This window comes from Lampris incognitus, chromosome 5 (assembly GCF_029633865.1).
Source record: "Lampris incognitus isolate fLamInc1 chromosome 5, fLamInc1.hap2, whole genome shotgun sequence".
Taxonomy (NCBI): domain Eukaryota; kingdom Metazoa; phylum Chordata; class Actinopteri; order Lampriformes; family Lampridae; genus Lampris; species Lampris incognitus.
The window spans coordinates 48,019,781-48,163,959 of record NC_079215.1 but is presented as its reverse complement, the minus strand read 5'-3'; the positions used below and the strand labels follow the sequence as shown (position 1 = coordinate 48,163,959).

At 45.7% G+C, this 144,179-nt stretch overlaps 1 protein-coding gene across 4 annotated transcripts; it reads right to left on the bottom strand.

Annotated features, from left to right (window-relative positions):
* Nucleotides 1–64,173: 64,173 nt before the first annotated feature.
* On the bottom strand, nucleotides 64,174–143,479 carry septin9b (septin 9b). 4 transcript variants are annotated; one of them, XM_056279837.1, is made up of 11 exons: nucleotides 143,371–143,479; nucleotides 120,972–121,655; nucleotides 85,935–86,120; nucleotides 82,599–82,727; nucleotides 82,369–82,450; nucleotides 81,693–81,830; nucleotides 74,515–74,632; nucleotides 70,217–70,312; nucleotides 69,676–69,772; nucleotides 66,800–66,851; nucleotides 64,174–66,056 (listed from the first exon to the last, which is right to left on the bottom strand). In XM_056279837.1, the coding sequence occupies exons 1-11, from the start codon at nucleotides 143,390–143,392 to the stop codon at nucleotides 65,828–65,830; spliced, it is 1,833 nt and encodes a 610-aa protein (XP_056135812.1). In that variant the 5' UTR covers nucleotides 143,393–143,479; the 3' UTR covers nucleotides 64,174–65,827. The 4 variants fall into 4 exon arrangements, with proteins under 4 accessions (XP_056135812.1, XP_056135811.1, XP_056135810.1 ...); XM_056279836.1 differs by lacking the exon at nucleotides 143,371–143,479 and adding an exon at nucleotides 134,478–134,587; XM_056279835.1 differs by lacking the exon at nucleotides 143,371–143,479 and adding an exon at nucleotides 133,528–133,803.
* Nucleotides 143,480–144,179: the final 700 nt, after the last annotated feature.

Sequence of the window (144,179 nt, the reverse complement as noted above, 5' to 3'; positions counted from 1 at the left end):
AGAGACTTTGGAGCGGGTGTCAGCAGAGTGAATTTATATGTGATTGCCAGGCGGGCACGGTGTCCTAAATCATTTTCAATTAGATGACACTTTCAATATCGAGCCGCTGATTTAGAGATATTAAACTTCTCGCCTATCCCCGACAGAGTTTGAAAGTAAGCAAGCTCGTCTTCTTCACGTGTTCCGCCGTTTCTTCTCGTGTTCCTTAAAAAAAAAGGAGAAGAAGAAGGTTTGCTCGCTTCAGGAGCAAGCTAGCTCTTTACAGGACAAGGGGGGGATCCTGAATATAAGGAAAAAACGTGGCTGATTTAAAGCTCATTTTAAAACGTGTTGCTGCGTGCTGATCGTGTAGTTGTTGTGTGATCTACGGGGGGAAACGTGAGTTTGATCCCGCGAGAGGCGCCGGTTTTCACGTTTGGTTGTTGATGACATTGGAATTACGATACCTTTTGTAGATTCAAGGTGACTAAAATAGCAGCACATCCGGGGGGGGGCCGCCTTTGATGACTATCGCATAAACAAAGCCGCTTCAGTAGTTGGCGGACCAGAACAAAACGCGTTTTCTTGTTTACGAGCAAAAAAAAAACCTTAAAGCACCCCGCGCTCGCGAGCAGCTCCTCTGCATATACTGCGTTTGCATTCACATCATCGAGGACGGCATCGATTCGGCATCTCTTTTAAAATATTCCAGCCTCATTCTCATTGTGTGCATGTTCCCCTCACGACCTTTCTGCAGGCTGCCTATCAAGCATTCATTGTGCTGCACTTAAGGGCTCCGTGCAAACGCTCCATCCCCCGTACGGAGCAGGTCTCCCTTTCAAAGACGTGTTTTCAGCGGAATCCATCAATGCCACCCAGCCTTGGCCAGCCTCTTTTTAGGGCCATAACACCTCCTCCAACCCATTTTTTGAGGCAATAAAGTGTATATCTTAATGGACACACGCTACAGGAAGTGTCCCATAATCACGCACTCAAAGGGCATCTCAACCCCGTCTTTATGGTCAGCCTCCTCCATCCCTGCCTCCCAGTTATTCTGTGTAACAGTCTGGTCAGCGCCAGCCCCCCCCCCCCCCCACACACACACACACACACGTAATTGGGCAATTAAAACCATGGCGAAGATGGACATGTTCCGTTTCTGCACGCCTCCTCAACAAGTCTTCTTCCACCTCCTTCTGCTCTCCACCCTTCTCATCTACGCCTCCACGCTCCACCATGTCCTCCCCCCACCACCACACACACAGCCTCTGGACCCCCACCTCTCTGATCTCTCTCTCTCGCTCCCTCTCTGATCTCTCTCTCCCTCTCTGTCCTTGCATTCTTGAAACTCCACCCCTCAATCTTTCCCTCCATCCCTTCCGTCCCTTCCTCCGCCTGCTCTCCGTGCGATTGTGTGCGTGGCAGGTCCTGCTGACAGGCCTGGGCAGGGCCGATAACAGCGGGAGCCGAACAATGGGGGGAATTATTGTAAAGTCTAATGGAAAAGGAGCTGGAGGTAGAGGGGGGGATCAGGGACATAAATCAGCACGCCCGGCACTGATGGGGCTTTTCAACAGCAATAACGGAGGCAATACCTCTCAGAGTGTTCCAGTGGTGTCGAGGAGAGAAGACCTACATACTCTTCCTCTTGTCTCACAATGGAAAACACACAGGTGTGTGAAACGACTCCGACACATGCACACGAGCGCTGGTGCACACATGCATGCCATGCACAAATACTGATACACGTATACTCATATATTTACATGCACGCACAAACACGTGCACGTGTTCACCAGCACTCTTCCGTGCATATGAAAGACCATGTGTATGAACATGACGTGAATGCTTGTCCGTTCAACATTTGCCCATCTACTGTACATTCAAGAGAAATGCATATATGAGAGTACATGACAGCATGTGCCTTGGAGCCATGCTAAGCGGACACTAAGTGCAATCTGGGCAAAGATGGGGGGAGGAGAGGGGGGAGGGGAGGGGGGGTTATAATAAGCCACCGAGAGTGATATGTGCTGGAGATGGATGAGTCACATTCTACCTTTATAGTGTTCTGCTATTCACCACGAAAAGATAATGGACAGGCCCACTTAACAATCAGAGGTAGAATTAAAGAGTTTCTCTCATCTTCCTTTTCTGGCCGACTACAAAGCCGTTTTATTGTCCATGCTTCTTATTCTTCTTTCCCTTTCCATCATTTCTAATTATCGGGGAATAAATGAAGCAACCCGCCGATGGGGGGGGGGGAGGCGCAGTGTGGAGTTTTGTCCACGCAAAACGGGGCCAAGGCCATTTATATCTTAAACATTGTCATAAAAGGAAAGGCCTTGTGTGAGTCCAACTCGGTTATGGCACACAGAGTACGCTGCTCCACGCGACGATATGTTTCCGTCTTTTAGCGCCGTCTCAAAACCTGCACCAAGTAAAAACTTCAATCTGATTGCACTACTTTTCATTACGGCGGTGATAGGAGTTTGAATAGTAGATCAAATATATCGCCTACTTTGGTCCGGGTAGCGTGGCGGCCTACTCCGCTGCCTACCAACACAGGGCTCACAGGTTCGAATCCCCGTGTTACCTCCGGCTTGGTCGGGCGTCCCTACTGACACAATTGGCCGTGTCTGCGGATGGGGAAGCCGGATGTTGGGTACGCGTCCTGGTCGCTGCACTAGCGCCTCCTCTGGTCCGTCGGGGCGCCTGTTCGGTCGCGGGACTGGGGGGAATAGCGTGATCCTCCCACGCGCTATGTCCCCCTGGCGAAACTCCTCACTGTCAGGTGAAAAGAAGCAGCTGGCGACTCCACATGTATCGGAGGAGGCATGTGGTAGTCTGCAGCCCTCCCCAGATCGGCAGAGGGGGTGGAGCAGCGACCGGGACGGCCCGGAAGAGTGGGGTAATTGGCCGGATACATTTGGGGAGAAAAAAGGTGAAAAAACTGTATATACACATTGTAGCGAATTCGGGAAGCAACCCAGACAGGAACTGCCGCGGCGCGAACCCATATCGCCCGCACCGCGGGGGACATCGCTAACCGCTCGACTAAAGGGTCAGACTCGCCAATTAGCGGCCAACGTGTCTACTTAACCATGGACGTTACACTATAAATAAATAAATAAATAAACAAATAAATATATATATATATATATATATATACATACATACATACACACACACACACACACACACACACGACACACTACAAAATTGATAATTTTATTGGATATCTGTCCAGACTTAATCCAAATAATCCCATCTGTCTGCAGCATTTCACTTGATGTGTTGAACCCCCCCCCCCCCAGTGCTGTCATACCTGGCAGTTGAAACGCAGCCTTTTCAGTTTTCTCGAGTATCCCAACAGTTAATTGGTGGCTTGGGTTGCAAGGGTGCAACAGAAATGCCATTCCACCAATATGGCTGCAATTCATTACAGAGAGAATTTAATTAACGCGGTTTAGCGAGAACTGATTGATTTCTCCAGTCAATATGGCTGTGGGCCAGATAACATGAAAGTGAATATTAACGGCACACAATCAGATTTGAATATAATTAAAATATCCTCGTCATAATAAGGGCAAACAATTAGGGCATTGTGTGCGTAAATGCATGGTCGTCTTTATGTCCAAAAAAAGCAAAGCCTGGCAATGAAGCTGCTTCACTGCGTGAGATAAAGCTTATGAATGCAAAAACACTTTCGAGCAAAAAAAGGTGCACTTGTCGTTGTACAGAGGACCCACATGTGCACCCCCCCACACACACACACGCATGCACATGCAAAGCTCTGATCAGACAATATGAAATAAGTTGCTAACAGCTTTAAACTCTCATCACTGTAATTGGCTACACTGTGATTTCCTCACAGTGACACCACCGTTCCAGCCTGAAGTCCTAGTCTGCAGCAGTCAGCTTTGTTTGAGAGCGAGCGAGAGAGAGAGAGAGAGAGAGAGAGAGAGAGAGAGAGAGAGAGAGAGAGAGAGAGAGAGAGAGAGAGAGAGAGAGAGAGAGAGAGAGAGAGAGAGAGAGAGAGCGAGAGAGAGAGAGAGAGAGAGTTAGACATCCTTCACAGGTCTTAAATCTCCATTAATCATTACTCTTCTATTCACCGCCCCGACTGACACAGATAAGGGCCCTGTAGAAAAGATGAACCAAGGAGAGAGAGAGAGAGAGAGAGAGAGAGAAAGAGAGGAGGAGAAAAAAAAAGGAAACAGAACAGGGGGCGATCACAGACTTGTTAAAAATAATAAGCTGCTACGGACCACGTGGAGAGACTCGGGCCAGATGGGAATTGCTGATTAAATTAAAGGCTTGTTAATCAGCCCCTTGACCGTGACTTCTCTCGTTCCTTCAGCTCAGCTCACACCGCTGATCCCGTTTTTCCTCCTCATCTCCTTCCCTCTTTCCGGCTGAGGGGAGGGATCTCCTGCTGCAGGGTCAGGGGCAACACTCTGCAGGAGAAGGTGATGAAAGGGGGGGGGGGGGAGACCTGGCAACCCGCTCCCGTGATTAGCCTTGCAAAAAACAACAATCTGGCCTCCCGCCCCCTCCGCTGCCCCCTGGTGAAGGCAAGCGTGGCCGCGGCTGCCAAACTGGCAACTCCGAGGGCCCACTTCCTCAGCCCTCTCTCTCTCCGTCTATCTGCCGTCCTCCCCGATTCAGACCAACTCGAGCTTGGCAGACGGCTGAAATTCAGCTGTGAGTGAGGCTGTGGACTTGGCGGCAGCATTTTGTCTCTATTTGGCTGACTTTGGGGGAGCGGAGTGTGCGGCGACGATGAGGGATGGCTGTAAGGCATGAGTAGGCAACGCTCGCTTGATGAAGAGGCTTTGTGCGCTAAGTGGCTGTTTCATAATGGTGGTGATTATGCTGAGGTCATTACAACCCACACATTACATCATCGCTGTCAGCTGGGGGAATCCCTCAGGTTCACCTAACGGAGAAAAATGGGCCTTCTTTCACTCCGAAGTCAGTTTGACACTTCGCTGATCAATCAGTCAATCCATCACTTAGTTATATGATTATTGTGTGATTGTGACGGTTATAATTTTTTATGTTATGTATAGGATGTGTATTATGGACGACGTACCCTCTGATGTGCTTATAAGCAGTCATCTGTTGCAGCCATCGCTGTGGCTCAGTCAACTAGCCGGTTAGACAATCAATCAGCCGTCAAGAGCGTTTGCTTTGAAATGCACCCTGAGATTACAATAAAATATATGGTGACAAGTGATACAGTTCATCCTTGCTCAGTCTACGTCTCATGGACATAAAGAACCCATCTTGATGTTTCACCACATCCGACGCTCCAGGTATTTCCATCGAGAGGAATCCAATTTTGCACCACTCCTGTAGACTGCTGCTACATGCAGGAACAGCACCAGCCATCACAGGCACGGCTCGAAAACCCGCTTAATGCAGGATAAAATTGAACAGCCACCACTAAAAAACCTGGTAAATCTCCTTTCTGTTATGATCAGGTGGGATGTGAATAAAGGGGGGGATCTAGCCATCTGAAAACACTGGTTCGACCGGCATTTTCTGAGGAGTCGCCCCGTGGGGTCCCCTCGGGACCACCAAATAAATTGAACAGGAGTCCTTGACATATCTGACAACATCCTTTTGGCTCCTGGAGTCCCGCTGTCCCTCTATGATGCCTCCAGCCCCCACCCCTTCCCGTTGCCAGGGGGCAGGGGGAGTAATGGGATCCAAGGGCTAGCTGACCCCTACATATCAAAAGGCCCCGGCGCACAAAGCAAGGAGGGAGTGTCCACTTAGAAAAAAAAGAAATGGAATTGAGGTGGAGGAATAGAATAGAATAGGAATGGGGAGGAGAACGAGAGAGGAAAAGAGACAGGAGGATGAAGAGAGTGTAAGGGGAAAAAAAACACAAAAAAAAAACAAGTGCCCAGCCATGTGTGAAAGACATAATTGAAAATGTCAAAAGATGTAAGGAATGACAGCAATGAACTGGGTTAGCACAGCGATGCAGTCTGTCTGTTCGGCTACCACTTCAATCCTGAAGAGATTTTCTCATCCGCTCTCCCCCACGCCCTCATTCGTATGCTCATTTTCTCTACCTGCCGAGCGCATGCGACATGCACACACACACACACACACACACGCACACACACACATGCATGCACGCACGCACACACATAAGCAGTTGAAAATATCTGCCTTTACTCTTAATTTCATCCATCCACTTTGTCTCTATAGTGGCTTCACATCTTTACGGCAGGGTTTGGGGGCTCAGCATACACGTGTGTAATTGCAGGTACATACTATGTAATCCATGCATATGCACTCGTGCAGAGAGATTGACTATATAGCACATGCGAGTGTCCATATCTGCAGATTTGAAAGGGAGATGTGATGCCAGATCAGCACTTGCACCTGATGTCAGTTTTACCACTTTACCTTTGCCTCACGGCGTTATGCACTTCCTGATTGGTCCCCTCTCTTCCCGTCTTCTCTTTTATCTGTGAAAGATGAAGACGTGATTCTTGACCCTCCATGAGCATGCATAATGAGGCATGCGCGTGATTTGCAATTCATTTAACCTGCCTGCTGTCAGATGCATTTAACTTAGTTTTACTTATAATAGTCACACTTGGATCAGTATGAACCTGTGCAGACTGCACATGTTTCGCTACAAAGGAAAGCTAAAAAAAACAAAAGAAAAAAGGTATACAGGTATAAAGGTATTGATACCGCTCATGATAAAAAATATATCCCTATATATATATATATATATATATATATATATATATATACGGGGCACGGGGCAGATTTCATGTGGAGGAAGTAAAGAGGTTTAGCTGCAATGCCTCATCACTCCACTGATTGTACAAGCTTAAAATAGCACCGCATAGATATAGCAGGCATGTAAGTACAGGCAAGAGACCAAACAGAACAAAATGCTTAAAATGCTTGCCCCCTTCTTCCAGGAAAAAGAAAGAGTAAAAATAAGAGGGGAAAAAGCCATAACTGCTGTGAAAACAAATCTGAAACATTTGGAGAATGAGTTAAATGGAGTTCAGTGAGCCATGAAGCTTTGAATATGAAGAAAACAGCCATGTAAGACGGCTACCTCATAATGTGGCGAGGATATTTCGGACAGATACAGCAGGGTGTTGTGATCGTAAGAGTTAAAACTAACATGTCTACAAAAACAAGGAGTGTTACAATAGTGGATGGGGGAGCATAGTCCCCCTCCGCTAAGTGCTTGAACAAACTTTTCACAAGCAACTGTGAAAACTCACTTTGTGAAATTGACTGTTCAACTATGTAAATAACCTACAACAGTTATAACTATAACAGGTACCATTATAACAGTTATCACTTTAACAGGTATCATAACTGTTATAACTATAGCAGTTATCAATATAACCGTTATAACGATAATGGTTATCACTATAACAGTTATCATTATAACAGTTATAACTATGATGGTTATCACTATGACAGTTATCATTGTAACAGTTATAACTATAACAGTTATAACTAACAAGTATCATTGTAACAGTTATTACAACAGTTATAACTATAGCAGTTATCGTTATCACTATAACAGCTATAAATAAGTATCATTATAACAGTTATCATTATAACAATTATCATTATAACAGTTATCATTGTAACCGTTATTGTAACAGTTATAATGATAACTGTTATAGTAATAAGTTATTGTAAAAGTGATCACTATAACAGTTATCACCATAACATTTATTGTAACAGTTATCACTATAAGAGTTATTGTAACAATTATCATTACAACAGTCATCCTTGTAACAGTTATAATGATAACTGTTATAATGATATCAGTTATGGTAAAAGTGATCACTATAACAGTTATCATTGTAACAGTTATTGCAAAAGTTATCACTACAATTTATCATTGTAACAGTTATTGTAACAGTTATCGCTATAAGTTATTATAACAATTATCATTAAAACACTTATCATTGTAACAGTTATTGTAACAGTTATCACTACAACAATTATCAATGTAACAGGTGTTATAACAGTTAACATTATAACAGTTATCACTATTGACTCTCCTCGTTATGTTTCGTCCCGTTCTGCCCCCCCCCCTGCAGTGAATTCCTCTCACAGATGAGCGCGTGCTATTCAAATGTAACCATAGCAACAACTTACAGAGAAGCGTCTAAAATACGGGAGTTGGACGGCATACATGAAGGGGAATAAACTGGGATTTGTCCCTGCAAATGAACATCTGTGGAAATGCAGCAAATACACGCCACTGCTTCCCAAGTGTGAGAAATAGGAAGTGTGACGTACGTGAGTGCGAGAGAGCAACATTGTTTAAGTTTCACAGGTCAGTGCATGAGGGTTGGCAGCCCTGATAATTGAATAAATCAATAAACAGCCCTACTTTTGCGCCCCCTCTCATTGGATGGAGCCTTATTAGCGGCTGACAATATACAACATATATAGCAGCATATATCCTGATTCCTGTCTGGACTCTCCAGTACAAACATGTTAAGCATCCACTTGGGTCCGGCACTAGAGACTGTACTGGCATGTATAGTATTCAAACTTTTATTATTGTTATTTTGTTCTATTATTTTATCTTATTATGTTTTATTATTATTTTATTTTATCATCCATTCTCCAAACCTCTTATCCTTATTATTATTATCTGTATTATTATTTTTATTGTTTATTTCAGTTTGATGAGTAAAATCAGCTGAGTGTGTGTTAATTTGTTTTTGTTAGTATGGGTCTGTGAACAGCTCCAAGTCTATTAATTAAAAATTGACTTTTGAAGACAGTTGAAAAATTCTCAGTAAATCACTTCTTAATTTTCCTCTACAAATATCGACAAACTGTTTCGTAAGCAAACTTTTTGTTTTTTTCTTCTAGAAAAATCCGTGCAGTCTTCCTCTCACTTACAGATGGACAGGCAAACATACCGCAGTGGTGATAACGAGAACGTTTGGTTTGATTTGGCTCCAAAGAAACAAGATTACAGACTTGACATCACCACAACAGCTTCAGAAAAGAGGCCTGTCCATCAGACGGGGAATATGGCATTTATTACTGAGCTTCCGTTGTGTGCGTCATATCAGGTTGACAAGATCACATCAGTAATAGAATAAACAGCAGTAATTCCATGTTGTTTTTTTAAAGCTGCAATTCATTTCCATTTTTTTTTAAATCACAGAAAACATGAGCAAACTAATCTTCCAATCTTCCCAGCCAGGGAAAGTGAATACATCCTCAGCATCATTAATTAAAGACAAAGAGGGGGGTTGTACGGTCATATGGAGATGTGAGGGTATAATTTGCATAGCTTGATGACACGGGTGGAAATCACTGTGATACATACAGGCCCTCTGCACGTTCATGAATATTCATTTGTTCAAAATATACCACCAGCACAGCACAGCAAAAAAAAATAGAGGCGGCGGCGACTGGGGACGATTTTATCAGTAAATCCATGAGTGACATGGAGGCATCCACCAGCACTTCTGCACTACAGAAAATCTGTTCAGTGCTTCTGAGTTCACTGAGATCAGAGCCTTGGTGTAAGCCGGTTAACAGAGCTATTGGATAGTTTAGCTCAAAAATGTCATACAACTGCTGTATGAAAGACAGAACCCCCCCCCCCACACACACACACACCCACACAAGAATACAGGGGGGTGACCACGGTGGCCCAGTGGTTAGCGCTGGTGCCTTACAGCAAGAAGGTCCTGGGTTTGAACCCCAGGCCGTCCCAGGTCCTTTCTGTGTGGAGTTTGCATGTTCTCCCCGTGTCTGCGTGGGTTTCCTCCGGGTGCTCCAGTTTCCTTCCACCATCAAAAAGACATGCATGTTAGGGTTACTACTCCTGTCTGTGCCCCTGAGCAAGGCAACGGAAAGAAGAACTGGAGTTGGTCCCTTGGCGCTGCAGCTGCCCACTGCTCCTAGCTACACAGCTAGGATGAGTTAAATGCAGAAAGTAAATTTCATTTGTATGTAGGTACACAATCCACATTGTCCAAAATGTCCAGTTGGTAACACAACCTGATTACTTTTTGTGTGACTCTGTGCAGACCTGGTGGTCCAACATACAACTGGCTTTGGCAGTCTCCAGTCTCCACTGTCAGATGGGGCAAAATGAAAAATAAATAATGTACATTGCATTTCTGCATGGACTCTCCACAGCACAATATGTTTCAATAGATTTAGGGCCCCTACTTAATTCTGATGACTTTCACTGAGCGGGGTCAGTACATAATCCGGACAGCAGCTGCTGGTAGCTAGTCTTAAGCAGGCCTCCAAATGATCATCAGTCATGGTGGAACGGTATTTGGACGTAAAAATCTGCATGTGGGAAAATTATGGGGTGTCGCGGTGGCACAGTGGTTAGCGCAGTCACCTCACAGCAAGAAGGTCCTGGGTTCGAGCCCTGGGGTAGTCCAAACTTGGGGGTCATCCTGGGTCATCCTCTGTGTGGTGTTTGCATGTTCTCCCCATGTCTGCGTGGGTTTCCTCCGGGTGCTCTGGTTTCCTCCCACAGTCCAAAGACATGCAGTTCAGGTGAATGTGTGTGTTGGGCCTGTGACGGTCTGGCGGCCTGTCTAGGGTGTCTCCCCGCCTGCTGCCAAATGACTGCTGGGATAGGCTCCAGCATCCCCGCGACCCTGAGAGCAGGATAATGGATGGATGGATGGATGTACAAAATGACTAATAAAGAGTATTTTATTCTATTCTATTCTCCTCCTGTTCAGTGAGACAGCAAACCTCATTCTGGCTTTGAGACACCTAATGACTGTTTCTTGCAGCAAAGTTAGACGTGAACAAGGTAATGTATGCTTGAACACGAATAGGTGTTTCTCTTTTCTGCCTTCGGACATCAGCTCTATTGACACCGTAATTCTGCCCTCCTGAGTGAGAGGGACTGATTTTTTTTGAACGAGGCAAATTGGCTGCAGGGTTCACCAGGGAGTTTATTTAAGACTCAACTTAGACATACAAAGCAAAGGCCCCGAATGAAATTAAAATCTTAATGACAAATTAGTCTATATTAGCAACCCCCCAAATGCACAGGGGGTGCATGGGTGAGGAGCCCATATGCATGCGTGCCTGTTTTGTGGGTGTATCAGATTGGACACAGAAAGAGGAGAGGAAAGGTCCACATTTGATATTTAGATTATTGATGAAATTAGCACAACACTTAGTAGTTAGTAGTACCTTTAAAGTCTTCAAACGTGGATGTTGTCCACAGGAAATACAAAATAAGCAATAACACCACCATTACAACTTACTGAAAAAGAACAAAATGCAAAAAAAAGAAAACATTATGAAGAGCCTTTCATATATGGCTTTATGTGGTCCAACAATAAATGATATTCCACAAGAGTTGTAAATTTGACTTTATAGTTTAGTACTGTGAAGATATGTTCATTTCTTCGCATGTACACCTTTTAGTGCACTTATCTGTAGTTTTCCTGCATCCAAACGACCTGTTTGTGCCTCAGTAGGCGATGGACTGAGCCGGTGAGTGAGAAAGACTGCCGACGCAGCAAACAATGTTGCAGCCAAGACAGCCGCTAATGGGATAAGTAGCAGGTAGCAAATGTGTCAACTGGGGTGTGAACGCCATGTTAGGTATGCAAATGAGTAGGGGACCCCATCGGCTGTTCTGCATGGTCCATCTAATCAGCGTCTGCCACTGATACAAGGCTAGTCTCCGAAGGCCTGTGGTGGCTGTGGTAGTTTATAGAAGAAATTGGAATGTAAGGGTTATTGATTGCAACTTCGTGAGATGTATTCACTGTATCACTAGAATTTGTTGCCACAGATAAAAGTTCCCAACAAATTCTGCAGTAAAAAAAATTCATGTAGATGAAAGATGAGGACTAGGACTAAAGGCCAATTCATAGTACTTTCTGCATCCGTGTGTCCGAGAGTCCAGTCAGTCGGCTAGGGTGGACATCACCTGGATGTTGGAGACCATCGCTGAGACTGCTGTGGTGGAAGCCGGACTTGGTATACCTCATCTGGCTCCTCCTACCCCTCACAGTTGGCCCTCCTGACGTGCAGTTGGAGGGCAGGGGTCTTCTGCTGGGTAGGCCGCGTGGAGAGTACCACCTCAACCCATTCAGCTTCGCAGAGAGCCCCGCTGAGGGACTGGGGCATGGTGAGGCGAACATGCTGGCGCAACCGTTCTGGTGTGAGCCCCCACAGGAAAGTGTGGAGGACCAGCTCCTCTTCGGGGGCTTCATTGAACTGCAGGTAACTGTGTTGGCTGTGTAGCTGCAAATCTGTGGCAAAGGTACTCAGGCTCTCTCCCTCTTGGCGGTGGCAGCTGGCTAGCTGCTCCCTGCTCTGGTCAGTGAAGAATTGTCACCCGAATCATCACTCCAGTGCCATGGTCAGGGCTTGGCGGTCCCACCACTTTGCTGGGGCTAGGTCGAGGAGCACATGCAAAGCATTTCCCCCCAATGCCAGAGCCAGGTGAAAGGCAGCTTCCTCATTGCGCCATCTGCTGTACCATGCTGCTAATTGGACTTGCGAGGGGTACAGCTCTAGCTGTGTCGTCACGTTGTACTTGGGCAACTGGTGTTCTCCAGTGCTGGTCCTCATGGCCTCCAGGGGGCGATCGGTGACAGCGAGCAGCAGGTATTCTCCAGTACTGGTCCTCCTGGCCTCTAGGGCCGCAGTGCACTGGAGCCATTAGGGTGGGTGGAAAAACTCCCAACTCTGGCGGGCTCTGTCCTTTGCCACGCCAGTTTTTCCAAGTGCCAACGGGTCTGCTCGATGTCCCGCTCTAGACCCTGGATCTCCCTCTCCATTTTTCTGCGAGATCCCACTTCTGATACCAATGCAGCGAGCTGGCATGAAAGAAGGAGGCAAGAGGCAGAGATCTCACTTTAATGGCAGCTCCAGTGTCCCATACACCACACGACCCCGGGGGTGCTCTTTTATTTTTGCGCCCAAGAGGGTTGCCGGACAATGGCTCCACCCTGAAGTCAGTCTTAGTCACGGTCCTACAGTCAGTCAGTAGAATGGTCGTCAACCCAGTCCGAGTTGAACCCCAAAACAAACAACACAACAATAACCAAAACATGAATACAACATCACTAAAACACAATTTTAACAGTTCCATCAGCCTTTGCGCTCCTGCAGCGCAGAACCACCGACAGTCAGAGCCACTACAGTATCTCTAATTGTACCTATGCATCCCTTCTGTGTGCCGTAAATCATTTCGTCACATTTCGTGGGGAATATGACCTCGAGACAAGCATTTGGAATCATTATATAACAAGATCTAATCTTCACACTGACAGTCTAATTTGATTATATCGGTCATATAAAGGCATCAGAACTGAATTGAGTCTGATAAATAACCGGTGAAAAACTTGAAGCAGCTTTAATGGGAGGAGATGGTATGTTCTGCAGCACTGCCTTGCTGATCTCCACCTTAAACTCGGTGGGAGTAATGCGGGGTAAACAAGTCAACACACCGCACGGAGCTTGAACATGCGAGTCCTCTACACTCAATTCACCACCGCAGGAACTGAAAATTAGAAAAGGGATTGGTTGGGCGATTTTGCAAACAATGTTTTCCTCAAGAATGTGTCACATGTGATCTTCATTACAATGCCTCGCAATAACGCCCTTGGCTGTGCAGGTAGAAAGCTAAAAAGCCGGATCAGACGATTTGGCTCAAACAGACATGTGTATGACAATGACATGTTAGTAACAGGAGCAGTCTAGTAGTGTTATGTGGAAAACCCATGTCAGAACAAAGAAGTGAACGCCATAATAAAGGGTTCTTTTGCTATTAAGATTATCTAATTTATTTGGGGTGGATAATCCTACGATGCTGTGGCTGATTAGTCCTTCCTGCACACTGCTAGGCCACAGTAAGAAATACGGCATTGGATCTCTGTTGCTCGTTTCTTCAATTTGACTGCCATATCTTTCAAAGGATGAAAACAACTTGGTCCTAGCCTGGATGAAGAACTAATGGCCTCAACCTATATGTGCAAACATGGCCCAACATTGCCAAGTACACTAGAAATTAGCTCAAGCATGGGGGGCAGCGAGGGTATATACGATCAAACCCCCCATGCCCAAATGTTGTTATTGCCACAAGAGACTTCATCCTTCATCCTCCTTGATCATAGTGCACATTCAACACACACTGGGGTAATTTAAAACACACAAAGGCACATGCAAACTCCTCCTCCTCCTCTAGTTGCCTTATTTATCTTTTTTTTCAGCACCATAGCAGTTTTTAGTTTAGAGCTTGTTTTTCTGGTTGTGTATTAACAAATGACACAGGCCAGTCGTGGTATTTCTTGTCTGTGAGGGATGGGCTTCATGGTGACTGCAAAAAAAAAAAAGGAAGATGAAAAAGAACATTTTAAAAAAGGCAGGAGAGGGAGAACCAAAAGAAAATGCAATGAATGTCCTGATGACATGGCAAAATGCCTCACAACAAGTCAGGAGCGCTAAAGGTTCAGAAAGGAGAGAAACTGATTTCTGTCTCTGCAATATTTTTTCTTTGTCCCTTTGGCTCTCCCTCCTTCACCACTGCACCCCTCTCCCCTCCCCTCCCCTCCCCTTTCGCTCTCTCGCTCTCTCTCTTTCTAATTTTCCAGAGAACAGGGGTGCCTGCCTGCCTGGCACATGACATTGATTTCCATCAGCGCTTGGAAATAAGCTGAGCGCCGTTGCCAGGGCAACCCACATTTACCTTTTTGCATTTTTGCATATTGAAGCTGAGAGTTCTCCCCCCACCCCACTCCCCCATCGGCATCTGCTGGTGGGCCGTGGCTCATGGAGCGGAGCGGCGGATGACAAATGCTCCAGGTGGGGTGGTGATGGAAGGGGATGGAGGGGGGTTGGGGGAGGAGATGGAAGAGGAGGAGAGAGGAGGGGGTTGGCATCCGGGGAGTGGGGGTGGGGGGCATGCACAAAGAGATGGATGGCTATGCCAGGCTAAGGCAGGGCCACAGCAACTCTGGCACACATAGTGTGTGTGTGTGTGTGCGTGACAGTGGAAGGTTATTGATGTCTCCCGATTGGAGGTCCGGGGGAAGACGGGCGGGGGTGGGTGGAGTGAAGGAAACAATAAAACACCAGAGCAGCGACACCAATGGACCCCTGCCTCCTAATTAACTATATACTATAAAGACAGGCCATGAGATTAACAGAGAAAGAGAGAGAGGCAGAGAGCGGGGGGGGGGGGGTGGAGGGGTGGGGGGGGGGTGGAGACAGACATTTCCAACCAAAGTGAAATATATCCAGAGGGTTATAGGCTGCGTGATGAGATTAACCAGGGCACTGCAAGATGCTGCCCTCTTTTCAGATGATCAACTCTAATGTATTATTTTTTTTTTCACAAACCGTCAATGGTGTTGGTAACAAGTGCTCAACAAATGAGGAGCGTAATAATAATAATAATAATAATAATAAATCAATCTTATATAGCGCTTTTCTAGCACTCAAAGTTGCTTTACAATAAACGGGGTGAAACAAGACAACAGATAAACATAACCCAAACATACAGGGGTGGAGGGGAAGGGGGGGCTACGAGAGGGAGAAGTGGAAGCCACACACGACACCAGCAGTACTCTCCCACTTAAACAGACACAAAAGGGCAAGAAAAACAAAAAACAACAGCACTGTAGATGTTGATTTTCTGTAGGAGTTTACTCCCGTAGCCTATTCCTCTCCCGAGGTATCCACTAGGCAGTGGCACTATCTAACCCATAGCTGGGGGCTGGTTCGTGGGCATCAGGGAATATCCACACACCGGTGGGCCTGTGTACCGCACGTCTAGGGGCCAGACCTCCTTCGAGTCCCTTGTAGTTGAGCCAGGGTCCAAGGTGTACCCAGTTACCGTGTGTCGCCACGGGGAGGCGCTACATAGGGCTTGCTGTTGGAGAGGCTATGTACTGGCAGGGAGAGACTTACGTGCTCAGCTCTCCTGTTCGCATTTCTGCTAGCCAGCCATGAAGGTTGAGAGTGAGACGTGACAGGCACAGAACACTACACCAACACACTAGACGCTTCACAACAACCCGACTTCTTACACAAGAATGTCAGACATTCTTGAATCTTCTGTAATACATCCATCTTAATCAGAATATTAAGATAGATGTAGGAAAAAAACTTGAATCCACAGCAGTACAAGCCTGTTTCATGCATCACGCACTCATCAGCTGCAAAGTTGGCTATAGTATACATATATAAAAATAATTTTGGGATATATGTGTTGGCTTGAGTAAGTGTGTTCTTGTAGTTCTTGGCTGTGTTTCTGTCTATGTGTTGCGTCGCTGTGGGCTGGGGGAAACGGCATTTCGTTTAATTTCATGTGCGCGGGTGCATGAGGTGAAATGACAAGTGAAGTGGTCCCGATTCCTGATTCATCTTCAAAACCACTGCTAGCATATCTAGTCAGTGTAACTCTGTGTGGTTCATCAAATTCCTCGGCTGCGGGCTTGCTTGCGAGTGGCAGTGACAGGTTGGTTTTCCGTGTGTGTCTCTGCACGCATGCATGCGTGCATGTGCGGTTCATTTGTATTTATGTGCGAGTGTCATGACTGACCGTGCCTCAGTTTGCATTGTAGTGTGTTTGAGTGGCCACCATTGGAACTGTGTGGGTCCCAGCAAATGTATACGTGCATAGGAGTAGGGGGCATGTGGAAGGGTGAGTGGGTGTGGCTATCAAATGACTGGTGCGTATCAGGAGAGAGAGAGTGGCGCTAAGAGAGACATAGGGAGGGAGGGGTAGAGAGAGAGAGAGGGGAGAGAGACAGGGAGGGAGGGAGAGAGACATAGGGAGGGAGAGAGAGAGCAAGAGAGAGACAGGGAGGGAGGGAGAGTGACTGGGAGAGAGGAGAGAGACATTGGGGGGGAGAGAGAGACATAGGAAGGAAGGGAGGGAGAGAGAGGGAGAGAGGGGTATAGGGAGGGAGAGAGACAAAGGGAGGGAGAAAGAGAGAGAGCGAGAGAGTTTTGATTTATATTAACTAACCTATCAAGCACATTCCCTCACCTACATCTGCCTTGTGACTTCTCTTCCCTGTATCAACAACACCCAAGTCAAAGTGCAGCCAGGGAGAAAATTAATTTCTTATTACCTGATAATATTATGAAGTTTCGCTTGGGGTGTCACTTAAATATTCGGCATCAGCATTTCATCACGCAGGGTACAGCATGGGATATATCAGAGCATATGGTGGGGCTATGGGTTCAGCCTGGCAGACCAGGAGGGCGATCCTAAATTTGGGGCCCGTAATAGCCTGAGATATGGTTTCCCATCCCAAGAAATAGGGGCTGGCGCAGGCAATATGCTGGCAATTTGCTTGAGTGCTTCCTCCCTTTCCACCAACCGACCAGACACACAAACCTGCGCACATATTTCTGCCTGCACGTGATCATATATACCAAATCAATGCGATGCCAAGCCAGTCGTTTCACAATCAGTTCTGGAGTTGTGCTTGAGTGAAGCAGTCACCTACATTCACATTCTCTATCTCTCTCTCAGACAGAGGCTGACATGTACACACACACACACACACACACACACACACACACACACACACACACACACACACACAAATAAACAAGCTGGAGCTTTTCTAATAAACTCAAGCTGACTGCATTCATCCAGACTGCCCTCTGGTTTATCTTTCACTACCCCTCCCTCCAACACACACACACACACACACACACACACACACACAGAGTGCGGATTTAACAAGGATCGAAGGATGCCTGAGCACCCCCAGCGAAACCTGCACCTCTACATCTCACAAAAATAAAATCAGATAGAGGAAATTAGAGCCCATCAGATAAAGGAAATGATATGGAGAGCACTGCACAGACAGCAGCTGAGGACATGTACGTGCTATGGACAAATAAATAACTAGCCGCAAGCGGTGATTCCAGGGTTCAAGCCAACACAGACTGTTAGAGGTTGGACGCTCCAACAGCTTAATTAAAAATATCCACCAAGTTTGCTGATGTCTGGACAAACTTTCATTGACTAATGGGTAAATTTGCGTCAGGCCCATGCACGTGTTTGAAACCGGTAGCGCCCCCTATTGGGCGATTTCAAAATAGTTTTACACACGTGGTTCAACCTTGTTATGATTATGTTATCTTGTTATGTTATCCGGCGAGTGTTGTCATGATTGGCCCAACAGTTGTTGACTTCGGTCCATTTATGCACTGAGCCACGACCTTTTGAAGTTCACTGGTCGATATTGTGGCGAGCCGGCGTGGAACCAGTGTTGCCAGATTTGACTGAGACCAAATAGCCCAATCAGAGCCCTGAACCCGCCCAATCGTCACAAAAATAGCCCATTTATATATATATATATATATATATATATATATATATATATATATATATATATATATATATATATATATATTACTGACGTTTAGCAGGTTTCTCTGTCCGTCCGGTGTATAACAATTATGTTTTTTTTAAGTCTCAAGGTTGGCAAGTAGGCTATGATAATATTTTGTTAAACACACACACACACACACACACACACACATACACATACACATACACACAGAGTTATGTCCAATACCACTACAATCCACCAGGTGGGAGGTTAACGCCACACAGACGTCACCATTAGTCCAGCGGATATGCAAAAAATGTTGTGCGCTTTACGATAAACGCATGAAACTTGTCTACCCATAGCTACAGTAGATGTGATTGACTTTACATTGATTTCGTCGCAGAGGTTATGATCTGGATCTCTGTGTACAGAATTTATTCATGTAGTGGGCCTAGAATAATATACAATCTGATGTAGAAAAAGAAATTTACCAATTCCGCTGAACTCTCTTGTGAATTCCGTGTGACAGTAAATCAGTGCTGAAACACGCCGCTTGCCAGCAAATATGCCTGCATCTAGACAACAGTAAACAATTTTCCCCTTAATAATAATGACATTATCCTCACTAAGTCTTTTTGATAATACTACGTTAAATATAACGAGTCTTTACTTATTATATGAATAGATGCAAGCTTTTACAAGGCTTTTATCACAGAGTAGGGCTACGCCGTTGGAACTGAATAACCCGCCAGTACATTTTTTCAGCATTTCCCCCATTTCGCCATTTTCGCTAAGGTTAGCTTGCTAGCAAGACTAGCCAGACGCTTGCTCCAGCTCCGACACGACATTTGCGCGCGGCGCGTTGGTGTACGTCATCATTTCGCGTCAGAGCCAATCTGGTCCCGCCCTCCCTGCGCCTTCTCCCTCGTTTGTTATTGTAGAGAATACCTGTCAATCATATTCACAGTCTACTAGTCTACAGGGACGAGGGGGCGATTCATTGTGGAATTAGGGTTGGGGAAAAATGAAAGTAACTGTTATGTATGCACACATCGACACTGCTGCATTTGATTTGGTGCTGTTCTATTGTGCTGGGATCGATTGGTGATGGGTTGTTTGATCGGGTCTGCCTTTGATGCTGTGTCAGTCTAAATAAAGAATGCCACGGAGAGGTTGTGTCGAGCGACAGCGCTGTGTCCTGACGTGATTTCTAAATACAATATTGGCGACGAGTATGGCTGATATCTCTCTCCCACCACCTGCCCCCTTCCTGGCATTACCTGGCGAGCCTCCGGTACCATGGACTCGCTGGCTACATAGTTTTGAAAATTACATCATCGCCTCAGGGCTCGACGACGTGAGCCAGGCTAGGAAGACGGCTCTGTTGCTACACTGCTTGGGAGCAGAGGGTCATCGTGTGCTCGGGTCTCTGGGGAACGTCACAAGCTTTGCCGAAGCTGTGGGACTTATGAGCACCCATTTCGCTGCTCCACAGAGTGCCCTCCTTCGGCGATTTATATTCCGTCAGCGACACCAACTGCCTGGTGAGTCTGTGCGGCAGTACGTAGCTAATTTGCGAGGGCTAGCTAGCTCATGCAAGTTTGGCGCGCTTCAGGACGAGATGGTTCGCGACCAGCTAATCGAACACACCAACAACGCAAAGGTGCGTGAGACTCTCCTGCTGGAAAAAGACGATCTGCTGCTGTCCAGAGCAATTACCATCGCACTACAGGTTGAGGGAGCAGCTGAGTGTGCTGCTAGGCTAAATACACAGCAAGTGGCCACCTCCAGTCAAGCTGCCAACGACTCCTCCCTCTACTCACGGCTGCCCCTCGGGACACAATCCAACCAGAGCGAGGCGGGCGCCGACTCCACTGGGGACGTCTTGCAACTGCAACGACGGCGTTCTCGGCCCCGCCCTCAACAGTCCTGTGGTAACTGTGGGTCTCGGTCTCATGTTTCAAGGGCTCAGAACTGCCCTGCCCGTGGCCAGACATGCCGTAGCTGCGGTAAGCACAATCACTTTGCCAACGTCTGTCGATCTTCCCCGGCTGGGTCAGAGGGCCACACCCCCCAGTCTTCAACCGCCGTCATTCACAAGGTGAGCTCTGGGCCAGTGTCATTCAAATCATGCACAGTCAACATTAATGATGTGTGCATCCCCCTGCTGTTGGACACCGGTGCAAGTGTGTCTCTCCTGAATGTTGATACCTACAGTCAATTTTTCGGTTCACTGCCACTGTCCGCACCCTCAGCTGTACTCTGTGGGTATGGTGACTCCAAAATCGATCTGGTTGGCTCTCTCCAACTGACTGTCCGCTATGGAACCAAGCTGGTGCCCAATGCAGTTTTTCATGTGGCACGCCGTGGGGCCAACCTGATGGGCCTGGACCTGTTCTCCGCTCTGGGGGCTGACTGTCGCCACACCTTGGCAGCAGAAGTGGCCATCGCTGTTTATGGGGCTGGGCTGCCTCTCCGCCTTCACCCATCAACCTCTCCTCAACCCTGCTGTGAAATCTGTCATCCAACCACTGCGCCGCATCCCGTTGGCTCTCCGTGATGGGGTCTCCGCCGAGCTGCAACAACTGCTGGAAGCTGGCATCATTGAACCGGTGGACGCGTCACCTTGGGTCTCAAACCTCGTGGTGGCTAAGAAGAAGTCGGGGGGCCTGCGTGTCTGCGTCGATCTACGTGCAGTAAATAAGGCAGTGGTCCCTGATAAGTATCCACTGCCCACCTCAGAAGAACTCACTGCTCAGTTCTATGGCTCTGAGGTGTTCTCCAAGCTCGACCTCAGACAGGGGTACTTACAAGTGCCCCTCCACCCCAGCAGCCGAAACCTCACAGCCTTTGTGACACATGCAGGAGTGTTTCGCTACACCAGGATGCCTTTCGGTCTCAGCTCCGCCCCTAGCTGCTTCCAGAAAATCATGCTCTCCGTGCTGGCTGGCATACTGGGCGTGGCCATTTATCTGGACGATATAGTGTTACACAGGCCCACCAGTGAAATCCACGACAAGCGCCTTAACATGGTCTTCGCAGCCCTGTCCAAGCACAAGCTAACTCTCAATGCTGAGAAATGTGTCCTCTCTGTGCCAGCCATCGACTTCGTGGGGTTCCGGCTGTCAGCGAGCGGTGTAACTCCACTACAATCCAACGTGGACGCCATTCAGGCCATCCCTGAGCCCAGCTCGGCCGCCCAGGTCGCCTCCTTCCTGGGTATGACAAGTTACTACCTGAGGTTTCTTCCCCAGTACTCTGCGACCACAGCCCCCCTGCGCCAACTGCTGCGTAAGGACGAGCCATGGGTGTGGTCAAAGGCATGCAGTGACGCTGTGCGTGATCTCAAGACTCAACTGACTTCACCACCAGTGTTGGCTCACTTCGACATCTCCAGCTCCACCTTTGTGACCTGTGACGCATCAGCCACAGCGATAGGGGCCGTGCTGTCTCAAACCCAGAACGGTGTGGAGAAGCCCATTGCCTTCGCCTCCCGTGCCCTCAACCTGACCGAGCAGCGGTACTCCGTGGGTGAGCGTGAGGCGTTAGCCTGTATCTGGGCTTGTGAAAGGTGGCACCTCTACCTCTATGGCCGCTCCTTCACCCTCAGGACAGATCACCAGGCCCTGACAGCGCTGCTGTCCACATCTGGGACAGGCCACAAACCCCTGAGGCTGCACCGCTGGTCTGACCGCCTCCGCCAGTACAACTTCAGCCTGCAGTTCACCCCAGGCAGAGACAATGTTGTCACCGACCTGCTCTCTCGCTCTGTCTCCACCCCAGCTCCACAGACGGACACTGACTGTGTGGAAAAGGACATTGTCCAAATGCTACACACACCCCTCCAGGCCACTGTCTCTCTGCAGGAGCTGAGGGCAGCCTCCGAACAGGACCCTGTCCTCTCCCAGCTCCGCACCTACATCCAGAACGGCTGGCCTCACAAGGTCCCAGAGGAGCTGGCTGCGTTCGCCCGAGTCAGACAGGAGCTCTCCTGCTGGAACGACACCTGCGTGGCACGTGGGTTTTGCACAGTGGTCCCAGCTGCTCTCCGTGCACGTGTTTTGAATACGGCGCATGAAGGCCACCTGGGCATTGTGAAACTGAAACAGCGCTGCCGAGACCTGGTGTGGTGGCCGGGGATAGACAGAGATATTGAGGCTCTGGTGAAGGACTGTTCTGCCTGCCTTGTGAGTGGCAAGACTGGCCACCAGGCTCCCCCACCCCTGCAACCTCTCGCCTGGCCCTCTCAGCCCTGGGAACACCTGCAGTTGGACATTTGTGGTGAGATCCATGGAGTTCCCCACCACCAACGCTTCATGGTGGTCGCCTACGATCTACACTCAAAATGGCCTGAACTCACCACTTCCGGCACTGTGACCTCACAGATCATCATCGACTTCCTGGACTCTCTTTTCTCTCGCTGGGGCCTCCCAAAGGCCATCACCACTGACAACGGCCCTCAGCTGGTCTCTGCTGAGTTCACTGCTTATCTCGAAAGCAAGGGCATCCGTCATATACGCACTGCGTACTACCACCCCCAGGCCAATGGCGGCGTTGAACGTTTTCACCAGTCACTGAAGAACGGCCTCAGAGCACACATGGCCCAAGGGTGCTCTTTCACGCAGGCCATCCGTCAAACTCTGCTGCACTATCGGGCCACACAGCACTCGACCACAGGCGTCTCCCCAGCCTCTCTCATGCTAGGCCGGGAACTGTGCATGCCCCTTGACAGGCTCCGCCCCTCCACACCTCAGGCACCTCCCTCTGGGGTCAGAGCCTCAGTCACTCGTCAGCAGACGCGGATGAAGCAACGGTTTGACCAGTCAAAACGAACCAGGGTGCCAGACATCAATGTGTCAGACTGGGTCAGGGTCCGCAGGCCCCACAGGGACAATAAAATGGCTTCATACTGGTCCTCTCCTCTCCAAGTCACCCGTCAGCTGGGCCCAGCCACTTACCTCCTCAGCGATGGCACTCGGTGGCACTCCAGTCGTCTACGGAAGGTGTCAGCTCCGCCACACACAGCTGGTGACACAACCATAGCCATTCCCTCAGCATGGCGAGACGCCCCGGGGCTTCATGCAGCTCCTACACGGGCCCCAGACATTTATGGGCCTCAGCTTCCCCTGCCATCTCCCTCCCCACCTCGGCCTGCCCAGCCTCAGGCCGCCCCGCGACCTGTTCGCACACGTTTACGCCCTGGCCACCTAGAGGACTTTGTGTCAACCTTTCATGTTTGAAATCCTGCCGGGGGGGGGGGGGAATGTTATGTATGCACACATCGACACTGCTGCATTTGATTTGGTGCTGTTCTATTGTGCTGGGATCGATTGGTGATGCCTGCGGGCTCTGGGTTGTTTGATCGGGTCTGCCTTTGATGCTGTGTCAGTCTAAATAAAGAATGCCACGGAGAGGTTGTGTCGAGCGACAGCGCTGTGTCCTGACGTGATTTCTAAATACAATAGTAACTTTTCGTCGGGGGAGCCGGGAAACCGCCCAAATGGAACAAAATGTAGCCCAAATGACCACAAGCCGCCCAAAGCCATTTTTACCTGCCCAATCAAATAAAAAGCCCAATTGACCTTCCGCAAAGTCCCGCCACCCTTAGTTACTGTTGCTATGCCCGTCAAGCATTTCAGAACTATCCAGGAAGTAGCCAGAAAACACCAAAACATGAAGGAAGAAATCAGAGCATTGTAAAAGTAACAGTAATGATACTGTAAACTACTAATAAGACACGTTAGCCCTAGCTAACGGGTCTGACCCTTTAGCCGAGTGGTTAGTGATGTCGCCTTGTGGTGCAATACACCCCGTATCGAATCCCGCACCGGGCAAGAAAGTAACCGGTTATAATACTGTAGCTAATTCGGGGGACAACGCAACCACAGGAACTGCCGCGGCCGGGAAGCGAACCCGTATCGCCCGCACCGCAGGAGACATCGCTAACCGCTCGACTAAAGGGTCAGACCCCCAAGCCAGTGGCCTGCGTGTCTTCTTATCCATGCACGTTACAATACGTTCGCTGTATTAGCTATCAATAATAGCTAGTAGCAAGCTTAGCTTGGAGTAGACAGGTATTTTTGTTGATTTTGGATGGTTTAAGCTGGCCATGGGGTCTGCTATACTGCGAAATCTATTGCCGACATTACGCTTCTTGCATTCTGGGTTTCGGGAAGGGAAAGAAAATGACACCCCCTCCAAACTTTTCAGATATCTAGTATCCGATTTGCAGATCCCATAGGCACACCGTTTCAGCATTTTGCTGTGTGTTTGAAAGCTTGACGGACCGTTGCTAAGGTAGGACAAGCACCGTTCTGGGGCGGTACTTTGCGAAAGGTCAATTGGGCGTGAAACCGCCCAAATCTGGCAACACTGGTATTTCCAACTCTCGTGTCTCATACGTCGCACAACCTGAGAGTGCTGTTTAATTTTAGCACCCCGTCAGTTCCGTTCGGTTCTGACGGGAAAGGAGAGGCAAGAGGCAAGGATTCAGTTAATGGCAGCTCCTGTGTCCCATACACCGCACGACCCCAGGACTGCACCTCTATTCTGCCCTTTCCCAGTGGTTGCCGAACAATGTCTTCCCCCAACGAGGTCATGATCGAATTTACAGCCAACAGGTCCTACAGTCAGTCAGTAAAATGGTCGTCTACCCAGTCCGAGTCGAACATCCGAACAACAACACGAATCAGAACATAAACACATAACTTAAACACATAACTCAACAATTTCAACATGAACGTTTAACAGTCCCATAATCCCTCGCGTTTCCCAGCGCATCGCCGTCGTCAGTCCAGCGACCATCTTCCCCGATCGCTACAATATCTTGAAAACCAAATAAGATATCAACACGCTTTACACAGCTTTTGATATGTTTGGTCCAATAATGACGCACGGACGATTTGTTAGCAATCGGACCTGCGGTTTAGGAGGAGATGTTAAAAAATGATTTTTCAAAAAAAATCAAAACAGCGGGAAATCTCGTCAGGCGGACTTTAGTGGTTCTTGAGGCGAATTTGTAGAGCGATGATAGGTGGGTGGCTGTACCAAGTTCCGTGTAAATCAGATTTATGGCGTAAGAGTTATGACTTTTCAGTTTAAGGTTTTTAACTTTTAATTATATCGCTCCCATCAGGCTGATTGGGGTCATGTCTTGTGCCGCACTTGCACACAACTTCCAATCAATGGGCCAAATGCATGTCTCCATCTCACAGGAATCAGCGCAAACATTTCTGAAGAAGAAGAAGAAGCAGAAGAATGATAATTATAATAAACCAGCACAAAAACAATACGGGTTTAGGCCCTTTGGGCTTGAACTCTAAAAGAGCAAAACAAGCATTTCAGTAAATCAATCTCAAGTTTTATATCCCCAGTATAAAAAGTGTTCTGATGAATCTTAGAGGGGGTGGCGTAAACCAAATTGATCATTACCAAATTCATGAAGTCTAGAAATCCCACCTTTGGTCTCTTTCCTCCTAGAGGGCATTGTTATTATATATCCACCCCCCACCCCCAATTCCTGGCAACAATTGCACACGCTCCGTGGCTGAGATTCGAGAAAAGGGCAAATTTGCATACCTTCCACAAGGAGGGGAAAAAAATCTGATCATATATAAATGTAAATAAGGTGAGCTTAACTTATATTTTCCTTGACAAAACAGTGAAATGATAACACGAGTGAGAAGCGGGCAGGGGAGAGGTGGATGGAGTGGAGAGGGCTCCGAGGGGCTTACGGATCGGAAGACGCATTAATGTCGGGGACTCAGAGGGAGACGTCAGCCTCGGGCCCGCGCTGTCGCAGGATAAAGTTGATGAGACGCAAGACAAACAGCAGGAGGCAGTGGTGCAGCACCGGCAGCAAAGTGCCCCCCCCCCCACACACACACAGTGCCAAAGCAACCTTCATGCATTTCATAAACTGATGTTTTTTTCACAACACATGACGTGCAGATTCCCTGTAATGCCAACACAACACTTTCCATAGTGAGAATGTTTGCAAGTTTAAAGTCGCTGCTTTTGATTCTTCTACTTGAGCCAATTTATTCAGCTGAAGGGCAAACAGACGGTCACACTGGCTTTAAGTGTGATGGAGAAAGGTTCACGGCTGAGAAGATGCCAAACAAGCGTTGCATTTAGCTCAGTCCGAGGTACAGAATGTTGCTCAATCTATGGAGTAAAGGGACAATATCCATGGCTTACTTCATGCTTGAATGAAATTAGTTTCCCTCATCCAATGTGACATGACATCAGATCATTTTAATTCTGTCCACACGTGCACCGAATCTGACTGTACCCTCGTTTGACTGAAACAAAAGAGACGGAATCCAAACTGCACCCTGCAAGTAGAGTATATATATATATATATATATATATATATATATAAGGGTTCTGTGATATACCGATACTGACGATAACTGTGAAAATTAGAAAAATTAAATATTGATATCATGTTAACAATACACATATGATAATATGGTGTAAATAATCCAGTGCCTCCTTGATCATTTCAGCTTCTTTCTGTTCTTGCTGTCTCCCTCCCCCAATAACCGCCCCCTCCACACACACACCTTACATGACGCAGTAACTAGCTAGCTAGCTAGCTAGCTACAACCACAGTATGTGGCTACCACTGCTGCGCAAAATCATGTCATGAAAAATGGAAAGAGGAAGAAATGATGTAAGGACCTGCTCAGCGGACATTAATCACAATCCCGGACAGTGACCCCCCCTTTTTTTTCCTCCCCAAATGTATCCGGCCAATTAACCCCCTCTTCCGAGCCTTCCTGGTCGCTGCTTCACCCCCTCTGCCGATCTGGGAAGGGCTGCAGACTACCACATGCCTCCTCCGATACATGTGGAATCGTCAGCCGCTTCTTTTCACCTGACAGCGAGGAGTTTCGCCAGGGGGACGTAGCACGTGGGAGGATCACGCTATCCCCCCCCCCCCCGAACAGGCGCCCCGACCGACCAGAGGAGGCGCTAGTGCAGCAACCAGAACACACACCCACATTCGGCTTCCCACTCGCAAACACGGCCAATTGTGTCTGTATGGACGCTCGACCAAGCCGGAGGCAACACGGGATTCGAACCGGGATCCCCGTGTTGGTAGGCAACGGAATAGACCGCTATGCTACCTGTACGTCCCCCCCGCAAGTGATTTTGTTTCAGTTGACCTTGTATTGATGGCAGATGTTAGGCCTTGTTGATCTTTCATTTATCAGTTCACCTGGTTGTCTTTTCACTATCCATTAAGAGCAATTGTTCTTTTTGTATGCCTTTGTACGGTTATGGTTACAGCCTCTCTCTCTCTCTCTCTCCAGCTCCCTACAGTCGTATTGAGTGTAATTGATTTGCCCACCAAAAAAAAGAGAGACAAAATGCACAATAAAATAAGTTATATGAATTTTACTGATAGCATTATCATCCTTTTGTTTTCAAATTTTCTGTATATATTATGATAATATCGTTATCGTGAATTCTTTTGGCCACGATAATCGTGGAGTGAAAATCTAATACCGTGACAACCCTGTGTGTGTGTGTGCGCGCGCGTGTGCGTGTGTAGGTACAGTTTAATCCACCCTCATTCCTCATAGCACCACAGCGTACCAAAGAACAAAATGTGATTCGCGTTATCAAGACCTCGGTGCCGGCTTCATCACGGTGGGACTGTGAGGACGCCAACTGGGTCAGTGGCGTATGGAACTGCCGCCATTTATTGGCATGGCATTCAATCAGTTGCTCTTACGATTTATGTCCTTGGGCACCGCGGCGGGGGCCACCCATTAAAACAGTGGTGCTCCTGCCCAACCTCTTACAACCCAATCTTCCTAAATGTGCCCGCGGCCCCTCCCCCTTCCCGTCTCAACATAAATATGATCAGCGTCGTCTACATACACAAGAAGGACGTCTCCCTCTCTACCTCTATTGTTTCTGACTGATTATGCAGCCCCCCCACCACCACACCCCCTTTCCCCCACCAACTCCATCCTTCAAATCTTTCCCCCACTCGATGAAGTCAAGGACAGTTGGCCGAATGCCAGCAGATTCAAACCCCCCCCAACATTGTCCTCTAGGACAGTGTTTCTCAACCGGCGGTCCGCGGACCCCTAGTGGTCCGTGGTGTAATGCAAGGGGTCCGTGAAAATAAAATATCTTTAAAAAAAGATCCTAAGACATTTATAGAAATAGGATTATTTTACTCAAATGTGACTGAGACCTTTATTTACCTAAACTATAAAGGGTAACAGGACTTTTTTTTCTAATTACATCTGTTTCACAAGTGTAATTTATTGTATTTTAATAAGAGATCTCACTCCCGTTTGCATTGTTAAAAGTTACTGCATAAAAATTCTGTTGTTACATATATCTGAAAGTTACTGAATAAGAATTCTGTTTTGTTAACTATATCTAAGTTACAACTGAAAGCTCTTATTTTTGCCCCAAAGAGTGAATAAATGCTATAATGCAATTTAAAATGCAGTTTCTACTGTTTCTATCAAATTGCAACCCCCCTCCCCCAAGATCAGGTGGAGGGGTCCTCAGGGTAGATCAAAAATATGCAGGGTCCAGGAACCCAAAAAGGTTGAGAACCACTGCTCTAGGACGACTACCACTGTCTTCTAGACGTGCATGGCCACTCCCCATAACCAAATGCTTGTCAAGAAAACAACACATACATAATGGTGTTAAGACACTCACCTAGACCAGGGCTACAACTAACAACTATTTGGATAATCGATTAATCTATCAATTATTTCTTCGATTAATCGAATCGAATAAAAACACGTTTTATTTCGATCATTTGATTAAAAAACAAACAAAATATTATTCCAAATTGACAATATTAACACAAACAACACCTAAATATGCTATACTACATGTGCAAAAGATATCCTTTTTTTATAAAGTACACAAAACAGGTATTTCTTACGTTGCTTGAATGGACCTGAGATGTTAAAAATAATAGTAAATTATACATAAAGAAAAACGTAAAACAGACGGTTAACAGGTTTTGCTACATTGAATAGCTTTAACAGCAACACTGCAGTAACTTTTTACACACACACACATACACACACACACACGCCTCTCTCTTGCTCTCTCTCTCTCTCCAGGAACTTTGCATTGCAATGCAAAAATGTTAGCATGTCCATGTGCTCCATGCTAAAGCTAACTCTCTCCTTGCAAATCTGACTTAGCAGACCATTCAGTCTGGATCGGGAGCAAATGCCGACCTTTATGTAGACAAACGAGAACTACCTGCTGTGAGATGAACGGTTCCACACGTCAAAACGTAACGCATGCCATGGGTCTCAACTACCACGACTCCTTTCGGCTGCTCCCGTTGGGGGTCGCCATAGTGGATGGGTCTAAACCCATTTAATTAAGATTGTGTGTTTACCCTGCTGTTCCGAGTCCCCTTCACCCATGGCTCCAGCATGTTTTCGTTTCAGGTGTTTCGTCATGAGCATGGTGCTGCCGTGCCATGCAAGATCAGTTTCATATCGTCTGCAGCTCATGTGAAGCGCTGCCATAGATGATGTTGGTCAAACAGTCTTCTGCGCCTCCGCCATGTTTCAAGTGTTAGCCTGTTTGTTTGTTTTGGAAGTGATTTAGCCGGCTCTGCGGCACAGCGTGCACCAACATAGACCCAACGAATCGATAATGAAATTCGTTACCAACTATTTTCATAATCGAATTCTATCGATTTCATCAATTCGCTGTTTAAAAGAGGGGATGCGTCGGTAAAAAAAGAAAATAGTTTTTCTTGCCGTGTGAAGTGGTGTAAACATATTAGGCGGGAAAATGATTGATTTTACACAAGAGGTGACAAGGCATCAAGGGACAAAATCTTTTTCAAACACTAAACAGGACCTGAATGACTAGAGTGGGTACACACAAGGGACCGGCAATCCTGCCCAACAGCCTTCCTACTTACGAATGACAAACATGTGTTTAAGAACACCTCTCATTTTCACACTATGCTGTTTGCATTTTATGTCTCGACAGCGTCTCGGTAGTGAATAGCAATCCACACCCAAGCACTTGTCTATATTTCACTCTCAACAGCCCCTGTTATCACGCTACGCACATTCTCTCATGTTTTGCATCCATGTAAGCCTTAACCGATATTGCCAGTCACTGAGCCCCATTAAACCCCAAATCAGTCCCTAGGCAGCTCTTTTGCCTCCTCTATTTGTTCTCCTCGGCAGCATTAAACAGCGACTCCCATAACATTCACCGCAGCTAAATAACCCCCCCCCCCCAGGAGAGGCATTCTTCTTCTTCCTCCTCCTGCGCCACCTCCGCCGGTGACTATAGTCAAATATGCAGTTGTCTTTTAATCAAGACACAGCTAATCTACATACAGGCAGAGGGCGACTCCTCCTCCTCCTCCTCACACTGACGGTGTAGGAGGAGCTGGCAGTACTCCTGAGAGACTAGCACCCTGATGAAGGAAATGTCAAATCAAGTCAATTTTATTTGCATAGCCCAATATCACAAATTAAAAATTTGCCTCAGGAGGCTTTACAGCAATACAACATCCGGTCCTTAGACCCTCACATCGGATAAGGAACAACTTCCTAAAAAAAAAAAAACTTTAACAGGGAGAAAAAATAGGAAGAAAGCTCTGGGAGCGCAAGAGGTGGAATCTCTCCCTCCCAAGACACAATGGATGTTTGTACAGAATAAAACACAATTTAGTGAATACAACACTGAAAGAGGATAACAGAAATATAACGGAATTATAAGATATATGAAGAATATGACGAGGAGGATGCCAAGCAGTGTCCAGATGCCACTGGAACAGCCCAGGACCTGAGCTGCGTGACCACCATCATAGAGACCTGGCCGGATGACAGACTACACGTGCACATGAGGGAGACTCACATCACACCATTCACATACATGGAAGCAGAGACAGGAGAAGACATCATTCAGAAAGAGAAAATATATATGAGAGAAAAGAGAACAGTTGCAACAGTCAATAAGATGTACTCTATAATCTCATCATTAGAAAAGTGCTTGGTAAATTCATTGAGAAAGAAACCGACACATCATGCAGGACAGGTTGTGAAGTACTCAATTAAATGGCAAGTAATTGTAGGTTAAGGCAAAAAGATGAGTTTTAAGTTTGGATTTAAAGGACTCAACAGACTCCGATTGTCTGATGGCAGCAGGCAGGTTATTTATTCCACAAAAACAGGGCCCGATAGGAAAAGGCCCTGCCACCAGCTGATTTCTTTATACCTTTGGGTACACACAGCAGCCCTGTATCTTGACAGTGGACAGCTCGAGATGGACTACACGGTTTAAGTACATCAGACAGGTAGGATGGGGGAAGCCCATTTAGGATTTTATAAGTCAGCAGAAGCACCTTGTAGTCCGATCTAACATGGATAGGAAGCCAATGAAGGGAGGCAAGAATTGGTGTAATATGCTAAATTTTCTAGATTTAGTTGGGATTGTAGCTGCAGCATTTTGAACCATCTGAAGACTTTTAGTACGAGCATGTGGCAGACCTGAAAATAGAACATTATACAGTCAAGTCTGGATGAAACAAATGCATATGTTTGCATCAGCCATGGAAAGGACAAGACCAAATTTTAATTATGTTAGGTAAGTGGAAAAAAGGCAGTCTTTGTGATTTAATTAATTTGCTTATCAAAAGAAAGGCTGGGATCAAACATAACACCAAGATTTTTGGCTGCCACACTTTGTGAAATCACAGAGTAGTCGATTGTTATAGTTACTTGATCAAATTGGTGTATGTGTCTAGCAGGGCCAAAGACCAGCATCGGTTTTATCCAAATTTAAAAGTAGGAAATGTAGTGACATCCAATTTTTCACAGCAGCCAAGCAGGCCTCTAAATTAGTCATTTGAGTATGATCATCAGCCCTTATAGGTACATACAGCTGAGTATCATCAGCATAACAATGTAAATGTACTCCATGATTACGTATAATTTGGTCAAGAGGTGAAATATGAAGAGATAAATGTAGAGGTCATATAACCGAGCCCTGAGGTACGCCATATTTGTTGTCAGAGAATTTCAATATAATATTATTATAGCAGACACACTGTTTTCTTCCAGATGAGTAGGATTTAAGCCGAGATCTAGGCCAGACACACCAAAATTATAATTTATTCTGTCTAATAGTATACAGAGATCAATGGTGTCAAAGGCTGCATTGAGGTCCAGTACTAGAAGCACAGAGGGGGAATCAGAGTCCATAGCAAGTAGAATATCATTTACCACTCTAGTCAGAGCAGTTTCAGTGGAGTGAGAGGCCCTGAAAGCTGATTGAAAAGGTTCACATAGATAGTTTTCTTCTATATGGGTTGAAAGTTGTTGATACACAACTCTCTAGTACTGTAGAAAAGAATGGAAGTTTAGATACTTGTCAACAGTTATTAAGAGGCCCTGGACCGAGGTGTGGTTTCTTAAGGAGAGGTTTGACCACAGCTATCTTAAAACTGGTGGGAACAATGCCAGTATTAAGTGATAAATCAACAATGTCTAGCATTCTAGGTCCCAGGAAATGCAAGAGGCCTTTAAAACGTTTTGCTGGTAAAGGGTCAAGTCAGCAAGTACTTGGTTTAGAAGCTGACACGAGCTTAGTGAAAGTATCAAGAGAGGTAGTCTCAAAAGCTATAACAGGAGCTATCAGTGACTCGTTGTATAGATATGAATTTGGTAAAACCGGATCTGCTGGAGCAGCTGGAACTGAATAACTAATTTTGTTTCTGATCTCATCAACCTTATTCCAGAAAGTCTAGAAATTCATGGGCCGTCAATGGTGAGCAACTAATAGACAGCTTCTTTTTAGTAAATTTAGATACAGTGTCAAAGAGAAATCTGGGGTTATGTTTATTAATATTGATTACACGAGAGAGATATGCTGCTTTTTCAGCAGATAAAGCACCTGTATTTCAATAAATGTTCATGTCAAGACAGGTAATAAAAAATGTCCAATTTTGATTTTCACCATTTACGTTCCAGTCTCCTGCAGGCCCGCTTAAGAGCACGTGTCTCGTTGTTAAACCAGGGTGTAGGCCTCTTTAGTCGCCCAACTCTGGTAGTGAGGTGCAACTGAATTAGTCAGATTTTCAACAGAGTGTCTCTATGGTGAAAGGAGCCAAGACTTCAGGCAGCTGCTGGCCAAATGCAGCTACAGTGGATGGACCAATGTGGCGACATTAACAGGACAGGCCAATGATGCTTCAAATTTAATGAGAAAATTATCTGACAAAGCAGATGTGGTTTGCAAGACAGTCAGATCAGAAACAGCTGTCTGTTCAGACAGTCAGATCAGACAGTCAGTCAGATCAGATCAAATCAGACCAGACAGTCAGTCAGAAAATCAGATCAGACAGTCAGTCAGATCAGACAGACAGTCAGATCAGAAACAGCAGGCAGATCAGAAACAGCTTTAGATAAAACCAAATCGACTCTTGAATAAACTGGGTGAACCCAAAAATATCAACTAGCGCCATAAACACTATACTTAGATGATAACTAGCCGTATTCACATGAATTTTGAAATTTGGTAAGAATTACAATCTCATCAAATGAGTAACAAGACCTGAGATAAATTCTCCAAATTCTACAAGAAATAGTGAGTAAGAGCCAGGAGGTCGATAGAGTATCACAAGCTGGACTGAGCCAAGTCTGTTCGTGGCTGAGGAAGATGGACCCAGAGCAAGAGCCTAAAAAGATTTGAATTTAGTTTCAAGTTTAGAAGTGAAACTAAAAATAGACTGAAATATTATGGCGACACCCCACTTTGTTTATTTGCCCGAGCTACATGGGCATAAGTATAGTCGGGTTGGGAAGCTTCATTTAAGGGAAGGAAAACATTTGGTTTCAGCCATGTTTCACATAACCCAATCATATCAAAACTATGTTCAACAATCAGATCAGAGGAGGAGCCAGTATCAGCAGAACTAGACCAAAAACTGTATGGCAGGAAAGGAGATGAAGAGGTATGGATGGGTATTAAGTGAACAAATGAACAAGCAAAATCAAAATTAAGCAAATGAACAGATGGATGGGGGGGCTTCATTAATATTTATCAGCAACAAACGCGGCTGTCACGCTTCATGTCCAAGGGACTGAGTTGGCACAGCTTGGGCTGAAGAAGTAGAATGTATCGGCATTTGTGTGTGTGTGTGTGATTTTTACTTATCTTTTATTTTTTTGGAATAAAACACACACAGTGAAAGAGGGTTAGTGACCAAAAATAAATAAATCAATAAATTAATTGTTGATTGAAATAAAGGTCTATTTTTCCAATGTGACTCGCTGACGAAACGCCTCGCATGCACAGCTTTGAAAAATGCAGTGCCAACAAACTTCAATCAGTTACCAACAAATCACCTTGTACGGGTGATTTCGGAGAAACTGAAGATTAGACTGAGAATGTGCCTCTGAGACCAGAATAAGAGACTGGGAAGCTGGCCTGGCCTGTTGCGCAAAACAAACAAAGTCCTGCTAAAATTGTGAGCTGAAATGCAGACTGGCTGAGTGGATGACTATCTGCCTGGCTCGCTGGCGAGACTGACACTGTCTGGTAGGCCGGGAAATGAAGCTGGTTGGCTGGCTGGCTGGTCTGATGGCTCATTGGCTGGTTGACCGGTTGGCAGGCTGGCTTGCTGGCCTCACTGAGTCTGCCTGGTAACGACACAGCCAGTGCAGGGAACATGCAGAGTCTGTGTTCTTTCAACGTTGTCGGCACATTTTCCTCTTCTCCTTCCTAAAACTGACACCCATCCTTATTACCAGCTGCATTTGAATGTGATGTTTGCAAGCATTGTGCTGGAAGAGTTACTGATTGAATTACTCGAAGAATGTCCTCTCGGGGATAAGACAATGTTACAATAAAGCAGCATAAGAAATAGAAGGGTGTGATGGATTTATTCAGACATTACTGCGAGGGGAGTAAATCTCACCACAATTAACCGTTTCCATAGCAGTAGAGCCCTGCAATGTCTGAAAATGAGGCAACGTGGTGTTGTGTGGAGCCCAGTGATGTAGTGTAATCCCCAGATGAGCTCTACCACAACGATTAGATTTAGCATGAATCTCTAGACTTTCTGAGCAAAGCACTGGTGCGCTAACCCATTCCCTGAGAACAGCGTCTCAGTTATATACAGTTCAACAGGTTTTTTAATTAATGCAGAAGGGCAGTTTAGCCTTTTCCAGCAAAGACCTTCCTCTATAGCGAGAGCTGTAGGCTCAAATATGTCATTGTCACTTTCAATTTTCATGGTTGTTATCATTCAGGGCCTACTCGTCCAAACACAATCTCGCTCTCTCTCTCTCTCTCTCTCTGTCTCACACACACACACACACACACACACAAACGAATACACATGCATGCACACACACACTCACATGCACGCACACACAAGACTTGCCAGTCCTCTGCAAACACACCAATGCCGTCAATACAAACGATCATCAACAAGCCTCTGTCAGCTCGACAAAACACCTGCAGACAAACCAGCGGGTGATTACTGCAGACCACCCAGTGTTTCGCTGTGTAGTGTTTAATGTTGGCTACCTGCAGAGATGGGTACCAGCAGGAACAAACAACAGCACACCCCCTGAGGGAATAACCCTGACTGGAAAACCTACAATCCCATGTTTAACTCTCTGTAGATATCTAAGCCAAACTGCTAGTTTGCAAAGAGTGCTTTGTAGGTTGGGCTAAACATGTCACAAACGTTGACACAAGGGTTGACATTATTATTCTACATCGGCAATGTTAATGTAAGAAAATTTAAAAAAAACTGTCAGATGACATTCTGTTTTAAATTTCTGATCAGCTACACAAGCTTAGTTCGCTTTCCACTCAGATTTTGAAAATGACTGATACATGTTAGATCAGAGGTCTTCAACATTTTTCAGGCCAAGGACCCCTTGGCTGAAAGCAACATGGCGGAGGGACCCCTTACTACATATCATATAAAATTGTGTTGCTTATTAAACCGTGCCAACAATAATGTGTAAGGCAGCCTATAGTGCCATGTAATGGTGTATACAATGCTAAGCCATTAAAATAATAATTATTGGCAGATTAATATATTTATAGAACATGTTTTTTTGTAATTCTTTTTTTATTTAGGAAAATCAAGAATGTACATTGACTTACAATACTTGTACAGAAATGAACTGAATAACTGGAAGATAAAAATATATAATTATGTATGTACATATACACATACTACATATACCTATACTCCCATACACATATGTATATGTAAACAGAACTATATACATTATCTCTAACAGTGGGGTGCTTTATAGAACATGCTTTAATTCTATATCGACTTTTTTACAGTTACAATTTCACAATTTTAATGGGGGAGGGACAATGAAGCATTAAGCTTAACTTTATGTGTAGATGGCACAGCTCCTACCTTGGTGAAAGGTCAGCTCATCTATTCTAGGGCAGATGGAGGTTGCCAGGCAGAGAGCCATATCTGCCTCAGGCTTCAGTCTTGACCTGTACTTGCTTTTCAGGTAGGTAAGGGAGGAAAATCCACTCTCGCAAAGATATGTCATTGCAAGTGGTAAAAGGCTCCTCATTGCTTTTGCTGTCAATTGTGGGAAGTCTTTCTGGCAAGAGATCCAAAACTGCACGAGAGGTCTTGTCTCATACATGTTTCTGTGTGTACTATCAGTGGATTGTTCAATGAGCTGATCCTCTGTCACTGTCAAGTTTGAGCCATCTGCTGCATTGTCTCTGAATGGAAACTGTCCATGTCTTGTCCCTATGCCAGGAGTCAGCCTCAGGAAAGTACTTCCCAAATTGACCCTCGAGTGCCTCCAAGTGTGCAACAATTGTGTGTATTACGTGAGGCAAGAGCACTGCAGAATCTCCCAACTCATCCACTGGTGGAAACATGGAAAAAGTGCCCTCCCTGACTCGCTCCCTCCATCTTTTGATTTTCTTCAGAAAGCCTTCCATTCTGTCATACAGCTGGATGGCATGTGTATTGCGGCCTTGCAAAGAACTGTTGAGTCGGTTCAGCTCAGAGTAAACATCTGCAAGACATCCAAAGGAGTTGAATCAAGTGCAACTGGACTTGGTATATATATATACCAAGTCCAGTTGCACTTGATTCAACTCCTTTGGATAACCATGACCTGGATGAATGAGAACATTCACAGACATCTGCAAGACATACAAGTTTCGTAACTTAGACATCGTCACTGTAATTTGCAGCCAGCTCTGTGCAGTTTTGGCAAAGTAAAAGCTCCCGAATACACATACGTAACTTGAACACGCATGACAGCACTGCTCCACGTGAAAGCCATCGAACTCCAGAATGGTAAAGTAGCGCAGTGTGTTCTTCTACCACAGCAGCACAGAGAGAGGAAAAGAGACGCGTTCGCAAAGTACTCTTCTGACAACATTGACAGCTTTCATGACAAAGTCAATGATGTCTGACAACTCAGCACTCATTTCTTTGGTAACGAGAGACTCCCTATGTAGCATGCAATGCATCCACGTCACTTCGGGAGCCACACCTTTCACAAGCGCTATTAGTCCACTTTTTAAATCAGCCATGGCTCTTGCACCATCAGTGCACATCGCAACACATTTTGCCCAGGGTATGTGATTTTCTCTGAAAAAAAACTTCGAAAATTTCAGAACTTGTGCATTCAGGCCGCTGCTTACAACACAAAAATTCATCCTGCATTCCATTTTGGTCGAAACACCGCACAAATGCCAAAAGCTGAGTGTCGTTTGACACATCCGTGGATTCAACCAATTGTAATGTAAAAGCCTCGGCCAATCTCAGTTTCTCTACTAGCTTCACCCTCACATCAGATGCCATGTCATCAATACGACGAGCAATGGTTGTGTCCGACAACGGAAGCCTTTTCCGTTTATTAACGTACTCATCATTCCCAAACACTGTTTTGCACATATCACTGGCTGCAGGCAATATTAAATCCTCTGCAACTGTGTATGGCTTTTTGTTCCGAGTGATCCAAAGAGCAACTGGATAGGAGGCTTTCAAAGCTAGCTCGCGAACTTTAGCTGATTGTCTCATCAATGTCTGTTGGCCTTTGAGAGATTTGAGACGGGCCTGAAAGTATTCCACTAGTTTTTCTTTCAAGTGAGTATGGGTTGTCTCCAAGTGGCTCTGCAGCTTTGATGGCTTCATACTTCTAGCTCGGCAGAGCAGATGACACACACTGGTAATTCAACGCCCTCAGTCGCTTTAAAGGTAAATCCAAACTTGAGATAATTCTCTGAATATTTTCGGGTCTTCTCTCATTTGTGCTTAGCAGCAGTTGTAGCATGGCTGTTAGCAGGTGCGTTAGCCTCACCCTCTGAACTTTCTTCAGTGGTTTGTGATGAAGTGTAGGGTCTGTCAGAGGTTCTTGGTCGAGAAGTTACAAAGCGATCCATTGTAGATCACATAACGTAAGAATGGCCATATACTTAGGCTAATAATACGTACCTATTTGGCTAATATGGCATGCAATTATTTCCAGTGTTTTATTGGTGCCACACATAGAGTGGTTTAGCATAGGCTAGCTAGCTGGTGCTCGGCTTTCAGGGTGATCACACTACTGCACGAGGATTCATGAGTAGCTTCAATGTTGTAATTTTTTAACGAATAGAAAGATTTATCTTTGCTTATTATAGGTTGTATTTATGTTAATGTGTATTTTCGGACATATTTTTGGAAGAAAAACGTTTGGGATCAAATGATTTGGTGGACCCCCTGCAGTAACTGAGGACCCCCTAGGGGTCACGGACCGCCTGTTGAAGAGCTCTGTATTAGATGATGAGCTCAAGACAAAGCATTAAGAATGAAGACTCCAGCTCAGTAAACAATCAGGAACATTTTAAGAAAGAGAACTGCAACATCCAAACCTGTTCAAGACCAACTTGGCTTTCGGCAGCAGTACAATACACATACTCGAATATGTGAAAACATCCAGACAGAGATGGACAAAAATACATCAAAATGTGTCTTGTTACAAAATACCCCTCAAATAAATGTATCAAAATAAAATGCAAGATACTTGTGCCAGAAAATGTATCAAGATAAAATACATTTATTTCGTATTTTCAAAACACAGGAAAAGACATTTATAACATTAGGCATACCGAATTTGTACAAAATGACAGAGCATTCAGAGTTTTATAACATACACAACGCACTAGTTAGAGTTTCAACCCTACAGGAAGGAAGAACAGGTTCCGAGACACCTTTACTGCTCTTTTGAATAAATTGCATCTCATTTGTGTCACTATCAGCAAAATGTATCCACACAAAATTCAGGAACTCTGCTTTGCGCGAAGGACTGCTGCATTTTTATCACAAAATGTACACATACAGCTATATTCACAGGTTATACTGCTCATCTAGCCCCCTGCACGCCTCTGTCCGCCCTGATAGCAGCCACAACCCCACTCCCTCACTCATGTCACTAGTTTACCATTAGCCAGTTAGCTGTTAGACTTCACACTGCAGCGAAAACACTATCCATCCTTCCATCCATTGTCTTAACCGCTTATCCTGATCCCAGGGTCGCGGGGATGCTGGAGCCTATTCCAGCAGTCATTGGGCAGCAGGCGGGGAGACACCCTGGACAGGCCGCCAGGCCATCACAAGGCCCACCCACACACCCATTCATTCCTAGGGGCAATCCAGAGCCCCCGGAGGAAACCCACGCAGACACGGAGAGAACATGCAAACTCCACACAGAGGACGACCCGGGATGACCCACCAAGGTTGGACTACCCCGGGGCTTGAACCCAGGACCTTCTTAATGTGAGGCGACCGCGCTAACCACTGCGCTGTGAAAACAATAGTGGTACCTAAAACTGTCAAGACTGCCCAAATGAGGAAGTCCTTGCTCTTCAACACAACTGCTAACAAAAGTTTCTGTCCTTCACTTGCAAGCTACAGTTACCAACACAAGTTTGTTTATACTGTCTTACCCTCCCACAGACAGCTCAGCTTACGCCACCAGCTGGCTTGCTGGCTCACTCACTTCTTTAGCCACCAGACCACATGTACCAATTGTTTTTAGCTTTTGCCTTTACCTAGGGCATTCAACATGTTTACATTCTAAAAAGTAAGATATATTTTATATAGTTATTGTCAGACCTGGCTCTAGACAACAGGGAGCCCTAGGCAAGACTTTCTTTGGGGGAGGGGGGAACTCCTTACTTTGTCTGCAGCTGAGAATTATGAAATAAAACTATAAACTATATATAGTTTAACTATGTGTATAACTACATAAAACTATAATTTGTTTTATGAGGATAACATGACAACCCTTTGATATTGTACTACCACAATGTGGCAAAAACATTCCTGCAATCTCTAAAGTGGGTATAATCTTTGCATGTCATTAATACACAAAACACATATTTGTAGTAAATATGACTTAATTCAATGGATGTTTGTTAAGAATTATGCCCTCAGACCTTAAATCAGAGGTCTCAGCAACATCCTCAAGAGATAAACTGTCACCGAAAAATGAAGGTGATACAACTCTTGATGACAGGTATGTTGGCAGAAAAACAATACAACCCAGCCAACACTCAGCAGCACTCATGCAATTTAAAATAACCTAAAATGACAACAAAGCTCGCAGCGCATAGAAAACGTAATACTGTTGATGTGAGGTGTGAATGATTATATACATGAACAACATGAAAGAAACTAACATTCTATTATACACATATTATCTGTAATTCCTCCAATAAGATGATTTACCAATTGCCTTGAGTGCACAAACAGAATATTTTCCAGTGCATGGAAAAGAGGTTTCAAATGTCCTTAAAGTGGAAGTGCCAGAATGACTGGAGGGATTTAATTATGCTTAATGGGCTCCCAACTACCCATGACAATATCCTGTAAATACCCAAATACAATATATGAGAAACGTGGCCAAATATTACTAACAATAAAAACAGATTACAGTTTTATACCAGAATAGCTGCAATGCTGTCGGCTCAGCAAGTGGCAGAACAGCAGCTGCACAAAACGTTGCATCACTGCGACTGTCTGACGCTAAACATCAGATATCATAATGACAAAATTAAATCCAAAACATAATTTCGTCCAAAAATAAAACTGGGTAAAAGACATGAAGAGGAAAATAAAGCATTTCAAAACATGTTAAAAAATGGTGGAAACATCCTTCTTTAAAAACTTGGCAATTTTGGGTTTCCCTAAACTTATTAATCTTTTTTCTATTTGATTGTTTCTGTGTGTGTGTGTGTGTGTGTGTGTGTGTGTGTGTGTGTGTGTGTGTGTGTGTGTGTGTGGAGAGAAAGAAAATATTTACCTGTGAATTAGTAAAGAATGTCTGTATCAATTCCTTCATTTGCAATGAATGACACCATGATAATCCCGATTTCAGCTAGACAAATGCACGAGACTAAGTAAACTAACTACACTGTAAAAAAAGGATGTGAGGTTTTAGCTACCTCAGCTCATTTTCCTATGTCAGTTCAACTAAAATGTTCGGTGTACTTGAAATATCAAGTTTAACTGTGCCCACCTAATCAGTCTAGTCAGAGTAGTTCAGGTAACAGATTCCTTAGTTGACTCAACTATTACGTATGTGTGGCCCCTGCAAAAATGCATAGGAAACCCCATACAGGCAACAAGGGCTGTCCACCTCCTACAGCGACATGTCCCGCAACAAACTTCCTTTTTGCATGGAGTCCCAAAGAACAATCTTTAACCCTGCTTGTATTCATCAAAATGCTTGTTAAATTAAGAACAGGTCAACTAGATAAATGTTACACAGGGGTGTCGAAGTACATGTTGCAGCAGCAGTTTTTAGTAACTCAAAAAGCTAAACATTGTTTATGGCTAATTTTAGAACTTGTGTGATTTTAGCAGTAGTTAGCATTGTGAAACTATAGATTTATATGTGTGTTCCATTTCTGAATATGTTTTTGAGCACAGAATTATTTTTTGCAAGTAAATAAATCATAACAAATTATGTAGCTAGACTACAAAAAATATGAAAAAACAAAACGCCCGTAAAATGATTTTTTTCGTCGTCGCCATCTTGTGAGCCGTCAAAGGTAAGACTTCGTTCAAATTTTAACTTTCTAAATTACTATTAACACATTTAAGTACAGTATGGTTTCATGCCACGCAGTATGGTTTCATGCCACACAGAATGGTTTCATGCCACGAAAGAGCACCACAGATGTGATGTTTGCTTTGAGAATGTTGATTGAGAAGTACAGAGAAGGCCAGAAAGAGTTGCATTGTGTTTTTGTAGATTTAGAGAAAGCATACGACAGGGTGTCGAGAGAGGAGGTGTGGTATTGTGTGAAGAAGTCAGGAGTTGCAGAGAAGTATGTAGGAGTGGTGCAGGATATGTATGAGGGAAGTGTGACAGTGGAGAGGTGTGCGGTTGGAATGACAGATGGGTTCAAGGTGGAGGTGGGATTACATCAAGGATCGGCTCTGAGCCCTTTCTTGTTTGCAATGGTGATGGACAGGCTGACAGACAAGATCAGGCAGGAGTCTCCATGGACGATGATGTTCGCGGATGACATTGTGATCTGTAGCAAGAGTAGGGTGCAGTTTGAGGAGAGCCTGGAGAGGTGGAGGTATGCACTGGAGCGAAAAGGAATCAAAGTCAGTAGGAGCGAGACGGAATACCTATGCGTGAATGAGGGAGGACAGTGGAATGGTCAGGATGCAAGGAGTGGAGGTGACGAAGGCATATGAGTTTAAATACTTGGGGTCAACTGTCCAAAGTAACGGAGAGTGCGGAAGAGAGGTGGAGAAGAGAGTGCAGGCAGGGTTGAGTGGGTGGAGAAGCGTGTCAGGAGTGATTTGTGACAGAAGGGTACCAGCAAGAGTTAAAAGGAAGGTTTACAAGATGTTTGTGAGACCAGCTATGTTATATGGTTTGGAGACAGTGACACTGACGAAAAGACAGGAGGCGGAGCTGGAGGTAGCAGAGCTGAAGATGCCAAGATGTTCACTGGGAGTAACGAAGAAGGATAGGATTAGGAACGATTATACTACAGGGACCGTTCAAGTTGGATGGTTTGGAGACAAAGCAAGAGAGGTAAGATTGAGATGGTTTGGACATGTGTGGAGGAGAGATGCTGGGTATATTGGGAGAAGGATGCTGAATATGGAGCTGCCAGGAAAGAAGAAAAGAGGAAGGCCAAAGAGGAGGTTTATGGATGTGGTGAGGGAGGACATGCAGGTGGCTGGTGTGACAGAGGAAGATGCAGAAGACAGGAAGAAATGGAAACGGATGATCCGCTGTGGCGACCCCTAACGGGAACAGCCAAAAGTAGTAGTAGTAGTTGATATTTAGGTACTTTTATATTTGGTTGCTTGGTCAATACAATGAACTGTGTGATCTATTTATGCAACTAACCAAGCTAGCAAACTACTTTGCCGTTATCATGGTTCTATGGACTAAAGGCCTTTGCACACCAAGTCCGTATTTTTCGTCCGAAATTGTCACACGTTTAAAAATAAATACGACTTGTCAATCACGTTTACACACCGACTCCGAAAATTTCGTCTGTCATTAAAGGTTTCAGAACAGGTTCGATTTTCTGCGGTTTTTCACACCCATCAAAAGCCTTTAGAGTTGTTTAACCACCCAGAGCCACCGTACATGCAAATATCGTCATCCAAAATGGCATCTGATAAACTTAGTCACTTCGTCTCCCAGCACAAAACACTGTATGACAAAAAAAGCAAAGAATATAGAGACGCAGAATTTAAAAATAGCTCTGATCGAGGTGATGAAGAAAAAGAAGAGGGATGGGAAAATGATGGATGCTCTGATGCAGAGGACCAAAGGATGCAGAGGATGGATGCTCTGATGCAGAGGACCTGGACGTGCCAATTTCCGGCGTCCAGATCCCCTCTTTTACTTGCCGCCCGGGCTGCATTGCACCCTACCCCAATGCTCATCCCCGCGTGTGGTGGGTCCACAGGGTGGTGACTCCATGTTGTTTTTTCGGGCTGGGCCCGACTGGGCCTCATGGGGCAAGGCCTGGCCACCAGATGCTCGCCAGCGAGCGCCCTTTCCAGGTCTGGCTCCAGGAGGGGGCGCGGTTTCCCTTTTCCGGGCGAGGTGCTGTAACTCTGCTGGTGTAATTTCACTGGGTTTCTTGGAAATCGCTCTTAGTCTGGCCTCTCCCCTAGGACCAATTTGCCTTCGGTTGTCATTGGCAGTAGTCTAAAATTCAAAACCGCCGGGATTTCAGAGTGAGGTGACCCGCATCAGAGCAGGGAACCCCCCCATCACCGATGGCTTCCGATGCTGCTCCCAGCCGTCGGAGTGCATGACGACGGACGCCTTTAGTGGCGCCATGGAGCAGGGGGGGGACATCGACGTCCAGCCTAGAAAATAGGTTTGCATTGCACACTGCTGCGTTTTTCGGGTGAAAAACGACACACCTCAGGACTTCGTCATTGTTTCATATGGCTGAACTTTGAAATGTTTGCTAATGCATAGTTTACAGTTTTACTATTACCAAACAACTAGCAGCAGCTAGCAAAAAGCTAACGAAGTTAATGTTAGTTATAAGTCACAAAGGACGTATGTTACTTGCGCAAAAGCTTTCATTTGACTGTTGGTTGATTAAAAGAAATGCACGACTTACACTGTCACAGTCCCAGGATAAATAGTCGACACACCATCAGACTTAAACGAATTTCTTGTGAAGACTCTTAACTTTTGCATCAGATTATGGAAACACTCCTCACTGAAATGCGCATTGCAGATACGCAGTCCCTCCAGGTTTGTAGGCATGTGAGCCCGATATCTGTAAATAAATTCCAACCATTTCAGCAGTATAGCGGGATTATTTGGTAGATAGTAGAAGGAAAGTCCAGGGTCCGGTTTACATTCAAAAACATGCACACTCTACCATGTCTGCTGTCAAAACTTCCTCTCTGCTAATGCAAACTCGCTCTCTGTACCAACAAATCCACTCTGCGCAGGTTTCAGGTTTCTTTGCCCGCCCTACATTTGCATATTAGACAGCGATTGGCTTTTGGATTTTTGACGTACCAAATCCTAGTTTACCCGGGGGTGCGAATATTTTTTCGTAGGATGGATCTGGGGAAGTTCCCGCCCTCAAGCGCTAGGATTCGCCAGGTCAGCCTATCAGTCAGCCTGCCAGGAGTTCCGCCCTCAAGAGCTAGGATTGGCCAGTTTGCCAGTCAAACGTGTGAAAGTGAAGCGAAATGAAGACGGAAGAAAATTTCCAGGGAACTAGCCACTGCTGAAGGTAAGATGAATTCACAATAAACATTATCGATAAGTAGGTAGTAGTAGTAGTAGATTAAGTAAGGGATAATGCCTGAAAGTGTCCATTATCAAGAATTAATGGATGACGAGGAGGCCATTAATTCCTGATTATGGACATCTCGAAGGGCATTATCGTGTTTATACCATGGTCACTCGCCAAAGTAATAAAAATTAAGACAATTTATATTTTCATGTGTTTTACAATTAAAATCTAAACTTTTTCACAAGCCATCTAATTTCCCTTCGGGGATGAATAAATTGTATCTGATTCTGATACCTCTGTTTCCTTGGTATTGCCAGAGGGTTTGACCAATACCTGGAACAATCATTGCCATCCAAATAAGTTCTAATGCAATGGAAACCATATTCAATACTCCAGTAAATAGGACGAACCTTAGATACAACTTGGCAACGGGAGACGTGAAATAGTCCACTCAGCTCACTCAGCTATGAGCTAGAAAGCTATAATGTTATGCTAGCAACATTCAGTGTCAATAACGTTGGGTATGGTTGACAAACAGTAAATAAAATTTGACAGTATGTTTAACAACAAGACCAGCAAGCTATCCAGCCATGTCCATCCACCCATCCATTATCCAAACTACTTATCCTGCTCTCAGGGTTGTGGGGATGCTGGGGCCTATCCCAGCAGCCATTGGGCAGCAGGCGGGGAGACACCCTGGACACGCCACCAGGCCATCACAGGGCCGAATACAGATACAAATACAGATTTGTATCTGTATTCTCAAATCAATACCAAGATTTTCCCGAACTAATGATAGGCCATGTGTACTGGCAGCCGCAGCCTGATGTCCATCCATCCATCCATTATCCAAACCGCTCATCCTGCTCTCAGGGTCACAGGGATGCTGGGGCCTATCCCGGCAGTTATTGGGCGGCAGACGGGGAGACACCCTGGACAGGCCGCCAGTCCATCACAGGGTTGGCAGCCTGATGTAGCGAGTTGAATAATGAATTGTATGTGAAATTGAGGGCGGGACTCCCGGCAGGCTGACTGACAGGCTGACCTGACCATTCCTAGCACTTGGGGGTGGGAATTTCCCAGATTCATCCTTGGAAATAAATAGTTGCATCCGGGGTACATTTGAATCTCAGATTTTAGGGAATTCCACAGAAAGCTCCCCCTCCAGAAGTGAATGTGCTCTAATGACAAACCTTGCACAAATACAAGTCAGTACAGTCAAAGCCAGACATTTTAGGGGACACAAACATAAGAAAAACACATTTTTGAGTACAGGGGTACTTTAAAAACTTCAAGATAACATTGTTCAACATAAAATTAAACAACTCCGTGTTCAACCAGCTGCAAATCACCCACAGATGGATCATGCAATTTTCCCGCCTATAACAAAAATAAAGAAACAGACTGTCCGTCTAGATAAGATTTTGTTTTTGTTTTTTTCCTGCTAGGTTGGACACACAACCCGCAGCACTGGAGGTGAGCACATGGATAGCGCTATGTGAAAAGGGGATGCTTGAGCCCTGGGAGGAGATGCAGTACATCCATTCAGGACGTACTGTTTGAGAATGAGGTGTACATCAAAGCCTTTATCACTGATTTTATGCATGACTGCATTATTTTCAAATAATATTTCAAATAATCTTACTGTTAAATCCGTGATCAGATTAAACCTCAGGGATAGCCTTAATTTGTCGAGTGGAGTACATAACATCAACAATTCATTTGCTCATACAGGCTACGCCTCTGGTGATAACGGCAGCGAGGGTGCTGTACATGATAGATTAAACCGATATGGCTCTAGCTGCTCCCGTAACAGATATTTAATAGGTATTGCACAGAGTATTAAATACAAATGTGTGAATATAACTAAAATGTTTTGTATTTCCCTTGGTTATCTGTTGTGGCTGTTGTCAACCCCATTGCTCTTTAGTCTGACAAGAGAATGAACATTTTATGAACATGGTGAAAACAGAAAACATAAACCATGGTGAACAGAAAGAGGTTTGTCATTAACGCATAGATCATCCTGACTGAACAGCAAATTGGTTCAACTGCCTGTGGTTAAAAATAAATGAGTGGTAGTAGTATGGGGAAATTCATCATTTTGAGAGAGACTGCCCCTCAACTCCACACACACACACACACACACACACACACACACACACACACACACACACACAGAATGAGTTCTGAAGTGGGGGGACATCCAGCTTTGGGAGGTGTAATAGTTTTATTTATTGATTGATTGATTGATTGATTGATTGATTGATTGATTGATTGCACTGTGGTCCACCTACAAGCGGCTAAAGAGATTTGACTCAAAAGGAGCATCCTCGTTCCTGTTAATACATACACTATGTTTTTCACTGCACACTCCCAGAAAGTTGAAGCAGTTCATCTGGAAACAAAGTTTAATGGGAGAAACGTTTCATCACTCATCTAAGTGACTTCATCAGTCTCAGCTGACTGCAGGTATCCCCACCCTTATAAAGGGCACAGTTGCATAACAACCAAAACTACTTCAGTTGAATCACAAGCGAAACCAGCGATCGGTTTCATATGCAAATTGCTGTAACCAATAACTACAGTTTCATTGGCCATGTGTGCTATTCACAGAGGATTTGGGAATGGTTGCAATCACAGCATTACGACAGATGTACTCTTAACCCCCCTCCCCCCTCGGCCTCTTTGACTCCCCATTCAAACCAGCGTTCCTCCCTATCAAGGATGTGCACATCCTCATCCTTGAAAGAGTGGCCACTGGCCTGCAGATGGGTGTAGACTGTGGAGTCCTGGCCACAGGAGTCACATCCTCATCCTTGTGCACATCCTCATCCTTGAAAGAGTGGCCACTGGCCTGTACATGGGTGTAGATTGTGGAGTCCTGGCCACGCATTAGCTCTCCTGTGTTGTGCCATCCTCTTGGCTGGTGTGTTTGGTTTCCCCGACGTACAAGTCATGGCAATCCTCCTGGCACTTAACAGTGTACACTATGTTGCTCTGTTTGACCCAATCCTTGGGGTGGACCAACTTCTGACGCGGCGTGTTTTGGGGTTTGAAAGCAACCGAGATGTGGTGTTTGGAAAATATGCGTCTCAACTTTTCCGACACTCCCACCACATATGGTATCACCACTGGTTTACGTTTAGACAACTGTTGTCCTTCTCCTCCCTCCAAAACCAGTCAATATGTTTCTTTAATAAGGTTCAAAAGAGAATCAAAATCCATGCCCTATTAAAACGGAGTATTTACATTCAGTATGCCTGTTAACAGACAGCACCGCAGCCGAGTGAGGTTTAGTCCTCTACACATGTAACACTATGCAAATCTCTTCAGCACAAGTTGATAATGTATTATACATAAAAATTTAAATCTTAGAAAGTAAATGGATAGCCTGAAAAGTAGAAACGTTTGGTTGATATTTGTGACTGGCGGTAATTAGAACATTTAACATTTTGACATTTAACATTAAGGAAAAAAAAATCACATTTTGTAAGAAGGAAACATGACCAGTAGACTTCATACTTTCAGTATTCTGCAAGCAGAGCACATCTAATAATCATCCCAATCATGGCTGCATGTCTATCAACAAATCCTTCTGAAAACTGCACTCAGAAGAACGAGCAAGGTTTAGTCCCCTATTATTTTCCAAAGTATTTGATTGTGCTTGTCACTCCCAAAGGACAATTTATTTAACACGTTTTCATGTCTGAGACATCAGTTATGTCTTTGTGGATGTGCTTAACCACGGTTAAGCCGTTTATCATTGTAGATCGGATGCAGGTTTTCAAACCACGGAGACTTGAGAAACTGCTCAGCTGTGGCATTGGACATCAGCACAGTGAGGTAGAGACACAGTAGCTTGTCTACCTCATTAAAAACACCTGCCTCATCCCCTGCTGCTGAAAGAACACCAGCAAGGGTGGTGACTTTGGTGACTTTTGTGATGCATGTAGAGTTGAGCAGAGTTTTTGGACGTCAAAAGGCTCGGGAGCATTTCCAATTGTGTATCGAACTTTACCGTGTCCACGTCTCCCATGCATCGGATGGCAGTGTCATCAGGAATTGCAACTATAACACTTGAAAGTGGGGGGACAAAATGTCTCGTTGTCCTCCCTATTCCAGCGCCAGAGGTGGGAGGACAGGTCAGACAGGTATAATTTAATGTAGCCTGAAGGAGGCACACAATTCAGACAAAGAGAAAGACAGAGCATCAAAGACCCGAGGATGGTGCAGTAAAAAGTGAAGGATGTGACAGGCACCCTTTTGAGTGCTGACCTCAGGCATCTTGCCATTTTACAAGACAAGAAGCCTGAAAACATTCTGATCCTGACTCTGAAATAGAAGTGGTGGCTTTGAGATATCATGACATTTGCTCAGCAAAAATAGCAAAACGCTCAGGATGACCACATTCAGGGTGACTGTAGCTGTCTAGCTAACCTTTTAGATGGAAGTGCCAAAGATTCATAGACGTTTCCTACACACAGTTTCAGAACTGTTATTTCTCACCTTCCAGTTTTCCCATGCACCACACAGTATCTTCCTATATCAAGGCATTAAACCAGTGAATCCAGTAAAATAGGTGTAAGAAGAGACACAACAAGAGCTACAATATGTGAAAGGCAGATGGTGACAAAACAGTAGAAACATGTTACCATCAGAATAGCAGCCGAGCAACAGTTTGACAAAGGTGAGAAAAGGAAGCTCTATTAAACCAGTGTCTAATAATAAAAATTATTATTATTATTATTATAACTTTATTGATATAGCACTTTTGTAAAACAATGTTACAAAGGGCTTTACAAAGAAATAAAATCAGAAAAGGCAAAAATAAGAGTAAAACCAAATAAGCAAAAATAAAAATAGTATAAATAAAAACAAATATCAAAATAGCATAAATAAAAAAAGAAATATCAAACATTTCTAAAAGCTTTCATAAAAATAAAAGTTTTAAGACGAGATTTAAAAAAAGCTAGAGACTTGTTTTGTCTTAGTTCAACAGGAAGAGCGTTCCATAGTGTGGGGGCTCTAACAGCACAAGCCCGATCACCCTTTGTAACAAACCCGAGACCTGGAAATAACCAGCAGGAATCCATCTGCAGATCTTAATGGTCGAGAGGGCGTATACCAGGTCAATAAAGCAGAAATGTATGTAGGAGCAAGACCATTTAAAGCCTTAAAAGTGAGCAATAAAACTTTAAAATAATTCGAAATATAATAAGGGAGCCATTGTAGAGAGGCAAACACAGGAGTGATCATGCCTTTTTGTCCCAGTAATAAGTCGAGCAGCTGTGTTTTGTACCAACTGCAGACGGTAGAGGGAGCCCTTGCTGATACCTGAGTAAAGTGTGTTACAATAGTCAAGCCAAGAATAGGTAACAGCTCTTGGCAGATCATCATTGGTAAAAATTATCTAATTTTGGAGATTAGCTTGAGCAGGAGAAAGCATGACTGAACAACATGGTTGATTTCATTATCAAAACCAAGGTTAGCATCAACGATTACCCCAAGATTCAGTATAATACATCCCCTGGAAACGCCTTTGTTTTCGACCTCCATTGCAGCCAGTGTAACCGTATGCATCCTAACAGAACCAGGTCACACCTTACAAAGATGACTCAGCCATTTATTTGTCATCTCTTCACACACTGTAAGACCTCTTGAGCACCATACGAAAGTCAAGCTGGTGGGGCCTTTTGTCTCACCTCATCAAAAAGTCCCGCCATAGTACAAATTTATATCAACCATAACCCAGACCCTAAGGGCCTATGCTTAACCCATGCATGCCCAATAACATATGATAGGATGTGTTAGTGCTACACCAGCGCAAGTCCTTCTAGAATAATAATTATAATAATAACTTTATATAATACTTTTCTAAAACAATGTTACAAAGTGCTTTACAAAGAAAAAAAACAGACGAGGCAAAAATAAGATTAAGACCAAATACAATTAAAATAAAAGCTGCATATCGAAATATAACAGGGAGGCAGTGTAGGGAAGCAAGCACAAGAGCAATATGGTCATGCCTCTTTGTCCTGGTAATGAGCCAAGCAGTGGCATTTTGCACCAACTGCAGATGGCGGAGGGAGCCCTTGCTGATACCAGAATAAAGTGTATTACAGTAGTCAAGCCGAGAATAGATAAAAGTATGTTCAACTCCTTGCAGATCGGCAATTGATAAAAAATGACCTAATTTTGCAGATTAGCTTGACCTGGAGAAAGCATGATCGACCATGTTTGATTTGATAATCAAAACCGAGGTTAGCATCGAATATTACCCCAAGATTCCCAGCAGCCTGCTTAAGACTACCTGACAGACCCCAAGATTAGTAACAAAAGGGCAGATGGAATTTTTGGGACCGAACAGAATGACCTCTGACTTGTCATCTTTAAATTTGAGAACATTTTCAGACATCCAGGATTTAATGTCAGGGAGGCAAGTTGTGAGATTTGCTAGGGCGCTAGGATCTGTGGGTTTCAGTGACATGAATAACTAAGTGTCATCAGCATAAAACTAGTAGCGCACATCATGATTTTGAATGACCGGGCCAAGGGGCAGCATGTATATATAAAAGAAAAGGGGGCCAAGAACTGAGCCGTGAGGGACAGAAAAACTCAACTGAGCCACTGAGGAGGTAGAGTTACCCAGAACAACAGAAAAAAGTTCTATTGGTGAGGTAAGAGCATAATAAGCTTAGAGCCAAGCACTTGATACTAAACTGAGTCTCTAAGTGATGTAAAAGGATGTTGGGATCGACTGTGTCAAAGACAGCACTTAAGTCTAAAAGAACTAAAATCGATCAGTCACCTCTGTCTGCAGTCAGCAGCAGGTCATTAATAACCTTAACTAGAGCTGTCTCGGTACTATGAAGTGCTCTAAAACCAGACTGGAAATTATTAATAACAGTATTTGTTGTATACTCATTATGTATTAGTGACAACAACTATTCAATAACCAAACATGAGACAGAAGTAGGAATGAACATGAGCTTCGTCTTTAGTAACACACTTCTGAACAGTTGGTTACACTTATCAATGATGTACACAGGGGAATTTACAATCTGTTAGGGACAAACTAATAGTTAGTACACAACATAATGCTCCCTTAGCCAAAAGTTAAACTCTTCTTTCAAATAAAGCTCTGTAACCAGTGGTCTTTTCTTTTTTGAATAACATTACAGGTCTAGAACATAGCCTATTATTTGAACTAAAGGAAAGAGGGTACACTGCCTCTATTTCTGGACTTAACCTGGGGTGGGTTTATTCTGCCCCATGTCAAGGGTTAGTCTCTAGACTAAACTAAAGAGTCAGTGTCTGTGGAGGTCGTCTCTCTAGTGGGATAGCGATGATCTGTGGGAACGTCAGAGGTCGCAGTGTCTCTGCTTGAGGATTGTATTAGTCCCGGCCTGTGAGAATCAATGTCTGGAGTAGGCACTCTTATAGACACAGATGAGCAGTGTCTATCACTGAAGGCTGCAGTGATGGTGCAGGATCCTGGTAGATCTCTGGTAATGGGATGGATGTATATGACACAGGGCCAGTTTGTGCCACAACTGTTGCAGGTATCCATTTTTGGTCCTCTAGTTTAGTTCCGGGCAAGAACTGTCTCTCCAGCTGTAAAGTTCCTGTGTTTGGATTTAACACATCGCTCCACTTGAGCACGCTGTTGAGTCTGCACAGCCTGTTTTATCTTTTGTGGTCTCGGTAGGTCAAACCTGGTATGGAGTTGTCTCTTCAACATAGCCAAGGCAGGAGACACCTTTGTCATAGCATGAGGTGTGTTTCTGTACATCAACAAGAATGTGTTAAGGCACCTCTTAAGAGATCCGTTACCTTGCGGGGATTTTGGAGCTTGTTTTAAAGTCTGTACTAGTCTCTCTGCAAGACTATTGGTAGCAGGATGAAATGGCGGCGACTTGATGTGCTGAATACCATTGGCTTTCATGAAGAACTCAAACTCTTCTGACACCAGTTGTGGACCGTTATCACTCACAAGCTGTTGTGGTAGTCCAAAGCAGCTGAAGATGGACCTTAACTGCTCAGTGGTTTGCTCAGATGAGGTACTCTTCATTACGGCAACTTCAGGCCATTTGCTGTGAGCATCAACAACCACTAAGAACATGTGGCCTTTCACTGGACCAGCAAATTATATATGGACCCTTTGCCATGGTTCTTCGGGCCAGTCCCAAGGGTGTAATGGTATAAGCTGCGGGTCATTCCTCAGCTTCTGACATGCTGGACATGACTTGGCTTGCTCCTCGATAGCTGCATCCAAACTTGGTCACCAGAAGTACTAGCTGTGCATGATTTCTTTCATATGCACAACGCCACAGTGTCCTGAATGTAGTTCCTTGAGCACTTTTTTCCGCAGTGGTGGTGGAATGATGACTTGATAGCCCCATAATAAGCAACCAGACTAGATGGTGAGCTCATGTCTCCTGACCAGGTAAGGCTTTCAGCTCTGCGTCATCTCTCCTCCCCTTCCACGAGTGACAATGTCCATAATCTCAGACAAAACTGGGTCTGTGCGTGTAAATGTCTTCACTTGAACTGAGGTCACTGGAGCAGCAATCACTTCCTTGAAGTAGAAAATCTCAGCCTGGGATGGCTCAGGGCATGTGACAGGCAACGGTAACCTTGAGAGCCCGTCAGCATTACTGTGCAGCTCAGACTTCCTATATTTGGTGTCATACTGATGGGCAGATAGTAAAAGAGCCCAACACTGCATATGACTGGCTGCAAGTGAAGGAATGCCTGTGTGGGGACCAAAAATTGAGGTGAGAGGTCGATGGTCAGTCAGCAGGATGAATTGTCTGCCAAAGAGAAACTGATGGAATCTCTTCACTCCAACCACGATAGAGAGTGCTTCATGCTCAATCTTGCTCTTCGCTTTACTCAGTATCCGCGATGCAAAAGCAATTGGTCTCTCTTCCCCCGATGGCATGATATGCGAGATAACCACACCCACACCGTATGTCGATGCATCACATGCCAACTGTAATGGCAGTGCTGGATCAAAGTGGGTGAGGGCCTCTGACTGCGATAGGGCTGTTTTAACCTTTTTTAAAGGCCTCTTCACATTTGTCTGTCCACTTCCACTGTTTTGTCTTGTTCAGTAGCTCATGCAGTGGTTTTAGCACATTTGCAAGGTTAGACACAAACTTTGCAGAATATGTAAGTAGTCCTAGGAAAGAATGTAGCTGACTCACATTTTTCGGTGCGGTTGCCTCCACAATGGCCTTCACGTTTGATGGTGCCTTGTGAAGCCCAGCACTGCCAATTACATGGCCCAGGTACTCCACAGAAGGTTGAAAAAACACACTTTTCCTCTTGCACCCTCAGACCGTACTCCTCCAGTCTCTGTACTGTAGTGTCAAGGTTTCTCAGGTGCTCTTGCTCATCTTTACCTATGATAAGCCAATCATCCAGGGAACATTGTCAGCCCACTCAGGATATGGTCCATGGTTCTTTGGAACAACGCTTGAGCTGAGGTAATCCCAAAAGGGAGCCTCTGGTACCTGTACATGCCTTTGCACGTCACTATGGTCAGCAGCTCCTGTGACCCCGGATCTACATGCATCTGCGGATAGGCTTGGCACAAATCTATCTTGCTGAACTGCTGTCCGCCAGCTAAACCTGACAAAATGTCATCAATGAGGGGTAAAGGATATTGTTCTGCAGTTAAGACAGGGTTCACAGTGACTTTGAAGTCACCACAGAGTCTGATGGCTCCATCCTTCTTCATGACTGGAACAACTGGCGTTGCCCATTAACTAACACTCACTGGTTCCTATTCTCTGCTTTTGACTAGTCTGTCTAGTTCAGCCTCAACTTTGGGTTTTATGGCATAAGAAACAGGTCTTGCTTTAAGACACTTTGGTTTGCTCCCTGGCTTGACTGTTAGCCTAACAGTAATGTCTTTCATGCTGCCAAGTTCTCCTTTGAACACATCTCTGTGTTTCTTCAATATTCCTGGTAGCCCAGTATCTTCATCCAACAGGAACACTTCTTGCCAGTTCAGCTTGATCTTTTCCAGCCACGTGCGATCTAACAAAGCTGGATGGTTTCCTTTCACTATGTACAGCAGGAGTGATTTCTTCTGTTTGTTTAGCTCCACTGTCACATTCACAACTCCTATCACAGTTTCACCAGTGTAGGTCTTTAATATCAGCTTTGTCGGTTTGGTGATAGGGTGCTGTAGTTTCTCTTTGTGAACAGCCTCCGACACCAAGGATATAGCTGCACCAGTGTCTACTTGCATCCGTACTGCTGCACCATCCAGTAGTGGTGTCACCCAGTATCAATTTGCATCAACTGAGACAGATAACACATGCAAAGTCTCTTCCTCAGGTTGTGAGCCACTCTGGTCCTCATGTGGGTGCTCCATTCTGTTCACGTCTCTTCTTGCTCCTCCTGAAGTCACTTTTCCTTGTTTCAGGTTCCTGCTTGACTCAGTCTTTTTGTTTTAGGCATGCTTAATGTGGCCCTTTTTGCCACAGCCTCTGCGGTCTAAGTCTTTTAGACCAACACTCCCCTGCTTGATGTCCTATTTTTCTGCATCAATAGCAAGGTTTGCCCATAAATACCCTGTTCTTGAAATCAGTCGACACCTTATGCACTTGCATGGCAACCTTAATTGATGTGCTTCCCTAGAAGCCATCTCCATAAACATGCTGATTTCAATTGCCTTTGTTAATGTTGTTAACTTCTGTCAATAGACGTTTCTGAATTGCCTCACTGCGCAGTCCACAGACCAAGCTGTCACGTATGGTGTTTCCTAATGCTTCTTTAAATTCATAATGTTCGGATAACTGTTTCAATACAACCACCAACTGTGAGATAGTCTCCTTCTTCTTGATTTTGCTTATGAAATCTGAATCTCTCTGCAATTATCAAAGGCTCAGGTGAAAATTTGTCTTTTAAGGTCTTCCCTATATCTTCATAGGATAGATCATAGGCTTGTTAGGTTGCACTGTAGATAGCGTAGCAGAATGAACGTTTTAACACTAAGAAATGTTGGCACTAAAACGTAATTTTTAATCTTGTTTGCCATCACAAAATATTCAAACCTTTTAGTGTATGAACTCCATTGTTCAGTGTTTTCCTCAAATGGTCCTATGCATTCATCGATAGACTGACGTTATGGACCAGGGGACATTGTTGCTTTGCAGATGATCAGTGCATCTTGACAATGGAAAGGCACAAAATCTGCAGTTAGGAGAACCATAGAACTTCATGTGGAGTAGTGCCCCATGCTTTAAACAAACATGCACAACTGAACCCCTATTATTGGGGTGTCCTGACAGACAACCTAGGTGAGGAGGTCAAATGGTCCTATATTTCCAACCAGTGCAGTCATTTTCAAGTAATGTTCGTTATTTTGATTTTGATTGCTGATTTCAGCAATTAGTCTTGTCCTTATGCTTAGTTTCACTGTAAGCCATTCGTCTTCCTTTTTTTTGTTGGTCTCTCTTCCTTGTTTCGTTTGACTTACTACCCTTATGTTATTTTGTGGTCCTGACACAATGGCCCTTTTATTTTACTAACTCAAGTTTTAAACTTGTCTGTACCTTTATAAAATTCGTCTGTACTTTTATTCATTTATCTTATTTTCTGCTTTTGTAATGCTTTTTCCCTTTTTGCCTGTAAAGCACTTTGAATGACCTCTGCGAAGATACGGTGCTATAAAAAAAAATCTTGCCTTGCCTTCCTTGCCTTCTCCAGTCTCCTTTTCCACCGCGGAGATTCCTCCTTCCCTCGCAGCAGCACTGTCCTCCGTTCCTGTGCCGTCTCTGTTATGTATGCACACATCGACAGTGCTGCATTTGATTTGGTGCTGTTCTATTGTGCTGGGATCGATTGGTGATGCCTGCGGGCTCTGGGTTGTTTGATCGGGTCTGCCTTTGATGCTGTGTCAGTCTAAATAAAGAATGCCACGGAGAGGTTGTGTCGAGCGACAGCGCTGTGTCCTGACGTGATTTCTAAATACAATATTGGCGACGAGGATGGCTGATATCTCTCTCCCACCACCTGCCCCCTTCCTGGCATTACCTGGCGAGCCTCCGGTACCATGGACTCGCTGGCTACATAGTTTTGAAAATTACATCATCGCCTCAGGGCTCGACGACGTGAGCCAGGCTAGGAAGACGGCTCTGTTGCTTCACTGCTTGGGAGCAGAGGGTCATCGTGTGCTCGGGACTCTGGGGAACGTCACAAGCTTTGCCGAAGCTGTGGGACTTATGAGCACCCATTTCACTGCTCCACAGAGTGCCCTCCTTCGGCGATTTATATTCCGTCAGCGACACCAACTGCCTGGTGAGTCTGTGCGGCAGTACGTAGCTAATTTGCGAGGGCTAGCTAGCTCATGCAAGTTTGGCCCGCTTCAGGACGAGATGGTTCGCGACCAGCTAATCGAACACACCAACAACGCAAAGGTGCGTGAGACTCTCCTGCTGGAAAAAGATGATCTGCTGCTGTCCAGAGCAATTACCATCGCACTACAGGTTGACGGAGCAGCTGAGTGTGCTGCTATGCTAAATACACAGCAAGTGGCCACCTCCAGTCAAGCTGCCAACGACTCCTCCCTCTACTCACGGCTGCCCCTCGGGACGCAACCCAGCCAGAGCGAGGCGGGCGCCGACTCCACTGGGGACGTCTTGCAACTGCAACGACGGCGTTCTCGGCCCCGCCCTCAACAGTCCTGTGGTAACTGTGGGTCTCGGTCTCATGTTTCAAGGGCTCAGAACTGCCCTGCCCGTGGCCAGACATGCCGTAGCTGCGGTAAGCACAATCACTTTGCCAACGTCTGTCGATCTTCCCCGGCTGGGTCAGAGGGCCACACCCCCCAGTCTTCAACCGCCGTCATTCACAAGGTGAGCTCTGCGCCAGTGTCATTCAAATCATGCACAGTCAACATTAATGATGTGTGCATTCCCCTGCTGTTGGACACCGGTGCAAGTGTGTCTCTCCTGAATGTTGATACCTACAGTCAATTTTTCGGTTCACTGCCACTGTCCGCACCCTCAGCTGTCCTCTGTGGGTATGGTGACTCCAAAATCGATCTGGTTGGCTCTCTCCAACTGACTGTCCGCTATGGAACCAAGCTGGTGCCTAATGCAGTTTTTCATGTGGCACGCCGTGGGGCCAACCTGATGGGCCTGGACCTGTTCTCCGCTCTGGGGTTCTCCCTCTTAGACACAAGGGGGGCAGCAATCCTGACTGTCGCCACACCTTGGCAGCAGAAGTGGCCATCGCTGTTTATGGGGCTGGGCTGCCTCTCCGCCTTCACCCATCAACCTCTCCTCAACCCTGCTGTGAAATCTGTCATCCAACCACTGCGCCGCATCCCGTTGGCTCTCCGTGATGGGGTCTCCGCCGAGCTGCAACAACTGCTGGAAGCTGGCATCATTGAACCGGTGGACGCGTCACCTTGGGTCTCAAACCTCGTGGTGGCTAAGAAGAAGTCGGGGGGCCTGCGTGTCTGCGTCGATCTACGTGCAGTAAATAAGGCAGTGGTCCCTGATAAGTATCCACTGCCCACCTCAGAAGAACTCACTGCTCAGTTCTATGGCTCTGAGGTGTTCTCCAAGCTCGACCTCAGACAGGGGTACTTACAGGTGCCCCTCCACCCCAGCAGCCGAAACCTCACAGCCTTTGTGACACATGCAGGAGTGTTTCGCTACACCAGGATGCCTTTCGGTCTCAGCTCCGCCCCTAGCTGCTTCCAGAAAATCATGGTCTCCGTGCTGGCTGGCATACTGGGCGTGGCCATTTATCTGGACGATATAGTGGTACACGGGCCCACCAGTGAAATCCACGACAAGCGCCTTAACATGGTCTTCGCAGCCCTGTCCAAGCACAAGCTAACTCTCAATGCTGAGAAATGTGTCCTCTCTGTGCCAGCCATCGACTTCGTGGGGTTCCGGCTGTCAGCGAGCGGTGCAACTCCACTACAATCCAACGTGGACGCCATTCAGGCCATCCCTGAGCCCAGCTCGGCCGCCCAGGTCGCCTCCTTCCTGGGTATGACAAGTTACTACCTGAGGTTTCTTCCCCAGTACTCTGCGACCACAGCCCCCCTGCGCCAGCTGCTGCGTAAGGACGAGCCATGGGTGTGGTCAAAGGCATGCAGTGACGCTGTGCGTGATCTCAAGACTCAACTGACTTCACCACCAGTGTTGGCTCACTTCAACATCTCCAGCTCCACCTTTGTGACCTGTGACGCATCAGCCACAGCGATAGGGGCCGTGCTGTCTCAAACCCAGAACGGTGTGGAGAAGCCCATTGCCTTCGCCTCCCGTGCCCTCAACCTGACCGAGCAGCGGTACTCCGTGGGTGAGCGTGAGGCGTTAGCCTGTATCTGGGCTTGTGAAAGGTGGCACCTCTACCTCTATGGCCGCTCCTTCACCCTCAGGACAGATCACCAGGCCCTGACAGCGCTGCTGTCCACATCTGGGACAGGCCACAAACCCCTGAGGCTGCACCGCTGGTCTGACCGCCTCCGCCAGTACAACTTCAGCCTGCAGTTCACCCCAGGCAGAGACAATGTTGTCGCCGACCTGCTCTCTCGCTCTGTCTCCACCCCAGCTCCACAGACGGACACTGACTGTGTGGAAAAGGACATTGTCCAAATGCTACACACACCCCTCCAGGCCACTGTCTCTCTGCAGGAGCTGAGGGCAGCCTCCGAACAGGACCCTGTCCTCTCCCAGCTCCGCACCTACATCCAGAACGGCTGGCCTCACAAGGTCCCAGAGGAGCTGGCTGCGTTCGCCCGAGTCAGACAGGAGCTCTCCTGCTGGAACGACACCTGCGTGGCACGTGGGTTTTGCACAGTGGTCCCAGCTGCTCTCCGTGCACGTGTTTTGAATACGGCGCATGAAGGCCACCTGGGCATTGTGAAACTGAAACAGCGCTGCCGAGACCTGGTGTGGTGGCCGGGGATAGACAGAGATATTGAGGCTCTGGTGAAGGACTGTTCTGCCTGCCTTGTGAGTGGCAAGACTGGCCACCAGGCTCCCCCACCCCTGCAACCTCTCGCCTGGCCCTCTCAGCCCTGGGAACACCTGCAGTTGGACATTTGTGGTGAGATCCATGGAGTTCCCCACCACCAACGCTTCATGGTGGTCGCCTACGATCTACACTCAAAATGGCCTGAACTCACCACTTCCGGCACTGTGACCTCACAGATCATCATCGACTTCCTGGACTCTCTTTTCTCTCGCTGGGGCCTCCCAAAGGCCATCACCACTGACAACGGCCCTCAGATGGTCTCTGCTGAGTTCACTGCTTATCTCGAAAGCAAGGGCATCCGTCATATACGCACTGCGTACTACCACCCCCAGGCCAATGGCGGCGTTGAACGTTTTCACCAGTCACTGAAGAACGGCCTCAGAGCACACATGGCCCAAGGGTGCTCTTTCACGCAGGCCATCCGTCACACTCTGCTACACTATCGGGCCACACAGCACTCGACCACAGGCGTCTCCCCAGCCTCTCTCATGCTAGGCCGGGAACTGTGCATGCCCCTTGACAGGCTCCGCCCCTCCACACCTCAGGCACCTCCCTCTGGGGTCAGAGCCTCAGTCACTCGTCAGCAGACGCGGATGAAGCAACGGTTTGACCAGTCAAAACGAACCAGGGTGCCAGACATCAATGTGTCAGACTGGGTCAGGGTCCGCAGGCCCCACAGGGACAATAAAATGGCTTCATACTGGTCATCTCCTCTCCAAGTCACCCGTCAGCTGGGCCCAGCCACTTACCTCCTCAGCGATGGCACTCGGTGGCACTCCAGTCGTCTACGGAAGGTGTCAGCTCCGCCACACACAGCTGGTGACACAACCATAGCCATTCCCTCAGCGTGGCGAGACGCCCCGGGGCTTCATGCAGCTCCTACACGGGCCCCAGACATTTCTGGGCCTCAGCTTCCCCTGCCATCTCCCTCCCCACCTCGGCCTGCCCAGCCTCAGGCCGCCCCGCGACCTGTTCGCACACGTTTACGCCCTGGCCACCTAGAGGACTTTGTGTCAACCTTTCATGTTTGAAATCCTGCCCGGGGGGGGGGGGAATGTTATGTATGCACACATCGACAGTGCTGCATTTGATTTGGTGCTGTTCTATTGTGCTGGGATCGATTGGTGATGCCTGCGGGCTCTGGGTTGTTTGATCGGGTCTGCCTTTGATGCTGTGTCAGTCTAAATAAAGAATGCCACGGAGAGGTTGTGTCGAGCGACAGCGCTGTGTCCTGACGTGATTTCTAAATACAATAGTCTCGTCTACACTGCAGCAGCTAGCTTGCGCCGTTACCCCGCTAGCCACGACCTCGCGCTGTACACCCGTAAAAACTAGTTAAACTCGGACTTTCTACCGAAGATAACAAACACAACATGAGAACGCACTTCCTCGTCGCCACTTTTGTTATATACTCACTATGGATTAGTGACAATAACTATTCAATAACCAAACATGAGACAGGAGTAGAAGTGAACACTTGGGCTTCGTCTTTATTAACACACTTCTGAACGGCTGGTTACACGTATCAATGACGTACACAGGGGAATTTACAGAGTGCCGTTAGGGACAAACTAATAGTCAATACACATCAGTATTAGTGTTCATAAGAACAAATCAATTGAGAAGAAATTACTTTCTCCAGAACCTTAGATAGAAAAGACAATTGACTGGTCTGTAATTACTTAGGCACAGGGGATCTAAATTAGGTTTCTTCGGCAATGGGTGAACAATGGCATGCTTAAAGCTGTCTGGAAAAGAAGCAGAGGCCAAAGAATTATTAAGAATTTGCAGAATAACGGGGTTGATAGTTGAAAATGCTTCCTTGAGCAGCTTAGTGGGAATGACGTCTAAGATGCAGGAGTTCACATTGGAGACTAACACTGAAATTGTAATTGGGTGAAACCGGGTAAAAGAGGCAGAATTAAATCAAATCAAAATCAAATCAATTTTATTTGTATAGCCCAATATCACAAATTACAAATTTGCCTCAGTGGGCTTAACAACAACACAACATCCTGTCCTTAGACCCTCTCATCGGATAAGGAAAAACTCCCTAAAAACCCCTTTAACAGGGAGAAAAAATAGGAAGAAACCTCAGGGAGAGCAACAGAGGAGGGATCTCTCCCGAGACGGACAGCGTGCAATTAACATGGGGAATGGAACGAATGCAAGAGCCTGGCTCGATTTGGGCCATAATATTCTCCACCTTAGTTACAAAATGAGTGAGGGTTTTTTTTTTGACAATTCAACATCAGGTTCAAAAGGAGAAGTGGAGGAACCACTAATAACCGAATCAGTTCCCCTCAAGAGAACGTTATTATTGTGGTTATTTCTTGACATTAGCTCAGAGAAGTACGCTGATCTCGCATCCTTAACTGTCTTCTAGTAAAGTAACGTTTGGTTTTTAAGGGTGTTATGGGCTAGTTCGGGTTTGTTTACCTTCCATCGTCGTTCTGATTTTCTACGGCGTCTTCTGCGTCTTAGAAGCGCATTGCTCCTTACACCGGTTAGCTAAGTGGACGCGATGCGAATGAGCGAATATCGGATTGTTTCAGAAGTCGCAACTAACACCCACAACGACCGTCGCTGGTAAACATCGGTACACAAAAGAGCCCCGCACATCTATAGCTCTGATAACGACTCTCATCACCAGCCAGTCAGACTAGCTTGGTCTAGTCAGAAAGGCACGAACTGATGAAGCCTCTTGGATGAGAGGCGAAACGTCTTCACGGATATAGTATAACCAAGTCCAGTTGCACTCGATTCAATTCCTTTGGATAACCATGACCTGGATGAAAGAGAACATTCACAGACAGATTGTTTCAGTGTTTCCCAGCGAAGATGTCCTAACCTGCTCCGTGCGCCAGCGAACAGGCGAATTCGCCCTGGCTAAATTTCGCGCCCTTGCGCCACCTCTAAACTATTGCCATTGGTCAAAATCGACGCTGACGTCCTTGACGTTTCCGTTTCCCCTCCAGTCATCAGTAACGCCAGCCATAAACTAGAGAAAGGAAGTCAAACAACCGAGGAAATGATTAAGACTTAAGAAAATGTACGTTAGTTATAAATAACATACAATTACTCATTCGCAGACGGAGAAACCCCAAGCGGCGCCTAAATAAATAGATAAATATCTTGTGGCGATACACATTTGAGGGTAGATTCACCAGGGGCTGCTGCTCCTTTAAGGCAGACATTTTAGAGTGCTGACGTAGGCACTGCTTGGAGTTTCCGGGGTGGAGCCATGTTTGCAGCAGCCTAGCGGTTAGCTGGTTGCCACGAGAGATTGTGCTGTATCGGTGTGAGTTTTGTGTGGCGAGTAAACGGGATTGACTCGACCTCTCCGTCTCCTCATTCCTGCACTCCCACAATATCAAATTTGCTCATATGTTGCGATATCCAGTTTCAAGAGGTCACAGCTCAGTAAACATTCCGCCTCTCGGCATCCTGCCTTTTATGAAATCTGGACGAAACCTGAAAACGTCAGCACGTTTGAGAATTTATTTCATTAGGTTTCGTTTCTTTAGCGTTTGTCAAATCAATACAATGAACTGTGAACAATAAAAATATCAATCTTTATTTTTCTTAAGATAGCATATCAAAGATAAACTTTATTTTATAATACCATAACAAATTACACAATAACTATACAACAGTAAACAAATCGCATTTGTAATTTCCGTTAAGCGAGACTCAGTCACCCCTCCTGGTTTTTGATACATCTTTTGTTTGCCTGCATGTAAGGAATTCAGTTTTCGTTGCTGTGACTGAAATATAACATATGCAACTGACATTTGTCAGCGATTATAATAATCATCATCATCATCACTGAGACAATATGCAAGATGTAGACACTATAAAACACTGGTTGAGATTTCTCAGTATAAATTCCAGAATTTTTAAAAATAGAAATTAACTCATATTTATCTGATATTACAATGACGTCCTGTTGGTTTGGGTCCCACAACCACAGGATAACTCAATTAAACTTTCTCCTCTAATAAAAGTCATGGTCCAAACAGTAAAATAAGATGATCAAGACAAGGGAGCTCTCATATTCTATCACAGGCTGCTTTTCACCTTAACGGCTGAACAAGTCATTTGAGGCCATTTATACCCTGGACTAAATGTGGGCAACAGAAATACACTGTATAAAACAAAATAAAATAAAAAAAACAAGATCACCACAGGTCAAGACTTGTATGACTCTCAGGGAGCCAACATCTGGAATATCATCGCTCAACATGGATGGAAGACGACTACATCAAAAAGTGTACATAAATACCTATTCATAGATCAACTCTCTGTATGTGCTTCTCGGCAGAACACAGTCATTTGTTTGGTTTACAGTCAGGTAAGAAAAGCAAGCAGAACGGACGATGTGTGAATGTGATGGTAGCTCTACACATCCTCCGAGAAACTGCAATCATGATCAACAGTAATATTTGAACATTAACAACAACACCACCAATAAAAATACAATAGTAAATAAGACACATAAAATGTACGATATGACTGCCTTACACAATATATTGGCATTATATTAATGGAGAGAAAAGTTGATTTGGCAAAAAAGTCCTTAAAAACAACAAAGCACAGTGGAATAAAACACGAGGGGTTTTTCCAAAAGCTGCTCTACACTGCAGTTGCTTTTTTTCTCATCATGCAGCATAGATGTGTCAATCTTTACCTCCTCCAAAACACTTTATTTAATAACTAGACTAGCTATCCCTACCCGACCCTAGTATCTACTCATTACTTTACACCACAACATAATACAGTCTAGGCCAATCGCACTGGAACAGCTACCTCTAATTTGATCTAATCTATTATCTTCTGATGTGCTGTACTTCATTTTGAACCATGCCACCTTGGAGGCATGCGATATTTTCCAGGCCTCATGTCACTTAAGTGTTTGTCCCCCCCCCCCCCCCCCCCGGGCTCTCTTGCACACGCTGTAAAACGGTCAAGGTTTCTTTCTCGTACTTGCTTTACATCCTGGGAAATAATAATAATAAAAAAAAGTTGTTCAGGCAGTTTTTAGTAGAGATTGACCCTGAAGTAATCGATCAAAAGAGCCTCACAGTGTATGAGTGTGTGTGTGTGTTTGCGTGTGGACTTGCTTATGTAGATGGGTGCACATGTGTTTGCACGTGTTATGTGTGACCTGATACTGCATGTTGGTTTTAGAGCCCAAACAACTGAGCTGTCTACATCTCGTGGGACAAGGCTTTGTGCTGGGCAGACACGCCGTTGGTTTGCACACTGGGGACGGTGTGAGGCTCGCCCTGAGGCAGACTGTTGGCCTTGGGCTCACCAATGGGCTGGGAGGAGGGAGGCTGAGCGTTGAAGTGGGCATTGGATTCATTTAACCTGCGAACGCGGTACATCTCGTAGTGGATGCTGCTTGTGATGTCCTTGATGTTCTGCATGTGCGTCCTGGTTGGAGAGAGAGAGCACAATAATCGCATCACTTTAAAGTCTCACACAGCACAGTCTTAGAAGTGAAAAACCATCCATTATCCAAGCTGCTTAGCCCAAAGAGGTTCGCGAGATGCTGGAGCCTATCCCAGCAGCCATTGGGCGGCAGGCGGGGCGACACTCTGGACAGGCCGCCATTCCATCACAGGGCTGACACATTCACACCTAGGGACAATTTAGTATGGCCGATTCACCTGACCTACATGTCTTTGGACTATGGGAGGAAACTAGAGCACCCAGAGAAAACCCACGCGGACACGGGGAGAACATGCAAGGTTGGACAGCCCTGGGGTTCAAACCCAGGACCTTCTTGCTGCGAGATGACTGCGCTAACCACTGCACCGCCATGAAAAACCATATTCATACAAATTAATCTGTTGAGAAGGGGCAGGTTGAGATTAAACTGTCTGAGACTGATGGCAAATTTAAACCCAAAGGTTTATTAGAAAACCTGCATAATCGAAGCAAAATGCCTGCTCAACAGTGATACCTTTTGCATTGTATTCATTGCAAAGTTGTAATTTTATAAGGTTTCAATGCAGTAGATGCCTTCTAAACATCCAACAGTGTGTTTATTTAGTCTGCGACCCGGCTGAATCTTATGCATACTGTGATTCACACTTATTACAGCGCTCCCATTTGGTTTCATTCAATACGAGGCCATTTTTCCTTCTACCATTTACAGTGAAAAGGAAACTTACCTGATGAGGAGGTCTCGCAGGTAAGCAAACTCACAGTGTGCAATATTCTCAACTGCAAAGGGAGAGGGAAGGACATTAAGTAACATGATATGAAAAGAAAGAGTTTCCAAAACAACCTTAGGTGACAGTGTATTTTCTATGAAGAAGTCTCTCGGAAATACACCTTAAAATACAGTTGATAGAAAGGGGGGGAAAACAGCTTTGCACATTGGCTGAGGCATTTGCAAGTGTTATGAGGCATTATAAACCAATAAATAAAGAAGCCTTATTTGTATATTTCCTCCAACAGTTATCCATGTACGATAAAGCAGACATCGCATCCCAAACGCAGAATGCACAAACTAGTGGTTCTCAATCAGGTCCTCGGGTACCACCGGCACTGCACGTTTTCTGTTCCACCAGGTTGTTCATGTACCTGAGGACCTGATTGAGAACCGCAGGTATAAAAGACCCCTCATGAATCCGTGGTCTGATGAGCTTGTCGTTCCATGCAAATCCACAGGGTGGCAGCCTTGGCCTTCATGAGCGTCTAACGAAGGAGGCTGCTCTCCGGGATAAACCCCTCCTCCTCTTGTGAGTCATTTAATAGGCTCAGCTCCACTGTATTGGAGAACTTAATTGATACATTTTAACAAACTCCTCATGACAGGCCGCTGCTGCCTCCAGTAGGGCGAACACATGTTTGAATTATAGATTATGTCAAGTCCATGAATGAGAAGGGGGGGGGGCTATTTATGTTAAGCTTTGAAATCCTGGCGCAGGAAATTAAATTCTCTTCCAGCGTAAAGGAGAGAGGGAGAGTAGTAACCGCAGGGTGTGTGAATGGGGATTAGCTGTGTAGGGGGAGTGTACTCTTAACTTGTAAAATATCTCCCCTCCTGCTCACGGGCAAAATATGAGGGAAAAATACAAATTTAAACATGTCAGTGTGGTTTAACGTACACCTCTTTGTGTCTCGACTCCATCTGTCCTCTAGCTTCCTCCCCAGTGCACCCCACCAAAACACACTCTCCGTATCGCTTTCACCTCTACTGAACTCGCCTCGTTGCCTCAAGTGGAAAACGTAATGTAAACACATGCATGGGTTGGTAGCTTGCAATATTGAGAGCCCCTAAGAAATGTCTCAGCCTTGTTTGACCCTTTGTGAGAAAGCTGCGAGCGTTTCCTGCGTGGCTGTTCTGATGCCACGAGGATTCGCCGTGCGGCCTGTTGGAAGAGCGATGCGCGTCGTCACACGGGCTCGATGCTGGGAAACTCTGCCGGTGTCACTCTTCAATACAGAAGACACAAAACGTGTAAGCTGAAATCAACTCCTGCAGATAAGGCGGTGGAAAGTCCCTCACAAGATGGCGAGTCCAAATTCATTGCAGATTCTGCAAGGCTACAACCACATCAGTTTGAGCCAAGGCTTGAGGAGGGTGAATCAGAACAGGAGGCCAATGTTTCGAGTCTTAAAAGGAGCATGAAAGAATGGCACTTTATTTTGTCATTGTATTCTTACAATAGAATGTGTTCTCTGCATTCAACTCATCCTATTGTATAGGAGCAGTGGGCAGCTGCAGCACCTGGGGACCAACTCCAATTCTTCTTTTCATTGCCTTGCTCAGGGGCACAGACACGAGTATTAACCCTAACACGCATGTCTTTTTGATGGTGGGAGGAAACCCACACAGACACGGGGAGAACATGCAAACTCCACACAGAAAGGACGTGGGACGGCCTGGGGTTCGAACCCAGGGCCTTCTTGCTGTGAGGCAACAGTGCTAACCACTGGGCCGCCATGCCGCCCTAAAAACACTCCTCAGGAGGTGGATATCTTAGTTGTTGGAGCTCTTTGATTTCTATCATTTCCCGAGAGTCATGAGTTTATATCATAATCTTCTTAACAGTATTTTTACCATGTTTCCTACCTTCGCAGGTGCTGTCTGTGAACTGTGGTTTTTGAGTTGGTGGCTATCTCATCAGTTTTATCATTGGGGAGTTTCAGCTATTGCAGAGATGTGAAATAACTTTGGCGGCGAAGGCATTCTTTTTTGTCTAAACTGGGTGGCTTTTCACTTTTTTGTTTGCCTGCCAAACTCGGGGTAGTCAGTCAAAGGACAACCTGTGGTTGTTGAAGACAGAGGTCAGAGACCTGCAGCTGTGTTTCAAAGGCTTAGCCAGCATTTGATTTACGACCATGCATAATCACAGAGAAACAGGCAAGAGCGTGTCTCATGTGTACCTTGTTAAGTTGTTATGAAGATGCTATCAGAAATAATCCCTTTGCTCGGTAATGTATAATAATATATGAGCTACACTGTGCTGTGACATTCCTCTGTTCAGATTCAGTCCAGTTGTTTGTCTTCCAATAATTATTTCCCTCCTTCCAGACAGATCTCTTACACACACACAGTTTGGACCTCTGCCATATGCTAGCTCACACACTCACATGCACACACTCACAAACGCCAACACACAGACACACAGAGACACACAGAGACACACACACACACACACACGCACAAGTTAAGCAAGAAGGCTCCCCTTCTATGAACCTCCTTTTTGGCAGTACGAGTGCCCAGCAGAGTCCAAGGAACCCAAGTGTTGTGTAAAAGTGACTGTTCGTATGAACGTCTTAGCATGACATAACGTGAACACATTATGTGAACAACCCCCCACCCTCCACTTGCATTATATGGCCCTGGACACAGACACGTGGACACCAACCATGCATGCATTGTATATGAAGGACAGACCTTCTACTTGGCAGAGGATGTGACCTGTTGCACCCGTGTTCCCATGTAGAAAGATTTAGCCGTTTTGTGTGCTGTTTGTGTGTGTGTATGTGCGCGTGTGTGTGTATGTGCGCGTGTGTGTGTGTGCATGTGTATTACCTTCTATGGTTCCCCATTTTGTTTTCCTGCCCAGAATCCTCTTCCCATTAACCTGGTACTCCTGGTCACTCCCCACCACAGCAAAAGGGATCATCTCCTATAAAGGACACACATGCACAGAAAATGTTAAGCACACACACATGCATGCACAACTTATAACACAAACACTTTTTGGATCAGTTTTTTTTCTCAGGCACTTTGTTCTCCTTTTAACAGAACTGTATCAGAATCAGAACCATGTTTATTGGCCACGTAGGTTTGCACTACATGGAATTTGACTCCGGTTTCGTGGCTCTCTCAGTGTACTTAACATAGAATAGCAACACTACAACACAACAATCTGCAGCTAGATACACAAGGATTGACTTATATGGACAAAATAAGAGGTGATGAAGTGCAGTTGTGCAGAGAATATACCAGAGATGGTGAAACAGAATCGTGCCTGCTGGTGATGGTCATCTGATCCTCTGAGCCACCACACAGTGTCTCCCACTGAAGCTTTTCATCGCCAAGCTGAATGAAAGGGACACAGTGAACCTACCCGGATTTTGTCATTGATGATCCTGTCTTCTGCATCCTCATCAAACTCCTTCTGAGGGTACACGTCAATTCCATTGGCCCGCAGCTCTTCCCTAATCTGTACAACGGCAGCAATTTGATTTATTAACAGGCAGTCAATAAGTACAGTAATAAGTTGCTAAAAGTAAGCTTACTTACTAATACTGCAATAAAATAAACAATTTGCGAGTTATATGTCAACACTATTTTAAATGCATGAACTGTGTGTAACTGGATATTGAGTAAATTTGAACCACACTTTACTTTATCGCAAATCATCATTACTGTACTTACAGACAATAGTTTCCACAATGCGAGATGAGACACAGAGGGAGGAAATTAGGTTGGACTGGCACATGCTGTAAATAAACCAATCTATACCAGGCCTTCTTTTCATCCATCTCTGCTCAGAGCTCAGGCCTGCAGCCAGCAGCCGAGTCCAAACCCACTGCACAGGCATGGGAACGAACCGATGAACACACAGCAGAGGTATTTACGTTGAAGGGGGGCTGATATCAAATAAAACTGCTGTAGCACATTAACACACTGGAAGGCTTTCACAAGCCCTCCACCCCGCTGCTCCGCATTAAACTGACAAGTGATCTTTTTTTAATCTACATGAAGAAATAACACAGGGGTTCGACCGCAAGGACACAAGTATAACCAGACAGGCGTCTGGGTGGCGTAACGATCTATTCCGTTGCCTACCAACATGGGGATTGCCGGATCGAGTCCCCATGTTGCCTCCGGCTTGGTTGGGCGTCCCTACAGACATAATTGGCCATGTCTGTGGTTGGGAAGCCGGATGTGGGTATATGTCCTGGTCGCTGCACTAGCGCCTCCTCTGGTCGGTCGGGGCGGCTGTTCAGGGGGGGAGGGGGAACTAGGGGGAATAGCGGGATCCTCAAAATGGGCTACATCCCCCTGGTGAAACTCCTCACTGTCAGGTGAAAAGAAGTGGCTGGCAACTCCACATGTATGGGTGGAGGCATGTGGTAGTCTGCAGCCCTCCCCGGATCGGCAGAGGGGGTGGAGCAGTGACCGGGACGACTCATAAGAGTGGGGTAATTGTCCAAGTACAACTGGGGAGGAAAAGGGGGGGGGGGGGAGTATAAGCAGACAAAGATAGAAGTTTGGAAGGGGAAAAAAAGCGGCCACGCTACCCTCTAGAATGTCTTTATAATGACTTGAGGCACAGACACAAAGATGTAAAGAAGACAGAGAGGCTGCTGGGAGTGACGTGCTTTAAATGAATGACTGCCCTCACAATTACTACTCTGACAATTTCCACTTGGGCCGTGATCAAATGCTTTGTTGTTTATCCTCGGAGACTTTCTTGGGATCACATTATGGGACTCAAAACCGACCGAAGTTTAGCAAAAAGCCACATCAACCTTTGGTGGGTGCAGCCCAGAGTGTGTGCTCACAGCTGGGCCGACGCAGGGCAGACCTCTGATAGAAAAAAAAAAATCTCCTCTTCCATCTGCATGCAAACTTGCTGCCGGGGAAACGGGAATGAAAAAAGCATGTTTGGCAGCACAGGCTTCCAAGTCAATAATCTTCAGGGTCACATGAAGCGCGTAGAACCAACCAAAACAAGCCTGTATCAAAGCCTTGCAGCTTTCTGCAGTCTGCCAACATGCTGTTCGGCTCTTATAGGCTGGTGTCGCAGTCGGAGGAGGGAAATAGCAGCCAAGACACCCACCACACACTTCCTCCTCTCTGAAGCTAATAAATCTGTCATGGACGTTCAGCGTTCAGGAACAGGGAGGATGGAATAAAGGAATGAAAGACTGACAGCGGCGGTGGAGGAAGGCGGGAAGTTTTTTTTATCCCCATCGGAGCGAGAGAGCTCCGACGGAAACGCGTGCAGGGACAGCGGGAAGGATGAGGAGGATGCCATTTTAGTCTCAGCCACACAGCGAGCATGTTCAGTAGCAGCAAGGGAAGCCGTGATCATGACGGGAAATGGATGGGAGGTTGCAGCTGATGACAAGCAGTAGTCCCACAACTGATTAATGAACAAAACAAATGCCAAAAACCTTCGGCAGAGACTTTTCACCCACCTGGCCCAGAAATGATGGAACAAACACCTGTTTTCTATCAGGGCTGCAAACTCACTTATTGTGTTTAACAAAGGCCTAAAACGTTCCTTTGTCGGGGTCGTTTGACTTCATAGATGGCTTCTAGGCATGGCTATGATAGACTTTTGGCGTTTTCCAGCTAATTTTGAATCCTTTAGTAACCTCACTATTAGTGACCTAACTTCTGCATATCTAATGGCACTGGTCATGACATGCTTACTGTCCATGGCTCTCTGAAGCTACAAGTTGACACATGCATGCATGCTAACTCTCTTTGTAAGCGGCTCTGAATGACAGTATTTGCAAAACGCACAAATGCAAACAAAAAAAATAACCACTCACAATAGAATAGCCGAAGCCTTGTAGGTAGTCAGAGGACAAGCCCATTAGCTATAAAGCTTAAAGTAGCACCTCTTCTAAGATAAACTGCAAGATTGTGTGTACCCATGTAGATTTGTTCATTTTGATCATGTGTCTTTTGTCTCATCCAGTGGTGCTCAATCAGGTCCTCAGGTATCGTCAGTAATGCTGGTTTTTTATTGTGCCAGGTAGTTCATGATGTTCACCAGCTGTTCCAGATGTAAAACCTCCCTGAATGGACCAACAGGTGACTGTGATGAACTACATGGTGAATAGAAAACCAGCAGTATCGCTGCTACCTGAATACCTGACTGAGAACCCAAACATTTAATCGATGCATTTTACAGACATCTTTCCCATGGACAAGACAGCCGAGCCCTTCAATAGAAAATGAAGGACATGTTGACCCCGGTGAGCAAATGTGAGATTTGCAAGAATAAGCTGTAAAGAAGCTCAGCTCCTATAAACAGTAAATCATCCGAAGACAAGTCACTTAGCTTTAGTGTGGCGACTCATGAATATTCATTGTTTAGGGATTCAAAGGGGTACCTTCTAATCCGTTTAACACTAGAACGACCAGGATTTCACTCCTACCTAAAACGACCATGGGCGGTCAAAATGACCGGCAGTTTTTAAACTCTATAGTCTGTCAAGATAAATACCCAGTTGAGATATTAATGCAGATTACATATGTTGGTATGTCTGTTAAGAAACTAACTGACACTAAAATTAAAATTTTAACAACTTTAATACTATTTTAAAACAATTTAAAATCGCCGCTGTCCAATGCCTGTAAACACTGCAACACACTGGGTGGTAGTCATGGTGCGTCTGTAACGGCGTCTGTAACCAGACATCTTTGAAATAATCAAAACTCAAGTTTAGACTATTACTCTGCACTGGAGAACGCTAGTGTGTTTCTAGGACAGAGCAATGAACTTCGCGAAGGAAATGATGCGACCAACACACGTCGTAAATAGTGACACGACGCGCACGATGACGTGCAAATTACGAGTGGTCATTTTGACAGCTCGTGGTCGTTTTACGTAGATCACATCATAACTTTTTTTGTGCAATTGATCCAAAACTCATTTTAATGCAAATATGTGCAATTTTAGAAGCATTCAGGGAGTGGCAGGTCTGTATCTTTTTTTTTTTTCCTCCACGAAGTTATTAAACTTTGAAACTCCAAAACCGTCAAAATAACTGCTTTGGTCGTTCTAGTTATTCATGTCATATATATTCATGTCACAGGTCAATGCATAAGTGTAGCACGTGCAGGAGAAGCACTGTGAATGGGCCAACTCTCACCCTCCTGCACCGACAAATCCTGTCTGGTACTGACGGGCTACCTCAGCTGGCAACTGGATAGATGTTCCCCGTCTTAAATAGCATGGGAGGACACTTCTGGAAAACTTGCCCAGTAAATAAATACTTGGGAGTGAAGAGCTCATAAATGCCTGCTACTGGAAACGGCATGACCTTTTGAGTGGTAGGGCCGTCCAGACTACACAGCACTTGCTAGGATGGTTGTAATCTGGGCTGATCCAGTGGCTTATGTTTGTTATGACTGGCAAATCTTCACATGGTAGCAACCTATGAGTTAATACACGGGGTGTGCGAGTGTGTGTGTTCCTCCAGCTCTCTGACCGATGCTGAAAGTGACTCATCCATTTATTTTAAGCTCACTTGAAACACCTGCTGAAGGGTAAGTGAAACTGGGAAGGGAGACGGGCATAAGCAAACTGAGGTTTGAAGCCAACGGCGAAAGCAGACACGTAGGGGCACAAAGACAGAGTTCTCACACGTCAACCACCCCAATCCCTCCACCACTCACCGTCTGTTTGAAATAGTCCCTCTCCTCCAGGGTGAGCGTGTCGGCCTTGGCGATGACGGGGACGATGTTGACCACTTTACTGAGGCGCCTCATGAACTCCACGTCCAGGGGCCTCAGACTGCGGGGAGCAAAGAGGTCGTCAGACAAACAGATGTCCACATTTCTAGTTGACATTTTATTGGTTCTGGTGGCGAAATCCAAATCAGGGAGCCCAAAGGGCAGAAAACAGAAGAGAACATACGTATATATATAAAAATGTTGCATAGGTTGTAAACCTTAAATTAATGTTTTGTTAGCTGAAACCATGATATGCATCACACGGCTGCTTTCACAGAGAAAATCTTTTTCTTCTGGAGTAAAACTCATGTCCAGATCAACTTCCCTAAAATGCCTGTGTCGTATGAGAGCACCACAGACACGGACACCCGTCATGTGCAGCCAACACACGTGTGGTCCGGTGCATAATCAAGTTTGAGGTGCGTAAAAAGACGACACACTGGTGTTAGCCAGCTAAACTCTCAGGGTAGACTTGTGAGAGAAGCTGGGATGAGATGTTTTACAACATCACTGTCACCTTCAGTCTAACTCACACCTCCATCACTGTGCGCTACATCTACACCCCTTTATATGCGTTATACATGGACACCTCCACCACTGTCCTCTACACCCCTTTACATGCTTTATACATGGACACCACTACCACTGTCCTCTACACCCCTTTATATGCTTTATACATGGACACCTCCATCACTGTCCTCTACACCCCTTTATATATGCTTTATACATGGACACCACCACCACTGTCCTCTACACCCCTTTATATCCTTTATACATGGACACCACCACCACTGTCCTCTACACCCCTTTATATCCTTTATACATGGACACCTCCATCACTATCCTCTGCATCTACACCCCTTTATATGCTTTATACATGGAAACCTCCATCACTGTCCTCTGCATCTACACCCCTTTATATGCTTTATACATGGACACCTCCATCACTGTCCTCTACACCCCTTTATATATGCTTTATACATGGACACCACCACCACTGTCCTCTACACCCCTTTATATCCTTTATACATGGACACCACCACCACTGTCCTCTACACCCCTTTATATCCTTTATACATGGACACCTCCATCACTATCCTCTGCATCTACACCCCTTTATATGCTTTATACATGGAAACCTCCATCACTGTCCTCTGCATCTACACCCCTTTATATCCTTTATACATGGACACCTCCACCACTGTCCTCTACACCCCTTTATATGCTTTATACATGGACACCTCCACCACTGTCCTCTACACCCCTTTATATCCTTTATACATGGACACCTCCATCACTGTCCTCTACATCTACACCCCTTTATATCCTTTATACATGGACACCTCTGTCAATATTCGCTATGTCACATTTACTCAGACATGACGATTATGACACAGAGTCACCACTAGGGGGCAATCTTGGTCTATTGTCCAGACCACCATCATTTCACCTGATATGCTGCACTTCAATAAAAACTGCTGGTTTTTTATTCCTTTTCTCATTCAGGTCATTTGAACAGAGATACGCCGACTGGCTTAGAGTAACTAAAGCAAAAATAAAAAGATCTAATAAATGTATTAGTACCAATTATAATTATTATCATCAGTCATTTTCTTGGTCATTAGCTTTAGTAATGTACCACTTTCCCTAACCAGTGTTCATAAGTGCATTACAAAACCCCATAAGAGAATACACTGAAACAGCTGTATTCATCTGTTCAGTTCACCAAGTAGGCTAGGACATATGAATTTAACTCTGGTGGGGTGTTGGCATGGACACATATACATAATATTAACAGAGATTACAGAGGGCAAAAAAATCATCAGGGTTTGCAAAAGTGATCTTTTTGAAAAGACGAAAAAAAAAGTGATCTTTTTTGATCACCAGAATCAGAATGAAAAAAACAAAAACAGGCAAGTGAGCAAGACACTGGTAGCCATCTGGTGCGAAATCTTAAAACCAATCTCATCCGGTCCCATCTGCATCAGTTCCTCTCCCACTTCCTCTTCACCTCTCTGATTTTGCTCAGCTCAGAAAGAAAATTATCCTCGTGTGCCCTTTTCATATGTTTACAGTCTGGATGTGAATGGAAAGAAGGCATCTTCCTCTGCACCTCCATGAAAGCTGATGGTTGCTTCCGATATGAAACAACGTTCCGGGTTTTTCTACACGGTGCTACCCGTCCGTATGCTCCTTACACTGCTGCTCTGTTCTCTCAGTTTCTTATCTTTGTGCCTGCCCTCCTCGCTCCTTCTGCCTCAACGGTGCCTCTAGCTGCACCTCGGGACACATTTCTCCTCATGTGGTCTGTCGGCCCTCCAATTAGCCCCGACCATGCCAGGGCAGCCTGGTTCACTGACCCGGCTGGAGGAGGGACCCGGTTGCTTTTTTTTTTTTTTTTTGGTGGGGGGTGGGGGTGATGGGGAGATGACACATTGACAAAGGCATTAAAAACTATTTCGGGACAACGTTTCTGTCATATGCTGCATGTTTCTCCATCTCGTAATGTGATGATGACATACCAGACATACCATACTTGCAATCTTTCTCGCTTTGCCCTCTTTCTCATCATGCTATGCACACTCGGGATTTTTCATGACCTCTGCTACACGAGGAAATACGTGGTGCATATGATAACACCTGCCAAGTGTGTGTGTTTGGCATACGTACTGGATGTGTAAAAGACCACATATGCGGATATGAGCACAAGTGAGCCAGTGCGAATAGATATGCACATTATGACTCATCATACGCTTATGTGAGCACACATGCACAACGTGCAATCTGTACACGTGTACTCTTGCACTCAATCATGCTGCATAAAATAAATAATAAATGCATGCATATGTATATGATGTATGTATATACTGTGGATCGCATTAACTATATCCACTACAATATTATCAATCAACAATACATCAGGGCGGTCTGACAGGACATGGAAGCGGGGCAGGCTAAGCTAACTGCTAGCCCATGCAGAGCGGCAGTTCCGATAACACCGAGGAAAGGTCTGGCAGCGGCCTCGCCTGGTGTTGACTGTGTTTTTGGTGTCATCGTGTGGAGTGTGGGGTGGTGTTTCGAGGGTGTCTGGCTGGGAGAGCTGGCGTTGGATAGGCCGGGAGAGCTTGGTCTGCTGTGTCCAGTAGGCCCAGGACCACAGCCCTGCCTGGAGCTGCGGTCTGACAGGACAAGAGAGCGGGGCAGGCTAAGCTAACTGCTAGCCCATGCAGACTGGCAGTTCTGACAGTCATTCTGGCGTTCGCTGTCTTGGACAGTAAATTTTTTATTTTTTTTGATAAGTTGGATATATGTGTTTTGTAGTTTTTGTAGGTTTTTTTTGTAGTTTGCATATGTTTTTGTCTTTGTGTTGCGCTGCTGTGGGCTGGGGGAAACGATATTTCATTTCATTTCATGTGTGCACGGAATGAAATGACAAATAAATAGCCCTGACTCCTGATGTATCCACACATGAAGGGTAATGGTCACGTGCTTTAAAGGTGATGGCAAGTTATGTATATGCAACTTCAAATGAAACCTCTTCAACAATTCTCTGAAAGTTGCATCAGAGCAACAAGCTGCTGAAAATAACCAACCACAGTGCAGACAGCCCTGCCTTCCCTTCACTTCCTTCTAAATCACTGGAAACCACCTCTCAGCAATACCAGCTATAAGCACATTATTTTTTTTAATAACCTTGTTCTCTGGGAGACATCCTCATCGAGGTAACTGGAGGACAACCTAGAGGGTTACAGTGTGGCCAGCGTTGCCTTTGTTGAAAAATGTCTGCCGATACCAAAACTGTATTCTCCACAAATGAACAGTTTTTATCTCAAACCACAAAAGCAACTTGGAATTATATTGAAGCAAATTGATGACATGTTCAAGATGCTCCAAACAAAATGCAAAGAACTGTAAAATCAATTCGATGGACTATGTTATCATTTGTCTGCCTGCGATTGTCTGATCGTGGCCATATGGCAAAGAAGCGGGGCGCTGTATGGTTTTGGCATTGTGTCTGCGTAATTGGTTACAGGCCTCAACTTCAAACCTCAACTGTGTGAAAAATGAAGAGGAGGAAAATAAGCAGGAAGAGAATAATGTAAGTGCTTTTCGCTGTTCAAAAGAGCAGATCTAAATCTTTCTCTGTTCTGTCAGTCTGGGGAGTCAGATTTAAGCCGGTCTGATCCAGGTTGTTAGAACGCTTGACAACATGAGAAGGCATTTAAGGTATATTTACTGAATCTGAGTTCCTCGCAGACTAAACTGCCTTTGTTGAGCAAGGATCCGTGCATGTTAATGTACACTGTTGGTTTCTGTGCTCCCATCTCTGCAACTTTGTGTATTTTTCCCTAAATGTGTATATGACATGTCCATATGCAGTGTGTGTATGCATGTTTGTGGTCAGTTCTATGAAGTTAGTATAGCTATTTTATTCTGGTCCATGTGAGGTTTCATCATTTCTCTCTGCTTCAACAAAAAAAAATTCTCTGGTTGGCGGCAAGGCCCTCGGCTTTCTCCCTTTGCCCTCAGTATGTGTTTTTGCACGTGCACATCTATATGGCTATATGGAAGACACATCTATATGGATGATAGCTAGCTAACTGCTAGCCCATGTAGACCGGCAGTTCCGACAGTCATCCTGGTGTTCACTCTCTTGGACAGTGATTTTTATATATATATATATATATATATATATATATATATATATATATATATATATATATATATATATATATATATATATATATATATATATATGTTGGCTATTTGCATTTTTTTGTTGTTTGGATATATGTGTTCTTGTAGTTTGGATATGTTTTTGTCTTTGTGTTGCACTGCTGTGGATTGGGGGAAATTTCATTTCATTTCATTTTATGTGCACAGGTGCATGGAATGAAATGACAATTAAATGTTCCTGATCCCTGATGTGTTTGTGCACAGTACAAGTGTGAATGTAGGTTTTCTGTTGGTACATGTATGTGTCTGTGTTTGCGCATGGTGGGCCCTTCCAACATCGTCTGCTTAGAGGTTTTGGGAAAGAGGCAGAGATTAAAGGGGTCTGTTGTATGACAGACATTCTAGGCAGAGCGGTTAACTGTCTGAACCGTGCAGCTGCTTGCAAAGCTATACACACATACACATGCACACAGCCATACCCACAAAAACATTTAAGACATGCACATACATCTACAAATGCATGCCACACACACACACACACAAACACACACACAAACAAGTATAAGCACACCCCTCTGAAGCAGCAGCTGCAGTAAGATGACCAGATGATGAGGTGGCCTGTCAAACAGCAGGAATAACAGACACACACATGCCATCCAACGCTCATTCCCTCAATGTCCTGGAGAGGAACACTAGCGGACAACTGTTGAGTGAGTGGTCTGGAGAAATATGACCCAATACACAAAAGTGGACGGATTCATCACTGAGGTATGTGGTCAGATGGTCGGTAAGTGGCAAGTGTGTGTTTAGGCACTTGTCTGAATGCTTGTGCACTTCTGTGTATGCATGTGTGTAAACCTGTGAAGATGCTTGTAAAGAGCATAAGTGGTATGTGTGTGCACCTTCCTATCTTTCTATGCATGTGTGTCCTCCTTGATACAGGTTGCACATAAAGACATGCCACTCCTCACTCTTAAATGCTGCAAATTTCTGACAAAAGTTGGCAAAAATAGCCCTAATCATTAAAAAAAAAAAGTCAGCAATGTTGTTTGTATCATCTCAATATTACAAAATAACAATCAAATATCCTCCATCTGGGTTTTTGTCAAGAAACATTCACACTGCCATAATATCATAAAGACAGACAGGACATAACAATCTTTGTAAATGTGTGGAATGATAATAATGGCACTAAGACGACTACTACTGCAAAATATAATAATATATATTGAAAATGATGACGCGATATCATCCATAGACCACCCATTTTAACAGTTACATAAGATTACAACAGTTAGGAGATGACGCCTGATGATGGTGATGGGTCAGATATGTCAGGGCCAGAGGGCCTTAAGCATCTTCATCACCAGAGGGCCTTAATAAAGCATCTTCATCAACACAAGTCTCCTGCCATGACTGTGTATCAACCAAAACAATGCTCACATGGCATCTCAGGTTAAGCTTAGATATATAGGGGTTTTAAAATACCCTAAGTCATAGCTTGGTGCTCATCCATTTTCCTCGCTAGTCCAAATAAGATGTCCTAACACAGTTCACGCTAAGTAAAAATGTTGTGCTATTACTAGCGGTCCATTTTCTCTGATGTCTTTCACACCAGCAATGTTTCAGCTCACGTTTCACACTGGGTGGAGTTGTGTGTCATTACAGTGTACTCAGGCTCTCTGCTGTCATGTCAAACCCTCATCAGAAACAGACCCATCCACCACTGTAGGCAAACTGCTCAACTGTTTTATAGTCTTTACAAGGATGGCTTTTGTAGGTCCCTGCTCCTTCAAGTCACACGCATACATCACATAAGGTTGGAGTAGACATTACAGTGGGCATAGTCTTACAGCGGTCCTGTGGCTGATGAGACAGTAGCTGGACATACGTGGGTCCATCCATTACAAACATTTCAGTTGTAATTGTGTGTAATCCTCTGTGGCTGGTTAGAAACAGAGTGTTTAAAAAAAAAAAAAAAGAGGCTGTAAAACTTTAAATCCATAGAGATGCTTGATTCTGCAACTTTTTACTTTTCCTAAAAGTTACCCTGACTATCCTCCCCACAGTCACGCCATCTGTAGGAGCTGTAAATAAATATGGCGGAGAGCGGATCCTTGTGAAATGTGACTCCCAAAGTGATGTTTTGTTGAGGGTGGGATGAGTTCCGTGTGTGTGTGTGTTTGTGTGTGTGTGTGTGTGTGGGGGGGGGGGGGGGGGCACGAGATGGAAAAAAAGAGAAGTGGGAATTGGATAAAGATCTGCAGACAGACAATGGGTCAGGGGAGGCTCCCTAATGGCCCAGTGCATCTCTGCAGCTGTGGGAAAAACTAGTGCAATGAGGACCATAACTGGCACTAAGTCACAATGGTTTGTGCACACGTGTGTGTGTGTGTGTGTGTGTGTGTGTGTGTGTGTGTGTGTGTGTGTGTGTGTGCTCCTACCAGTGTCCAGTAGGAGGTATGAAGTATATGCAGCAGTGAACCCTAGAGTCTGGAATCCTCTTCTTCCTGTCGATGTTGATCTCCTCCTGCAGGTAGGCCTCATACTGATCATTGATGAACTTCATAATTGGCTGCCAGCTGACAGGAAGTGGAGAGTATCGTTTGAGGAACGCAAAGGTAGACTACTGCAATGTCTTTAAACCATTTCAGGGCACAATTTAAAAATAAATACATCTGAAAACTGATTTTGTGGGTTACTGTGGCAACTGATCAAACAAAAAGAAGCAAGCCAAGCTGAATGTGAGGTTGTGAGTTGAACGCCGGTCTGCTGTAACTCCCCCACTGCTGGGAGGAGAGACTTGAGATGTGACGCATCACAGCATTTCTAACACTTCTTCTGTCGTGTTTTACATTTCAAATGTGATGCTTGATTCAAAACAAAAGGTTGTTCAAACATGATTTCAGGGGCACGTTCAGCCACACAAAACTGTATTTAGAGACTAACGGTCCCTTTCACTGTCTCCCTGATGACGTGTGTCTGAATCTAGGAATGCTTTTCATGTCCACACTTTCATGTCATCGGTGGCAACGGTACAAAACCATGAAAGCATTTTGTGAACGGGAATAAATTCACAAAACGGTCAAGGTCCACTTAAGGGAAAGAAAAAAAAATCACCAGTTCTCATTGTTGATCTGGTCCCCAAATCCAGGCGTATCGATTACTGTCAGTTTCATCCTCACACCTTTTTCTTCAATGTCTAGGAAAAGACAAATAAAACGGATGACTCAGTCATGATCTATCTCTTTGTGGTATGACACAACCTGAAGAGGGAACAATGTTGTACACTGAGTATAATAGCCATATAGTATTTGGTGGTTTTAAGCTGAACATGGACATTGGCCCACCGTGACTGATGGACTTGATCTCGATTGTTTTAGGGATCCTCTCCTCCGGGTTGGGCTGCACCGACTTGCGGCTCACCTTGGACTTGAAAAGGGTGTTCATCAGAGTGGACTTCCCAAGACCGCTCTGTCCTGCTCACAACACACACACACACACACACACACACACACACACACACACACACACACACACACACACACACACACACACACACATACACACACACACAAAATTAAAAGGATAATAAATAAGGGGACTGGGCATATACACGAACACATCCCATACTTGGATTTATGCCCTCACTGTGAACATGAACATTATGGGATATGGATTACTAGTTACTGCTTTGCGTGAGTGTCCTAAAAAAAAGGCTAGTGTCCACTACTACATAAAGAGTGTTCATCAGTGTGGACTTCCCAAGACCACTCTGTCCTGCTCAGGACAGGACAGCACACATGCACGCACTCACTCACTCACTCACTCACGCACGCATGCACTCACTCACGCACTCACTCACTCACGCACACACTCACTCACTCACTCACGCACACACTCACTCACTCATTCTTGCACTCACTCACACACACACACGCGCGCGCGCGCAGTGCAACCTTGTAGCATCACAGCAGTCACCTGACGGCAGGAAAGAGGCTCATTCACCAAAAAGAGGTGTTTAAACCTTTGTACCATCCTGTACAGTGAGACCCTGTGTGTGCACGATGCAGGTCCAAATGCACAGCTTCAGTCAGTGAGTGTGTTAATCGATCGCAACAACGGCAGGACAGCTGTAGGGTCACGCCCAACAGCTGTGTGGGCCAAAGAGGACAGATGCACAGACCACACATTTGCAAGCAGGCAAGCATGCATGTGCGCACGTACACACACACACACACACACACACACACAGCATCAGACCACACTGAACTCGCTCCCTTCATCCATCTTTCCTGCTCTTCCTCTTTCCACACGTCTCTGTCCAACCCCCGAAGGGCATCCATCTGCTCTTCTGACAGGAGTCATGTGGAGGCATGCCAAACTACCAGGTCCTCGGTGCCATCCCCGGGGCTCCAGTTTCCACCTCCTCCTCTCTCCTCCACACACAGTCTCACACACACACAGGCTCACACACACACACACACACACACACACACACACCCAAGCTTTGGCTACGCTGCCCCTGCATGGGGTGGGATCTAAAGGTCAGGGCTTGGCTGGGGGCAGGGATTAGGCAAATGCGTCTCACAGAGAAGGACAAAGTGGTGTGAACTGAGACCACAACTGCATTAACCTTTCACATCAGCAGCAGAGATCCCAGTGAGCAAACTTCTAGCCTGCGAAAACTTCTCATAAGCAATTAAGAGATGCTCTATAGTTGGGGGGGGGGGGGGAGTTATCAATATCTTTAAACATTTTTGTACCCTTTGCTCTACCAACTGCTACTCTATTTTTGCAGTGTGCCACTTTACTTTCAGGGATCAATAAAGTTCAGCTTATCGTAACTTAAAGCCCTGAAGTGAATGAAACAAGAGATGGAGAATGGCAGAATCACACGCATTTCATCTTTAGGACAGTTAATGACATTTATACCAAACCCAAAGAAAATGTTCACTTTCACAGCCATATGGGAAAACCTTGAAAAAAAAAACAGCTGTCAGATCTAAAGCCAAAATCTGATTTTAGAATATATTATCAAATCTATTACCAAAACATGAATAAATTATACAAAACTGATTTTTTTAATAAGGTGTCCAATCTATCATGGTTGTTCTGCACTGTAGTAGACCTGTGCTCCAGCGTGTGTGTTATGGCCCCGTTGCTAGTCTACGCATGAATGTTATTTCGCAACATGACATTACGGGATCACAAACACAAATTTAGATTTTCCTTCAGGTATCAAAGTGGGACAAGTGCATGCTTGTCAGTGCTGTATGGAGCTGTACAGTATGAGAAGAGCAACGGCCATGTAGACGGAGACGCGTAGCAACAGGAAAACAGCGACAAGTCTGACAAATCAGATAAGCACTATGGCATTTAAACGCAATATTATGCTCAAATCTGGTTCGATGGTTCACCGAATCCTGCACAGCTCACAGTCTCCAGATTTCTGCTTGTTGTCTGTATATTTTCAGCCTTTATGCAAACCTCTGCTTACCGTGCAGGGGCATCTCTGTATAGATGTGCCATCATATTTGCATGTACATAAAATGCCCTGCGGACCCTTATAAATCAGACTGGCAGCATTCTACAGAGCCACTACCTGCCAATCACCCAACCTGACCTTAATATAAACAGCCAAAGCTAGGTATCAAATTGGGGTATCATTGGCCTCTAAACATTTCCTGAAACAGGAAGCAGCTCATGAGGGACATTCCTACCACTGCAGAGACACATGAACTTCTCTGCATCCTCATACCCAACATTTATTATCAGTACATCACTGAACTCACTGGCTTTGTGCTTAGCCAGCTACACCAGCAATACTGTAGTCTGGCTTATCCAGCTGGAAGCTAACCAGAAGCTAAAATCTTCACTTTCTCTGTGCGTTAAACTCAGGTCCCGCAACCAAACTCATACCAGTAGCACACATTTGTTGTCTTCTTCTGTCTCCATCAGTAGTTCTTCTCTGTCTTTTTCTGTGTCCTCTGTCACATCTATCTCTGTCTCTGCATGTGCACAGAATGAGTGTGCAGACATTCCCAATGACTATGATGACGAGTGCAATATTCATTCTTTTCTTCTTTTTTTTTTGGGATTTCCGCCCCTTTTCTCCCCACATTGTATCCTGCCAATTACCCCACTCTTCCGAGCCGTCCTGGTCGCTGCTCCACCCCCTTTGCTGATCCGGGGAAGGCTGCAGACTACCACATGCCTCCTCCGATACATGTGGAGTCGCCAGCCGCTTCTTTTCACCTGACAGTGAGGAGTTTCACCATGGGGACGTAGCGCGTGGGAGGATCACACTATTCCCCCCAGTTCCCCCTCCCCCCCGGACAGGCGCCCCAACTGACCAGAGGAGGAGCTACTGCAGCAACCAGGACACATACCCACATCTGGCTTCTGACCTGCAGAGATGGCCAATTGCTTTTGGGACACCCAAGCAAGCCACAGGTAACACGGGGATTCGAATCAGCAATCCCCGTGTTGGTAGGGGAGAGAATAGACAGCCACGCCACCCGGATGCCCCCTTCATTAATTCATTCATTCAACTGGCCTAATTAATCCAATTCAGATTTGTGTGTGAGTAGAGCCTATCGCAGCAGGCACTGTGCAGAAGGAAGTGAAAAAAACCTAGATAAGGTGTGTGTGTGCGTGTGTGTGTGCATGTGTTTTCAACTGACCTACAACCATGATATTAAGTTCAAAGCCCTGTTTCATGGCCTTCCTCCTCATCTGTTCCAGGATTGCATCTATGCCCACGTAGCTGAAGTCCCCAGCATGGTTTTTTTCTCCCTTGGCTGGTGGATGGGGCTGCTGGGGTTTGGCTGACTCAGACATGTTGCTGTGACTTGGATTGACCTCTGACCCTGGGGAACGGAGCAAGGGAGGAAAGAGGAGGAGACAGAAGAAATAAAAGTGAATAAATCATATCTTTAACATTTGGACGAAATGGATGAAGAAGCTATACAGAGGAGAAGGGGGGGTGGTGGTGGTGTCAAGGGTAATCCATGTACTGGGTCAAATCACAGTTTGTGCTGGATGAACACATTTTTACAGCCCCAACACAGCAAATCTTCAGCACTTTTGAGGTGAAGCTATAACTGAGTGCAGGCTACCGCAAGCAGAGTTACTTCCAAAAATTACAGACCATTCTGATTTAGTGAGTTCATTTCCTTTGTGAAACCAGATAGAGACGAATTCAAACAGGCACATAATGAGCACCTGTCTTTTATAGAAGACCACATGGAAAGGAGATAATCCCCATCCCCACCATCTCTCTGCAGGAATCCAACTTGTGACATCAAAGCAACAATTCAACATGCACGCATTTATGGACATGCATACCTGCACTGGCAAAGTGAATTTAAGGGAAAAGACCCAAACTATCCTCGTCCAAATATGATGGATTCAAATGGCAGATGTCGGTTTCTAAACAACCCACCAAACCGAACCAGTAGCTGGCACAGTAAACAGGACATATCTCGCCCAGCTTTACATGGAGATGAACCTGCATCCACCTTATTATGACTGCCAGTCCCAAAACAGACACACAACAGCCAAAAATTACATGTTGTCTGCTACAGCGTGTGGGCGATGGTGTTAACTCATCTCTCATCTCATCTTCAGCCGCTTCTCCGGGGTCAGATCGCGGTGGCAGCCAGCTAAGTAGGGCAATCCAGATGTCCCTCTCCCCAGCAACGCCCTCCAGCTCCTCCTGGGAGATCCCAAGGCGTTCCCAGGCCAGATTGGACATGTAGTCCCTCCAGCGAGTTCTGGGTCTATCCCGGGGTCTCCTCCTAGTTGGATGTGCCTGGAAAAACCTCCAAAGGAAGGCGTCTAGGAAGCATCCTAATCAGATGCCTGAACCACCTCGGCTGGCTCCTTTCGACGTGGAGGAGCAGCGGCTCTACTCTGAGCTCCCTCTGGATGTCTGAGCTCCTCACCCTATCTCTAAGGCTGAGCCCAGACACCCCACGGAGGAAACTCCTTTCAGCCGCTTGTATCTGCAATCTCGCCCTTTTGGTCACTACCCAAAGCTCATGACCATAGGTGAGGGTTGGAACGAAGACTGACTGGTAAATTGAGAGCTTCGCCTTCCGGTGTTAAATCAATAATGAGAAAATCATAAATGTAAGCTCATAAGTTTACAAGTGTAGATCAGAGATTGATTTCATACACAAATAAGCATTAAAATGATCTTCCTAGACGACACATTTACCCATTTAGAAATCATCTCTTACCTCACTTGAAAGAGGCTCAAAGAGCTTTGGGGTATTTTCTGTCTGTCAAGGCAGAATCACACCGAGCCGACTGAATTGTTAACGTCTTAGCTCTGTTGAGGATGTGGGTAGCGGTAGCGTGTGTGTGTGTCTCGTCACCACAAACACCGAAAGAAACAACGTGCTCGATGTAGGAGGAGCCAGCGTTTCCTCTTCTATAAGACATGGTTGCGGCGCACTCTTGCATGAGAAGTGCAAGGACACCGACCCACAGAGACATACACCTGAAACCAAACCCACCCCTCAAATAAATGAAATAAAATAACCAAAAAAAAGCCAGAGATGTGATTACATGTCAGCGGGTGGGTGCCGTGCAGAAACGGGGCTGCATCCAGAGAAGAGCGGCAGCTGCACAGCGCTGTAGTTAGATGCTGATGCTGGCATCGCCTACAGCTGTGCTTTGCTCTGGTTCCTCGTGTAACTCAAAGCCTCTGCTGGAGAGCACTGAAGCCTTTGTGCTCTTGGCACAGGGCATTCATATTTGCAGATGTGACACATGACACACGTCACCGTGATGTTGTATATGTGTGCTTAGAAGAAAGAGTACAAAGCAGACGAAGTAGAAAAAGACAGCCTGGCAGAGAGGCGCCTTTTGCTCGACTAGCGGTTGAATTTCCTGTTCACGCGTTTTCCTTCCTTCCCTCTGAGATGCATGCTGCAAATGCCAGAGAGAGAGAGAGAGAGAGAGAGAGAGAGAGAGAGAGAGAGAGAGAGAGAGAGAGAGAGAGAGAGAGAGAGAAGGGGAGTGTGAGAGACAGTAAGAGAGGGAGGCATAGGGTTATAGGGGCAATGAAAGGCGTGTGCTTTCTACATGTCTGGCTAAGGGTATCAATTTTCCTGTTGTTACTGCAACTATGAAAAACAGACATCCCACAAATAAGCCCTCCTCGGGCTCTATTTGACTTTGTCCCGAGAAAAGTGCTAATAATAACCACAAAGTAAAGCAACCCGCCCACTGCGCGAGCTCTAATTTCAAGGTTTGACCAAAACCTGTCTTCAGTAACTACCTATCTAGATACCATGCACACACACACACACACATGCACGCACACAAGCACACACACATCACAGTAACCTGAGGGAGGATGGAGCATGATGGAAACATTTGCTTTCACGTATCCTTCACCAGACAATGATGAGAGCTCATCACTGCTGATTAATTCAAAAAATAAATAAAATAACCCGTTGCATGAACTGCACTGTGCATATACTGCAAGCGCAAGCACTGATAATCTCCTCCACCCACACACACTTGTTTAAAAACACATAACTTCCTCTTGATTAATCAAGGGATGTTAAATCTCTGACATGCGTGCCCTTCCCTCCCTCAAAGAGCCAGACAATAGGGCCATGATCCAGCAATGTGAGGAGGAGGAGGAGGAGGAGGGGGGCCACACCTTGTCTCTGCAGTATCTCTCTCCCGACTCCATAGCTTGACCTTTTTGTTCCCACGCGCTCTGAGGACGAGGATGATGATGATGGATTGGGGTTGTGATTCGGCGGCTTGGCTGCAACACTTAACACAAATGCGCCGCTAAAAGTCTTCCATACCACAGTGCCCGTCGTCACTCAGCAACGTAGGCTAGGAGGATTGGGTTACGGTTTTACAATTTCCTTGACCAAAGGCACATTTTCCGTTTGTGCTAGGACATAAAACCATGATGTTAAGCATACAGGGAGGAAGTTGAACGCTGTGGTAATGTGAAACCTTTGTGAGCACCGCGTCACTGTGTGCCACAACTGCTTTATTCTGCCGCCCTAATGAGAAAATGCCGTTTCCCCCCAGCCCACAGCAGTGCAACACAAGGGCAAAAAAACATCCAAAAACTACAAGAACACACAAATCACCATCGAAGGGGAACGAACGCCAGCCAGGACGACTGTCAGAACCGCCGGTCTGCATGGGTTAGCGGTTAGCTTAGCTCACCCCGCTTCCGCGTCTTGTCACACCGCCCTCGGCGTTTCCTCCTCTGGCACAGCTCCAGGCAGGGGCCGTGGTCCCCGGGCCCACCGGACGAAGCAGACCAAGCTCCCCCAGCCGATCCAGCGCCAGCTCTCCCGGCCAGACACCCTCGACACACTTCCCCGCACTCCTCACGATGACATGAAAAACACCACAGTCAACGCCAGGTGAGGCCACCGCCAGATCGGAACTGCCGGTCAGCATGGGGCAGTTAGGGTAGTTAGCTTAGCCTGCCCCGCTCTCCCAGCAGATCCAGCCATCAGACGAAGACAAAACTTGGACGCAGGCAAAGACACTGCATGAACGGCACTGAATGAGGCCGCCGCAAATGTGAATTCGCACAGCCATCTTCCCACACCGGAAGCGGAAACTATGTGTGTGTGTATGTATGTATGTATGTATATATATATTATATATATATATATATATATGTTTGTCTGTAGTGCTGCAAAGTAGTGCCGCACGATTTGGTGAAAAAGATTTGCGGTTGCGATATAATACATTTATACATATATACAAATAATACAAATTTGTCGAGTTGCTGCGACATGTAGACTTTCATTTTGCATGTTTTACACACTTCCTCTTTCTGCTCAATGTCGCGTCACTTGAATCCAAAATATCGCCATATAACAGAGGTCGCATTTTTGTTTTGTTTTTGTCACCAGTTCATTAGCGTTAACCTGCTCATTGTCATCGGTTATAATTTTTTTCCTTCGCTGGTCTGCACAGAGCACACCGGGTGGTCATGTGACCGTAGACTGCACACGCTTCACTGCCTAAACAGAGACTGATTGGTCATCTCTTCATTATGGGCGTAGATATGCAGACTGCACACAAACATGCACATTTTATTATTTAATTAAATCACAGCCTTTTGCGGTTAAATAGTTGCCCAGGCTGACATCGCGACTGCGATTAGATTAACCGTGCAGCACTACTGCAAAGCATCACCGAGCTAAACATACAGCTGGCTCATCGAGTAAGCCTTGGTGGGTGTTGGGGAGACAGAATGCAGACTAGCTCTGATGACAAACTGAAGGTTTTGTGGCCAAACTACCTCGTGGGTGTCACACACCGGGCTCTAGGCCATCTGCTGGCTTGCATCACTGCTCTCTTAGCAACAGCGTACACTTGCACCCTGGAGTAGGCACACAAAAAACCAGACATCTTTGTACATAATAATCACACCGAATAATCACACAACCCAAAATGTAAGCGCAAAAGGAGGCATCTTACCCACTGAGAGAAACGCCTGTCTGCATATTAACTGCTGTTTTTCATGGGGCATGACTGAACATAACCGGCACTTTCACCTCCACTGGCTTAACCAGCAACAACGGCCACTTCAACCCCCTGGCTAAGTATGAGCAGGCCATGAGCAATCCTCCTCCCAAGTTCTTCCATATACTGTTAAATGCCTTGTATTCCCCCTCAGTGACATCAGTGGCATTTGCAGCAGAACTAGAATCTGAACTCCTCAATTTGTGGTCAAGTGTTATGATGAGCCATTAGGAGAGCATTAATGATCTTTTTGCTCTATGAGCCCATTTCTAGATGAGTAACCGGATCAAGAATGAACGGTGACATATGACTCAGATTGCGATTCAAATGTATAAAACATGCCCGAGAACTAAGTCCAAATCTTTCTTGGCTACACCCAAATCTGCAACAAACACAAACATTACAACACAATGCAGCAACATAACAGGACTTGTGAGACGATCTTCTGGGGAATATGAAATGTTATTGAACGGCAGTGCTCATAACTGAAGCCAAGAGGAACACTGACTGAGCCAGCAGGCAGATGGTACGCAAAAAGTTCATTTAAGGTGAACTAAGAGAATTTGACCCGCACAAAAAGGCAGGTACCTCAGCTGACCCGTCAATGAACGTGGTCAAATTAGTCCTACTGTTTACTTTTCTTCAGCACGAGAAGCTCGGCAAACAAAAACAGCTTTACTGAATCACCAGCAGCTTATATATTAGACATCCAGTTGAAGTACATGTTATGAGGAAGTGATCTATCAGTCTGGTAGCATGAGAAAAAGGGGGTTTAAGGATTAACGGAAATGAGGGCTTTGCTGAATGGCGGGAGATGAGTGCAATCACTCAAGGGCTTCCCTTTGCATGAATGGACAGACCCCATTGAACAGATGTCTCTTCAAACCTTTTATCTTCAAATGAAGGTGCTTAAGGTTGACTGGAGACCGTTTCATGTATTTATCACACTTTCCAGTGCATAGACATCTAACAGTAGAAAAAAAGGACACCACATACATATATGCAGTACACGGGACGGACTAAGCAAGCTTTGGAGTTGATCTCACTGCGACTTAAGGCTTTTGATGTCAAACACCCCCTCCCCCCCAACCCCCCAAGCCAACAGCCATTCTGCATATCCCACCAATTATCTGCTGTTTGAACATTGCAGAGGAGACCCTTTATTCCCTTCCCCTACTTTGCCGACTGACGCCATCTTATACCTTTACCTCCATAATGTCATGCGTCGTGGTTCATGGAAGGAACACCGCAGGTCAATTTGCATGCACATGTAAACTTGACTGATGAGAAAACAGTGAAAACAAGTGTTCTGTTCGATTTGATCAGTAGCACATGATGGTGCAAATGAAGTTAAGGTAGCAGTCGGACTCTCTGGAAGACTGAGCGAGGGTACATCAGTAAAACTACTTGTATTCACATTCATGCACACACACACACACACACACACAAAATCTTTTCGCTTGGGGCTTTAATTATTTGTGGTCATCTTTTAGTTTCCTGTCTCTCAGCCGAGGCCTCACAGCAGACTTGCATCTGTGCTTGAAGAAGTTATATACAAGAGGATTTCTGATTGATGGGACATTGTTCCCCCTCCTCAACTTACCTTGTACTAAAATCAGAGTTTTCACAGTCCTTGGCTCTAAACCCTCTTCATACATAGGGTTAGGCCCAGTTGCCCACACTTGTGGTATTGTGGTCTCATATAAGCATTTACATACCAGATATCAAGTGTGTAGTTTGTCCCAATCCCAGAAAATGACACCGACGTGCCCTTCTGCTAACACCGCTCCATGTGCCAAGTCTAAATCCCTTAATGCATGGTGTCAGTGATGTAGATGACTCCTGCCAGCAGCTGACTTAATAGTTAAAAAACATCAATGGCACCAACACATGGGAGAAGTTAGGAATGATGGGGAGAAGTTAGGAATGATGGGGATGATGACACTAGGGATGATGTTGGCTGAAACGTTACATAGTGTAAAGTCCCCCCCTCCCCCCATCATTTTGAAATACTGAGAAGTTACCACAGATGTTGCAAATTACTTTGAATAGCATGCCGGCTAACAGGGATGCTACTATGTTGAACATTTCTGCAGGTTCGCTTCCTCTACTTTCAGGGCAGTGCGTACTATGTGACGCCATTAATGGGTTTCCCAATCGTTTGGTTTTCCTTAGCACTGGTTGCAAGTACGGACTTGAGCGCTTCGCGGCACATGTCATGCAAGTGTGCCGGTGCTCAAAGGGTGCTCCAAAACTGCAAGCGTGGTGAAATGGGATTGGGCAATAGTGTGACTAGTGTTAATGTACAGGAAAGAGTTATTCATACTGACCTGCAATACCCCAAAAGTTTGTTTTTATTTTCTAAGAGGTTTTACATTCATAAGGTGGGGGGGCATCCGGAAGACCCCGTCACACCATTTGACTGTAACACTGAACTGAAATCGATAGTTTACTTTGGTAGATTCATAAACCAAGCTGATAACCAAAAACGTATGCAATATGGACGCATACTACCTGACCAAAAAACAGCTGCTTAGTCTTCTCGTTACCCCCGTCCGCTGTACATCCTCCTACTTGGCCAACATGGCATTCCCCTAAAAATGTCTTTTCCAGGATCCATTCCTCATCCTGCTCGGATTCACTGGCAGACTGGAAGAATGCATTCTCTTTCTCAATTTGCATTCACAGATAACACTGTTCCCCTCTCACTATTCATAAAAGTCCTATCTGACATATCCAACCTCAAATTTAATATTTGCTGTTTTAAATTCAAACATGGCTTGTGAGAAACAAGACCTTCATTGTTTGCTTGAGCCGAGAGCTCTTTTCTTTGGTTTATTCTGGCATCAGGGGTACACTGGATACCGTAGAATCTGACAGAATCTTGTTCAAAATGCGTCCTGAAACCCATTAAAACCCCATAACCTGCCATTAACGCTCCATTGAATTACGCGACAAAGCAGGGATTTGGGTCCTGGTTCGAGTCAAGCCCAGAAAACAAATGTTGTAAAAAGACAAGAGACAGAGAGATCATCAAAATAATTCAAGCTACACACACACACACACAACATATAATTAGTCCTGTCGGGCCATGCAGTCTGAACGGTGTGGTTGATGACTGCCATTGCACACAAGAAACTTGTCAATGTGGGAGGATCTTGGATTCTCCCCCAAAACCCCTCTGCAGCACCGGGATCATACAGTTCACACCGACGGCCAGATCTTGAAGGCCCGCCACGCTGCTGCCGCGCTGCTCCACCTCTACGGAGAGGCACCTTTTTCCCCATTTGCGTGATCTGCCATAGTTATGCAGGATAAATGCACGCTAGCCTAGCCCGGGCAATATAAACCTCTTTTCGTTTTTAGTCGTAATGAGTGCGACATGTCATTTATAGTAAATCGAAAACCTCAATTTATCAAACTTCAATTAAAGGTACCTCTCGCTGTCTCTGATGCTTGCCTACCTGTATCTTGAGCTAATGTGATTTGTAATAATCAGCATCGATGGCAGTGATCGAGTGAATCAATAAAATTTGGTGTGTGATTTTGTGGAACATGCAAAATGTTATCGATTATAACATTTTTTTTAAAAAGATAACTACATAGTACCAGAGGATATTAAAGCCAGTCAATGATTTATGTGATGAAAGTCCTAACAAGTAAAAAAATGTCACTGAAGCAGCAATGCTTCTGTTTGAATTAAATATTTTGGTAGTCTTTCCATCTCTGCCTGTAGTACGAAGTATTTCAAATCTCTTCAGGCGGGTCTTTGAGGTTTAAACTGAGGGGGGGGGGCATCACATCCTTACATCCAGTCACACACCATTACTGACAGCTCCTTAACAAGGACTGCTTTTTTAAAGGCACCATTCCCTTGAGATTAAATCCCTTAATCCCATTTCTGGTCCAACCACACTGACAGACTGTCTGTTACATTTCCTCTTTGTGCATCTCTCTCTCTCCCTCTCTCTCTCTCTCTCTCACACACACACACACACACACACTCTCTCTCTCTCTCTCTCTCTCTCTCTCTCTCTCTCTCTCTCTCGCACACACACAATCACACTCCCCCCTCCCTCCCTCTCCCTCTCTCTCTGTCTCACACACGCACACACTCACTCATACTCCCTCTCTCTCTCTCACTCACTCTCTCCCCCCTCTCACACACCCACTCACAATCACATTCACTCTCTCTCCCTCTCACACACACACTCAACTCCCCCCCCTCTCTCACACACGCACACACTCACTTATACTCCCTCTCTCTCTCTCACTCACTCTCTCCCCCCTCTCACACACCCACTCACAATCACATTCACTCTCTCTCCCCCTCACACACGCACTCAACTCCCCCCCTCTCTCACACACAAACACACACACACTCTCTCTCTCTCTCTCTCTCTCTCGCTCTCTCTCACACACACACTCTCTCTCACCACACTCACACTCCCCCTTCTCTCTCACACACACACACTCTCATTCTCCCCCTCTCACACACACACTCACAATCACATTCACTCTCTCTCTCACACACACTCAGTTACCCACTCTCTCCCCCTCTCTCACACACACACACTCAACAACTCTCCCCCCCTCTCTCTCTCACACACACACACTCACTCTCACTCTCTCCACCTCCTCTCTCTCTCTCTCTCTCTCTCTCTCTCTCTCTCTCTCTCTCTCTCTCTCTCTCTCTCTCTCTCACACACTCACTCACTCACACTCACCCCCCCCCCCTATACTCTCACTATATGGCTTTTCTAAAGGCTCTTTGGCTGCTCCTTGTGAGGAGGAAGTAATCGTTAAATTTTATGTTTGGTGCTGTCTGAAGAAGATAGATGGAGTTTCCACTTCCAACAGGGCAGCCTGGAATAGAGATGATTGACAAGTCACGAGGGCACCACATTCAGATAAGAGATAAAGGACGAACATATGCAGAAAATCACCTAAAACTTTATGAAGCAGTTTTATCAGCACAGGCAAATCACGCGCTATTTCAGACCGGGTCCCAAATGAGAATTTTATCTCGTTTTTGGAGCTGGTCCCATTAAAACGTATTCATTTGCTTTTCAATCACATTTTACTCATTGACGGTAATTGCATCTCGTTTCTCCCAGAGAATCCCTGGATCCTGCTTCATCTGCTAGCACACAGGACCAGACAGCACGGCCTTCCTTTTAAATGTACCAGAAAGGCCCAATAATCTGTTTTAGAGGGAATACAGATGATGTAAAACTCGACTGAGGACACTGAGCAGATGTACTTAACAGTGACATTCAGTCAACGTCAGTTTCTAATCCAACGAGATCCTGTTTCAAACAAAGAGGTTCGATTTCAACTATCTGAAAAGCTGAATACCTGCATCTTCTCTCAAACACGCAATTACACTTTGATAATGACTTCACTGAGGGATGCCGCTACCCAGCCTGATAACAGTCTCCAAATGGCAACATTTCAGAGAATCCAATCATCTGCTTGTTTTACATTTTAGACAATGAAAATAAGGAAACAACTTGGAAAACGGATACAATTTTGAATTTAAATTCTTCAAATTGGCATCCGGGTAGCGTGGCGGTCTATTCTGTTAACTACCAACATGGGGATCGCCAGTTCAAATCCCCGTGTTACCTCCAGCTTGGGCTGGCGTCCTTACAGACACAACTGGCTGTGTCTGCGGGTGGGAAGCCGAATGTGGGTATGTGTCCTGGTCGCTGCACTAGCGCCTCCTCTGGTCGGTCAAGGAGTCTGTTCAAGGGGAAGGGTGAACTGGGGGGAATAGCGTGATCCTCCCACACGATACGTCCCCCAGGTGAAACTCCTCACTGTCAGGTGAAAAGCAGCTGCTGGCGACTCCACATGTATCGGAAGAGGCATGTGGTAGTCTGCAGCCCTCCCCGGATCGGCAGAGGGGGTGGAGCAGCAACCAGGACGGCTCAGAAGAGTGGGGTAATTGGCCGGATACAACTGGGGAGAAAAAAAAATCTTCAAATTAAACACCACTCAAACTACAGATTTAAACCACAGGATATGACACTATAGCTGAACCTAAAGCTTTTAGCAGGGAATGTATTTACAGAAAATAAGTGCCACCAATCTCTTTTTTAATAGGAATACAGCAAGAAAAATGATTTAAGGTCTGCAGCAGTGACCCTTGTCAAATAACCGTAATAGATATTTCCTTGGTCTTAATTGCTGCGGTGGTCTAGATGTCCATAATTGAGGTATGTTTCAAAATAAAAGCACTGGCCGCGGGTTTAACTTCCACACCATGTTGTTAGAGAAAGATCAAGATAAAGGGATGACTACTATGCATAGCAACACGGATGGGGACGGAGAGGAGTTGGGAGGATAGAGGAAGTTCTGACTGGGCTGTCATGTACATGCAAGAGGAAAGTCCTCTCAAAGTATCTCCCATCCATACTTTGAAGCCAAAAGGGACTCGCTGATTAAAAACCCTGACGTGTGTCCCTGGCATACCTTAAGATGATGAATTTGATGAGGTCGATGATGGCTGTAGCTGAAAGACCAGCAAACACACACACACACACACACACACACGCGCGCACGCACGCACGCGCGCACACACACACACACACACACACACACACACACACACACACGCACACACACGGCGGCACTTCAGAAGGAGGATAAGGAATGCTACAGGCCCACTTCATCTTTCAGTCGGGTTACTTGGTTCAGCCCTCTGAGAATGCGACCCCTGGCCTAACACTGTGCAAAGCAGATGGCGTTTCCCCGTGCTGAAATACAGCCCTCCACACGGAAACTTCTGGAAGTTCAGATAATGACCTGTCCCGCTACACTTTTAAAAGACAGTGACTAAGTGGGTAGAGAGAGAGAGAAGTGCAGATTTTACCAGCGAATTAAAGTGATAAAAAGAGATGAGATAGGGGGGCAGATGGTCCAATAAAGTGACAGTTGAGATTGCAGGAGAATGAGTAAGGGGAGAAGATGAGCGAGGCTGCAACTGAGAAAAAGCAAGAGAGATGGAAAACGCAGGGGGAGAAGCATATGCCAGACTTCTGACAAGTGTGGAGGCATTGCTGGGGTGCCAGCACCACTGGTAAAGGCAGCTGCTCGCAGCAGCTTGCACCAAGTCACACACACAAAAACACCGAACTAAAACTAAAAGCATAAATCACAGCCCAGGCTCTTTGGAAGGGGGACTAGGAGGTTTAGCCCACAATGCCTCTCAATGGCTGCAAAACAGGGAACCGGCACGGAGTGATTTACAGAGCATGTGATACTGTAAATGGTAGAACCACCACCAAGGAAGAAGCTGGAGAGGAGATAACTAGCTTAGCAATTTCAACACCTCTTTGAATGTTGGGGTGCCTGATGGGAAAACACACACAAACACACACACACACACACACACACACACACACACACACACACACACACACAATAGAAGCAGCACATTGGTTGTTACAAGGTATTCACAAGTGGTTTGTTTTTGTACACTTTGAAAAATTGTTCATAAAATGTATCTGATTAACTTTCTTTAAAAGCTTCCATTATTTTACTTGCAACATATTTTGGTTTGGATCACTAGGCCCTAGTCTTGACGGGTTGATACAGCCAGTTAAGCGACGTATTCCTTCGGAGGTCTTGGTAGGTAGACTAAGGTGAGAGGAAAGACGCTAGCAGATGTTTGGAAGTTACATTTTCGCTAGCATCTCTCTCTGAAACGGGTTTTCAACCACATGCAACCAGAATAAAATCATATCATTTCTTGCTAATGGCATCTACCTTTTCTTTTGTGTCACACTACAATCGAGCCCGTCAATGTATGAGAACCTCATACGGGGAACAGGTGTCTGCACATTTCAATTTGTTCAACTGTTGAATCAAAAGTATAAGTCAAGGTTGAAAGTTGTTTTTTTTTAACTACACAAATGAGTGAAAGTAGTGTAGCAGATCCCAGGTTCGACAGTAATGCGAGCTGCACGACCGCAAATGTCTTCTTCTGCAAATAAACAGAATAAGAAAATGCTGCATTAATCCAACCTCTCGGATTCAATGAAACCACGAAGGATGACCTCTCAGTGCTCGTATCGCTATATACAAGCCACCACACGAAGCCAAGCCCACCCGTTCTCTGGTAACTCCATCTCAGCCATGTGGGCTGGCCAGCAACAACTTGTCACCCCTGATGGGAAATTACAAGTTGGACTTCCTCCCCTCCATCTTCCTCCCGTGTGACATGCATGTATAGCTGTAAACACCACTCAGGGCAACTAAAGCGATAAGGGTAAATATATATATGCGATGTGAAGGGGTTCAAGAGAGACAGTAGCCCTATTATTACTACATAGTATTAAATGGGTACCCCCGTGCAACTACACATCTTACAGAAAATGACAAGGAAAGGATGTCAGGACACTCCTACGGTTTTCTTCTACAGGTTGGGTATAGATGACAAATGTGCTGACAATACAAGTAGCGTTGACAGTAAATTAACCTAGATGCGAATGGGCATGACAAATCATGGAAATAATAAGGGTAAAGCACAACTGGAAGACTGACTAAGTCAAATGGCTGTTTACGGTACAACTCCATGGTAAAACTGGTTAATAGTAAGTTTCTCTCTCAGATGTGCTTCAGTGGTTTCAGGGGAATCACCCGACGACCTCGGTTGTTGGATATCCTCTCGAAGGGTTTGATAATATGGAACAAATCTAGGCTGAACGTTGCAAGATCATGGGAAATAATGTTCAGATCTGTTTCGGGGTGAACCCTGACGTTAAGGGGCTGGTTAGAAATCTGAACAAAAGCCATGCATTTAGATAAGTATGTACCTGCAGTAGTAGTTGCAGATTGGAAACTCATGTCAAGCTATTAGGGTGAGAAAAGCTATAAAATATTATAGAGGTAAATGCTCGTTAATTACTGCGTGTGTACAACTAGACAACACCTTTTGGCTCATCTGTGACCATCTTGAATTAATGAATGAAGTGTTTACCTGTAGAGATTTAACGCTAACCAAAGGGCAAGCTTATCCGATAGGCAAGATCCAAACGTGTGTGTTAAACCGCTTTTTGTGAAGCAGTTTTATAATAATGCCTGATGCAAATCATATATGTTGCAGTTTTTAAGAATTTACAGCATAAAAAAAAATGGAGGTAGACCACAACTTTCAGTATACAGTGACCAGGCTCCTGTGGGAAATAATACAATAATAATAATACAAACAGTGTAATGCTGATATGCTGACTTAAGTTATTCTAAACAAAATAGCCGTGTTCGTGTTATGAACATGCAAATGAAAGTGTATTTTTATGTGGACAAAACCAACAGCGCGTCTGCTAACTGCTTAAAGGCAGAGACATCTAAAGCATCTGACGTAGACGATGGTATGATGATGACCACAAATGGAGCAAAGGACACAAAACAACCATTATGACTTCTTTTGCAGAAACAACTTTTCCCGCCCACATTTAAAAACACTTACAGGGGATTCCCCCCCTCTCTTTTTTGTCCCAAACAAAGCAGCAACTAAAATTAACCCCTGAATTCTGGGGATAAAACTTGGAAAACATGGACAATGTCCTGATATTTCTAATGGTACACCAGCCTCACGGGGGCACAAAATCCAAGTCAAATGACTAAACTTTGGAAACAAGTAACAGTCACATATGAAAGAAGACAGGGCAGAGCTGGCAGTGGGGGAGCACTTACTCATCTCTTCACTGGAAAAACAAACCCAAACAGAAATCTGGGGCTGAACCTCAGACTCACCTTGAATAAACCCTCCACAGAGCAGATGGAGAGGATTGTCCAAATTAAATGTGTCAAAAAAGCTTAGCTAATCCATCACAGTGGATCCAAGTCAGACAGAACACTCTCCCAGGCAGAGAAGCACGATGCAGGAGAACTGCCTTCAGAGACAGGAAAGTAAAGAGGAGACCCCGAGGAAGTAATTAGGGCTAACCTGATTGGTCAACATTCTCCTCATTCAAAGGCATTGATTATTCATGCACGCTGAGGAGTAGAAGACACAATGGAGTAAAAAAAAAGTGAAAGAAAAGAGAATTGAGGAGAGGAGGAGGGAAGAGATTGTGTGTGTGTGTGTGTGTGTGTGTGTGTGTGTGTCTGGGGAGGTTACCCCCTCAAACTCTCCCAGATGGCTGAACAATGGAACTGCAGACATGTTGACTGGGAAAGATTTAACAGGAAAAATATGGAAAAAAAAGAAAGAAAGCACAAGGCATGTAAAGGCAAACTTGAGGCGCTCCTGCCAAAGACACATTCTCTCTCGCCACCTCTCGCCTCCAAAACTTTTCCTCCCCTGCACAGTTCACACAGCCACACAGACCCACCTTTCCCCCCTTCCCTGTAAAAAACCATTCACAACCACTCGTTAATCGCGAGAGGAGAGCTCAGATGTGGCAACATGCAGCCGAAAGTATGCAAACTCACTCACACAAGGCAAACACGAGATAGGCGACTCACCCAACCCTTCCCTTTTCTTTCCTTTTCTCTTCCTCTCTCAATCACAGCTCCAGCTGGTGAGGCTGCGCTGCTGCTCCCTCGGCCACGCCCACTGCGCGGTCATGTGACCAACCCCCCGCGGCCAGGGAGGCATTCCGCAGCCACGCCCCTCATACAGGGAAAGTAAAATGTAGAGAAATGTGGATGGAGCGATCCCTTTCTACCCGTGAGGGTTACCAAAAAAGTTCGCGTGTGTGTGTGCGCGTCTGTCAGAGTGTACATAAGCAAAATGAAATTGGTTAGATCTTAGGCAAATGGCCTTATAAGTATATAAAGCGCCTATTAAATATAAATAAGTGTATTTTGGGGTAAATGTGGTTGTACAAAGGCAAAGTGGCAACATATTCTAAGCGTGTGCATGTGTGCATCCACTTGCTTCCTCCCATATACCGCCTTCATTTTCGTATTTATTTGACAAAGAGGAGGGGAAAGATTTTTTTTCTTTTTTTTGCCCATGTGAACAAATGTTTCGAAACAGAAAAAGACAGGTATTCTCTCCCCATACATCTTCCTGTTTGTTCGCTCTCTCTCCACTCATCTTCCTGTTCGTTTTCTCTCTCTCTCTCTCTCTCTCTCTCTCTCTCTCTCTCTCTCTCTCTCTCTCTCTCTCTCTCTCTCTCTCTCTCTCTCTCTCTCTCTCTCTCTCTCTCTCTCTCTCTCTCTCTGTGGTTGTCTCCCCCCCCCCTCTGAGTTCCTCACTGTCTCAGGTAATGAAAAGACTGCCGTCTCATTACACTCAAAAGATTAGGAAATGTATATCTGGGAGAATACACTACAGATAGGGGACTTCCAGTGCCTTGGATTGTTGCTGCTGCTATTACATGTACTATAAGTACTAATTACCCCCAATTCATTAGGTCGACCCATCTCAATTGGAAACAATGTCCATAGTATCAAAAATTATCAAAATAAAAGTTAATCCACCCTGGCCTTTATTCAATACTGAGACCAAATAAGATTCAACATGACACTAAAACAAAACCACATGCAGATGTCTTTCTGTATCTGAGAGCGTTACAGAAGGAAGAGAAGCGCAAGAGATGGTAGCTGACAAAAAGTGAGAGAAATCTTTTTCTTTTTTTTTTCTTTTGCCTGTAAGGCTCAGCTTTTTCCATCAGCATATTGGCTGAAGCCCCAAAAATGTTTTCATAACATTTAGCACAAAACGCTTCCTTCCTGCGAAAGCTGTAGCTGAAGCTAACGTTTGGATGTGGTTTAGCTGCATTAATGTGTGTGTGTGTGTGTGTGTGTTTGCGTGTGCGTGCCCTCATGCACATGCATGTCTGTCAGACAATGCAGACAATGCAGACATGTCAGACTATGCAGACACATTGTCTGTGCAGATGCAAAGAAACACAATTGCATGTTTCGCCACTACACCTCTGAAGTGACATTTCACTCTGATGTCAAGATATGGGAGCCTGCATCCATTCACTCTAAATCAAGGAGGTGTAAAAAGATCACCTCCTACATAAACCTTGCACTAATATCCAGCTACCGTACCTTCAACTATGCTGCTATTACGCATTTCTTTACATGTTGGATTCTGAATTCTGGTAAGTTGAAGCTGTGATTAAAAAAAAATTTAAATCATGAGCATTACCTTGGATATTATTGAATGTTGCTGGTTCTCCCAGCTGACATAACATCTTTTTTTTATTTAAAAAAGATGCACAGAGACAGGTGAAGAAACAAGTATGTTCCTGACTAGGTAGTGAAATGTCGATTTGATGCTGGCAGGATTATTATAGGCTCGGCCAGGATGGGCTGTCAGAGGAGGAGACTTCAACATGTGTCCCATGGCTGCAGTATATTTTTTTTTAAACAGAAAACTGAATTGTTTGATTCAAACACAAGTTAAAGTGTTGTGTTCAAATGGTTTAAACATAAAATAGCTGTGCCGTGTGTCATTTCTACTCACAGTATTTAGCAATTATATCAAGAGCGGAGCAGTTTGCAAACATTAACTCAACCTCTTGTTTATTTTGCCATAAACAAAACACCAAATGGATCCAGATGTACTGTGAAGGATTCAAATTGACGAAATCACTATAGAAGTCTATACGTCAGGTCCCAAAAATGGCCTCCTTCTGCTTCCACTCACAGGAGTCCTCCCCAGAGGCCCAACCTGCCCAAGCTATTATTGCCGAGGCTGGTCTTGATGGACCAAAACTCAGTTCAGTCCCAGAAAGACAGCTCTCTTGCTCGGGGTCAACTCTCTCTGAGGAATACGTCTGCGGATTCTGACAAGACCAACGTGTCATGGTCTGTATCAGCGATAAGGCTACATGTATTTTTTATATACTGTACTGTACATTGTACATATATTAGTAAACTCTGTCATGTACATCTAGCTCAGGCATGTATGTAAGTAACCTGCTAACGTCTATTTCAGCATCTCTGATATATTCTCTGCACCACTGCACTTTATCACCTCTTATTTCACATTAATATAGTCAATCCTTGTGTATATATCTGAAGATTGTTGTGTTGTCACTCTATGTTAAGTACACAGAGAGACACGAAACCGGAGTCAAATTCCATGTGTGTGCGAACCTACATGGCCAATAAACATGATTCCGATTCTGACGTAGTCAAATGATTGAACTGCATTGGTTTTTAACTGTGAACAAAAAGCGGATTTCTTACCTTTTTTGGGGGGGGGGACTAGAATATATGGCTAATAAGTCTTTGGTGGGTCATGAAAATGACAAAAACCTTGCAAAGGGGATTTTTTATTTGGCTCATTAGGAGATTAATGTTTTAGAAATTGCTGTTGTCCGTCTTATTTTAACAACTATTGCATTTGTTTTCCTTTATCGAGCCTGCCGAACAACAACATGTTACTATACAGGATAAACTCAACATCCATCAGACTGAAGTTGCCATTTCCCACAGCAGAAACCAGATTAAAGAAATTCGAACTAGAAAAGGACCATTAATTCAAAAGGCCTGCTGAGAGGGGCGTCCGGGTGGCATGGCAGTCTATTCCGTTGCCTACCAACACTGGGATCGCCTGTTCGAATCCCCGTGTTACCTCCGGCTTGCTCGGGCATCCCTACAGACACAATTGGCTGTGTCTGCGGGTGGGAAGCCGGATGTGGTTATGTGTCCTGGTCACTGCACTAGCGCCTCCCCTGATCAGTCGAGGCGCCTGTTTGGAGGGGAGGGCGAACTGGGGGGGGGGATAGCGTGATCCTCCCATGTGCTACGTCCGCCTGGTGAAACTCCTCACTGTCAGGTGAAAAGAAGCGGCTGGCGACTCCACATGTATTGGAGGAAGCATGTGGTAGTCTGCAACCCTCCCCGGCTCGGTGGAGCAGCGACCGGGATGGCTCGGAAGACTGGGGTAATTGGCTGTATACAGTTTGAGCGAAAAAAAAAAAGGGGGGGGGGGTAGGGAAGGCCTGCTGAGAACCTACAGAGCTAAATGTTCTGAGATGAGCCAGGAACAGTAGATAAATTAATTTACTTTCCAAGCTTTTGTGAGAATCTATGCATCACACCAAGCAAGTATGTTTGTGTAGGGGTGTGTGCGTGTGTGTGTGTGTGTGTGTGTGTGTGTGTGTGTGTGCATGTGTGTGTGTGCGTGTGTGTGTGTGTGTGTGTGTGTGTGTGTGTGTGTGTGTGTGCGTGCGTGCATGTGTGTGTATGAATCTATACCACCATGGCAATTTTTTCACAAACAGATTTCAGGATGTCATTTGAAGTAGAGCTGGTATTAAGTGCAACTTCCCATCTTTTCTGCTTTTAATTACCAACCATGATAACAAGAGGAAATCCCGCAGCTTTCACAAGCTTTTTTCATGCATGTTCTCAGTATGAAACGGTGATTTTGAGTGATTATTAAATAGCCAGGCTTCGAGCTAGCCATAGCTCTGGATTGCTTAAGAGAAGAGCTTTTGTTTGTTTCATCGTTGTTGTCCTATTTCCACCGGAGCAGCGGGGGCAGTTGGGTTCAAAACCTGCGCTTGGTTGCATCAATTAAGGCCAGATAGGCAACTAAAGACTAATAGCCAGAGGAGTAATGCATGCTGTGTGCCCCCAGAGGAGAGCTCTGTGATTGGACAAAGAGGTCAAGACTAAGGCTGTCCAATCAGGTCACAGCACATCTGGAGCTGGTTTAAAAAATAAAAAAAAAATCACCTCAATGACTCAGCAGACTAAATGAGTCACACATCCTGTCAGAGAAAGAGAGAGAGCAATGAAGGGGGCAGAAAATAGAGAAAGGGGCACAAGAGGAGAAGAGGAAGAGTAACAGGGGCAAAGGAGAAGAGGTAAAGACAAGGAGACAAAGGGAAAAAAAACTAGAGGAGGAGATTGGCACAGGGTTAGCTAGGGAGGAGGAAGAGGAGGGGAGGGAGGAGGGAAGAGGGGGAAGGGGAGGAGTACGGAGGAAGGGAATATGAACATCTGTCCTGGCCGCGCTAGTATCTGCTGGGAAGACCTGTGTCTGTTGGAGACTTCCTGTTGTGTGTTTTGCCAGCGTTGCTCTGCTCCCCTGTGGTGCAAATGGAGACAGCATGTGTGATGAGGCAGAGGAAAAATGACAGCGAGCAACCGATGATTTCTGTTGATATGCCAATGTCACCCCCTCTACTAACTTGCCCCTTCGTCTGAAATGAGCCGACACCTCTGGAAAGGGGACATAGACAAGTAACCCATATGTACATAAGGTAAAAGGATAGCGTGCAATCCTTGGTGTCGTGGCACTCTAAATTTCTCTGTCCCTCCATTTCTTTTTTTACTTCACACCCCAACCTGCACACACTGCCCCAAGGTTACAATAACTCAGGAAGTGTTTGCTTTTTCACAGCCTTTTACGATACTCCAAGAAGAGGAGCTGCAGACTTTCTTTTTTTTATCATGATGACCACGAAGATAAACTGTCCAGTTTGCGGTCCCAGCGTTTGTTTATGTTGAGGTGTTTGCATGGAGTGTCCACCCCCCTCGCCTCGTTTTAAGCCACCAAAAACTTTCCCAGCAAGATAACTTTGTCATGACAGCTAGCACCAAAGACTTAGAGACAGAGACAGAGACAGAGAGAGAGAGAGAGAGAGAGAGAGAGAGAGAGAGAGAGAGAGAGAGAGAGAGGAAGCGAGAGAGATGGAGAAAGCAAGTGATGAAGAGAAAGAGGAGGAGAAAGAAAAACAGGAGATGAAGCAAGGGAACCCGAGATAACGAGGGACAGATTTGAAGACGGAGAAAGAGGGAGAGTGAAACAGAAAAAGGAGAGCGAGAGAGAGGAGAGAGGGAAGAGAAGGGAAGAGAGAAAGATTTTTCATACATACAGCTGTAATATGCGAGACAAATTGGGCTTCCTACTTTCGGCCACACCAACCAAGTCAACAAAGATACTCTGCTAATTTGGGAAAGTAAAGCCAAAAGCATCCCTGTGTCTTGAGATGTTCTCGTGCCTCCAATTCTCCAATCTGCCCATTTGAAGAGGATACATAACTCCAAGACGTGATTGGCTCTAATGCAAACCAGTCATCCAGCCAGCCACGGCACAGCTATAGTCTTAACAACACTCGTGCTCGCACACAAAAAAAGACCACCACACAGCAGATACTCACAAATCTCATGGCTGTCGTACATTTCACTGCAAATAGACGCCATCCCTCTTCCTTCTTCCCTCTTCCTCTCACTCTGTCCCAGATTGGCTCACCAAAGAACAGAAAAGTACACGTTGAAATGTTAAGGATTTACCATAAAAGTAAGTTCTGTCTCCCTGACAGCTGGCGTTGGCTATCGTAGCGATCCTTGAAGTGAACTACAGTTACTACGGTTGGGAACGTTGGTTCCCAAAGCTGAGATAAAGTGCAATATAGTCTCTATTTCCGATGATCTGAACTCAGAGCGGCCCCCGATGAACAATAAACAGAGTGACTCCGGGGGATCGGCCTTCCAGGGATTCCCTGGCCCCTCGCTGAATTTTTTGGGGGATATGGATGACTCAACTCCAAAATCGGAGGGAAGAAGGTGGAAGGGCAGCTCTGTGATTAAACCCCTTGTGCGGTCTACACATTGCTCCCAGAAACGTCTTCTAACCCAGTTATGTATGATGTTAATTATCTATAATAGAAACCTTGCATGAGCAGCGAAACGGATGGCCGAGAGGACTGGAGAGAGAGAAAAAGAAAAGTTGAAAAGAGAGACAAGAGCAAAAAAGAAAAAAAAAGAGAAAAAGGTAACAGGAAGAAAAAGAGAGAAACTTAGAAGAGAAGCAGGATTCCAGCCTTTACGTTGCTAGGAGGCAAAACAAGGGAGACCTTTGTGCAAAAAAACATGAATCATCAACTTTTTGTTCGGCAAAGACAGAGCTCCAGGAGATTTTTTTTGGCTTCCATAGGGTCTATTATGTCTACCACAAAATATAGTGCTTTTGGTCGGCCAATTCGCAACACACAGTAACTCATCCAAGCCAATTTGCCCTTTCCCCTAAATATTCATCCGTGCATGCTTACTCTACGCCACTCCTCTCACTCCCACTTCTTCTTCTGTGATGTCTGCCGTCCTCTGTGTAGCATCGCTGAGCACTTTACGCCACAGCTGCTGATGGGCGAAAGTTTACCCAGAGTGCTCTTTTCAAAGACTTTTCCCTATAGTTTAGTTTATGCTCTCTAGGACCGAAGTAATCATAGCTGTATATGTAAGGTCAGACTGTATTGGTCTCTTATGACCACCGTGAATCTCAAAAACCACGTTAGAGCTGACCCAAGGTCAGCATTGAATCTGTCTTCTTAAAAGTTTGTGACAGCTTTTACCAGGCAAATTGGAACGAGGCCCTCGCGATTTTAGGTACATTAGCAAGTCGATGTTTATACTATAGAAGTTACCTATTCACTCTAAATGAGAAACATACATACAGCCAAAGCCTTGTAGGGAGAGGAAGGCTAAGATGCCCAAAGAGCAGCAAAAACATAGAGGATTTATATATGAAAAAGTATTGTGAAGTTCCCAAAAGCCCATGCTCACTTTTTACATTATAAATATAATTTCATTTATCTATCTGGATCCGTGGGCCCATGTGATGCAATGACCACCTGCAATTTTCACAAGCCTACTGGGATAGGAATGAATATGTATGTATGTATGTATGTATGCATGCATGTATGTATTTATTTATTTATGTATGTATCACAGTTTGAGCTTTATTCTGTTGTGAAAATATTCACCAAAACATCTCCTCTTCCAACAAGTACACAAAAACATTAACCAATGATGTCAAGAACCAATGACCTAAAATTGGCCCTTCCTTTTTGTGAAAATCAGTCTGTGTCAAGTAATGAGCTTGTCATTAAACAGGTGATCTAGCCCAGCCGGAGAGATAGACTTAAAAGATACAAAATATAGAGGTTTTCCTATAGAGAAGGAACCACTGTAACATATCATACTTGCTCAATTCATGAATGGCAGAGCCAAACTCTTGTCATGCCCTACAACCCATGTCATTTAAAGGGTCTATCAGCGATTTTAATTTATGACACTTTCTATATTTGGCTGAACTCTTTCTACATCCTGATAGCTATCAAGTAAGTAGCTGGTCTCTGTGGCTGCCCTAGATGCTGTAAACAGAGGCAGAAATTTTTCTTTGTACTCACACCTTATCAGCAAATCAGGCGAGTGCTTTGAAAACCAGCGTCTACATTGGTTCTTACTGGCTGTCAATCAGTTTGTGCTGGCAGAATATTTTCAAAATATAACTAGCTCTTGCTAACTCCCACCCAGGATTGCTCACCCCCACTTTAAAGGATGTCAGTAACATCTGTGTCACATTTCCTGAGATAGTCCTTGCACATTTGCCTGATGTTATATTAAAGTATTAAATACTGTGTTTGAAGTGATGTTGAAGTTTGGTTGTGGGTAATGATGAAATATCTTTAGTGGTTGCTCACTGCAGACCAGATGAATAATCCAAAATATTGAGGGGGAGGGGGGTTTCTCCTCTCTCTCCGTTCACTCCCATTGCACAGCAAAACCACACTTTTAGCACATAATCAAACAGAAACAAAGCTGATCTGGCCAATATCTTAGGTAATGAGCCCTATTGCTCGTGTTTTGGGAAAATCAAATATGCCTCTCTTAATGTTATTTTACCATGTTAAATTAAAAGCAGATCCAGTAGACCGCTTATGTGACCTTGCTGATTAAGAATCGATCTGATTGGTCCAACTCTCCACAACATCTCCGCATTTGTGATAGTAAAACTGAGCAGAACTTAGTTTGCTAGCATGCTGAGAGACATTTTGCATATTAAGTAAAGCGACACAGAGGGAAAAAAAGAAAATAGTACTTTCACCAATAACTAAATAGATGCCAAAGCATGAGCAATAGGGCTCATGATTACTTAAACTGGCAGAGTTGGCTTTGTATGTTTTCGTTTATGTAGTAAAAGTGTGACTTTGAGACATGTTTCATTGTGCGATGGAAGTGAATATAGAGAGAACAAACAATATTTTGGATTGTTCATTTGGGGTGCATGGAGCAACTATCAAAGATGTGTACGCCCAATTATTTGGACCATCATGGCCAACCCAAGGTTCTGCCAAATTTCAACATCACTTTAACAAGTGGTGCTGGATCGTGCTTCCAGTTCAGACCTCTTAGGTCAGCTTTGTTTGGTTGACCGCATGTATAAAGGCCATCAGAGGCCCACCCTGGCCCTGGGTTTCCTTTTCAAGTCTCAGCATCAAATTTCCTCTCTTCGTTTTTTTATTGTCGAGATTAGGGTCTTGGCTTTCCCATTGGTTTTATAAGAGTGGAACTACAGCACATCCTGATATCTGGAAGATAAACAAGAGGGTGGACAGGAGAGACCACATATATCAAGATAAGGAAGCTACTTTCTTCTGTGGCTGTTATGTTTAGTCCCCATGAAAGCAAAATATATATTTGTTTGTTTTTTTTAATCACTGATTGTCACCTATACACCAGTAGCTGCCCCAACAATAACAAAAAAGTCCTTTTGCAGGTATTCTTAATAGTATTTTAGAGTTTGTCGTTTCCTGGAAAACGATAATAAAACGTTGATGACTCATCCTGTACTCGGGGGACATATGCTAATTTTGCGTCCAATCAAACGATTTCTTGAATTTTTACGGCTCTCCCCCATGATTATAAATTCTGCCAGTTACTGACCGGTGTACAGGACATAGAAGCTAGCTTTTTTTGTTTTTGTTTTTGTTCTTGGTTGTACTAACTCCCGCAACCCCCCGGTGGATCGCCTTGGCTGGGGAGATCCGCGAGAAGGGTGTCACTGCCCGATCCACACCGGAAACCCGATCAGTTCAACTCATGTGCGAAAATGCGTCTACTTCCTGTCACCGCCATTGTTTTACGACGTTGTTGAAAAGCGTCTTCTCGTCCCTGATATCATAGATTCTTTTGCCTGTCATTTGCACAGGAAGTAGATGCATTTCCGCAGATGCGTTGAACAGATCGGGTTTCCGGTACAGATCGGGCAATGACAAGCGCCGTGTGTTAGACGTTCTTTACAAAAACAAGAAAAACGCGTATCTATTTACGTCCTTTACAAAAACAAGACGTGGTTGTTTAATAAGAAAATGTGTAATCTTCCATTTCATAATTAATCAAAACAAAGATAACATCCATCCACTATCCATCCGCTTATCCTGCTCTCAGGGTCGCGGGGAAAGATTAATTTATTTAAATCCCAGACACTGCCGTAAATTGCTTCGACATACTTCCGACAGGAAGTGTACGCATTTCCGCACCTATCTTGAACAAATCGAGTTTCCGGTACGGATCGGGTAATGACAGGGTCTTGAACTTTGATGAACTTTTGTCTTAAGGAGTTGACAAATGATCCAAAATCTGTGCCTGCGTGCGTGCGTGCGTGTGAGGGTTAAACTTCCAAAAAGGAAAAAAAAACTGTGGTCACGGAAGTAAGTCATGCATTTGCACTGTCAGTAAGATAATAAGGTGGTTGGTTGTGAAGACATGAACCAGCCACAGCTGTTTTGCTATACATACTATTTGTATGTGTCTATACACAGGGAAATAATGAGTGTGAGTGCAGCATGGACAAAATTCACATTGTGGGGGGATTATGGGGTTAAGAGGAGACCACAGTCTTTCATCAGTGATGGGAAACTTCCTTAACCCCTGACATCCCCCAGATACTGAATGTAAACTCTTAACTTCCGAAAAGACTCATCTGGGGGCGGAGAATTCTCCGTCTGTATGTATGTTTGCGTTTTGCTTAAAAATTATCTGGGTCAGAAGGACTGTCCTGTTGCCATTTCTCTAAGCTCCACCCATTTCTGTTGTTGCCATTTCCCTAAGCTCCACCCATTTCTGCTGTCGCCATTTATCTAAGCTCCACCCATTTCTGCTGCCGATGTGAAAAAGAGCTCATCAACGAAGAGACTTTTTCTTCATAAGGATGCAAATTTGCACAGGCGGTGTTTTGGATGACCACCCCCTACAGTCTTCTTGAGTATAAAGATATATGTCAAATGGGAGAGGGAAAAGGCCTTATTGCAACAGGCATCCACGTTACATTTCAGCATGAACGGATCTAGTGTGTTTCAAACTTGACCCTGGAACTTGCTTGTGTCGACCTCCAACCACTGAGGTTAACTAAACACTGGGGGACACTAAGAACAACATGGCTGCAATTCCTTACGCTGAAGCGCGAGAAATATAAAGAGGGTGAGAGGGAAAAGTAGAAATGAGCTGAATTATATTTATAAGTCTGGAAACAAAGCATGGCATCACCTGTGAACTGAGTTCTGTGCTGCCTGGCTAATTTCTACAGTCACACAGTGCCCCCTGGTGGAATTTTTAAGACTTCACCCAGAACACTCAAAGACAACGACTGCCCGGCAAGGAACTAGAAAATATAAATGAAATTGATGGCATAACAGACAACAAGCTCAAAACGTAAGGGGAATCAGACCAGCTGCTTTATTTATCACTGAACAGCACAGCACCGGTCTGCAACAATCAACACAGCGAAAAAAATGTGTTAAATTCAGTGGCTACAAGGCTACCAATAATAGCATGCACCATTTGTGTGACACCCCTTAAACAACATCTCTTTGATCTGGGGAAGAACACAACTGCAGACAAGCTGAGATGAGATATGATGGTCTGCTTTTTGGGTAACATCTTCCAATCATAAGCAAACTCTCACCCGCCCTCTCTTTTCGTCTCTCTCTCCCGCCCTTCCTCTTTTTGTTTCTCCATGGTGTCTTTCTATAATTAGTCATCGGGTCAGGCTGATTGACGGTCTGGGAGCAACTAGCGAAGGAGAGGAGTGAACATGGGCAGCCTTGTGTGTGCATGCACGTATAAGTTTGTGTTTGACAGAGAGAAAAAAAAGGGGGAGCGAAAGAGGGAGAGACAGAAAAACTCAAGTACAGAGAAATAAGAACTCCTCTGTATGTTTGTGTGTCTGCGTTTACTCTTTCTTATGACCAAGACGGGCAGCGACACAAAACGCATTATCTTTTCCCAGCCAGAGCATCAATCCAAATAAAAGATAAAGGACTACAGTTGTTCATTTTCCATTATAACCACAATGACCACTCAAAAACATACTCCTTGCCAGACAATATTGTTCATTTAGGCAATGGGGTCAAATTCCAGTGTGGTGCATCTTATACAGCGCTTGCTAAGCTCTCAGCGAGGACATGTCTGTCTCCGACTCCTCAGTAGCATTCTATACTGGTATTTGTTCCCTCCTTGTGAGGTAAAGAGAAGCAGGGTAACTACAGTACCGTTTCCAATAATAATACGGACTATTTTCTGAAACAAATACGTTCTCTCTCACTGACCTCACTTGCCACAGTTTCTGTCGGCAGACCAGACCAGTCCGGTGCTTTCAGCCTTAATATATGCTGATGACAAGTATAAAATCACCAGTCACTGTGCTCCCTTCCAGTCTCAAGATGACAAGAGGAGCCAAATGTTTACTGTGGACAAGCTGACCAAGCTGAGGCTACATTTCCTAAATTTGAATCATGGACTGGAAGGGAAAAGAAATATGCTATTTCCAGCCACTGAACCGAGGCACCTCTGACTCATGTCCAGAGATCATACATAGATAGAGCTCTGTATGAAGTGTTTGACGGACCGATAAACAGCAGGACGCCCATGACAAGATAAGGCTTTCTGTCTCACTGGCCGTTCTGGGGGGGAAGAAGATAGTGATCACAGTTCTTCAGTCTACCTGATGTTGCCCAAAGTTCACCTCAACCCAAACTGCCAGTGGGAGACGTGTTCAGTTCTATCGAGGCTGCCACTGGCCACCTCCATTCCACCTCTAAACCTCCCCCAGAAGGGGTCAATACATTCAAATTTCAGTTGTTGCAATATAAATTGTTAAATTATAATATAAATAATTTAACATAAATTATTAAATTATAGGCAATATCAGGGTAAGGGTGGTGATAGAGTAAGGTTTTAGTGCATGTGTGTCATTTCTTCCTCTTCCATGTCTGTTTGTGTGCTCTCTCTCTCTCTCTCTTCTCTCTCGCTCTTGTCTCTGTCTCTTCTCTCTCGCTCTCTCTCTTTCACACATGCACACACACGCACACACGCACACACACGCACACACTTGTGTGTTTGTGTGTGTATGTCTATAGATATATACTATATAGTAGTATGTTTTGGGGTTTGTGTGCATGTGGCCATTGTTCCTATTCCTTCTCATGCTGCCCATACATATATAAACATCCCAGTATAGCTCTCTGTGGTGCGAAGATCAAAGTTGGAAATGTCACTGGTTAGGAAGCTGGCTGCCTTAGATCACATGACCCCAGAGAGAGGACGTGCACCGCCGAGGTCACGCGAAGGGGGAAACAATCCCAGTGACAGAACACGGAAGGAAACCTGGGATGTGTGTGTGTGTGCGTGTGCACGCACGCACGCACGCACACACATGTGTGTGTGTGTGTATGTATACATGTGCGCTCGTGATGTCATTTCCTCCATTTCCTCTTGGAAAAACTGAATGGAAAGGAAAGCAGCCTATTTAATGTGCTCCCCAAAAAAACACAGAGGGAATTGTCATCTCTGGAAAAACTTCCAATGTCCCCATGACATAGCATGAGTTTGGATATTTATGTGACCAGTGAAAAATTAATGATCATTTCTTACACCAGTAGCAATATGGCTGCAGAATCGTTAAAGCAGTGGCTGAATGCAGTACTGTACTGCAGTTAATATTTGTCCCTTATGCTGGAAAAAAAGTCAGCCATCCCTGTAGACGCTGAGTACCTCAGCAGAATGTGACTTAACCCGGAGGGAATGACCCAACGGCACGATCAGTGGTCGGAACATGCAGGTCAAGCCAGGGTTGGTTTGGCTTTTCTTATTTCCTGCTTTTTTTGTTTTTTGGATCCCCCCCCCCTTTTCTCTCCAATTGTATCCGGCCAATTACCCCACTCTTCCGAGACATCCCAGTCGCTGCTCCAACCCCCTCTGCCGATCCGGGGAGGGCTGCAGACTACCACATGCCTCCTTCGATACATGTGGAGTCGCCAGCTGCTTCTTTTCACCTGACAGTGAGGAGTTTCACCAGGGGGACGTAGCGCGTGAGAGGAGCACGCTATTCCCCCCCAGTTCCCCTTCCCCCACGAACAGACGCCCCGGCCGACCAGAGGAGGCGCTAGTGCAGCGATCGGGACACATACCCACATCAGGCTTCCCACCTGCAGACACGGCTAATGTGTCTGTAGGGACGCCCGACCGAGCCAGAGGTAACACGGGGATTCGAACCGGCAGCCAGGGTTGTTTTGTGTTTCAGAGCAGAGCAGAGAAGCTCCATGAGAGTGGGCTCTACGCATAGAAATCATAGGATTCTGAGATCCCCCTTCATTGAGACCCTTAATAAGGCCTCCCCTTGTGGGCAAGTGACTGCCAGGCAAAACTTCGGGCAGGGAGGCAGTGGAAAGTTATCATTAAGAGGCATTAAGGCCACAAAGACTCACTAAATGATGCACTAGCGCACATGCAAATGCATATGTGCTGCTGTGTGTGTGCACAAAGGCCGGCGCGCACACACACACACACTTAACATTTATCATAGTACAAACGCATACAAACAATTCAATGATATTTCTGAAGTGTTGTTTAAATATATTGCTGAAAGACAAAAGTCTTTCATTTTTCATCTAGCATTAAGCGTATTAACTGCAAACCGAGAACATGTATCCTTCCATAGGCTCTGTCAACAGGAAATCCCTCCCATAATTATGCTCCATTAAGAGCTAGTTATAAAGTACTTGGGAACGCCACTAATAGCAATGGGAACATATTGATTTATCAAATGCTGAAGCAACATTCTTTATCCTGAACTGTAGTTCTGCAAGGTCAAAAGGTAGCGGTCCTTTCTGCGCGAGTCGGTAAAGCCCATCTGATAAACCAATCATTGCACGGAGCAGCGATAAGGGAGTTAACCTCTCATTTGGTCTCACACCGCGGTGCTCTACGTCTCAGACACTGTTTCAGCTCACCTTAAGGAAAAGAATTGATAGGAAATAGTAAAACAGATGTGCGTGTGCAAAATGCATGTGCAAGTACGGTTGTGTCTGTAACTACAATAACATGCCAACACTCCGGTCTTTCTCCACTGCTTTTAAAGCCTATCTCCAAATGTACTCCCGATTGGTAATTTTTCCTTGCTAAACTGCCAATTTTCCTAAAGCCTATTGGAGTCATTATGAAAAAGGAGAATCGCCTCGGTGAGATTAGATTTCGCCTGTTCTATTCTCTTTTTCATACAATGCTGGGACGCTATCCATGATCACTTTTCCCCTAACCCGGCGTAGGGTGCCAGGACGGACACCCATCAAAACGCATGTCCCCATGCCTTGCGTGCACGGCTGCATGGTGTGCACGCTTGCCTTTCGAGGGCTTCTCGGGGACAGAGCCTGAGGTGACAGAGGGAAATGGGAGTGACGCTGTGGACACTTATCGCTCTCTAACTCTATCCACCCCTCCCGTCTATATCTTGTTTTCTCAGGGAGAAGACAATGTGAGGGAGGTTTCCACTTGACTGCACTGATGTGGATAGAATCAAATGACTTTTTCATTTCCAATAGATTGTGCAGGTTTCGGGTGGCACAGTGGCGCAGTGGTTAGTTAGCGAGGTCGCCTCACAGCAAGGAGGTCCTGGGTTCAAGCCTCGGGGTTATCCAACCTTGGGGGTCGTCCCGGGTCGTCCTCTTGTGTGGAGTTTGCATGCAATCCCCGTGTCTGCATGGGTTTCCTCCGGGTGCTCCGGTTTCCTCCCACAGTCCAGAGACATGTAGGTCAGGTGAATTGGCCATACTAAATTGTCCCTTTGTGTGTGTGTGTGTGGGTGGGTGGGGGGGGTGTGATGGCCTGGCAGTCTGTCCAGGGTGTCTCCTCGCCTGCTGCCTAATGACTTCTGGGATAGGCTCCAGCATCCCCGCGACCCTGAGAGCAGGATAAGCGGTTTGGATAATGGATGGGTGGATGTGCAGGTTTCAAATTAATATTTCGGTAAATTTTATAGACATGTTTTAAAGCTTGGAATTGAAAGTCTTTTTAAACGTCATTTGAGAGTCCACTCTTAAACATGAACTGAGTAATGATTAAAATCCATTGAAAGTGTATACTCGTTTTGGATTTTCTTCGTGGTTTGTGTGTGTACATGGTATGCTTAGTTTGGGATCTGTGTGGATCTGTGTGTTATTCTACAGTGTGGTGTTGGCAGGTATGACCTATAATGATCCTCATGAGAAAACTGGGTAAAAGCAACTCTCTCTGGACCACAGACATTTACGACAATGATGTGTTCACCAAAAAGTAAATTCAGGTCAGTTTTTATGTGCATGCATGGCATGCATACATACGTGTGTGTGTGTGTGTGCACACGAGTGCATGCGTGTGAGAGAGAGCAAGACAGAGACAGATACTGACAATATTTAACAAGTAAGTTACACACAAGTTACACAAGTAACAAGTTAGGTGTCTTGACAATGTCTTGGAGAGAGAGAGAAACATGCATGTGCATGCATTAATACGTGCGCATGTGTGTGTGCACGGGCATGCATGCATGCGAAAGAGAGAGAGAGAGTGTGTGTGAGTGAGTGTGTGAAAGAGAGAGGGTGTGTGTGTGAGTGAGTGAGTGAGTGAGTGAGTGAGTGAGTGAGTGAGTGAGTGATTGAATGAGTGAGTGTGAGTGAGAGAGAGAGTGTGTATATGAGTGTGTATGGGCGTGCATGTGTGCATGCATGCACGTGTTCAATAGAGAGTGTGTGTGAGTGAGTGAGTGAGTGAGTGAGAGAGATAGAGGGAGAGAGAGTTTGACAATGTTTAACAAGTAAGTTATACACAAGTTACCCAAGTAACAAGTAAGGTATCTTGGCAATGTCTTGGAGAGCAAGAGAGAACCATGCATGTGCATGCATACGTGTGTGTGCACGCACATGCATGCGTGTGTGCATGCGTGTGAGAGTGTGAGTGAGTGAGTGTGTGCGTGTGAGTGAGTGAGCGAGAGAGAGAATAAAATAGCTTTTCTGATTTAGAAAATCCCACTTCCGGTGTAGGAAGACGGCGGCGCCGGCAGCCTCACTCATTACCGACTATGCCGTGTCTTTGCCCACATCTGCATCTAAGTTTGTGTCTTCATGTGACGTTTTTTATTTTGCTCATCAATTATTTTCGTTTAGGCTAGGAGAGCTAGCGTTGGATCGGCTGAGAGAGCTTACGGCCCTTTCCAGAGCTGTACCCGGGAGGAAACACGGAGGTGGTCTCGTGGCAGCCTCGCCTGGCGACGACTGTGCGGTGTTTTTGTCTGCGTCTGCGGTGTCGTGTGGAGGGCAGGGGAGGTGTGTCGAAGGTGGCTGGCTGGGGGAGCTGGCGTTGTATCGGCTTGGGGAGCCTGGTCTGTTTCATCCGATGGGCCCAGGGACCACGGCCCCTGCCTGGAGCTCTGCCCGGGGAGGACACACCGAGGGCGGTCTGACAGGACGAGGAAGCGGGGCAGGCTAAGCTAACTGCTAGCCCATGCAGACCGGCAGTTCCGACAGTCATCCTGGCTGGAGCGCTGCACTGAGTGTGCTGTGTTGTTAACTGTTTGTTTGTTTTTGCTTTGTTCTCTCTGTTTTTGTATTTTTTTGGTGGTGTCGTTTTTGGGAAATGGATGTGTTTTGTGTTGCACTGCTGTGGGCTGGGAGAAACGAAATTTCCTTTCTTTGTGTTTGCAAGTACATGTAAGAAGTGACAATAAATTGTTCCTAATTCCCGATTCTGTGCTCTAATAATGTCTCCTTAAAGCTTCCATCCATTATCCAAACCGCTTATCCTGCTCTCAGGGTCACGGGGATGCTGGAGCCTATCCCAAAAGTCATTGGGCGGCAGGCAGGGAGACACCCTGGACAGGCCGCCAGGCCATCACAGCGTGCAATATGAAAACTGAGTACTCCTGAATAGCTACGGCCCCAACAGTTAACCAGTGTATATAAATGGCCATTGGTATACAATCACACATATTATGATATTATAACACTATACAATCCCAGTCATTTGGAAACAAAACTTACCAAAAGGGTATCACATACTCCTGCTTCAAGCCAGATGCTAATGCAGCTGATGTGGTTGGTGCCTCCTGTAGCCTCAGAGAGACCTGTGTAGCTAGCTCTGTAAAATGCTGATCTGACAAACAAGCTGCTCTGCCTTACTACAGCTTATTTTTTTGTCCAGCTGTGGCACTAATTAGGGTTTTACAACTCCACTACTGCACAAATCAGTCAGGCTTCAATAGCAAGTCAGGCTTTAATAACACGAAGGCCGGCACACAAGAAAAATACACCAGCTCTGTTACAGCACAAAGAGACAGACCCAAATTATATATGCTTAACATAAATAACCACAGACACAAAAACACACATGCACACAAACACACACACACATAGACAGACAGTCTGCTAGCGCTAGCGACGGCCAGGCCTTTAAGGGCATGGTTACTTGTATTACTGAGAGACAAGCAGACATTGGGCTTTAATCAAAGGAGCCTCTCCTGTTACAGACCTCCTCCAGAGACCCTGTGCGATGGGAGATCCGATCCTCTGGCCTCAAGGTGAGGTGACAGGGGAGTAGGAGGAGATGAGGAAAAGAGGGAGGTTAGAAAAGAAAAGGCCCAGATGATGTAAATTCTGGAAAATGTTGTCACCACTTTCCAGTCATGTGGCTTTTTTGTAAATCACCGCTGAACGTATATGACTTGGCCCTCTCACTGGACTATAGGACCGCTATAAAGCTGCTATTAGATGACTACGGTGCCCCCGTAGGCCCAGCTCCTCTTACTTGTTAAGCTGGAGGTGGCATAGCAGGTAGCGTGCCCTGACAGCTCACAGCATCTGGTTCAACATTCACCCTGCCTAAGTGTCCATGAGCAAGGCACCTAACCAGCTCCAGAGATGCTGTTTAGTATCTGACCAACTTTGACGGGGGCAATTAAACAACTAATTCTTTCCATATTACATGATTGCCCTCGTGTGGGTCTCAGTTTGACGCAGCGGACCCTCGCTAATCTCTTTTCCACTAATCAATTTAGTGCCACACAAAAAAGCCAACTCCAGGCGAAAGCGGTTGCAGGGAGAGGTGAGTCCGGTCACCGTGTGAAACAGCTCCCTCTGCCAACGCAAATAGAGTCAAATAAACCATGCCGAGAGGGCTTTTTTTTCACACCGTGACAGGCAATCATCTGTACATACTTTATCAACACAGTCAGTGTAGTCACCTTGGTCAACTTTTGGGGGGGGGGGGCTGGGGAGAAAGAAGAGGAGCCAGACTGTTTCTTGTCTGCGTCTGTCTCTTAAGTGTGATTGTATAGACTTGAAAGACTGAGTCTAACGCCATAGAAAAGTCCCTCAAGTCAACAGAACAACTTATTAAAGCATCTATGCCTCATTTAAACCCCCTAGTTTCTCACAGCAAGACACAACTCTGGTTCAGACCGAGGAAAACCCCAGCTTAGATTAAACACACAGACACACACAACACATTCCAAGAGATGTGGTGAGGCCCAAAACATGAAAAGTTGTTTGAATGGTTTTCTCATTCGCTCAGACATTCGCTGCACTCGGTAGGACAGTAAACTGTAAGGGAACAGCTCAGTCGCATTAAAGTCCCCCCAGAAAAGAGAACTCATTACCAGGCTCAACCTCAAGATTTTACAAAGAAACCTATCTGGTATGATGCATGATTGGGTGTGTTTTGTTCTCAGTCAAGTGAATAAAATGAAAGACAAAGACTGGCCCAGAGCTAATCTTATCAAATAACAATGGAGACCATGTGAAACTGGGGCTCTCTTGTGGAGCGCTGTGGTTATACTGTAGTCATGCTACCCAGCTAGCAAGTTTCAGCAGATCCTCCTTCCCAACAACAGGAGCACATGTTCTCACACCGGTTTTAGCTGGGTACGTATCCAGGTATGCAGTCACACACAGATATGAAACTAGGAATTTAACCAGCTATAGGAGGAAGACAGGTTAAATGTGATGTAGCAGCATCGGCATATGACATTACATTAAGGGGTTTAAGTTTGAATGACAAAGATTGAAGATAATGGTTTTCAACCTGGGACAGCAGAGGGTCTTTGGGATCTTTGTAGGAAGGATAAAAATGGGGTTGCAATTGTCAGTTGGAGTGATGTTAATGTGAAGCAGACTTACTGTCGGGGTTGGGGGACTTGCGGCCGGCGTGGTTCGGCGAGGAACAGCGGAAAGTGGTGACAATGGTGTTGTGGTGGGGGTTCGGATGGTGTGGGTGGTGCACCACTGGGTGATGGCCGTTGTTTTCTGGGGGTGCTTTGGTGACGCTGATCTCAGGTTTGCGCACATCCGCGGGGCTGGGGGGCTCAAACTTGCGAGTGTGGTTCTGCTCAGGGGTCCGGGCCGTACCGTTGTTGTTATTGCTGCCCTCGTTGCGGCGTGTCACTGGGGAGTCGGCGGGCATCTTGGCAAACGTGACCTCCCGCTTGTGGCTCATCTCCGGTGTCTTAGAATGGCCCAAGACCTCGGGCCGCTTCAGGGCACTGTTGGCAGCGAAGCGATTGGACGCCGGGCTGGTGGCGTTGTCCAGCTGCTTGCTGGAAGAGGACGAGATGTCGATGGAGAGCTCAGAGCGGCGCGACACAGGCTCAGGGGTCTTGGAGCCTCCACCGCCCATGATGGAACGAGGTTGGGTGTAGTTGTGGTTGTTGTTGTTGGAGGTCGGCGCACCGGTGCCCAAGTCACGGTAGTAGATGCTGGTGGGAGACATGGCGTTTCGATGGGGCAAGTTCGTCGTGCGACGGGAGCCCGGGGAGGAATGCGTGGCCGTGTCGACATCCTCAACCTCAAAAGACCTCTTCAGCGCTGCATAGAAAGCACACACAAGGAACTAATGATTACTGGTCATGAGCATGATATGTCTGGAAATTAGATACATAGAAAGCTGCATAACAAAACCCACAGCATATTGGATCCCCCCCCGTTTTTTTTTCTCCCCAATTGTATCTGGCCAATTACCCCAATTTTCCAAGCCATCCCAGTCATTGCTCCACACCCTCTGCAGACTACCACATGCCTCCTCCGATACATGTGGAGTCGCCAGCCGCTTCTTTTCACCTGACAGTGAGGAGATTCACCTGGGGGACGCAGCACGTGGGAGTATCACGCTACCCCGTCCCCCCACGCACAGGTGCCCCGACTGACCAGAGGAGGCGCTAGTGCAGCGCCCAGGACACATACCCACATCCACCTTCCCACCCGCAGACGCGACCAAGCCGGATGTAACACGGGGATTCGAACCAGCGATCCCCATGTTGGTAGGCAATGGAATAGACCACCATGCCACCCGGAAGCTTATAATGGAAACATTTTGATTCTCAACCATAAATCCTTTACAAAAACACAGGTATCTTGCTTATTTAATATATCTTTATGTAACCTGTTAGTGGAAAAAACCCACTTTTTTTAAGTTGAAGATGAACAACGTTATGCTCATTGAGCGGGTCAGATCAACCAAGTGATTTTTCAAACAAACCACATTCTTTTTAAAACCAATAGCTGCATCCCAACATTTACATTGCCTGGGGTGGGAGGGTGGGGTATCGGAGGAACAGCTCAGTCACAACACAAAAGAAACAGCATCTACTACAAATTAAAACAAGCTATCGAATTTCACAAAAAACAAACAAACTCCCCAACGTCATTACTTGAAAGAACAACACTCTGCATCAGGCTTCACCTTGTTGGCGATGCCATATTTACTGTACAACACAAAACTGTACACAGCATGTCGTGTAACCTCATATAGTGACATCTGCCATTTGTTGGATGCGCATGTGTGTGGTACAGCAGAGCATAAACTGCCAGGGCTTCTCACAGATTCATTTTACAGAGGTTGCTTAGTTTAGTCAAGTATTTTTTGGACCCCCCCCCCTTTTTCTCCCCAATTGTACCCGGCCAATCAACCCACCAGCGTTGTAGTACTTGAGTCCAGGACTCGGACTCGATTCCGACTCAAGTCCTGATTTTCAGGACTCATGACTTGACTTGGACTTGAGCAGTGATGACTCGGACTTGGACTTGAACACTGGGGACTTGACTCGACTTGGACTCGAGGTTTAGTAACTCGACTACAACACTGGTGTGTGTGCACATGCTTGCAAGTGCATTTGTTTGGCTATTGTGTCACCAAGTAATTCAATTCAATTCAATTCAATTCAATTCAATTTTATTATCATTTAAAAACAATGTGCAGGCACATGTTAAAAATGAAATGAGGGCTGTGGCTTCACCAAACAGTGCAAGACAGACACAGACAAACACAGCAAACGCAGTATAAGATAAATAAAGTAAATAAACTCCCTCTGAAATGGTGACAGCTGTGTCGTTTTTGTTCCATGTAGACCTTTTTTATTTGTATGTCAGCTTTTTTACGGTGCCAGAGTGGAGCACTGGAGCCCATCTTGGAACTCGACTCAGACTCAACCTTGATGACTTGGACATGGACTTGGACTGAGGCAATGGGGACTCGACTCAGACGTTTCTTTGGGGACTCGGACTCGGACTTGAACACTGGGGACACGAGACTCGATTCAGACTCGAGTTTTAGTGACTCGACTACAACACTGCAACCCGGTCTCTGAGCTGCCTCGGTCGCTGCTCCATCCCCTCTACCGATCCAGGGAGGGCTGCAGACTACCACATCTCCTCCGGTACATGTGGAGTTGCAAGCCACTTCCTCACCTGACAGTGAGGAGTTTCGCCAGGGGGATGTAGCGCGTGGGAAGCTCATGCTATTCCCCCCAGATCCCCCTCCCCCCAAACAGGCGCCCTGACCGACCAGAGGAGGCACTAGTGCAGCGACCAGGACACATAGTCACATCTGCCTTCCCACTCACAGACACGGCCAATTGGGACTGTAGGGACGCCCGACCAAGCCGGAGGTAACACGGGGATTCGAACTGATGATTCCCGTGTTGGTAGGCAACGGAATAGACCACCACGCTACCCGGTCACCCCTAGTTTAGTCAAATTTTATCATCAATCAAGTTAGTTTGCTATGCAATGAATTTGACTTGGCGAGATGCTCGCATTAAAATCACCAAAGACAAAACATAACATTGTGCGAGGAAAAACAAAATGAGTATCCTAAAACATCCAAGAACATCTACCAAACCACGACATACCATGGCAGCCATACACGGTGACTTCTCAATGAAGTAGTATGTCATGATTTTCTGATACGTACATAAGTCAAGGGTTGCCCAGTGTTGTGCATTAAACCATGACTGGCTCCAAAACGCCCTAAACATTTGTCCAGCAAGTCACCAGAGGACAACTGTAGCTGCAAAAAAGGAAACGACACGAGCACATACTGACATGACAGATGCTTCCCCTAGGTTAGCCGTGCGTGAGACGATAGCTGTGCAATCAAAGAGGAAGATACTGAGGGATGGCGTTACCCACTGGGCAGCAAGCGCTGGCAGAAAGTCCTGCTGAATCCGACTGTTGCGCCATGCTGGTGGCCACAAACTGATATTTTAATGACACAGTAGACAGACCAGTCAACTCATGCACACCCATGAGGACATCTCCTCTCTGCTAGCATCCAAAACACAGCACAGACCCTCTGGTCTGCGGGTGGCTTGAAGAGAGTGTGTGAGCGCGTGCATGTGTGTGTGTGTATGTGTGTGTACGTATGAGTGTTTTTCTGCAGGCAAGTGTGCTTTTAAGTGCCTGTGTGTCTTTATGTGGAACTATTTGTGCTTAAAGTGCATTTCAATAAAAAAAGTGCATCTGGCACTGTGTGTATGTAAAACAAGAGTGTTTGTGTATGTTTTGTGCGAATACAGGCACAAAGAGGGAACATGCCTCAGCCCCAATGCCGTCCTTGTAAAAGCCAAAATCCTGCTAGCTAGGGGATACAGAGCTGACAATCCCATCAGAGGCTCTCACAACACACACCGGCAACCATTACTTTAATTTACTGCTACAAGTTGCTTGGTTTGAATGTACCCTTCGTCCGATAAAATTCAACCTCGAAGATAAATTCTGCTCTTTTCAAATGCTAATGGGGTGTGCCAAGGTCTTGGTCTTGTCATGTGAGCCAACAATCAACCAGGCCAAAAAAACATTCTCATTCCACCACGTCACCAGTATCCATACCGTGCCCTCGTAGTCTACATTAAACACTGATTTGCACTACAAAAGCCTCTCCTCCTCTTCTTTTCTGGACCTAAAAGCATGCTTTTGTGACTTTCCATCTATCGCTTTCCTGCAGTATGGCGGTCTGTCTTGCCCTCACCACAACACTGTGGCGGTACCTCCACAGCCGGCTGCAGTCACCGCATCCTAATTATAAAGTGCTCAAATCATGTGTGAAAGAAGAAAAGTCTCTGAATAAGCACAGATAATAATAAGCCCAGTGTCAGAAACACGGTGAATGGCAAGATCACTGACTCAAGCGGTCATTTTCTCATGCAGCCACCGCTTGTTTTTCATTCTTGCAGCCCAGTCAGATGTGTGTGTGTGTGTGTTCTTGTAATTCCATCTTTGTGAGGACCAATTTTTTTCGAGGACCATCGGGGTGGGGACATTTTCGCAAAGTGAGGGCATTTTGGCCAGTCGACACTTATTTAAGGGTCTATTTTAGGGTTAGGACTTGGGTTTAGGGTTAGAATTAGGCATGTAGTTCTGATGGTTAAGCTTGGGATTAAGGGCTAGGGACTGGGGTCCTCACAAAGATAGATGCACAAGAATGCGTGTGTGTGTGTTTTATATATAAAATTGCACACAATATTAAACTAGCAATTTGTACGGGATACAGTCCAGCCACTGGACTGTGTCCTTCCCAAATCCTGCTTTCCTCCCTCATGTGTTTTATAATTGTTGAAAAGAGAATTCAAGGCTGCGGCCACTTTGAAACTATGGCTAGAGGGTAAGATGCTCTGCCAAAAACAGTCTGCAGATTTTATACGGAGCCATGAGGTCGTGATGCACGCTGTGTGTCCGCAGTACACAGCCAGACGTTCATTTCGACCTGCTCTGGGAGACCCCTACACTTTATGTACCCCCACATTTTCCATCACATCCTGGAGAGGCTGGTGATGTTTAAGAACTAAAGCCAATAACAGCACGATGCTGTAATCAAGAGAGTGACGACAAATTAAGAGTGTTGATTTAGGAGATTGTTTAGTCGCTGAGCTGTTCAATCCAATAGAGCAGCATCACTTTTCTCAGCTGTCTTTTATTTATTTATTTATTTATTTGTACAACCAGAGGCAACGGCTGCAGTACAAAGACGAAGTTCTTTCCACTTGGGCAGTCCCCCCCCCCCCCAAATGAAAGCCTTTATCAGCCGGGAACCGCATATGACGTAACAGCAGAGCTGGATTTGAATTATACAAAGGTTAAAAGTTGCACAGAAAGGGAAAGAGGACAAAGCGGCATTTTGGAGCACCACTATGTAGAGTCATTCAGATGCTCACTCGTGAATTTCCTAGGGTCAGAAGTTTTCCCCAAAAGATTTTGTTTTTTCGGTCGGGTCCGATGTCTTTCTCTCCCTCGGCAGCATCGTTTTCACAGAGGCTACCACCGCATCCTCAGCGGGGAATTCGAAAAGTGGAGGATCGCGGGGCACCGGGAGCTGCGTTCAGGTGCTCGCTCACATTGTGTGGTACAGACAGACAACGCAGGAGGACAGAGACAGATGGACAGATGGACAGATGGACGAAAACATAGACGTACAAATGAGGGAGTCTCATTCCCCCTGGTGAAATAGCATTCCCAGACTATGAGCTGGAGAAGCGAGGTCCACTCTGCCTCACAGGAATCCCGCTAACAGCGGCCAGGATTCGTGTTTGTCCACGATACCCCCGGTACCGTTCACGGTCAGCGGGAAGATAATGCAACACAACAAATATAGCACAAGGTTATCACCGCCACAAAAGCAAAGCTGGCGGCAGGTTTGTCTTTGCTGTGGTAAGTGTGCTTCTGTTTTACTGAGCCTCAGTGTGATACCTCAGTCCTTATCGCGGCTCTCTGAAGGACACCCTGAACTGATGAACCCAAACACAAGGTGTCCTATCAGCCCAGATGCACTAATAAGAGATACCGCAATGTCTTCCATGTCAGGTGAAAGAGGGACAAATCGGGCCGGGGGAGGCGGGGGGAGGAGGACCATATGCACAGCGAGAGAGAGTGACAGGCTGAGGTTGGTACAGGTCAACACTGGTCAAGACAGTGATGCTTTTAAAGTACTCTTTTTTTGGGGGGGGGTGTTCCCCCTTTTCCTCCCCAATTGTACTTGGCCAATTTTCTATTTTCTGAGCCATCCCTGTTGCTGCTGATCCATGAAGGCTGCAGACTACCACATGCCTCCTCCAATACATGTGGAGTCCTCAGCTGCTTCTTTTCACCTGACAGTGAGGAGTTTCACCAGGGGGACGTAGCGCATGGGAGGATCACCCTATTCCCCCCAGTTCCCCCTCCCCCCTGAACAGGTGCCCCCAACCGACCAGGGGTGACGCTAGTGCAGTGACCAGGACACATACCCACATCCGGCTCCCCACCCGCAGATATGGCCAACTGTGTCTGTAGGGACACCCGACCAAGCCGGAGGTAACACGGGGATTCGAACCGGCGATCCCCGTGTTGGTAGGCAACGGAATAGACCACTGCGCCACCCGGACACCCCTTTAACGTATTCTTTTGGCCCTCGCTGTCAACACCATCAGTAGAGACAGACAGAAACCCTCTCAAGAGGCCCTCATATCGCCACAGCTAGCTGTACTTACAGCAGAGACAGGCATCCGGTTTAAAATCGAACATGATTCAAATTTCCAACGCAACATTTACTGCAAATATTACAAAAGTTTAACTTCAGAAACGAGAAGCAAGTCACGTAGAGCACAGTGAGGTACAAGTACAAAGGGAAAAAAACAAAAACAAAAAACAATCAAACATTCATTTCCAGTGTTTTGGTCGTTTTTCGATGTGACTGGTTAGCTCAGCGTTTTCCAACAGAGCCCGGGTCCAGACTGACAGCAGAGGCCCTGCAGACAGCGTCCTCCTGCCAAGGAGAGAGGAGCACTGGGGGGCTGTTAAGAAGTCCTCACGCTAAAGTTTCATTAGCACAGAGAGATGCAGAACCAGGAGGGGGCTGGGCTGTTTAACGAGTCGCTCCACTTCCTCAGCTGGTGTCTGTCATGGCTTTGTGCCTTCCTGGAAGATAAACAGTTTTTTAGGTGTGAAGCGCCTCATGAACCCGGCTTCTAACTCGGTCATCTCATGTTGAGCTGAACCATCACAACACATTTTGGGGGGGGGGGGGCGGGGAGCACTCACTATGACGTTGTGACACATTACACATTATGTAATTGCAAAAATTAGCTGGAAAATTGGCAAAATATGTTTTGCACCCCCAACCACTATTCTGTCTTGGTCTCTCCCTTCTTCTTCGATCATTTGGTACTGCCCACGCGGTTTCATTTGAGGAAGGATTTCACAGAAACACCCACAACCCCGACTGCCTTCGACATGCTCAAACCAATCGATCTTGTGATAAAGGTTTTTAACTGTTTCAGATATAGTGGCGTGCTTGTCTGGCTTATTGGTTTGAGGAAAACATGATTCAGATGTGCTGACTTCCTCTCTGTTGAACCGGCGCCAAAGCTTCTATGTCACAATATAAATGTTAGGTGTCCAGTCTGGATATTACACCCATGTAAAGAACATGTCAAACTAGATATTCAACTGGAAATTTGCAGTCAATACTAGCCCTTTTCTACTACTGACCAGCACAATGACCCCACATTGTTCTGCTCACAATGAAGTCATACAACCTAGGGCGTACGGGTAGCATGGCGGTCTATCACGTTGCCTACCAACACGGAGATCGCCGGTTCGAATCCCCGTGTTGCCACCCGCAGACACAACTGGCTGTGTCTGCGGGTGGGAAGCCAGATGTGGGTATGTGTCCTGGTCGCTGCACTAGTGCCCCCTCTGGTCGGTCGGGGTGCCTGTTCAGAGGGGAGGGGATACCGGGGGGGAATAGCGTGATCCTCTCACGTGCCACGTCCCCCTGGCGAAACTCCTCACCGTCAGGTGAAAAGAAGCGGCTGGTGACACATGTATGGGAGGAGGCATGTGGTAGTCTGCAGCCCTCCCCAGATCGGCAGAGGGGGTGGAGCAGCAACCGGGACGGCTTGGAAGAGTGACTAATAATCTCCCGGAAAGACACGTCAACTTTACACTTCATTCACCTCCTCATCACATCCCACGACCACGGAGCCAAGACCTGACGTTCACTTTCAGAAGACAGCCTCCCACACCAGCCCACGAGTACCTGCATCCGCACTATGAAAACCATGTGACCATGAAACAACCACCAGAAGCCATGTTTTACACTGGCCTCCCACTTCACCGACGTCTCTGCGCAGTCTTAAACACAGAACCGATCCCATGATTACAGCTCTAAGCAATAAACCAATCGATCAAGATGTCACGCTCCCTTCAGAGTCAAACCCCGGTTTTGCATAACACGAGTTCCCTCTGCCAAATAATATGTACACGCACACGGGAGACGAGGCCGCGTCAACGGCAGCAGAATATAAGCCCGTGTGGTTCAAGTAAAACAAATAAAAAATAAAACCATCTGACAGGGCAAGGCCAAACAAAGGGAAATGGAATATCAATTCAGGATACCGGGCCCGGTCAGCTGAAAACCTAATTCTAGGCTGTCAGACGTGAACTTCCTCCCGTGCCCACTGACTGAGGAAGAGCGCCTCGTGCTGACCAACAGCAACATTACCCACTGTGTTAGATTTACTATGTGGTTCTCTCCGGGTCTGGCTGACACCCTGGGTCCAGCACAAAGCAGCTACGGGAAGGTTTACCACGCCGGGCGAGGGAGAGACGAGAGCGAGGCGGAGCACAGAGAGGGGATATGTTACACACTGTATGCTCGCTTACTTTCTACACAAACGCTTACACGCACTGTAAGTGTTACTGTCCCACACTCACCCAATATGGGAACACCAAAATCCTTTTACACACACACACCCTCATAGCAACACATAGACACTACACATGCAGTATAGACACATTAACACACACACACACACACACACACACACACACACACACACACACACACACACACACACACACACACACACTCATAGCAACACATAGACACTATACATGCAGTATAGACACGTTAACACACACACACACACACACTCGTAGCAACACAGACACTATACATGCAGTGTAGACACATTAACACACACACACACACACATAGACACTATACATGCAGTATAGACACATTAACACAGACACACGCACACTCGTAGCAACACAGACACTATACATGCAGTATAGACACATTAACACACGCACACACACTCTCATAGCAACACACAGACACTATACATGCAGTATAGACACAGTAACACACACACACACACACACAGACACACTCATAGCAACACATAGACATTATACATGCAGTATAGACACATTAACACACACACACTCATCGCGACACATAGACAAATACACGCAGTATAGACACATACACACACACACACACACACACACACACACACACACACACACACTCATAGCAACACATAGACACAATACATGCAGTATAGACACATTAACACACACACACACACACACACACACAGGTGACAAAGAGCTGGCCTGCTGGACCTAGCTTGAGGCTCTTAAGGCCTCGACCTTTGGCAGGTAAAGCCTTGTTCTCATGCTCTGATCCGCCCTGGGATACCTGCTTCCTGCAGGAGGGTGGATTTACACCAGCAACCACTGAGAACTGTTGACACCTGTACACGCACACACGCACACACACACACACACACACACACGCACTGTTTAGAGTTCCTGTGTGACAGACAGGGGTTGTAAGGGAGCCGCACTAGTCGGTATACATGTGATTAATTTGAGTTCACTGGGTTCGGTGAAAATATTCACACAAAGCACCATCGTGTATCGAATACGTTAAAAACAAACCTTAGTCAAAAGAGGACTAAGATGTCAGCTTTACCCACAATCCTCTTGGTGTCGAGTATGTGCCAGCGTGATTTGATTTGATTTGATATACTTTATTAAGCCCCGTGGGGCAATTCTTTCTCTGCATTAAACCCATCCTAGCTGTGTAGCTAGGAGCAGCGGGCAGCCGCCGTGCAGCGCCCTGGGAGTGTGTGTGTGTGTGTGTGTGTGTGTGTGTGTGTGTGTGTGTGTGTTGACAGATACAGCAGGGTGAATGACAGCCATTGACATCATCTTAACCAGACTCTGTCATAATTGCTACATGCAGTTAGCCGTCTGTTTTGCCTCTGTCAAGATGTCTGCACAGTGGTAGGTGGCTCTGAAAAGGCCTGTCTCCTGTATGCGCGGGCGAGGCTGGCCCGCGGTGTTTCCGACACCTGCAGCTCCACGCGGCTTTATTTAAAGTGCTGAACAAGACCACAGAGAACCCTTAAGAAAGCACAGGGTAAATTACACACACAACATTCGCAACACATGCATGCATGTATATATATATAAATATATATAGTATGTATATATGCACCCCAGCTCTCACACAAACACACACAGCCGCTCACTTTGGCTTAATAATACACTGCTTCATAACCAAGTTTTGACAAGACCCCCCCCCCCCACACACACACACACTTGGTCTGTTTATCCTTTTCAGTGTCATTTCCTCCACTCAGCCAGATAGCTTGCACTGCGGCAGAGCAGCAACACAAGGCCTGCAAGGAGGCGATCCGTCCAAACAACTCAGATGTGAAGTGGACTTTCGTTTGGGTTGGCAGGGACAAGGCAGCCCGTTGATCAACAAACTCTTTTTCAAATCTACAAATATGGTCTTCATTTGGATTTCTCTCTAGTGAGCTATTGAGATTCGCCGCGGTTTTGTTTTTTTTCCAGCCAACAAGTTTGTTTTGCGAGGGTAAATAGTTTAGATGTCCTAATAATTAGTCACTCTGTTTCAGCATGGTGTCAGGGACTCTTAAAATACTCACCTCGTGTGTTAACGACAATTCATTTTTATTGAACAGAGTGTGTACTTTGGGTTCTGTGTGGCTGATGACGCGTGTTAGATCAGTTTTTTATTATTTAGGGGCTTCTGGGTGGCGTAGCAGTCTATTCCATTGCCTACCGACATGGGGATCGTAGGTTCGAGTCCCCATGTTGTCTCCGGCTTGGTCGGGCATACCCCATCTAGCCACAGTCTGCTACAGACACAATTGGCCGGATGTGGGTATGTGTCCTGGTCACTGCACTAGCGCCTCCTCTGGTCGTTCGGGGTGCCTGTTCAGGTGGGGGAGGGAGAACTGGGGGGGGAAAGCATGATCCTCCCACGCGCTACGTCCCCCTGGCGAAACTCCTCACTGACAGGTGAAAAGAAGCGGCTGGCGACTCCACATGTATCGGAGGAGGCACGTGGTAGTCTGCAGCCCTCCCCGGATCAGCAGAGGGGGTGGAGCAGCGACCAGGGCGGCCCGGAAGAGTTGGGTGATTGGCGAAGTACAATTGGGAAGAAAAAGAGGGAAAACTCCAATACACACACACACACACACACACACACATATATATATATATGAGAGATCCTCTGTAGCTCTTCAAACTCTCGACAAAAATCAAAAATCGCCAGGAATCCACAGTTTCAGTCGGTAGTTTCTATCGTCCACACTTCGCCCCCTTCACACGTGCAAATCCCTTCATGCATGACGACACTGTATGCGTTGTACGGCACACATTTCAAGTCATCCTCCCCTCCCAATTTGTCCATATTTCAACAGGCCAAATGACAGAAGGTTCTGGTAAATGCTATAATCTAAGATAAAATGACAGTTTCCCCCCGCACGTGCGGGTCATGCCTGTCTCTCTGCAGCTGTTCCTGCCTTGTTGTCTTCCACTAAATGCGTCATTAGGTTCATTACAGCCCACCAGTGAGGTTAAAAAAAAGCATGCTTGGGTGAGATAATTTTGAGCTATTTTGATGTGAGATCTGGATCTGGACGGTACCCATCATAAGCATCAGCGCGTGACGCGGAGCTCGCGTCGCTCCCACGGCATTCTGGGAGTGTCGCTCGATGGTCATGCAGCTGACCAGCTGGGGAAACTCACTGTGACCGGACGAGGAACAGGAAAGGAGGGGGGGGGTGGAGGAAGAAATAAAGAATGGAAGAGGAAGAGGAGGACAAAGGGAATAAATGTCAGCTCCAGAATGGCTTTAAAAACAAAGGGGAGCCGGGGATGTGAGTGTGGGTTTGGCGGAGCAGACCAGATGTTGGGTTTTATCACAGGAGTGTGTCCGTCCATGTGTTCAGCTGAGGGCTTTCCGCCGCCGCCGCCGCCACGGCCGCGGCAGCGCTGCTGTGTCAGTGTTGTGTTTATTATTGCCGTAGCTGACCTTACAATCTGCGACACGCTACAGACTTACACGGACTTGGCAGGCATTTGGCAGCCCTGGGTTTCCCCCGACACAGGCTGATTTACACACGGGAGACAACACACACACGCACACACAAGAGAAACAACACACGAGAAATAACACACAAGTTAGCAAAGCTGGATGCTAACGCGCCCTCCAGACGGAAAGCTGACAGCGTTGGATGTCGAGGAGTTTAAAGGTTGTAAAGCGAGGACATGAGAGCCGCAAGAGGTAAAGGAGAGACTGAAAGCTAATAATACAAACCTTCAAAATCAGAAAGGATCCCATCCAGGTGTGGATTGGCCCCGGAATGAGACATGTTTTGGTTTTGGTTTTTTTTTTTTCAGATATGAAACGTCACAGCGCCTCTCTTCTTTCTAACGTGGCTCCTTGTTGATTCTGAACAAACAGCAAAATCAGAGTCGACGTTTGAAAAAAAAAAGAAAAGAAAAGAAAAGAAAATAAAGAGCCCCCAGCTGTCTTAAAAGGGAAAAGCTGCCGTACTCTCTGTATCATTACATTCAGACTTCAGGGGAGAGTGAAAGGGAAGCCAACTCCCTCCTTCTCCACTCCCCATCGCAAGGAACACACTCCCTCTCTCCATTCCCTCACCCTGTGCACGTGCGTGCGCATACACACACACACACACACACACACATACAGACAGATCCACACACACACACACACACAAACAGACTCACACACATACAAACACGCGCACACACACAGACAGACAGACCCATGCATATACACACACACACACACACACAAACAGACAGACCCACACACACACACATAAACACACACCCACACACGCATACAGAGAGACCCACACACATAACAACACACACACAAAATGGGCACACCCACACACACACAAACACACGCGCACACACACACACACACACACACACACACACACACACACACACAAACAGACAGACCCCCACACACACATACATACACACACCCACACACACATACAGAGAGACCCACATACATACCAACACACACACACAAATAGGCACACCCACACACATACAAACACACACACACACACACACACACACACACACACACACACAGTCTTTGTCATACACGGAGACCTTTTCTCCGCCGGATAGGTGCTGCAAGTGCAGGCTTCGAACCCGCAAACGGCCCTCAGAAAGGCACGCTCATCCCACTCAGCCTTACATGAGCTGACCTCTACTTACGGCTGTCATGGTCCCCGTCCCGAGCCCTCGGTGAGTTTTTTAGTGTCTTAGTCATGAGTAAGTAAACACAAACTCTGTGGCTTGTTGATTAAAGCGCAGTCATGTCTCTGCTGGCTACTTTCCTGTGACAGACCCGAGAGTATGCTCCGCACAAAGCCATGCGGGGGGATACAAAAAGGACCCTGGGCGCCAGGATGGTGACTCACGCACTGACTCGTCCCCCGTCACATCCTGTTATCAGGAAGACTAGAGACAAGATAAGAGTGGTGCACATCCCCTGCATGGTGAGCTAACGCAACTGCAGAGGAGGGAACCTGACAACGAGCTACCCTGCTCTGTGCCGTCCGACATCCTGGAAGCTGCCGCGGTGAAGTTGACCTCGGGGCCTACAGTCAATTACTTAATTACAGTCAACGGCGATGATAACATCTTCAAATCTTGGTGAATGACGAAGTTGCCTTTGTGTTTATTCAACCAACCCCTAACTGTCTCCCGCTGAAACCGTGGCTCTCGCTGTTATCTGCAGATCCACCGGCACTCAACAGTAACTAAGCCGTGGAGATGCTATCACGGTAAACGGTGACGAATGAGCGGCTTTTCCACAGTCACACGTCCCTGTTTGAAAACAGACACGACTGCAAAGTGACACCCACGATGCACTGCTGCGGTTACGGGGTCCGTTTTATGATGTCTCCGTGAAATGTTGGAGGTAACAAAAGCGTGGAAAGAAGCGGAAATCCAGTCAGTGACGAAGGACGGCTCTAGCCCAAATTGAGGGCCACACAAAGCCAACGTTTCCATCCTGAGATACGGCTGATTTCCAGCCATCAGATATGACTGGCCTCGTAATGTGCTTCACCCCCTCGCGGAGGGGGGGGGGGAGCCACATTACCAGTGTCCGCGATTTTTATAGGTCGTAGGTGAATTAGAAAATCCCATCTGAATGAAAAGGCCACATTCTTGAGGGCACTAACAGGATGCCGAGCCCACCTGGTGGCCCCTAACCTTAACACCTGAGAGGTTGATGGTGATAAAGCACTGCATTGTGTTTTTAATGTGGTCTGGTTGCTTTATAGAACTGCCAGGAAAGTGTCTCCAGATAGGGAACAGGCCATGGCAAATACAAACGTGTTGTGTGTGTGCGTATATGTGTGTGTGTTTGCATGCATATATGTGCGTGTTGTCCACATCCATCAATATGTAACTTAAAAAGGGTTGATTATCTTAACCTCTGTGTTCCGGTTTGCCGGTAACTGCTTTGTCATTAAGACCTACTACGGCTTTTGAGTCTATCTCATAGGACTGCACATAATGTGCGTTTTACATCCTGACAGCTGTGTATGGTTGTTTATAATGGGTGCATGCATGCAGACAGAAATACATATGTGTGTGTCCATGCATCTTTCGGTCTGTGCTTGCACACCTGTGCATGCATAAGTGTGCGTGATTATCATATATGAGTGAACATATGTTTGTGCATGCATGTGCATGGGCATTGGCTTTTTATCCATAACATGCACATATATGTTAGACCTACATATCTGCACTCATAAACAGCAGTGTGCCCCCCCCCCACCGCCCCCTCCCCCAACCCAATGCCCTAAGAGGCCCTTGTGGGCCGCACTGTAAACCATATGCCACACAGCCCTGTAGTCCTTAATTAAACCAAAACACACAGTGTGTGAAATGCAGACCCCCCACCACCACCACCACCACCGCCCTCCACCCCCGCCCTCTCCCAGTCAAGCGTGTATTTATCTAAACATGGAGACACACTCTGGGCCGACTCCGAGGTGGAGAGCTGTGCGAGAGAATGAGGCAAAGCTCCAAAACAACATCTGGTCAGGCACGGATGTACATGTGCACATATACAGGTCCGTGTATTTTGTGCGTGGGTTTGCGTGTTTGGGTTTTGAAAAGCTGCATTATCACGAGTGTATGCACAGACTATCAGGGGAATTGTGTGACTAACTGTAAATGTGTGTCTGTATGTGCGTTTCTACATAGCTGTGTGCCACAGAACCCCCTAAAATAGCACTGCTAAGACAGTGCTCAGAGGAACAGCTCAGAGGAACAGCTCAGAGGAACAGCGGAGTAAAACTGCCGAACCAAAACAATGCAGGCAGCAAAAGCTCTCAGGAGTGCTACAAGATACTTTAGTTTTATTTGTTATGCGACTTGTTTATGCCGGCAGTTGGAGGTGTGTATGTTTGTAATCTACTTAGAGCAATAAACAGCATTTTGCAGTAATTTGCAGTCAATTTCTTCCTCAGGCAGAAAGTGATTCATGTAGTATTACCATGTTTTACCCACAACCCCCAGCTTTGCAGAATAAGACCGCTACCCTGCAGCTTATATTGAGTATGCCAAGCTCTTTTGCCCCTTATCCGAACCAGAACAGGGTTGATACCTAAGCACAGTGAACCCCTTATCATTATTATCATTATCAATACTATTGTTGTTTTAATGATTGTTATTGTTGTCATCGTCATCATTATTATCATCCTTTTTTTGTTTTACCTGCCAGATTTCACCTGTTCTATAGTTTCTACCGTTGTTGCAGACTGATGTTTTGACTGCGATATGCAAAAATGATGGCTGAGCCGAAAAATAAATAAACAAATAAATAAATGGATAAAATCACGTTTTGTGTATCAGTGGACAATCAAATAGCTATTCCTGAGTGAGAGAAATTCATCGCAAGAGAAACACGAAATGGTGATTTAGAGTTTCGTGCAGGAGAGCTATAGGTTGTTATGTGGTTTTGCTGTTTGTAGTTTGTTCCGTTTCGGGCAGGAATGCATCAAGATGACAAACATTCATCCGCAGAAAGTGGCGCAAAACCGACCTCTCCACCGTGTGTGTTATTTCTGTTTGTCTGTGTGAGCTAATGTGTGCGGTTTGAGCAGTTGGATAAATGAGAATTTTAAATCTGACCCCTTTGACCTTCATGTCGAACAACGAACTTGGGACAAGATTAAAATTCTAGATGTTGGAGGAGTTACCTTGATTAATGTGGCTTGAATAAAACCTTGACTCTGGAGATATGATTAACTGTGACAGTGAAACTGCGCACACACACACACACATTAGGTCTGAGCTCTGCACACAAAATATTTGGAGCTGAATGTGTGAGTTATCCTGACTTTCAACTCCACCAGTGATGTTGGTACACTTCACACACAGGTGCCAAGGTCAAACACACTCCTTATTTAACAGCATCATGTCCAAACGTGACAGAGAACAGCATCTTGCAACATGAGCATTTAATAATTTAATCTACATTTAATAATCATAATAAGCGGGCATCCGGGTAGCGTAGTGGTCTATTCTGTTGCCTACCAGCATCGGGATCGCCGGTTCAAACCCCGTGTTGCCTCCGGCTTGGTTGGGCGTCCCTACAGACATAATTGGCTGTGTCTGCGGGCGGGAAGCCGGATGTGGGTATATGTTCTGGTCGCTGCACTAGCGCCTCCTCTGGTCGGTCGGTGCGCCTGTTGAGTGGGGGGAGGGAACTGTAGGGAATAGCGTGATCCTCCCATGCGCAACGTCCCCCTAGTGAAACTCCTCACTGTCAGGTGAAAAGAAGCAGCTGGCGATTCCACATGTATCGGAGGAGGCATGTGGTAGTCTGCAGCACTCGCCGGATCGGCAGAGGGGTTGGAGCAGCGACCGGGACGACTCAAAAGAATGGGGTAATTGACCGGACACAATTGGGGAGAAAAAGGGGGGAAAATCCAAAAAAGAAAGAAAATAATCATAATCCATCCATCCATTATCAGAACCGCTTATCCTGCTCTCAGGGTCACGGGGATGCTGGGGCCTATCCCAGCAGTCATTGGGTGGCAGGCGGGGAGACACCCTGGACAGGCCACCAGGCCATCACACACACATAAACACACACACACACACACACACACACACACACACACACACACACACACACACACACACACACACACACAAACACACATTCATACCTATGGACAATTTAGTATGGTCGATTCACCTGACCTACATGTCTTTGGACTGTGGGAGGAAACCAGAGCACCCGGAGGAAACCCACGCAGACACGGGGAGAACATGCAAACTCCATACAGAGGAAGACCCGGGACGACCCCCAAGGTTGGACTACCCCGAGGCTCGAACCCAGGAGCCTTCTTGCTGTGAGGCGACCGCGCTAACCACCGTGTCGCCAATAATCATAATAAGCTTTTGAATTAATTTAGCACACTGTGTTGCCATCGCTAATGCTATAAGCACAAGACTGGTGGGTTTAAGACTTGGAAGTGATTCAACCTGAATGGAGGCTATGCTCGTCTCTGCTAGCATGAATGACACCTTCAACTGAGGTTTCTATGGCTCAAGATGAACTGGTAAAGGATAGCATGGACATTGACCTGACAAAGATATCTCTCTGGTAAAAATAACCATGATGCCAGTGCGACAGAACAACATGGGTGCATCTAAAGCCTTACAGCTAAGTCCACTCGCACAAGTAGTGTAAACCTCTGCCACAGCAACGATGATGCAACATTTGGCCATGCTGCACAGTTTTTCTGTAAATTGCATCTAAACCGAGACAGTTCAGGTACAGACTTCTAGTTTATCATTTGCAACTGTTGACTACAGCTTCAACTTCTGGTCTCACCAGCTCCAGCAGTACTTGTGGCAGTCATCAGTGTGGGAATCTCAGCAGGTGTGCTATCCTCCCAGGTGCACACCTGCTGCAGTAGGCACCTGGGAGGCAGCATCGAGATGGATGTCGGCAGGACTCACTCACTAACTGGTCCTTCATATAGCTCTGATATGGTCTTGGTGCACATTAGGTCTGCAGGACAAACCCTCCCAATGCACCATCAAACAATTCAAGCAGTTTTTTGTGCCGACATCCATACAGTTGGTAAGGGCCTCCCATCAGAGTTGACCCAATTTTCAATTAAATGAGAGGGCAGTGTCTACGCATATTACTTTTACATACGTTATAGACCATTTCTGTTTATAATGATAATTGTAATAGTCTGAGGCTAAGCCACTGGTCATGTATTTGGGAACTATTCACTCTAATCTCTCTAAATGGCTATCAAATTACATTGTGCTGTAGTGTGCACAGACTTGCACCACTGTACCGACCAATATCCTTTGCTATAATTCACATTTGCATATTACCAATTGCTTTACATATCTTCACAAATCCATTTCCTGAGAATTTGAATACCTTGAGAGTGGATTTTTGCATGGGAATAATTATTTATATCCATATCTACATTTGTATTCACAGCTAAACTCCCTTGCACATGAATAGCCACAAGCAATTTGCATATCTCTGTATAACCATTCTCCCGCATTTGGAGCAGCTGACGGTGCACATTATCAGCACGACCACTTTGACCTGTACATTGAAAGAGGCTTTACTTCCCTTTAATGGTGCATCTTTAATTTCTGTTTTGCTTTGTGAAAGCCTGTCTTGTTCCTGGCAACTGCTGTACTAAAGACAACTTTGCCAAATAATCCCCTTCTGCACATCTTCCTCGGCTGTTTTCATCTGCATGCTGCTGTGACCACCCAGCTCCTTTACAGGGATCATGAACATTTCGTAAGATCTGATTTGATCTAATGTGATCTGATATTATTCACAGTACATGTACAGGTCCATCTGAAGCATTACATGTCAGCTATCAAAATGAGTTGACGCCACATATGCCCTCACCAAGGTGCTTTCCCATGAAATGGACCGTCTGTGCAGTGCAGAAGTGTATCTGCAGGTCAGGAATTAAATCCGGCATCATCCATTGCAGAATAGTTCTTCTATCAATGGGTAAATATCACCCCCCTGACTCTGCCCTTGTTTTCTGAAAATGGTGTTAGATAAAGGTACCTGTCAAAATGCTCTCAGGACCGAAGGTGGGGTTTCCTCAGAACTTGGCCCCATCAATTTCCTGTACTCCCTGTGCTGGCCCCTTTTTTTTAGGGGTCCCACTCTTATCATTATTTAGCACAAATAAAAACATAAGAAACAATATGAGGTGGGGATACTGGGTGTTCAGCTGGTAGAGGTGTGGAGCGTTGAGTCATTGAGGAAATCCTGTATACTTTTCTTTTTTTTTTATAATGGCACACCATGAGCTGGTGATTTCCTCGGGGATAGTGTGTAGTTGCAGTGTATTTTTCTGCTTGTGCATGTGTTAATGTGTGTGTGCGTGCATGTGTGCATGCATGCATGCATGTGTGTGTGTGTTTGGTTGAGGGTATACAGTGCCTGGGGTGGATACTGCACATCAGCACTTCTAAAAATGTACACTTCCATGCACAAACAGAAAACGGCTCAAAGGAGAGAAACACAGGACTACAGCTCGTATGGGTATTTTGTAGCACGGTGCTGAACATTGTGTTGATCTGTCTTCGCTGCCTGTTGAAGTACAGAGCTCAGATGCCTATTGGGGTGGAAGGGAAGGTTCTGCAAAGGCCACAAGGGGATAGGACTCACTCAGATGTCTGCATTCAAGCAAGAGCAGTGCTAAACATACCGGCTAGCCATTGACAGCATTATGCATGTTGTGCACAATATTGTAACGCAGCAAAGCTGAGGTTGTGTTAAACTGCAGGTTGGGACCTTGGTATGAGTCATGGGTTTTATCCTGGGTTGCGCCCCCAACAGGATACGTAGAGATGGTGCCAGTATGTTTGTTGGCAAGCCGCCTCTTACCTGTCATGTTTGTTATTGCTCCGTCTGCATCTGTGTTCATCCAGATTTTTCAAAGGATAGAAGATGCAGGTAGATTTTGAGAAACCGGATTAACCGAGGGAGAAGCGGTGCACTTCAACTGAAAACCCAATAAAATAAGGTTTTTTAACAGTTCCACTTCACTTCTGTTTGCACTTGTTGGTTTGATCCTAAACAGGCCTCTGAAATACTGCCAGCGATATAAAACAAAGGCACTGATTATAAGTCAGATGTCACGCTGGTACGGTATTAAACAATACATCACAAATGTTCGCCTCTCATGAAACTTTTGTTATTCTTTTCTGTTTTTTATTTTATAGGATGTTATCCTGCTGCGTCACCTATTCAAAATTAAGTGAATGTGGTGACCAGATGGGGCATGATGGATGTCCCAGTGAACAATGTTATCTTAATGCCAAACATACTTGGTGAGGGGAAACATGTCTGTAAACCGGAATGGACCATTAGGCCAAAATGGAGGTGCAGAGACACGAACCAACACTCACGGGTTGAAAATGTCATCTGTCCGCCATCGGCCTGTTCTCCTATCGCTATCAAAACAAAGTCTTTGGGGATCGGTGCAGTCAAGACAACGGGTCCAAACAGCGCTAAGGAGAGCAGGGGTTATAAGACCGGGGTGACGCTCAGCCCAGGACGTCCGCAACTGAAAAGGGGTGGAAACATGACGCCTGACACCAACGTTTTCTTAGTGAAAAAAATAGTGCTTCACAACATAACATAGTGCTCCGCAGCCCTCAAATCCACTGTCCTCTGCCCTAGCTGGAGCCTGTCTTCACTAAATTCCCCCCTGCTTCCGTAAAAAAATTTAAAAAGAAAAAAAAGGAAGAAAGAAAAACCTTTGTGTAAAATGTGAATCATCTACATGGCCCTTTTCAGAAAGGCTGGGCCACAGCAAGCGCGCAAAACTCGCGTTACAACACTGCCATCAAGTGGTGGAAGAGAAAACTACACAGTGTTTATGAAGGCATTCAAAACCCTCGCTAGGCTTAGCACAATATCGGCTTAATTAAAGCCTAATTTTCTGAGTGTCGCTCAGTTTGACACACAGCCACAATGTTTATAAGTGGCTGGATTAGGTTTTTTTTGGGGGGGGGGGTCCTCAATCCAGAATCATGACATATGGGCCAGAAGAGAAGTTACAGTGTATTCAGTGATCTCCGCCAGAGCCCATCAAACAACCAATTGAATACCAATGCCAGTACCAATAAGTTGCTTATGAGGGTCAAGATGGTTCCATGGCAGCAGAAAGCCATGTCACTGTCTGTGGCTGAGTACTCAATGACGAGGTCAATGTAAGAAAACAGACCAGAATGTTTTCTCTCTCACACACACGCGCGCACGCGCAATTACTGACAGCTGATGCAGTGTGACAGCTCACGGCGCATCCTAAATAATCCCTGCTCAGTCCGTGTGGAAACCAAGCCATATTAGCTGACACATAAGATCCACCAGTGACTTAAAATAAAGTCTGACAACTCGATCTTAAAGTCCAAGCTGCACGAGATCCAACCAATCCAAATACTGAGAGCCCGCAGCAACGAATCTGGGTCAGTTGTGAATAAGTATCCCAACCGAGGCTACCATTTAAAGAGCAGTCACAACTTTGCAATGGGAGATTGAGTTTCCTCATTTTGGGCAGTCATATTTGACACGTCTTCATATGACAAATTCCTCACTGTCCCTATATACAGTATACAAAGACAGACACATCAACCATAGACAAGATTATAAGTCATATAAAGAGCACGGCTGTCACTTGCCCATTAAATGAAAAAAAAAGACATAGCTTGCCCCCCACCCCAAATAAAGAGTTTGTTAGTTTTTGCCCTGATCAAGACACAGTATACAGTGAAGGAATTGGGGAATGAGGCAAGACAAGCAGACAGACAAAGAAAAAGAAGCAGACAAACAGAAAACGATTTCTATCTCTAAGGAGGCGCCTCAATTCAACCGACCAAGTAAAGCAAACTAAACCCAGGATGAATCCCAGCCGACTGCTTCCAGAGCTGTGGCTGACAAGGAGCTGCTTCCTCCCAAGTTTAACAAAAGAGGGGAGGAGGGGGGGGGGGGTAACAGAGGCTTATTTTGCAGTGGAAAAAAGTTTTGAGTGTTGAAGTCTGTGAGAATTTAGAGAAAGCCAGAACTTACCGGCTATTCTGTCTCCCTCCATTACTTGATCACTACCTATGTAGCCACATGTAACCACTGCTTTTTCTCCCCTCTCCTTCCTCGCCTCCCTTTTTTTTTTTTAACGGAGACTTCCCCTTTTTCCTGACTTAGTCAACCTCTCCTTCCCTTTCAACCCTCCTCTCTCTCTCTCTCTCTCTCTCTCTCTCTGTCTCTCTCTCTCTCCTCCCTCCCTTTCCTCCTCCCGTGTCTCTTGCTCCGTTATTTTCCTTTTCCCCCCTCAAGTGTTAATGTGTTCACTCTGCCAGGATAACAAGTGAATGAGGTTTAAGTTCACAGCCATGTGCTCGTCATATGGAGCACGTCCCCCCCCCAGCCCCGCTCTCTCCCTCGCTCTCCCCTCGCAAAACATGCAACACCTCTTCCCTCTTAATCACGCGCAACACACGCTCTCTCTTCTCTCTTTAACTCCACTTCCTCTATCACTTTTTCTAATTTTATATTCTGTTTCCTGAATACTGACGCTGTACATAAAATTCCCCCTCTCTCTCTCTCTCTCTCTCTCTAGCTCTCTCTCTCTCACTCCCTTGACACCGAAGCTGCCATGTGTCTTTGAATTTGTAGCCTCATCCCCAGCGACTAAAGGACCTCTGCACTAAATAAATCCTAAAATCCTCGCTAGAAAGCACCGGAAAAGTCATGAATCCATTCCTAATGCCATTAGCGGTGTGGCTGTGGAGGCTACACAAAGCCGTGGGCCACAGCCATAAATACTCCCGAGAATAATAAGACGGCCGGTCTTGCAAACCGTCACTGTTTCACGTGACCAC

Bases quoted from the DNA above. Each gene is read 5' to 3' on its own strand.
- septin9b (XM_056279836.1), bottom strand. From the start codon at position 134,532: ATGACTAAGACACTAAAAAACTCACCGAGGGCTCGGGACGGGGACCAT. The intron at 69,773-70,216 runs GTAGGTTCACTG...TGTCCTTTATAG, and splicing joins TCATCAATGACAAAATCCGG to GAGATGATCCCTTTTGCTGT. The intron at 66,057-66,799 runs GTAAGTTTCCTT...CTCTCCAACCAG, and splicing joins CTGCGAGACCTCCTCATCAG to GACGCACATGCAGAACATCA.